General features: G+C 40.1%; 3 protein-coding genes, 2 non-coding genes and 1 pseudogene across 7 annotated transcripts; 4 read left to right on the top strand and 2 right to left on the bottom strand.

Annotated features, from left to right (window-relative positions):
• Window positions 1–1,226: 1,226 nt before the first annotated feature.
• Window positions 1,227–39,956, bottom strand: SUZ12 (SUZ12 polycomb repressive complex 2 subunit). 2 transcript variants are annotated; one of them, XM_072938955.1, is made up of 16 exons: window positions 39,174–39,956; window positions 36,813–36,859; window positions 36,664–36,728; window positions 32,763–32,831; window positions 24,036–24,085; window positions 20,267–20,352; window positions 18,414–18,645; window positions 16,913–17,006; window positions 12,622–12,727; window positions 8,917–9,094; window positions 7,357–7,448; window positions 6,989–7,132; window positions 6,372–6,529; window positions 5,781–5,979; window positions 5,246–5,325; window positions 1,227–3,586 (listed from the first exon to the last, which is right to left on the bottom strand). In XM_072938955.1, exons 1-16 carry the CDS (start codon window positions 39,445–39,447, stop codon window positions 3,241–3,243), a joined length of 2,220 nt encoding a protein of 739 aa, XP_072795056.1. In that variant the 5' UTR covers window positions 39,448–39,956; the 3' UTR covers window positions 1,227–3,240. The 2 variants fall into 2 exon arrangements, with proteins under 2 accessions (XP_072795056.1, XP_072795057.1); XM_072938956.1 differs by lacking the exon at window positions 32,763–32,831 and having other exon boundaries at window positions 39,174–39,678.
• Window positions 39,957–44,742: 4,786 nt separating this feature from the next.
• TRNAG-ACC (transfer RNA glycine (anticodon ACC)) lies at window positions 44,743–44,815 on the top strand. Its single transcript has one exon. It is a non-coding gene; the product is annotated as a tRNA-Gly (tRNA).
• A 2,191-nt stretch (window positions 44,816–47,006) lies between these two features.
• Window positions 47,007–47,418, top strand: LOC102537001 (small ribosomal subunit protein eS24 pseudogene; annotated as a pseudogene).
• Window positions 47,419–63,226: 15,808 nt separating this feature from the next.
• UTP6 (UTP6 small subunit processome component) lies at window positions 63,227–84,900 on the top strand. Of its 2 annotated transcripts, XM_006211981.4 has the most exons (19): window positions 63,227–63,426; window positions 64,906–64,990; window positions 68,264–68,305; window positions 68,541–68,633; window positions 69,326–69,373; window positions 69,829–69,892; window positions 71,258–71,376; window positions 73,208–73,285; window positions 74,061–74,142; window positions 74,610–74,691; window positions 75,490–75,674; window positions 76,334–76,413; window positions 76,759–76,836; window positions 77,450–77,629; window positions 78,479–78,559; window positions 78,742–78,851; window positions 79,628–79,694; window positions 81,873–81,945; window positions 82,897–84,900. In XM_006211981.4, the coding sequence occupies exons 1-19, from the start codon at window positions 63,335–63,337 to the stop codon at window positions 83,052–83,054; spliced, it is 1,797 nt and encodes a 598-aa protein (XP_006212043.2). In that variant the 5' UTR covers window positions 63,227–63,334; the 3' UTR covers window positions 83,055–84,900. The 2 variants fall into 2 exon arrangements, with proteins under 2 accessions (XP_006212043.2, XP_072795058.1); XM_072938957.1 differs by lacking the exon at window positions 76,759–76,836.
• A 1,269-nt stretch (window positions 84,901–86,169) lies between these two features.
• On the top strand, window positions 86,170–91,900 carry COPRS (coordinator of PRMT5 and differentiation stimulator). The gene is made up of 4 exons (XM_072938958.1): window positions 86,170–86,371; window positions 88,544–88,614; window positions 90,750–90,967; window positions 91,473–91,900. The coding sequence occupies exons 1-4, from the start codon at window positions 86,273–86,275 to the stop codon at window positions 91,640–91,642; spliced, it is 558 nt and encodes a 185-aa protein (XP_072795059.1). The 5' UTR covers window positions 86,170–86,272; the 3' UTR covers window positions 91,643–91,900.
• Window positions 91,901–129,351: 37,451 nt separating this feature from the next.
• On the bottom strand, window positions 129,352–129,424 carry TRNAS-AGA (transfer RNA serine (anticodon AGA)). Its single transcript has one exon. It is a non-coding gene; the product is annotated as a tRNA-Ser (tRNA).
• Between the last annotated feature and the right edge of the window lie 14,755 nt (window positions 129,425–144,179).

Consider the following 144,179-nt stretch of genomic DNA (forward strand, 5'->3'; position numbering starts at 1 on the left):
AGAGGTTCTAATTTATTTTTCCACCAGAAATGTCTTGAGTCCCCATTTCCCCATTTTTTTTTTAAACTAACAGTATTATCAGCAAACTTTCATCTTTATCAAGCTGAATCCATGTCTTTGATCTCATTCCTTCCTTTTTCTGGCGACTTGTATCTTTGATCTGTTTTCTTTAGTCTACAATCAACCTTCCCAACCACTCGCCCTGATCCTTCCTTTGTCCCACTCTTGCTGTGGTCTCATTTTTACATATTCTTCATGATAAATTTCTCCAACTCATTTTCCATTTACTAAACTCATTAAAGCTGTTTTCTATCACTTAAATCCCTTAAAGTTACCATCTTACTTTTCTGTTACAGGACTACTGCTTCCTTTTTGAAACTCTCTCTTGGCTTTGTCACTGCATATTAGTCCATTTTCATTCCTTCACACTGAAACACCACTCAGTGATTACTTCTTGGGCACTTACTTTATGACAGGCAGTGTTCTAGTTGGAAATTTCACCTGGATTTCCATAGTATCCTAGTGACTCTCCCTATGTAGTGCTTCTCCCCTCCCAAATTCTTGTACCCACGGCTCACCGGTAACAAATTGGTGGTGTCCTATCTGGCAGTAAATCTCCAAATACTTCCTATTGCCTGAAATCCAAACACTTAGCATGTAAAGCCTTCAGTTCATGCGACCAAATATCTGAGCACCAACTAAGACCGTGAGGCAGTACTAAACCCAGTGAGACTGACTTAGCAGTATAATGAACAGGACGCAGATGCTTAAAAGAAAGTTAGCTTCAGAAGCAGAGGGGCACTCAGCTCAAAGAATACACAGCAACGTGTACAAGCAACAAGCTTGTACATAAAGCAGAGTACAAAAAAACCGGTAAATAAAGCAAGAACAGTGGAATCGGCAACACTTCTGTACAACTACTGGCCTCACAGAATTGTAGTATATTTTTATTATACAAGATATCACTTTATAATTATCTTTTGTATGGGCTTTTTGTTTACTTTTTAATTTAGTTTTTATGGGCTTTTTGAAGGCCAAGATAAATTTGAAGAAAATAACAAAAAAAATGCATACCCAAAAGATGGATAGCTGTTACATTAACTAATATTGACATTATTCTGAACTACAGCTCTGACCAAAGGGTGTATTTTTTCTGGATCTTTACTATCCTAAGCCAAAATTTTTGTGCACATATTAACAATGCATAATAATAAAAACAAAACCAAAACAGAATACAGCTTTTATATTATTGAACTTTATGTACAAAATCATTTGATTTCAAATAAACATTTAATGTAAAAACAAACGTTCTTTTTAAACTGAATTTTTTTTTACATCTACTGTACCATTCAAATGCTTTATCATCTTACATGATTTCTTCAAAATCTCTTATCAAGGGTACATATAGAAAAGCTTTTTTTTTTATAAATAGAAACAAAGGGACTTTTTCAGCTTTTATTATAAGATGACATAAAAAGTTTACTCAACAGAAGTAATTTCATTACTATTTGGGGGAGGGAATCACCAACTTTTTGTGCAAACAATGCTAGCCTTCTTTTAAGCATTAAGAGCATAACTGCTTAAGAAATGACATAAGCAATAATTCTACACCTACATCTCCCCTAAAATAATCTATTTTTTTTACATATGTGCACAGCTTTAGCAAATTAAAGCCCGAGAGAATTGCTCAAAATCCACTATCCAGAGGCATAATCAGAGTTTACTCTAACTCATCATTTGGAGAGCTTACCAATCAAGGAGTCTGTAATGAAAGCTGCAGTTTCCCTCTTTCCTATTTTTTTAAACACAAAAATCAATGACTAAGAACTTAATACTGGATGACAAATCACATCCACACTATTAGTTAAATAGTCTCACAGTTAAACACATCTTAAAGACCAAATCAGTATTTACATTTTATAAATTTCTGAAGACACCATTAGAAAGCTTATATATCCCTTCATTAAACAAAACAGGGAACTGCATCTGATGGTGGTGGAATGAAATAAAAAAATTAAAAATACCTGTATTTACAGCAGCATTGATCCTTTATAAATAAAGAATATGAAAATGCAATTATCTTTAAGGATAATAAAAAATTGAGGTGATGTTACTCAACCACAGTGCTTGGAGTTGGAATAAAAATCTATTGGTGCTTGGTAATGTGCCAGTAGTGAAACCACTTTCTGTTGGAGAAAATCCAACTGCAAATATGTGCATAAAACACATATAACACAGGGCAAAATTGCTCAAAACGATTCAAGTCAGCTTATCTGTATTGGATATTCTAATCATGAAATACATTACAAAGACATCCTTGCAAAGAAAAAAAAGTTAGAACATTTTTCCGGTTCATTTTTATAGAACATTTCCTCCCTCAAAAGTGGCATCTTAAAAATCTCAAACTCGTTCTTCCCTTGGTTTACAATTCTAATGAAGAGATGTGGACAGCTGAATTTTCCATGTGATTACCTAATTGGGAAAGGAAAAAAAAAACAACAACAGCAAAACGTTCAAGTTTAAAAAAATATACTGGGTGAGCAATGCACTAAAATTATCCACATAAAAATAAATGGTCAGTAACCTTATAAACCACCATGACATTTCACTGTCAACAATGAAAAATTAACATGTTCTCAAACAGGCATAAGATGAAGAAGTGCTACTTTTAAATTTTAAGATGAATTTACATAATGTAAATATCTTATGTTGTAATTTTTCAATCCAAATTGATACATGATTTCAAAATCAAGGATCAAGGTTTGACTGCAAACAGTAATGCAACATAATTTCACAAAAATCTCCAATTTTTAAAAAAGGGAACCACATTCCAATTCCCTCCCCAAGAAAATGTCTCACAATTACAAAGTAGAAAAACAGCCAGTCACAAATGCAAAAAAAAGAAAAAATTTAAGTATATGAAATAAGTTCTAGATTATCAATTCAATATATTTCATAAGACAATTGTTGAAGTTAAAAATACTTTCTTTGAAGTATTGCTTTTCATGCTCAAACTTGAGAATGTTTTAATGACATCAATAAAACTGATACACATGTAATGCTGCGTAATGAAGTCAAGTAGAACCCTGATAAAAATATCCTTGTTGAAATCATTTACTTCATCTGACAGTGCCTGTTTGGAACCTATGATTAAAAACAAAACAAAACTCTTCCTAGAGGCTGAATTCCCTAGAATGAAATTTCAGTGTTTGTCCGTAACATGGGTTAGACCTTTTCTTTTCAGAGTTTTTGTTTTTTGCTCTGTTTTGAAACCCCTGAGACACCATCTGTTTCCAAAACTTTCTCTTTTGAGTTAATTTCACTAAATCCATTTGCTGTTCCATTTTGTTCTTCAGTGATTTCTTCATTTGCAGGGGAAGCAGATTCTCCTTTTTCTAATTTTTGTTGCATTTCACGGAGCTTGGTAACAGCTTTATCTATTGACATTATGCTAATGAGATTAAAGTCATGCATGCTGACTAGATGAAGCATGAAGTTTCGACATAAATTCTTCTTAATTATTTTCTGTCCATAGTTTTCTACAAACAGCATACAGGCATGATTCATTTGATTGTCAGCAATAAACCTATTTAATAAAAACAACACAAAACATCAATAGCAATACAAAGCATTTCTGTCAAACACAACAGTGATAACCATTAAAGAACATTAAGACTATATCCAAATCCATAAATGATGATTTAACTTAGTAAAACTATAGTGAATCTGAAATTCAACCACCTGAATGAGCTTACCATTTTAGAAATTCAGAGAGATTTAATAGAGCTAAAACAGATGTCATTTCTGTTTTCCCTAATTTCATTACATACAGCAATTAAAATATTTTCACTTGCCAGCACCACTTCTCATAAACTATACAATACTAACTATTCTCTCTTTCCTATTTTAGAAGCAGTGTTTGTCTACATTTTCAGTTCATGGTAAACCTTTGAAAAAATGAAGATGTCACAACAAATGTGGTCAGCATGACTGTTTCGGTGGAAAGCAAAAAGGGTGCATATACAATGAATAAAATTTGAGACAACCAAATTAAACCCAACAGGAGAAGGCTGCTCAGTTACCCACTGAAACTGAGAGTCCAACAGAGTCTGTAAATCTTGCCTGCAGATTTGAAAAATTCCAAATCGTTTACCAACTACCTGCCACTTTATAATGCCAGTATATAATGAACCTAATAGTTGTTATGCTAACAGATTTAGATCAAGGAATTAAAACAGAACTCAATTTTAAGTAATTTGACCAAAATTCTATCTTGAAACTGGCGTATCGAACAAAAGGAAAAACAGATTTCAGCCAAGCCTCCACATACATACTTTATTCATGGGTTTACTTTAACTGGGTTTTACAACTAGACCAGGGACCAGGCAAACATTTTCTGTAAAAGGCTAGATAGTAAATATTTCAGTCTCTGCAAGCTGTACGTGATCTCTGTCATCTTCCTCTTTTTTCTTTTTTACAACCCATAAAAATGTGAAGACTATTCTTAGCTCAAGGCAGTTTACAAAAAAAGGCTATAGACCATGCACCCAAACATCTGGCACCAACTCCTCTTCACTCCCCAAGAATAAAGAAACAAAAGTGCCCCCTCCCATTTATTTCACTTATCAGAAATGAAAAAACCTTAAATACTTGTGCTGTACAGGAACGCCTCTGAGGATCTAACACTAATGAAGGTAGAGAAGGAAAACACGTGTACTGACAGGGGAATAGTTCATACAGGGAAAGAGGCAGATCTGCAGGAAAAACAATGCTTTAACCACAAAGGCAAGAGAAATAAGGACTGTTCTAACCTTCACCTTTATGAAGCAGTAGTAAGAAATCAGAAAAGCTGTTTATATTTTATTCTGAATAATTAAGCAATTAAAAAAAACTGTAGTAATTAAGTGTGAGAGTTTTCAGGATTTCTAGGTGTGGAGAATGTGGCATTTTATTTTTGTATTCCCTAGCAATTAAAGGAATGAAAATGGTGTTATTAAAAAAAAAAAAAAGGAGGGGTGCTCATTAAATAAAACTCTGCTGTTATAGCTAGCACCTTCCTTATACATTCTTTGAGGATCACCATATTTCTTTATGCAAATGTTATTCTTGAATTAGCATATTTAGGAATGTTACATCTAAATTAACAGAATTTTACATAAGATTCTAACACAGGTAGATTTATAGAATGTGAAGCAGCAAAAAGAGCATAAAGGAAATGGAATATTTGAATTTAGAAATACCCTACCCATGCTTCATGACATGGAGATTCCAGAGTTTCATCACTTCTTTCTCTCCTTCATTAACATCAGAAAATTCCTCAATTTGCTTTATAAAAGGAAAGAAAAAATATCTATTAAATACAGAATAAATATAATAGGTATTTCTAAGAACAAATTGTGAGATTGTCAAAAATAGAATTTTTTTGCAACTAAAAATACCACAACTTATTTATAATAGCAAAGTGGTAATGTTTATTAAAAACAATGTCTATTTAAGTAGTAATTTTAAAAAGGAAATTCTAAATTATGAAAGTTACCTATAAATAAAATTAAAAAATACAAAAATCACAGGAAAATTAGTATTTCCTTTAGTTGGTAACTAGTAAAATGACACAATTATAAAAACTGTGGATTCCTAACCTTAATTTAGAAAAAGTTCCTTTACATTAAATCAAAAGTTTAATTCATATTAAATAATTATTAGTTTTTAAATAAAAGTCATTTAATCATAAAATTCTAAAACCACTGTCAATGATGTTATGATACATTAATAATAATTACAGTAATGGTCTTTTCTCTTAGCCATTCAGGATCTTTTTCATCTTCACTATCTACTTCCATTTCTTGTGGACGGAGAGGTAAACAAGTGTCACTATGGAAATACAGACGATTGTGTCCACTGCTGTATGTTCGTTGCTGTTCCACTTCTCCATCTTCAGATTCAAGAAATTCAGACATGCTTGCTTTTGTTCGTTTTGGCCTAATGAAAAGAAAGCTTGATGTAATAAATTCAGTAACATGGAGAGGGTTCTTTATATTTCACACCACCCAAATAGAGTACATTCCTCTCTTACAGGATTCTACCTAGTTATGCATCCAGAAACCTCCACTGGGAGACTTCTCTAATTCCCCTGACCACTAGAGCAGTAGTGACATTAACACCACAGCAAAAAGCTGTAAGGAGGAAATGAGAAAACCTCTGCAGAAACAGGAGCCAGGAGGGTTATAAAGTAGTATACCAGCCCGGGAGACTCAGCTAATACTGAAATTAAGACTCCCACCTAAATAGTACCTTTGTCTGGCTCCCTTTTATTCCTCCGACATCATCAATAAATCGAGAATAAACTTTTGTTGTATGACCTTTTTACCTACCTGCACACAAGAATGTGTGTGATGGGTGTTCTCTTTACTGGTCCATTGCGACTAAAAGCAAATCCAGGTTGGCGATGAATATCCTGAGGATTTCCTGCATAGGAGCCATCATAACACTCGTTGATAGAAACATCTATCCTAGCACCTTTTGGATGATACTGTAACAAAAATGGCAAGGTGTTTAGGAAAAGAAAATATTAATTATCTTACCCTAAATACCTATCCCTCAAATTTAATTAATTAAAAAGTATTTGTGAGTTCTTAATGTTTTGAAAACTAAGCCAGGCATTCCAGCATGGTGAACAGGAAGCCAGAAAGATCTGTGTTAAAATCCTGGCTGAGACATCTACTGGCTTGGTAACTTTGTACAAATTATTTCCTGTCTGAGCAAGGATAAGGAAATTACCGCTTAATTCAGAGAGCTAGTGTGAGGATTATGTGAGTCAGTATAGGTACTTTATGCAAATACATGTAAACTGTGAATCCTTCACTGTAATTCACAGCAGTCCATCAAATGAAGAAACTTTGGTATTTTGCACGAAGTACAATTTCTGAAAGTCAAATTGTCTTATATTGCATAATGTATTATTAGGAAGAAAAAATGAGAAGTTACTCACAACATAATTGAAGATGAACCTGCTGTGGCAGAGCTTCAGATGCTTGAGCAAGCTGTAAAGTTTGCGGCAGTTCAGAGTGCACCACGGGCAGTGCAGGTCATCTCTTGCTTCAGTTTGCTGTCTTGTATTGTTGTTATAAAGGAACTTTAAAAATAACAAAAAAACAAAAACCAAACAGCAAATCTCCAACTTACATATCTCAACATATTTTGTTTCAATATCACCTTTAAAAACAGTTAAATCAATATAAAAGGAAAATCAAATCAGAGGCATTGTTTTTATTAAAATATGCCAAAATATTTCAGATGAAACATGCAAAACAAAGGCGTCTCATCATTACTTAAAAAAAAAGGTTCAGCTATATTTACCTGATAAAATATTCTTAATTTTTGTCGGTTTTCATTTGAAGTATCTTTTTCTTTTCTTGTTTGCAGATCCGTAGTCAATGATTCTTTAACAGCTGAAAACATAGACTTTAATATTTAATGAAAATACTTGCTTCTAAAAAGTAAAATAATATATCTTATGAAAACAATTAAACATTAAAGGTTTCACAAAATTCTTCTTATGGTATTTAACACAATTTCTTTTCTCATCCTCAACTGATGTTCATGGGAACAATCTCCTTAATCAGCACCCCTCATCAGATGTTAAGGCCTTTATTGGCAGGAACCATTTTTTTTCCTTTAAAAACCACTACCTATGTCCTAAAACATTATAAAAATAACCCCAAGTAATTATATGCAGTCTCTGTGATGTCTTAAGCACTCTGAGGTGAGAGTGTGATTCTGATTGGTCTTTGTATTCCCAGTGCAGAGCAGTGAGCACACATCCACTAAATGCTGGTTTAACAGGAATTAAATAAAAACAATTGTATCAATATCACCCTAAATCCAAAAGAGAATCATTGTTAATAATTTTGGTGTATTACTTTACAGACTTAAAAATTTTATTTTCCCTGACAAAAGTAACCATTTCATATGTGTATAAAACATTTCTTCTCAGTTTCTTTAAAACTCTTTTATCTATTTGACTGGACACAGAATATTTTAAGTGCCCAGACCAATTTACTTGGGAAATCTTTCCCTTGACATGGGTCATTTGTGTATCTCTTGAATCTGACTCTTACAATGACCTACACATAATTAACAGACATGAGTGGATAATGTCAAAGACAGCTATCTTAAGCTTTCTGCCTTCTTTACACAGATTTAGATATAAACACATGAATGCTCTCAGGTCAAGGACAGTGTTCCTATCAGGCAGATACAAAATGAAAGAATACTGCAACCTGAGCCTTAACCTAGCCGGGTGAACTCTGCCACAATTTGTAAATGTTTTTCCCTCTTAAAAATTTACTGCAAAATTGTAACCTAGTAAAATTTAGGTTATGATGATCCTCTTCCAGCCCTAAATTTGTACAAACACTCTGAAATACTAAAGTCAGTTCTATAACATACACAAATTCTTATGTGAATTTTAAAAAGCTTACAGTTCCAAAGCCTTTTATAGACTTAATTCCAAAATCTAAAAAGCTCTGAAAACCAGTAACTTTCTCATGAGTTTGAGACAAATTTATTTAATGGAAAAACTTGTCCTAAATTGACATAAAGCTGTAAGACCTCATCTGGAGGTGCTGTATGATACACAGCACATGTACTGCATACTATATACCATGCTTATAAAAACCAAAAACACCCCCAAATTCTCACATACATCTGGCACAAGTAGGTTTTGAATAAATAACTGTGGATTAGCATCTCAACACAAAACTTTATATTTAATACAGGATTAATACTTTACTGTCTGTTTAATAAATCAAATAGTATTTCCCAAAGAATAATTACTGGAGCAAAAGACAAGCAAATTAATCTAAAGCCTAAGTCCTAACTTTGCAAAGTATTATTTTGACAGTAATGTTTTCTTACCAATAGTTTGAGTAGGTTTAACTGAGCCAGGCTTGTTTTCTTGATGGAGGCTCTCTGAATTTCTAGTGGCAAGAGGCTTGGCGATAGGAGCCGTAGATTTATCATTGGTCTCTCCTGTCCAACGAAGAGTGAACTGCAATGTAGGTCCCTGAGAAAATGTTTCAAATGGAGGCAGCCTCTAAAAAAGAAAAAACATGAAAAAGAGTGAAGATTCCAAATAATGAACTGAAAGAAACTAGGAATAAAAAAAAATTATGGTAAGTTAATGTAGATTTGAGTTAAATCACAGATTCTTCCTTAAAAACCCCAAATGCCTAGAGGGATGGCCAAACAAATAAAGTCAATGTATGGCTCAGCAGAGACAGTAGTGCTGGGGGACTCAGGCTGTCTAAGAGGCAGCCACTTACTGGCTACTGCTGAACTGCTGCTCTGTACAAACACTGGCCCAGCACAGCCAGATTTTCAGATTTTGTAAGAAGCCATAAATCCAAGTTCCCATGATAAATATTCCCATTTTTATTTGTTGCTAACCAATAAATTAAAAAAAAAATTAGAAAACTGTGGTACACCAAACCTGCCAATTGGCACCCTCTCTTAGATGACCAATTACTTTCTTTGTGTAAACTGAATGGTTATAGCAACTAGTTATTTTCCTTGACTTCCCTCAGCTTCACTGATGACTGCCCTTGCTTCTCTTTGGGTTTTGGGACAGTGAACTATCTTGGCTTTCCTCCTCTACCTCTAATCACTTATACAACGACTCTTCTCTTGGTCTCCTTAATTCCTAGCTAACATTTAGCCATATGCCCCAATCTCTACCCATCTCCAAAGATTTACATATTAGGCTGATAATCCCACATTGATTCTCCATTCTTTATACTTGAGCTCTAAACCCATGTATCTCCAACTGCCTCATGGACACTGCCACTTGGATATCAAGGTCACCTTGAACTAAAGAATGTTTAGACATCTGTTCTTTTCTTTCCTCCCCAAATACAGTTATTTTTGTTTCAAGTATTATCATTCTACTAGTGACCCTAAACCAAAAATTTCAGAATTACATTTGACCCCTATTTTTGCTTTTGCTTCTTATACAATCACCAACTATAAAGCCTTACTACCTTATTACTATAGTATCTCAGCTGCTCTCCCTGCTTCTAATTTTTACTTCTCGATCTGTATCCGGAAGATCAAACAATCTTCTCAAACACTGCTTTCATGCTATTTCCTTTTATAGAAAACTTCAATGGGCTCCTACTTATTTTACTGCTTTACAAGACTGAATTCCTACATCTTTATTACAAATAGTTCTCTTAAAACTGTAACTTTAGATTGGAATGAGGTGAAAATGTAATCACATAAACCAATTTTGACACAGTGAGTCCACCTCTAGGAATTTTTCTTATAAAAATACTTGCAATGAAAGATCAACCACTACATATAAAAACAGATAAAAAACAAATTTCTCCTGTACAGCACAGGGAACTATATTCAGTATCTTGTAATAACCTTTAATGAAAGAATATCAAAATGAATATATGTATATCTACATGCATGACTGGGACATTACGCTGTAAACCAGAAACTGACACATTGTAACTGACTATACATCAATTAAAAAAAATACCTGCAATGAAAACGATACATGTACTACAGGTATACTCACTACATTTTTGAACACGTTAAAAAAAAATTAAATAACTGAATTATCCATTAGAGTGACAATGGTTTAGTCAATTATGGGACATTTATTTAAAATAAAAGTAATAAAAATGCAAATCTATATGACCTGACTTAAAAGGATGCCCATTTCACACTGCCTCAGTTTCTTGGGAAAACCCAAGAACTCAGATATATAATTCTTATTTTCTCATGGATAAGCTTAACAAACTTTAAATAAGAAATTTAAAACATAAAGACAATAAATAGCTGCAGACAATTCCAATACTATAGATAAGTATAAAGAAATATTTAAAAATCCCACCCACCTAGAGGTAACCACTAATATGAGTAATTTTAGAAAAAATGGGTGTATGTATTATGTAAAAATTAAATATCATGGAAATCTTCTTGTCAAAGTATTGTTCTTTTTAATGGTTATCTTCTTAGATTTAAGATGTTTCCAATTTTTAGCTATTTAAAAATTTGACAAGACCTGTTACTTACATCTTTTCAGTTAACCAGTTACTACCCTGTGACAAAACTGTAGAATGGAAATTGGTATATAGAATGAATTGTTAATTATATACACAATTAAAATTTTTATCCATATTGCCAGTCTGCCCTGCAGTAAGGCTGTACCAACTTATTCTTACATTAAAGCATTATTTGAGAATATGTTTCCTCACATCTCCAACTAGAAACTGTCAATCTGGTAGTCAAAAGTAAAATCTCTGAGTTTGTTGGCATGTCCTTGAATACTAGTAAGGTGAGTATTTTTTTAAAAGCTTACTGGACATCTATATTTGTTGCTTTAAGAACTGCCAGACTGTCCTTTACACATGGTTACATTTTTCTAATTATAGATTGCTTGTCTTTTTCTTATTTTACTGCATATTCATATTAGCCTTTTGTATGTTAAAAATATTTGCTCCAGTCTATCATTTGCTCTTAACTTTAGATTTCTGCAGTATAGAAATGATTCACTTTAGTCATTTTTATTTTATGCTTTCTAGTTTAAGCATCATACTAAAAGGGCTTTTCTCATAGCAAGATTATATTAATATTCACTTATGTTTTTTTCTGAAGTTACGTAGTATTATTTTTTACATTTACATTTATGTGCCTTCTGGAATTTATTAGGCCTTAGTTTATTTCCAGATGGCTAGAGGCCAATTCTGTCACGTAGGTAATGAAAAATTTATCTTTCCCATACAGATTGAATGCCAATTTTATCACAGACTAATTCAAAATGTATAGGAAACTATTTCAAGACTATGCTTCAGTGATGTGCTTATCTATTCCTATGCTTATAACATAAATTTTAAGTTCTTTTAACTTTATAGTATGTTCTATTGTCTGCTAAATAAAGGGTCTCAGAAAACGTTCTCGTAAGTTTCCTTAGTATTATTACATACTGTTTTAGGCTAACTTGAGATTAATTTTTAAGGCCTAAAAAAAAAAATCAGGATTTTGCTTGTGCTGCACACAGCTCTAATACATTTAGAAATAAATGACACTGATATTCTGTTGAGTCTGCCTATCCAAGAAATGTATGTCTATTTTTTTAAAGTCTCTTAGAAGAGTTAAGACTGCTTCATCTAAGATTTGCATATTTCCTGATAAATTTATTACTAGTCTCAAATGTTACCTGCTATTACTATGAATGGGATTTAAAATATCAGTTAACATTTATTGAGCACTTATTTTATGCCAGGCACGGTGTTAAGCATCTTTCATTAATTAGTTCATTTAATCCATGAATTCTATGCCTTGTTTTACAGATGAGAAAACAGAGACACACAAGATTAAGTAATCTGCCAGATGCCACATAGCTAGGAGTGGAGATTTGAACCTGGCAGTCTGGCTCCAAGGATGATGCCTTCCATTAAATACTCTGACTAGATAATTTTCACTTGTGTTTTTCAAAGTATGTTTAAAAAGGGCTCTTTACTTCCAACATGAATTTGCATTTGGGGAAGAAAACATCAATCAAAAATGGGAGTTCATAACTATAACGTGCTCAGTCTTCTAAGTAGTCCATACCTTCCCATCAAGAATAGTCTCCCATGTTGCTCTTTTCTTGCTTATTGGACATTCTTCCATTTCCTGCATGGCTACTTCATATTCCCCATCTAAAAGCTGTAAGCGCCTGTTAGACAAACACATACACTTTAAAGTAACCTGTGTATTATTGTAAGTACACAAATTCTACATCTTTAGATTTATTCTAAAAAGCATTAAATTTATAAACTAGCTTACATACCCGACGATTTAAAAATATACCTATGCTCCATTCCTACAAAAGCAATTTTAATGATTTGTACTATTACTAGAATTATTTCATTACTGTAGCTACTCAGATATAACTTTGAACATTTAAAGTAAATATGCCTAAGGTCTTAAAACTTGTTAAGTTTTAAACATTAAGTATAAAGCGTGTGTGCAGGCTTTATACTTTTAAAAATGGGATAACAACAGTGTTACAATACTTGCCTTAGGGAACTACGTCTCTGTTATCTTTAACTATTGTAAATACCTGAACTAGAATTCTTGACTTTTATACTTGACCAGTAAACTAATTGGTGATTATAATGATGACTTGTAACTACAAGATCTTGGGGGCACCTGGCACATATAGGTGCTCAATAAACATTTCATGGGTGAATGAATAAATGAAATACTGCTTGAATCAAACAATCAATTAAATTATACCCATACTCACAGTATAGTTTTATTGTGTGTGTACATATTTGTGTGTGTATATATATAGTTTATATTATTTTTTCCATACCATTAAACACTAGTAACACTACTAACCTAAATACCATTCTTCAACCATACTCAATGATTATATGTGTATTAAGAATCTGGCTTCTCTCCATCAGTCTTAGAGAAATTCTGTTAGGTGATATTAGCTAACATTTATTGAGTGCTTACTATGTGCCAGGCACTATTTTAAACACTATGTGGTTCATTTAATCTTCCCAACAACTCTATGAAGTAGATGCTATTACTCCATTTTTCAGAAGAGGAATCTGAGACATAGAGGGTTAAGTAACTTGCTTTAAGATGACAGTAAGTAGTCAGAGCTAGCAACTGAATCCAGGTAGTCTGTCGCCAAAGTCTGACTCTTAATACCAAATGATTTTGACTTGAGAATTTTTGTCTTTGTGCTGTGCTACTTGAATGCACTCTACTTCAACAGAGTATCAGCAAAGCTGTTCAACTTAGTATTTTTAAAGCTGATTTTTTTAATCTTAATAAGTAATACATCGGTATACTTCTAAAATGAAAACCTTTCCTCATGCATGTCTGCATGGCTACATAATGTGCTAGCTTATTATGTACACCTGACAGCTATAATCCAATTTACTCTCCTGCTTGTCATGTGTCAAGAGGCCCTTTTCCCCACAGCCTCATCGACAATGCTTTATCAAGTTTTTTGATCTCTGTCAAACTGGTAAGTGAACAAATGATGTCACAGTGTACTTTTATATTCAGATGTTTTACCTTATAGTTGTTTAAAAACCATGTATTTTCCTTCCTTGTGAACACTTCTATGGTATCCCATGTTCATTCTTCTATTGGTCTGTGGTGTTTTTCTTTTTAATTAGTATGATCTTTTTATATTAGAGGAATGAGACATCTATCTATATATTGTAAGTTGAAATTAATTTTCTCCTGACTTGTCATTTTCATTTTGACTTGGCTTATAATGGCTTTTTTATTTTCACAAGGTTTTTTATTTCACTCAATATTTCATACTTTTTTGATACGGCTTTTGAATTTTGGTTATTCTTTCAGTATACTTTAACTTCTCTGAGTTTATAAAAATAATTTTTAATCATCTAACGCCTCAGATCTTGGCTTGCAAATACTTTTCCTCTACTAAAAGGAACTAAGATTCCTTGAAGAAATGGCCGATTCCAGGGCAGAAGCAGGAAAAGAATGTAAAGCCTGAAATATCTAGAATACTCCAGAAAATAGGTAAAAACAAAAAATAAGTATGTCAAAGGGACATAGGAGCCTCCTCAGAGGGATCATCCTAACCAAATTTAGGACAATTTGAGCATTAAACTAGCAACATGAATGGATTAAAACAGATTGAAAAAAAGTGGAATTTGTTAATCCATACTGTTAAAAAAAATGTTGAGGGAAGGAATGCTCTTCACAGAAAAATACCAACAAACATAGAAGAAATGATAGAAAGTTACTATTTGGCAACAGCCATAAAATAATTTATTCAAGGAAGAATCATCAGTGGATGCTAAACTACTGAGTAAAAGGCTGCTGGGAGAAAAAGGACATTTATCTAGTTTCACATATTAATTATTACCGAGATTACATACTAATTAATTAAAGTGAAAAGGTACCATGTTACTACAATGGAGAAATACGACGACCACCACCTTAACCAAGTAATCAAACCTATTATTAGCTGTGTCTGTGACAAGTACAGAGAACGTATCACCAATTACTGTTCCTGCCCAAAACGTTTAACCTGAATCTAATCATAAGGAAACAATCACAAAAGTCCAAACTGAAAGACATTCTGCAAAACTACAGGCCTGTACTTAAAGTGTCGTCAATAAAGCACAAAATGGAGGGGAGAAAAAAAAAAGGGAGAGGGACTGAAAAACTATTTCAAATTGAAGGAGACTGAACAGATGGCAACTGATAACTAGCTACAGATCACAATCCTTGATGGAAGGAGCCAGGAACAGTAAAGGACATTATCAGGGCAACTGGAGAGAGAAAATAGTTTCTGAATCACGTTAAATTTCCTGGCCAATTGGAGAGAGAAAGCAGTTTCTGAATCACGTATGGCAGGTGTATTGTTGTTATGGAGGGAAATGTCCCTGTTCTTAGGAGATACATGCTGAAGTGTTCAGGATTAAGGAATGAAATCCAGTGTCACTATCTAACCTTCAAATCATCTGTCACAAAAACACACACTTATAAAGCAAATGTGGTAAAATGTTAACAACCAATGAATCTAGGTACAGGGTACATGGGTATTAATTACCTGTATTGTTCTTTCAACTTTTTTATAGGTTTGGGAAATTCCAAAATAAGTTGGGGGAACATCTTCCCATGTTTCTTCTTGGTATTTTTTTTTTCATTAAATAAAAAGGGTTTTGTTTTTGTTTTTTAATGTACAAGGAATATGTTACTATAGAAAGAAATCTTAAAAGAATATAATATATCCCTCCCCCCAAACTGCCTAAAATAGAACATTTACCAACACTGATGAAGCCCAGTGTGCAACATCCTAATTCCTTCTCCCTAGTACATTTTTTTGTTTTTTTCCCATTTAACTTTTTGATCCACATTCAAATTTCTGACTTAAAAAAAAACATTATAATGGTTTCTGCTGGTACATTAAGTGGCATTAAATGATATATTCTAAGACAGTATAGTAGCAAATTTTATGGCATTATTCTTAATCATCTTTGCTTTCCCATTAAAGGCCCCATAACTTTCTTTACCTGGTGGCTAATAAGTGGGTTACATTAAAGTAACAATCTAATTTTTAAAGAGTAGGAGAAATGCGTTAGTTGCTTTTCTTGGCTCTTTGTCCTATACCTGACCGACAGTGAACTTGTGTTAAACTACCAGTAAGCAGCCTGGGGCAAGAAATCATGGCACGTTACAGGTTTCATCCTCCAACCCTGTCAAAAAAAAGAATGCTGCATTTGCTTCCTAGAGGTTCTTTTATTGGCACTAAGATGCTTAATTACCAAATGAAAACTGCATCAGTGATTATAAATCCAAGTGTTCCTTGCTACCCTGTGCCAAATGCACACAGAGCCACACAGTGATTATACACAACTTCTTCCGTAACTCTAGTAAATATACAGATTTGCACAGGGCCCACTTCATTCTGGTCTCCTCCTCAAATACGATGTTCTCCCAGAGGCTTTCTCTATGAAACCACTATTTGTTCTTTATTTTTCCTCACAGGACTCCCACTAAGTGACATTAGTTGATATAATTTTTGGGAGGTGGTGTCTGTTCCCTCCATTAGGAATTAAGCTCCATGAGGGCAGGGGTTTTGTTGCCTTCTCACTGCCTAGAACAGTGTCTGACAAAGAGCAGACACTCAGAAAATACTTGTCAAATGAACAATCTTAACTGAACCAATCAAATAGTTCCTCATCTGTGTTTATTGCTTCCTATGTGATAAAGAGAAAAATTTAGTATTTGAAAATGTTTTTTCATCCATAATAAAGAGAAACAAAGGCATAGAAACAGTATCACCACTTACATGCTGCTTTAAAATAAAAACATTTCTTAAAACATTATGGGAGCCTTGGTTGTCCATCAACATTACCTGTTTTTATCAAATACTGTCATTTGTGCAACAAATGTCTTTTCCCCATCTTCACGATTTCGTTTTCTTCTAGCTGGAAGTTCTTCATTGACATCTGAATTTGACAAACATTTCTCATGAATCAAATATTCAAGCAAAAACACCGTATTTATGATATATATGGCCCCTTCACATAACATACTACCTTTATCCCAAATGAAATACAAATACATTTAAGTTGCAATGAAGTGATACCAGACTTACACTCTTCAATTTTATGTTTTTACCACATGTGTATATCCTTACTTCTTGATATTCATTGTCATTAACCCCACCATTTTCGCAAATGTCATTTTCTGTTCAGAATGATCTTCCTTGCTAGGCAAGGAGAAAAAAAATCCTCCTCATTCCTGGTTTCTTTTCCCGAACTTCAAAGGATACTTCAAGACTCAGAGATTATTTCTTCCAAGGTGCTTCTCTACTAAACTCCACATAGACCTCTATTGTACCACATAGCATTTAGCCGCAGTTAAATTGTATATTTATCTCCGTACTCTAGGTTGGGAGCCTTTGGAAGACAGGACTGGATTTTTTTTTTTTTAGGGGAAGGTAATTTGGTTTTGGTTATTTATTTTTAGACGAGGTACTGGGGATTGAACCCAGGACCCTGTGCATGCTAAGCATGGGCTCTACCACTTGAGCCACACACCCCCTCCCCCAGAACTGGGTTTTTTAATCATCTTTGTGTTCCCAGCACCTATATGTTGTTTGAATGATTACATCACAGGTGAATTCAGAACTGCTGGGAGGATAGGATAGATACATGGTAAATATAAAATAAAACATGAATTGCAGAATCTAAGTGGTGGGAACATTTAGGTGGTCACTACCAAATTCTTATGACTGTTCTGACTGTTCTTTTGACTGAAATTTTTCACAATAAAATGTTAGGAATGGGGGAAATGAATTCACTGTGTGCTGAGAGACTAAACACTAGTCCTTTCCATCCAGTGTTCAATATATATGTATTTTTACTACATGAAATGTTTTATCACACAATAATGAGAACTTTACAGGTTAAATACCTAGTACGGCACAATAGTCAGTAGTCTAAGAGCCATGCCAATCTACCATAAAATGAATTACCTCTTTAGACTATTAGAGATTTACAGGGGGGAGGGTATATCTCAGTGGTAGGGTGCATGCTTAGCATGTATGAGGTGCTGGGTTCAATCCCCAGTACCTCATTTAAACAAACAAACAAACAAACCTAATTACCTCCCCATAAACAAAGGGGGAATAAAAAAGAAATTTGCAAATAAAAACCATGCTATTAGAACATATGCAATTATCTCTAGTTCTGCACCATTTTTCCCCTTGGAAAGGCAAAGATTTAAATAATTATTAAAGTAACTCAGAAAGTTTGTACAATTATGAATACTATGAAGATGTACTAGTTCAATCACTGATCACTTTAATCTCTAATGACAAAATCTAATAAAATTATTAAAATAAAAATTACCAATATTTTCATTGGTTTCTCCATTAATCATTCCATTAAACTCTCTTCTTCCTGGACGAGTCACTCTAAATAGCAATGAGTAAGACTTCACCATATGGCTGTTACTAGGTTCAAATTCATTACTGGAAACTGCAAGGGACGGGAAATTTCCAGGTTTTGTTTGATTGAGGTCAGGATTCAAAGGCACCTGCTTTTTACCTGTAGGAACTTGCCTTATTGGACAACTTACATCCTGCAAAAGCAAAGATTATTATACTTACTTATGCATATACAATTATAAAAATTACAATAAAACCTCTAATCACAGCTACAGAAAATACAGTAAAAGTCATGATTGCGAAGTGGTATGCTAAAATTCTAAGCACAGGTCTGCAAACTGTGATGAAGCAAAAAAAATTGGATCAACTATCCTTCAAATATTAACACAAATGAGAATTTCCTCAATATAATGAAAATAATGAGACAGTATATCCAATATTTAGCTGATGGTCATCTGAAAGTTTTAAATTAGAAATAAATTAATTAAAACCATGCTTAAAATGTTACACTCATGTAAATTAATACTTTCCCTTAAATATTCTATTTTAAAAAAATAACTGATAGGATCATTAGAATAAAAAAAGATGATTACAGTAAGTCCACTGTCAACATTATGATATAGTAAATCCATGTATTTAAATATGTTGTTAATTAGAAGTAGTATTAATCATGAGTAATGTTGGTAATTATATAACTAGAATAATGCTGGAAGAGCAACGTTGAAAAATTGGAAGATGCAGAAGACCTTCATAATATTAAAATATAGTACATATTTCAGGTAGCTTTTTAAAAACTAACAGAATACATGCTTATGGTCTTAAAATTCTGCTCTACAAAAGAGTATAAAATGAGAAAACTACACATCTTCCCCACTGCCCAGGTCTTACATTCCAGAAATGACTAATATTAGCTATTGGTTGGGTATATCCCTTGAAGAAAATACTTATGTCTATTATTTTTCTGAAACACAAAAAGGAACATACTATAATTATATTCACATTTTTTTGCCCAAATAATAATATATCTTGAAGAATTTTCACATCATTACTTGTTAGGGGAGTTGGGTGGAGTGGGGAGTGTTATTAATTAACTTTAGTTTTTAACATATACTTACACCTGCTGTCTCCCATCACCTTAGTCTACTGCATACCAATGCTCTAGCAGTTTTCAAGCACTGTATCACCTTACTAGGATTTTGGAAGAGCATTAATTAGTAACAGGAACCTCTATACAGGTCATTTCTACTCTTAAAATACCCAAGGACTTGAGGTTACTTAAAAGTGTATCTGGTGGCTTTGGTGGGTTGCCCAAGAAATTTAACAACCATAATACTTGTTTCTAGGGTGAAATGATTTCACTTACAAATAAAAATTTGAAGCAGTGTATTAATAAGTTAATGGCTGATAATATTAATAACAGAATCTCTTTGAGAGTGGTGTTGCAAGATAATCCTTTTGGGAAATCTTTCTCTTAACCCTTATTTAAAATTTCAATGTGTACAAATAGCTAAAAAAATTAGCTAAGAGGCTGGACTGGCAAGGAAGCAATTGCATTTATGTCCTAAGATGCTAAAAGATAGCTTTTTCCTTTCACTGTCAAGACTCTTTTGGCATAAATATTTTATGCAGATACCTGTAGCCAAGCTAGAAAAAAAAAATGAAAATATGAGAGGTTGACAAAAGAGATTATCAGTTTTACAATTCAGCCAACAACATATTGAAAAGCTTTTAAAGTTTAAAAATATAATACATACAGATAAACATATTCAATGAAAAATATTCCATTTAATCTACCAATATCATTTTATATGTTACCTTTCTTTTTTTGTGGCAAACTTTCACAAGCAGGACTTCCAGGGTAACAGAATTTTGTTCATTTTCTGAATTTTGTGATGGCTTATCTAAATAGAAAATCAACACTTTAAAATCTATTTTTTTAAAAAAGTACTCGTTTTCCTAAGTCAATTTCGAACAAAAAAGACTTCCTCTAATGAAGCCCTCTCAAAAATTCACTCATTACTTTTTCCCAAAATCAGTTCCAAATTTGCAGCAAATGCTTTAAAAGCCTTTATATATAAGTCATTTAAATAAACCTTTCAATTATAATCACCTTCCTACATATTGTGATTTTTTATTCAAATAAGATGAATTTTAAAAATTAGTTATTTTAATTAATACTAAAAAGTTATTTCTGCTATAGATTTAACATTTATGATAAGAAAAGAATAAACTTCAAGTCAAAAGTATTTTTGACAAATATAGTTAAAGCTTCTTGGTAGAAAGCACAAAAGAAATAAATTCATGAGCAGTAACACAAAAAATGAACATTTAAATTTTTCTTCCTTCTCCCAAAATCTATTAGGAAAATTACTTAAAGATAAATTTACAGATGCTAACGCCACTGAAATGTGAACCATCAGTTAAGCAGGATTGGATTTCAGTGCCTCAGTCTTCACCTTAGGGGGCTGATTAAGAAATCCTAGGATAATATTCAGTATTTATAGGGTAACATAAAAAATGGTTTATGCCTGTTGTCCTGGTGTAATTATTAGCACCGTTTCCTTTCACTCTCAAATGTGTCTGAGTTTCGACAACAAATTATATGGTTACCCTAAATATTTAAAAACTGTGTAAGCCTATCTTGAGGTTAGGAGTTTTACCCTAGAAGCAAGGCAGATATCCATAACCAAAAGAATGGGTGAGTAAATTGTGGTATATTGCTACAATGGATTACTATTAAATAGCAATGCAAATGAATAAGTATAATTACGTGTGTAAACATGGACAAAACTCAAAAAAATGAAAACTGAGTGAAAAAGCAAAAAAAAAAAAACTCCAAAACATTTAAACTGAATTGGTTACTATTTTACATATTTCATTTTGAACACAGATATTAAACTAAAAAGTTCTTTGATTTGACCAAAATTTGTAACCAAAGGAATTTAAGAAGTGAATTTGAAAAAATATTAAACATAAAAGTTATATAATATAAACATTACATTATCATTTCATAAGAAAGACAGCTCTTTTTTCACCTTTCCCCTAGAATTTTTCTAAAGCCTAGAAGAGATAGCAAAAATCAAGATATTATTTACCACCTAGGGGAATCTCTTGGTTTACAAAGTTTAGGAATCTCAAGTTTAAGTAATACTCTCTGTATCAATTAACTAACAAAGGCTTCTGCAAATTAAGGTTCCATAATGCTCCCCTACCACTTGTCTTTACTCGATTTCAAAATCATTAATAGTCTAAAACTTTAAATATTTAATCATTCATTCATCATTAAATTTCAATAATATATGTTAGAGATAAATACATAAACACAGAAATAAAATAAATTTTGTTCTGAGATTTTAGACATCACTGTTTTATACTTAAAAACATCCTTCTGACTCAGGGTATATACATAAAATACATCTAAGTCAGTCTCTTGAATTACATATATTCAGGATAAAAATAACTTAGTGTAACAAAAAATAACTAAAAGTCTAAAATGCAGTAACAAAAATACTCTGAGCAATACTCACCATGAAAACAGTACCCTAATAATCTTTGTATATTCATTCTAAGTAGTTTCAAGTAGTAACTGCTAAAAAAAGTCTCCATTTAATAACAAAAGAATAATCAGATTTTAGGGCTCCTGATGCTGCTTTTCGTCCTGGTTTCTTAAAAATACTATTTCTTTAAAAAAAAAAAAAACTACAAGTACACCTTGAACAGACAAGAGAGGCAATATATCTGCTTCTTTCCAACTTCCACTAATTTCAAAGTTACAATGGGAAATTATTTTCTGGAAACAGAAGTATCGACAGAGTTTACTTTCTCATTTACTTTATAATATCAAAAAATAAAAAATAAAAACGAAGTGAATTTGAGCAATTTTTGAACTTTTTTGTCATGTAGACAGGAAAAAGGTTTATTACACCACATTCAAATTAATTTCAACTAATTAATTCAAGTAAATTCTATTACTATTAATCAAATATTATTTAATACTAATTAGTAAATATTCAATTAATATCCATTAATCTCAGTGACAAATAATTTATATATGTTTTATAGAAGTCCATGACAGCAAAGGGCTAAGAAACCAATAAAATTCAGATGATAAGCTGCTAAAGTATTAGAGTCCATGCACCTTGTAAGTACCACAGAAAAGCAAGTATGATGAATGATTAGAAAAAAATGATTTAGGGGGGAAAAAAAAACATGAAGGTGCTACTCAGGTTACTTCCATGTAAAAAAAAGTGGACCCCCCCCCCAAAAGACTAGATTTTAGGCAAAACTAGAAGAAAAGTTACATTAGCTACTAATACAGATATGACCAAGCTTCAATTTCCTTACATTAAAAACCTCGTTAGTTATCAAACTATTCTAATATAATCATTTTATTATTAAATCTTGTTTCTTATTGAACAATATGAAGGATGACCAATCTGACCTATTTCTGATAAAGGTTTTTATTCCATTGCATAATTAAAAGATTCACACACAAACTTAAGATGGACAAGCCTAGTGGCATTTTATCCATGCTGAAACCAATTAAAACTTTAGTGTGCTTTCACCTCTTTTAATGAAGTAACATTTAAGACTATATCATTTTCTTTGTATAATATCTAACATATTGATATATCCCCACTAGTAACAGTGGCTGTTTCAGGTGTTTCATTATTTTATTAGAAAAAACACTCAAGAATGTTTATGTAGAAAGGGTTCTACTCAGGAGACTCTTCACCTAATTCCATGTTCTAAGGCAATTAATTAAAATTCTCATAATTAGTCTTGGTAAAGTTCAAAAACCAATGGAAATAAAAAATGACAAAAACCTAAGAAATCATTAAAAGACTTTACCATTGTATTCTACCTGTGATCTATGGAAAGATGATGGCTCTGAGTTGGGTAAGATAACATTACACAGCTTTTTTAATAGCAATAGTTAGAGCCCTAAAAGGTATGGTTTAGCGGTAAGACCAAGAATTTATCTATTTAGAGATGAGCCAGATGAAGCTAACATTTAACTTCAAAAATGATCCCACACAGCACTGATTAATTTAACAATTTAAAAATCTATTTAAAACTTAAATGGATAGCAAGAAAATAATAAGGAAGCCAGGCTATGAGTGCAATCTTATGTATAAGGTCTATTTACAACTTTTAAAAGCGTTTATAAGGCAGAGTTTCTTAAAACTCATTCTTCAGACGACCTACTTCTAAGTCACTTTGCTGCTTTATTAAAATGAAGACTCCTAAGCTCCAGCGAACCCTACTATATCTGAGTCCTTGTAGGGACCAGGCCTACGTATTTCAAACTGTCAGAATGTTTCTACACACACTAAAATTTAAAACTGCCACTTTAAAAGTTTAATTAGTTGCAAATTATATCATTCACCACCCATCATTGACCACATAAAGCAGTAACAGAAATTTCTCAAGAAGTCCACTAAAGAGAAATTGTATGATCAGAATCAACATCTTGTCCATTAAATATAATTTTATAAATTTACACACACAAAAAATAATGTTTTTTACATTCACAAAGATGTTTTGTTTGTCGTTAGAACGCCAATTATGTTTAAGTACATACCATTTTTGTGGAAGAAACCAGTAAATGTAAGCTGCAGATGAGCTGATAAGCTAAAGAGAACAAAAAATTTTTATCACTTCAATGTTCTGTAATAAAAAATAACCTAAACTTTAAAACAATGAAATCAAAGCTACTTCAGTTAATTTATAAATAAATTATTATATTAATTAAATTACTGTCTTATTCTTCTCTTCAGGCCCATGACTTCATGCTTTCCTTGTTAAATGACATTCAAAACAGTGTGGCTATACACATTAAAAACACACACACACAAATAAAAACAAAAATACAAAGTAGTAAGGAAGGAAAAAAAAACAGACCGCCAATAAAACGCAAGATAATTTACTGCTCTAGTGTTCTACTTACAAAACGGGGGCAGGTTTCCCTTCCTACTCAAGAAGGTTTTGTTAAGAGTTACTGAATCCATGCAAAAGTGTTTGAATATTTTCAAGCTATGGGATTTCATCCTCCTATCAAATGATGCAGAACCATCACTTCCTATTTCAATTAAGGTTGAAATACACAATCACGAATCTATAGATTCAACGTCATTTTCACTTTTAATTTCAGAAGCAATGAAAAGGAAGCATAAAGTACGGTGATCGTTTTGTTCTGAAAAATATCTGTAACAATGGAAAAACTACTAAGATGGGATAGAATAAACAAGAACATCAACAGGCTTTTGTAGCACCTTTTAACTGGAAAAGAGCCATTGATCAGGAGCCATTCCTAACTTTCCAGAACAGTTTCTGTCGTGTGCCACAGACATCAGATTATAGAGGGCTACAGAGAACAGATGTTGGGAAAAGGGAAGCAGTACTGATCCCTTACTCAAGAAATTTACTAGTGTAAAGAATGAAAGTAAATGGAGGTTACAGGGTAATAAAGATCAATAAAGAATATATTTTTGCCTTTTAAAAAATAATGCTTACAATATAGGCATTCTTATAATCAGAGGAAAAGAGTTTTACTTATAATCAGAGGAAAAGAGTTTTACAAAGACTTAGAGGCAAGAGAGCATTAAGGAGCAAGTAATGATTGGAAATGAGGACATTTTATAAATAGGTTAGCTTTGTAACTTTGCCCAGGACTTTTTTCTTAGAGAAATATGAGGTAAATGAGATACCTCAACCGAAGATGTGAGGATGCCTCTGTCTTCTTAGTGAGGTAATCTATGCAAGTGTATGCTAAAAAAAAGTACAGGATGGGGGTCTTGAAGGGCATTTCTAGAATAGGACTAAGAAAAGTATGCTAGGATATCAGTAGACAACAAAATGACTGGGGAAAAAAAGAGTCCAAGCAGAGTTAGAAAGCATAAACATGAAGGAAAAACTAAGAATAACAACTATAACTTAAGTATCAAGAAAATAAAAATGTATACAATGGGATTCTTTAAAACAGGTAATTCATGTATATTACTCGCTTTCTTGTGTATATATTACATGAATCAGATATATTTTTAAAGCACATCAGGAATGAATAGAGGGAGGGTTGACTACAAAGAAGGCATGAAGGAATTTGTAGGGTTTCTTATCTTAATTGTAACAGCTGTCACGTGACTAAAAAGAGGGAATTTGACTGCATATAATTCATACCCCCCTCCAAAAAAAAGTACATTAAGGGAATCAACTATAAAGGAACTCAAAGGACTTTTTCAAGCTGATGAAAATGTTCTGTAACTTGACTGTGATTATGGTTATACAAGTGTATATATATGTTTGTCAAAACCCAAACTATATACTTAAGGTGGGTGTATTTTACTGAATGTTAATTATACCTCAAGTTGACTTTTAAAAAGTGTATCTACAATCTACATGCCATTTTACTAAAAGATAACTAGTATTTTCCTATAAAAATTATTCCATAAATGTAACCTTACAATGCAGAATTAGTGAAACTCCAGAACAAAACTGAAAGAGAGAAATATTCTAATTTCCACATGTTAGAAAATAATCCATTAGTCACAACCAATCTATCCTACACTTGGTTGCTTCAGTTAAAACTACATACTAAGGATAGGTTAAATTTTCTTAAAACACCATTTTGTATTCATCATTCCTTTCTCCAAATTTTCTAATCAGTCCCCAACTGCCAAATCTTTTGTCTAACTGCTGTCAATAATACAGCTCCCATTTCTTCTTATTTCCACTAAAGCCTTAAATAGGAAAGTAGGATAGAATGATAAAACAGACCCAGAAAATCAAAGTTTGAATTCTGGATTCAGTTATTAGCTATGACCTAGTATCTATAAAATGAGAAAAAGACCTCTCAAGATTGTGAGGCCTGGAGAAATTAATAATCCATCAAAATACTTTCTCCCTCTTCCACAAAGACTCCATCCCCAACCATCCCAGAGCTTAACTTCCTTTATAAGCACTTGAATTTACAACATTTTTGTCACAATTTTTTCACATACATTCTCTTCTGACATCTTACTATTATCAGTGTCCCTAGCACCTAGTAGTGTCTTATAGAAAAGCACTCAAAAACTGCTTTTTGAGAATAAAATAATGCCATTTGCAGCAACATGGATGGACCTGGAAATTGTCATTCTAAGTGAAGTAAGCCAGAAAGACAAAGAAAAATACCATATATCGCTTATATGTGGACTCTTAAAAAAAAAAAAGACACAAACGAACATATTTACAAAACAGAAACAGACTCACAGACATAGAGAATAAACTTACGGTTACCAGAGGGGAAAGGGGGTGGGAAAGGATAAATTAGGAGTTCAAAATTTGCATCTCTTGCAGAGTGATGGACATGCTAGCTATCTTGATTGTGGTGGTTTCATGGGTATATACATCAAAATTCATCAAATTGTACATCTGAAATGTGTAGTTTACTATATAGGCATTATACCACAATAAAGGTGTTTTTTTTTTAAATGCTTTTCATAAGGATAATAATATCCTCCCTAGAGTAATAAGATTTTTAAGGTCAGGGATCAGGACCCATTATACCATAGAACCTATAATATTATTTACATTGCTTTTACAGGAAATGTGATTCTAAGTTCCAACTGTGAAATGACATAAATATCTTGCACTGATCTACCCCAGAAAATATTTTAGTGTTCCTTAAAACATGGTCTGCACACTGAGATCACTGGGGAAAGTTACCATTCCACAACATGTAAGAAATTGAGAATAAGACTTTATATACACTTAACAGAAATTAAGCATTGCCATAACATCCAAGTATGTGGTCAGTATATTTACAAAAGTATTCATCCACAAAATACTGGAAATTAAAAACAAATAAAAAGGTCCTTCACCTTCACAGGATGGTTTGAGACAGTTTTAAACAGTACATTATAAATTAAATGAGATGGCAAGCACATTCAGCCATCATTACAACATTGTTTGAGAAAAGGAATTCCAAATTTCAATTAACCAACTTAAAAAAATAACTTTGGAAGTGTGATTTGCTATGCAATTTCCCCTCCTCCCCCTCCTAAAAGTAAACTCTCTGATAGGTACCCAGAATAAAATGTAACAATGAGGCCTAGTTGTTCCCTCCCACAGGTGGCTTAGTCCAAGTAAAAACGGCAGTTTTCTTTTCCTTCCTGATTTACCCTCTTCCCTCTTGTGGCTACTGTATCCACATCTTAACTGGTTAAGCTGGATCAGAAGTGGGGAAGAAAGAAATATGTAGGACTGATCTGACCTATTTGGTCTTAAACAGCCCAGGATCTAGCTTAGACGATCAGGATGAGATATCAGATAAGAATTTGGTTCATCTTTGTGTGTTCCCTATCTGAATCTTCTTAGGAAGCAAGCCAGATAGCAATGGGAAACTAGAGGGGGAATTTGAAATTTGGGGATGCGATTCCAAGCACAAGCATCTGACAATTCTTAAGTAGTTCACAGAATGAGTTTAAGTAAATTTAAATTCTTAACAGACTAACATTTTGAGATGAGGTTCATGCAGGAAACTCAAATTTTAAGAATAGCCAGTACCCTCTGAGGGACCAACATTTTTATGCAGGAAAGAGACCAAGACAGAGCTTCTAATTTGTATACATTAATTTGACAGTGCAGGAATAAGGCTTCATTTCTAGGACCATGGCTGTATCACCTCAAAACAAGACAAATTTGATAAGTTATTTGGCATCTACACTATTACATTTAATGCTATGATCTATAAAGCTGAGGAACTGGTGACTGCGTCAAGTCCATTATTCTGGAATCCAGTGTCTCTTTTGAGGTTCAGACCTTTGTAGTGAGAAGATAAAGTTGAATGAGGCATGGGAGTCCATTACATGTAAGTGAAATCACCTTCCAGAAATATTATAGACAAAATATAAAGAAATTATTGTAAACCCAAAGATTATACAAGAAGGAACATTTAAAAAATTTGTTCTTGAACACTTAGATTTTAAGAATCTTTTATGTTCGGTGGTGAATGATAAGGCCTTCACTGGTGAATGATACCTTCAGAAGTAGGTACATACAAAGAAATTTATGGCCCAGGTTCTGAAAAAGGAACAACTAAAACAAGTTTGAAAAGGTGCCGATTTGAAAACAACTTCAAAACTTACAGTCAAGACAGGGTTGTCAAAAAAAAAAAAAAAAGAGAAAGGGGAGGAAGACATCAGATCTTATGGTGGGAAAGACACAATCAACACAAGAAGCAAGCGGCCTGAAGTTTTAAAAATGCAGCTAAATACACAAAAGAGAAGGCTGGGGAAACACTGTTAATGCAATATACTTATATGTATTTATTCCATTAATAGGTATATTAATTTATGGCTTTCTTAGGACAAAGACCAGTATCTTAAACAGTCTAAAAAGCTCTGCATTATCTGGTCATCACCATCTGTTGCAGCCTCATCAAATGTCACTCTCCCTACTCTCCAGTCAGCTACTCTGGCCTCAAATGATGTTATGTTTAACATTCCCTTTAGAATCGCCTATTTGCTCACCCTCTTTCCCCATTTTACTCCTATACTCAGCTCCCAAATCTTAGTTCCTTTCTTCAGCAAAGCCCTCATTGAACATCACTATTCCCAAATCCAACATCTCAAACAAGAGTTGATTCTCCTGCTTTATAAACCCCCGGTTTCCCTATGTGTACTTTTCCTTCCCAGTACTTGTATTTATTATACAATTACGTCTTTTTCTCCTAATTTCCAATTAGCTCCATAAAGACAAGGTCTTCATCATGTCCCCCAGGACTCAGTACATTCTCTGTGGCATGATACACTAAGGAAATGGGAATTTCAGAAAAAAAATAGATTCAGATTTTGTTATACTACAAAAAGGTAAGAATAGGAAGACTACTAATTCGAAAGATTACTATTCAAAAATAACAACAAAAAAAATGATGAAAGGCACTTTACTTTATCAACCTACCTAAAACATAAGCTTGAAAATATCTTTTGAAGGGATTTCTCCAGCTACTAACAGTGGACCAGGAGTAGAAAATGATTAAGTGGAAGTGCTTCTAATTTGACGATACGACATACTTTTGGAAGCCATTCCACTTTGGAAATCTTTTCATGCTGCCTTTGAGTCAGTGGAGATGCACCTAGAAGTCAGGAGTTATGGCTAAAGAATTTCAAAATTCATAGGATTAACAGCCCAAGAGACCTCTGGGATCCTGCTAGAATGGAAAACTACAAAGAGATCAGAGATTTACTCCAATAAACTACTGTGCTTCATCAAAACTCAAAATAAATTCAAAGCCCACAAAAAATTGGCATGCCAGATGCAAGAGACGGAGAGGATAGAATATCAGGCATTATATCAGATACTCTAAAAAGAAAATAAATGTATTTTAAATACACGTAACCACACCAAAAAAAGCAAGTAGAAACATCAGGAAAAACTTGGGAGACTATAGACATGACCACTATGAATTTCTAAAATTTGCTAATTGTTGTGGAGTTTTCAGAAGCCACTGTTCAAGAAAAGAAACAATCTTCACAGATGGTGAGCATTATTGTTGAGTTTTAGGGTTACAAATGCAATTCTGATCTTGCAGTCTGGTCACGAATTGACTGACACCGTAAAGAAGTGAAAACCATGAAATGTCCCATAATTCTTTCTCTCAGCTCCTTCCCCTTATAAATTGCTGCCATTATTTGTGACAAGTAGAGTATTAAAAAAAAATCCCGAAACACCAACTACAGTTTGTGCAGACAATGCTGGGAATTTGGTTTCATTTCTAAGTCACTACAACTGTCATAAATAGGCTAGGCATTTGATTGTTCTAACTTTTGGGCTGTAGCACTACAGTATTTTTGGGTATCTTACAGTCTCCTAGAACTTTGGAGGATGAAATACATTGGGTTTGAGAGTGGACATATACATTACAACTGTGGAACTACTTAAAGAACATGAGCTCCAGTAGAAGACTCCCAGACTGCAGCTGTCGAACAGATCCCAGGATCCAATTAAACTGAACAAGATCACTATGTTTGAGATGGTACAGAATAAAAACATAGGTGGAGACTTTCTTTGTACATGATTTAAGAGCTTAATTTCTGTTACTTAATGTCATGGAATAACAAAGATTTATTTTGTTCCCTCATAAGAGAATATGACCACAGGTTTTACAAGAGAAATTTTATAGTGCTGGCATTATATACTGGTGTCTAGGGAACTTCTTACAATCTTATGTGATAAGTTTAGGAGAACAATAGAATTATGCCTCATTTGAGATGAGAAATACATTGAAGGAATTTAATAATATAGGGCCTTGGGGGTAAACTTAAAATGAAGCAATTTCCCTATTAATTTTAGTGACTCTGGGAGCAACAATGAGACATTCATAAAGATCTTAGGGGAGCTGAAGCACCTACTATAGTAACTCAATACCTCTGGGCCTAAAGTGCCTCGTTGGGTATTAAGTAAGCATGGTCAGCTCCAACAGAGTTAGGTCTGTTTCAAAAAAAAAAAGATCTTGGGGGGGTTGAAATGGCCAACTCACTGGTCCCAGCTGGATCCTAAAGACTGAAAAAGTTGTTATTTAAAATTATAAGCAGGAATTCCATACAACCTTCCGATGTTTCTATGAATTGACTAACAACAGCCCTGTTGTAGTACTGGCCTAGCTGTTGAGCCCACTGGGTCAAAAGGAACATACTTACTCGATGAATGATTATTCAGAGAACGGATCAGTATAATCTACCTTCCTCACAACACATACTCTAAGGGAAGTTCTACAGTATTTATCAAAGCCAACGTCATAACGAGATAGTGGTAGGATTTAGTAGTGATGAAGGTAAAACCTTGATGGGGAAGATGAAGGGTCAAGTTTTCTTCTTGGTTTATTCTTCCTTCTCACATTAGCCCTTAAAGACTTGGAGGGCAAACTATTAAGGTGTTCAGGAGAAAAGAAGTGAGGATGTCAGATCAAGTTCTGATTACAGCTTATACTTAAGTAAAAAAGACCCTGAGGATCCCAAGAGCTCTGGCTAGTGTAGGTGAACAGACAAAGGAACAGAAATGCAAGCAAAGAATAGAGTGTGCATACACTGGGGATACCCTCTAGTTTAGTCCATATATACTCATATTGTAAGGCATTCTGGGCAGTAATAGATTAAGTAAAGATTTGGGATCTCAGCTTCTAGAATATACTATCAAAGCTTATTTACAAGTCAGGATTGCCTAGATACGGAAATATAAATTATACTTCAGTCCGACAAGATTGCAAGATATACAAGTTTTTAAATGTGATTTTAAAAATTCAAGTAACAAAATAGTTGAAAAGCTAAATTTGAAAGCAACTACAGAAATGACATACCAATCACAAAAATGAAAAACTATAAATTATGCATCATTAAATTGTGTATATCCTATCTAAATTGGTAATACATGATTTAAAATTTCAAGACAAAAAGAAAAATCCATGTGGCAATTTTTCCAATTCCATTAAAAAAAAATCTAGTATTTTTAGCTTTATACTCTTCCTAAAAGTAGTCAATGAATAAACAAATACCACCCAAGTTTCTGTTTCTCTTTAGAGTAATAATTCAACTTTTTTTAGTTTACACATCAAATAATAAATGGAAGCATACTGTCTAGGAATGGAAGCATACTGTCTAGGAATGGAAGCATACTGTCTAGCCCAGGCAGATAATAGGTGAGTCAGAATATTTAGGGATTAGTTTCACAGTGTTACATTTGAAAACATACAAAAGAAGATTCTGTCCAAAGGGCCAGGTTTCTGAAACTATCACGTGATACACGTATTTCAAATATAAAATAAAGTTAGGAATATTTCATCTGAAGGATGTAAAGAAGAGTAAGGACAAGATGGAAAAAAAAAGCTTCTCTCACATTTGATGATGCTTACTTAGAAAAGATGCGATATTGTTAAGCACAACACCCAGTATATAGTAAGTATACCATAAAAATGAGTCTCCATTCTTCCTTAGATGAGGCAGAAAGATTAATACCAACTGCAGAAGTTAGAGTAACTTTGATTCAAAAAGCAGGCAGTTTGTAATAGAGAAAAACAATAATGAACAGAACTGCCTTAGAAAACAATGAGTTTCCAGCACTAGAGATGAAAAAGATAAGGCTTAAGGATTGATTCTCTGCCAGGGATGTACAGAAGAAGTAATCCCTGATTTGTGGACAGGTTTGGGCCAACTGACCTCTTAGGTTCCCTCTAACTCCTTACAATATTGAGATAATTACTAGGAAAATGATCACTATAATTTTTCCTCTTTCCTCAAGTTATGTCACTTAATGTCAAACTGGTAAGTTATCTTACCTATGAGATTCTTGCTCTCCTTTCATTTTCTCTACTTTTGATAACATATCATCAACTTTAAATGTTTTCCTGGAAGAAACAGATAAACAAAATAATCACTTCTCAACTGGGAAAAACAAACAGGTTACACTTTATTGTCACTACAATAGGCAAGATGGAAATCTGATTTTATTATTTAATAAGATAAATTATGGATGGTTAGCCATAAAAAAATACTGAGACAGTGTATGTTAAAATACAGCAGACAAGCCTTCACGTCCCATCTCAAATGCTAACTTTTCCACGAAACCTTTTGTAATTATTCCCAAACCAGAGTGATTTCTCCCTACCTATGGCACTTGGTTTATTTTTATTTTGACACTTACGTCTCCTAAATGTGAAACTTGAATAAATACTTTATTTCTACTAGATTATAAGCTCCTAGAGGGCAGAGACTGGCTTTCTTCAAGCAAAACCACATAGTGCTTGGCATACTGCCTTCTATTTGGTAGGTATTCAAGCATCTGTTGGACTTGAGCCAAACAAATGCAAATTATGTATACTTTTAAACATTCATACTTCTATTAAGGACCCTGACAAGTACGAAAGTACAAAATGTATGAAGTTAATAAAAGCTAATAAAAATAAAATCTTAACATTATCAGCTTTTAACTTGACAAGTTTAAGAGAAAAAAGTGATTTTCCAAAGTAGAAACTTAAATTAATAACCACACCCCCACCAAGCAATTTAAGAATGAATGGATTCTAAAACAATCTCATCTTACTTTTTAAAGTGATCTATTATGTCCTAGTGGCTGAAAATCTAGACCCAAATGTAACATGTTAACTGGAATCAAGTATTTCCATCTATACTCATATATTCTCTTCAAATTTAGAACTTGAAAAGATTCACTTATTTCACATTAATTTGTAAAGACTGAATTCAGATACTAGAAATTAGTAATATGCTCATTCCTCAAAAATAGCTATTATATTCTATTACTATAAAAATTATCAGTAGAGAAATGTTACTGTAAATATATTGCCAAAAAATACTGATAGAAAGAGCAGAATTGATACAATCTCTATTTCAGGTGAATAAATAGCCTCCATTAACAAAAGATCTTTTTTAAAAAAGCTTCTTTCTTTACCTTTAGAGTTACCAAAAACGTCAATATTAAACTTACATCTAATAAAGCACAGTAAGAAGTTCTTTATGAAGGATGGCAATACATTTTCAATCTCCACAGATAAGAGAAGAAAGATGAAAAACTGAGGATTCTTTTAGGCCAGTTACAAAGACCTTTTCAGTATAAATACTGAAATGTACTACTGAGAAGGGTTGTAAAGTTACTGAAAACTTTTAAGAATAATATGTTTATTTCTCTGTAATGAGTAAGAAGAAATCCTGTACGTAGGAAGAAAAGTTCAGACTGTAGGTCACAAGTTTCATCTTGTCCAACATTATGGAGTTGTACACAGGAAAAGTGAATATTAACAAACATTTGAAATAGGTTAAGATCATACAGGCAACTCAGTATTTCTTAGGAAAAACAAAACAAACTATAAAAGCAACTACACAAAAGCAGCCCCACCCCTCCCAACATCAGTTAATTCTGTTCTTTACAAAGGTACTGCTACTATAGCTCAGATTTAACAAGGGAAACAGTTATCAAAAGATTATCAAAAAGGAGAATATTTTTAAATATTCAACTTCAGGAAATTTTGGGGAGAGGATTCAGAAACAGCTTACATGAAACCTAGTATAATGGAGTCAATAAAAGATGCCCTTCTCCTCACCAGTACTTCCGCTGCACTAGTGTCAACCTACAGAATTTGAATACTTCCATGAAATGCAACAAAAGTAAAAGATGAGTTTAACAAATATACCAGAATTAATGTTACACCTTCTGTACAACTTCAAAAGGAGTGATTCTATTCCAACAATGAGTATTATGTTGTTGTAACAGTACAAAAGGAGTTCCAAAACATTTTAAACAAAGACCACAATCACTGGGCTAAATTAACTACCTTCCAAAATCACCAACTCCTCCAAAAATGACAACTCATTTAAAGATATAAGTTGTGGTACAATTTGTTAAAAATTAGTCTTAATGTCTTACATAGGCAAGGCATACAACAAAAGAACTATGTGATTCCTAATGCATTTTTGTATGAAAATAAATTAAATGGAATGTGTATGTTTCTTGGATGGCAAACTGCTTCAAAACTGTCCCAAAGACAAGTTTTTACCTAAAGAGCAATAAATTAAGAAAGTTCATTTCTACTACCGAGCTTTTAAAATTGCCTCCACCCATTAGCAGACAACAGAAATGTATCTTACAAAGAGACAGTCAAATAGTCTAATAAACATGGTGTGAAAATGATGAAATTAGAGATTAAATGTATATATTTTGAATTCACTTATGGATTAACTCAAATTTTTTTGGAAAACACTTTATCACTTTTAAATTAAAATCAGGCAGCATTCTAGATAAGTGATCCTCTATATTAAAAATACTAAGCGAAAAACTTTACTACTTAATCAAATTCTCCTAGTTTTGTAGAATAAATTAAGGGTCTGCAAATTACAGAGTGGGTCAAATCCAGCCTGCTGTCTGTTTTTGTACAGCCCATGAGCTAAGGATGGTTTTTACAGATAAACATTTGCAGTTGATTTGATGATGGAGAACACTAACTCTAAATCCCAATTAAGCTAAATGTTACCCCCCAACACTGCAAAAACAAAAAGAATTCCACATTTCTCACTAGTAGGCCTGTATTATAAAACACTGTACTCAAATATTATATTGTGAATTTCTTCAATTAGAAATCTGTGAACATTTGTTTTCTTTTTTTGTATAAGTACATACATGCTACCAAATATCCTCAATTCTGTTTCCTGTACCACAAAGCCTAGAATATTTACTACCTGGTCCTTTACAGAAAAAGTTTCCTGAACCTTGGCATAGTTCAAAAAATTCAGTATTTTATTCTGCTGTCTAATCTATCACCTTCTTCTTAGCTATTTAGGCACTTGGCAGGTTTCACCCATTAAATGCAATGCTTGCTCTCTTTAGATTCATAAAGATTACCAGAAGACAAATAGTTTAAACATTTCAATCCTTCAAAATACACCTAGATATATCTACAAAGCTAAACTATGTCTTGTTATAGAAAACATAATGCTTACTTAGTAAACAGTAGGAGTCTCCAAAGGAGTCTAAGTTTCAAAGTTTACTATAATAGCTTAACAGTTTTACTAAGTCAAGACTGTAACAATACCAAATTCTTAGCAGAAGTTCTCTCCTTTAAATTTAAAGTTGTTCACTTGATATGCTCAATAAATAATCATGTGTGCAGAACAAGAAACTAGCATTCCATAATTACATATGGCTAAATGTTACAAACCAAAAATAAGCTCCCCGACACCTCCAGACTCTAAGACTAGATGATTAAGAAGTTTTTAAGGACATTCATTCTATTGACTTCAAAAGTATTTCCCCTTTAATAAGACCACCACCAGAGATATAAAATGAGACTTTCTGAATCTATCATCATAGAAGGGAATTCATTACTGTTAGAACATATAAATTTATATATCAAAGATGGTTCCCCTGAGTCCTTTAGTAAAAATATTTACATTCTCAACTTCTACCAAAATTGAAAATAACTATTAACACAGAGTAAAAACATAAGTCAGTAAAATCACTTACTTCACTACCAAACCATTTCTATTAGGAAAAAACTAGCAATAAACCAGGATTTACAAAAATGATATTATTAAAAGTTACTTTGCAACCAATTCAATCAGTCACTCTTTTACCTCAGTTTTCATATTTAATCCTTCATTAGAAATAGAACTTTAAAACAAATTTTTAACATGGTTTGATCAACTTGAAATAAGATTCATAAAATGTACCTTTTGATGTTTGTTCTGGAGTTTCGATGAGACATGTAAGTAAGAGTTCTATGCAAAAATATTGGCTATAAAAAAAGTTAAAATATTAAAATTAAATAGATGAAATGCTAGGAAAAAAATAATACTGATGAATTTTGTTGCTCACTTACCGCTATAAGATTTCGAGTTCGAAGAAATCTATAAATCTGCGTTGGTTCTAGGTAACAGGAAAACAAAATCCAAATGTCACCTATATTTACTCATTACTTAAGTTGTCAAGAAAATACCAACCCAGCCCATGTTATAACCTATATAACCCAATCACCTGATACAGAATCACGTACTGAGTATCTACTTCAAGAAAATTACTACGTACAATTAGATCACAAGAAATTCAATCTACAGCATACATTCACAAAATGCATCAACATCTTTAAAGTTTTCTACAATCTTGTTCTTAAGCCTTGAATTTCTAAGGTAGCTATTTTTAAACTGGTCTGTATGCAGAACTGAAAAATAGCTATATTCATTTAACTTAGCTAATTTAAACTATTTATAACCCATCTCCTTCCAAAAAGTAGCTGAAATGAGGTAGTTGGATTCAGAAAAAGAACTACTTATTGATGCCAAATAACAAAATGAAATTTTCACTTTTTAATTGGCCTTTTCAAAAGTTTGTACATTAGTCAGCCAAAACAGGATAAAACCGTTACCTAGATAGACATTCTAATTCAGATGTGATGGAAGTCAGTATTGAAAGAAATCTAAGACACAAACTGTAGCTAAAATTTTTAATGAATGTGTCTAGTTATAGTTGAAGTTTCTACCTATTTGGCTCAATGTAAATATTATCTCAATATGTAAATACTACCTCAACATCTATTTTTAAAATAATAGATTCCCAAAGTGTTTTTAATGTTGTTTAGTTAAAATTTGTTATAAGGGACTTGTTATACATAGAAAATATTTTATATACAAATACTATAGTACCTTAGAATCACGTTTCTTTAAATAAAGCAGTATCAAAAAGACCTAATATGACTAACTATATTAGTTAATACATCAAAGCACTTAAACTGCTCTGAAACCAAGATCAACATTAGAGAAGAATCAAGTTGTTTTGTGATCAAATCTAACTCTTAATGACAGTTCAGCTCTCCAAAGTAGACTCATCAGAAAGCAGAATAGCTAAAACTTTCTTGGAAGATTTGCTTAACATTTAGAAAGAATTTTAAAATTTTCCACTTAGTCTTCAGTTAGTTTAGTTTTAGTTTCAAATAAACTAAAAGGAGATGAGATATTTTAGAAGGGCTACAAATATGTAGGTTTATCGTCATCTCTGTGCTTCAGTTCTCCACCATATTTCCAATTTAAAGCCTCTCCAGATTTTTCAAAGTGTATTAAGCAAAAGCAAGAATAATGTGACTCTCTCTCAAGCAGATTCAATATTTATTTCAATAAAAACTGAAATTCTTTGTATTAAATTCCAATTAGAATTTCATGAAGCATTAATTAGAGAGAATGAAAGAAGGGTATTAAACAATGTAATACATCTTTCCAAGAACAGCTGATACCATGCCCTTAACATATGCCACGGAAAATTGTAAAGACATTGGGTGGTAGGAATGAGTTTATTCAAGTTTCTGTAAGATATTTAGCTACTAAAGATCATTCAAATGACAACATCCACACAAACGCAAAAAGGAAAACAATCAGCAGGTAATATTCACTAAAGAACAGTTCACATTACTTATAGTCATGATGTTTCTTATAAATTCTATTGTTCGTTTCCAGACACTTTGCCCTCCTTTCCAAATTAAGCCGTAGTTTTAAGCCCTCGAAACAGACCTTAAAAACAGAAAGTGACATAAGAAAAATGGCCCGAAATTAAAACAAGTACGACGGGCTGACTTCTGAGATCGTCTCGAGAGAAGTGAGATGCTTACACACTGCCTGTCTCAGTTTACGTATCCACGAAATGGGTAGATAGATTTGAAAGGTTCAGAGCATCAAAAGGTGCCATGTTAATAAGCAGCACCAAGTTGGTGCGAAGACATTTCAGATTAATTACAATTTCGTCGATTTTACTGCACTCCTCTCTTGTAGGGCTTAATTTTGCTCCTTCAAACCTACAACCGACACCCTTGCACTTCTTGAGTACGGGAGGCAAGAAAGAAATCAAGAACTAATCCTGGGATGTGACTACAGACCCAACTGTACAGTCCAACTGTGACCTCCTCATCTAAAAGAAGCCTGCTCTTAACGTGGGGCCCCACTGCCTCCGCTCGCCTGTAAATCTTCCGGGAGGCAAGAACCTCACCTGGACCCCCTAGCCCACCTCCCCCAGAAGGCCCTAGACTTCGGGCCCCTGGAGCCGTAACCCACGAAGGGGGACCGGCCCCCTCAATTTCGCCCTCCACCCCCGAATCAAATCGACTCCCGGGGTGGAAGGGGGACCCAGCACGAGTGTCCCGGCCCCCTGAGGCTGGAAGAGTGGGGGTTCCTGCCCTCAGAGCCTGAAACGCACTTACTCTCAAAGGCCTGGAGGAAAAGCTCGTGGTCAGCCTGGACGTGCTCCATTTTCGGCTTCTTCACCGGTAACACCGCGGCCCCCGCCGCTGCCGCCGCGGAGGAGGAGGAGGAGGCCGAGTAACTGCCGCCGCCTCCACAGCCCCCGCCGCCGGATTTGCCGCCCGACGCCGTCGCCGCCGCCACCGCCGCCGAACCCCCGAAGCCGCCTCCCCCGGACCCCGCGCTGGGCCCCGAGCCGCCCCCTCCCCCACCGCCGTGCTTCTGAGGCGCCATCGCGGTTCCTGCCTCCTCCCCCCGCCAGCTACCCGCCGGGCGGCCCCGGAGAGTAAGCGCCTGCAATACCAACCGCTCGCCCCAGCAGGCTCCGGCGGACCGAGGGGGGAAGGAGGAGAGAGGGGAGGAGAGGGGAAGGGAAGGGAGGAGGAGAGGAGGGAAGGAGGGAGGTAAAAAAAAGCGTCTCCTCCAGAGAGCCCCGCTCTGCTCGGGAGACCGCTCACCCTAGCCTGGCCTCGCTCCGCCCACTTCCCCCGCCCGGCGCCCTGATTGGCCGGCGGGAGCGCGCGCCGCCCGGCCGCCCAGCCCGTTGGCCCGCGGATTCCCCCGTCAGTCACGCGGAGGCGCTTCTCGCGGAGGCGCGGCTTGGTTGGCCCGTGCGCGCTGCCGATCGCGGGCCCGGCCGCCTCTTTGAACTGAATTCGCGGGAAAATTAGGGGTCGGAGCGGCCTTCCTGCTGGCCCCGGTGCATTGTGGGGAGAGAGGGACCCAGCGAGCGGCTTAGGGAGCGGTTTCTCGCCTTCTGAGCGTCGTCAGTCGCCACCCCCAGGGGATACAGTACCCTTGAGGAGAGGCGGGTCTCTGAGGAATGGGGGTGGGGGGCGAGGGGCCTGTTAAATGAACTGAAATCCACGACCTCTCTTCGAGTCTCTAACTTCCCAGGAAGGGGCCTGCCAGGGGGTTGGTCGGGTCGTTGCCCATCTGAGGGCTCGTGGGGCGGGGATCGCGTCCCCGGTCCCCTCGTCGCCACGTGCCTCAAGCCACCCTTGGCCGAATCCCACCCAGCGAGCCCTGGAGAGGACTCGGGGCAGCCAAGGGGGTGCGGCTGCTGCTCTAGGACGCGACCGGGCTCCACCAAAGGGAGCGATTTATAGGGCAAAGGAATGTCCTGTAAAATGAGGGAAACTATTTTCTGTAGGTGCAGAGAGACTTCAGGATCGTTGCTAGAGAGACTGTGGCTTCTCAGCGTGTTGGAAGCAAAACCTAGGTATTTATGATCCCCAGACACCATAGGGATGGTCAAAGGAATAGATTGGATGGTTTCTTAGAAGGACGTACACCCTTCTTGAGAACCTACTCATTTTGCTCTTGAAAACTGGAGAGGGAATCCGGTGTTTTGCCCGTCTCGCTTAAAAAGATAGCTGCATAGGCCCGAATCCGTTTTCTGGTGCGGACTGGTTTGGAGTTGAGTTGGTACTCTTCAAGATGTGAATTTCAGGTTGGACAAGATGATCTCCAAGGATGTTCTTCCAATTCAAATCCTGTGATGTTGTATTACATTAAAATGAAACATTATCTTCAAAAATCCCAAGCTATAAACACAACCACTTCCTACTTTCAATGACATTTTTTAAATGCCTGCTTTGGGTCCTTTATAAGTTAACTTCAAAACACTGTTTACAAAGCAAGCATCTTTGGAATGGTTATTTAAATATCCCAAGTGCTGATTGTATCAAAGCATTTGATAGTGAGCGCTACAAATGATGCATGTAGTATAAAATTCGGCTCTTCAGGAACACATCTGAAATTAGGTATACCTGTTGCTGATTTTTAAGTACAGTCTATATCTTTAGTCAGACAAAAAGTTCAGAATACTCTCTGGTTTGTTAAGCTGCTCTGTATTTTTTTTTTTTTAGTTTTTCCTACAAAAAGAGAGGCTTTTCAGATTTCTGAAGTAAGCCTTCTCTGACGAATGCCACCTCTAGAGACTTGTGGGGTTTCAGATCTTGGTAAACGGCTCATCTTTAGCTTTACAGAGTTATAAAATGAAGTTTCATCAATTCAGTCAGGGTCTGGAGAATTAGAGCGCACTAAGCAAATCAGAAAATGTCAAGTTGTAAAATAGAATGTTAATTTATTAATTAACAGTAAATATAACTGTCAAGATTACCAGTCTTCAACATTTACACAGGGTTTTTTCCTTTTAGGGGGAGGAGGGGAACAGGTACAGTCAAAGAAAAAGATCAAGTCACAGGTTTTTATAAATCTTGGATGAATAGAGTAATGAAACGAAAAGAATTGGGATGCTATTAAAGCATATCTCCTTTAGGAATGCCATGGTAGTGTTCTAGCCTTCAGCATGCACATGGTTTTAATGTGCAGTAGCTAACCAGTGCTGGTCATGAGACTCAAAGCCAACCATGCTATGGGGCAGGCATAGTAACAGATTCTCACTTTTTGTATTCTTCTTTGTAGAGAATATATGTAGAACACTAAAAAAAAAATCCTTATTACCTTGCACAAATTAGAAATAATTGAGAGGTTATGTTGGTTATATTACAGTCTAAGAATCAGATTACTTTCTACAGGTAAATTGTTTATAGATCACCTCAGGGTTGGTCACTTCTGTGGCCAGCTTCTTAATTTGGGGTTGTTATTTTTGATGGCTGTGGCAAATGTTTTTAAGACTTGTGATGCCAATTCACTGTCAATGACATGGATATGTTTAGTCCCCTACCTCACACTGAATTTGAATTGCTTTCTAGGGTTTTGTTTATTTTTGCCTTCATGCATATCTGGAATTGGTAAACTCCTAAAAAGCAAAGGCCACTATCCATTCCTTTTATATTTCCTAGCACAGGACAACATGTGTGCAAAGATAGAAGAATAGCCATTGTTTTAACTTTTATAGTTATCAGTATGCTTTTATGTATATTACCTCACTTTGTCCTAATGATCCTATGAAACTGGCATTATTTTCTTTTCACAGAAGAGAAAATTGGCTCAGAGAGGTTAAGTGACTTGCTCATTTAGTGGCAGAGTTGTGACGTGGGCCCAGTTTTTAATTTTTCAATTTATTTTTTAAAACGATTTTCTTTTAAAAAATGGAGATACTGGGGATTGAACCCAGGACCTCGTGCATGCTAAGCATGCACTCTACCATTGAGCTATTGCCCTCTCCCTGACCCAGTTTTTTAAACTTCAATTTCGATGTGCTTTTGCAATCAGAATAAAGTTTTCCTTAGTACCTCAAGTTGACTGTTTTTTAAGTTTGTTTTAAAAACTGAGGACGACTTAGCTTCTCTTCCCTTCTTAAAAATCACTTTGTACACCTCCCTATTGTGCCCTCTTTTGTCAGTGCCCCCACTTGACCTTACACAGACGTCTGTGCTGGGACTTTTAACCTTTCTTGTGCCATGTACACCTTCGGCAGTCTGATGAAGCCTATGAAGACTTCTTTTAAAAATGTACAAATGTAAAATTTATTAGATTATAGAGGAAAACAATAATCATTACCCAAATAGGGGGAAAAAAAGTTGTGATGTATTACTATAGGTGCTTTTTGAATAAGATCTACCAGCAGGTCAGTCTGATAACTATCATAATTTTAAAGCAGTGATAAGGGTAAATAATATATATTTTGAGATACCTGCAAGGTGTGGAATGTGATATGGAAATATCTGTAATTTCTCTTGGAAACAAAGCTGCAAGCACTGCAAACACTACTGTGATTAGTCACCTATCTTAGTTGAAGGAGATGCTAAATTTCAGTTAGAGGTTAATGTACAAAAAGATGTAAGTTTTTCCCCCTCATCTAAATTCATAGAGTCCCTGAATTTGATTCAGGTTAACAACCTGTGTATCATAACACCAAGTCATTTTCTTTCTTCTTGGCTGTAAGCTCTTGGGGGCAGGGATCTGGGTGATTTGTCTTAAGAACTGAGGTGTCTATCACTGTGCCTGGCGTAGAACAGGAGCTCATACAATGAGTTCTAATGAATAAGGGTGGACACCAGTGCATAAATATAAATATTGGTAATGATAATTACACACTTGCTATGTGCCAGGTAGTATTTCAAGTCTGTAACAATTCCGACTCATTCAGTCCTCCCACCAACCCTCTAATGTAGATAACTATTATTATTCCCATTTCATAGAAGAGGAAACAAAGCAAGCCTTGTTAAGTAACTTGCACAAGGTAAGTAATGGAGCTGGTACTCTAACCCAGTCTGTTTCCAGAGCCCTTACTCTTGACCATCACGTCGTGAAACTAGAGAGTCTTAGAGACATAAAATATTGCACAGGTCACTTCTAGGTCAAAAAGATCAGTAAATACTGCTTCTGATGCACTGGAATGAATAATCATCAGTATCGAATGCATTTGCTGAAAAGTCACGTAGGTATCGATTTTCCTTTTCGCTTGTACACGTGCGTCTATCCTCCACTCCCATCACCTTAAGACTGAGCGCTGAGTCTATGAAAAGGAGCCAACAAAAGCTATATCAGAAAAAAATACGTTCAAGTCATGCTTTGAGGGAACTATAAAGTTCTATTTGCTGATGAGTTCTGAGCTATATAGACCAAATTAGATTTTTAAAAAGGAATGGCCTCCAAAGTAAAAATAGTAATAATCTTCCCAATAAAAGTTAGTGAGGAAAACACTTTTAACAGTTCTACTTGAAATTTAAAATCAAAACTTTGCCCATTTCTGTTTCCTTTGTCTAGAAAAGAAAAATGTGAGAACCACGGAACATTAACTATGTATTATGGGGTTTTCATAATAAACCACTGATTGTGTGTGTGTGTGTGTGTGTGTGTGTGTGTGTGTGTTTACCTGAATTTAACTAGATATAATAAGGGTCATAGTAAGGCATAGTTAGACCTCCTGGGACAAGAAGAAACTTGACACTAATAACTTGAGGGAGGAAAAACCACCTGAGACAAACTGGAAATATCTAAAACTGAATTTTGGAAGGTCTACATCCAGAGACAGCTACTATGCCCATTGTTTAAAACTATGGGGCATGTTGTTTTATGTTTAATTTTAAACAAAAGCGGAAGTGAATTGATGTTTATTGAGCATTCGACCCATACAACAATCATAAGCAGTGATGTTAGTTACTGTTGTTAACCTCACACCCATGTAACTGAAATTCAGCAAGATTAAGTAACTCTCTCACCATCCCATAGCTTGTCAGTGGGGGAGCTGAGATTTGAACCCAGTTACAGGGGACCCAAAACCCCATGTGCTTTTCCCGTACAATAAAGGTATCCAGCCTGTCATCTTGGAAGCCCCAGAGTTTCAAAAAGCTACCTCAGGGAAATGGTGGGGGCTCTGCTTCTCCATTCATCTTTAATCAGAACTGTTCTGCTTTTATCTGTTCTATCATTTGTCTGAAGATAATGGTTCTACTTGCTGAAAAAATACTTTTTGAACCCCACCCCCACCGTGACACTCTGCTACCTTCCCGAGTCTGATAATGAGAAACAATGAGCTGAAATGGCACTAATAATGGATTCTGGGCTATACTCACCTCAAAATTCAACAGCATTAAAAATAAGAGTAGGATAGGCGGAAGGTATAGCTCAGTGGTAGAGTGCTTGCTTACCATGCACGAAGGCCTGGGTTCAATCCCCAATACCTCCTCTAAAAAGAAATAAACCTAATTACCTCCCCTCCTCCCTGCCAAAATAAAATAATTAAATAATACAATAATCAATAAATCAAATATTAAAAAATAAGAATAATGATTACTTTATTTAATGGTAATGAAATAGAGATGAAAAAAATCCTTGTGTATCTCACACATGCCCTGCCCAGGAAAAAAAAAAAAAAACCGCCTTGCTATTATTACCTTTTATCTTTGTGTGAACTGTTTTCAAACTAAAAGTTTCCTTCATTTTCTGAGGAAAAAAGACCATTACTTTGTCGCTGTTCTTCATAAGTCTTGTCAACATAACTAGCTATATACCACTTCCACGATACTGCTATAATCTGGATTTCCATTTCAAGTTGATAAGTTCACCTTTATTTTACAATGGCTGACTGCTGCTGTTAATCAGAACAAATTAAGAGATACAGGCCTTTATTTTTAGCTAGTTGTTGTTTTTACAAATATTGTTCTTATTTCCATGATACGATTTTTTTGTTTGAAGGATATACTTAGCAATTACAGTTTATAAATTATTATATGAAAACAAATGTGATAGCTAGAGGAAACTTATCTAGTTTAAGCCTCTATTTATACCCCTGAGGAAACTAAATTCCAAAGTTTGATTTGCTGAGACCACATAAGAGGTTTAAGTGTATGTTGAGAGAATCTGTAGGGCTTAACGTTTGTGGAAGTCTCTTAGCTTATAAATTCAGTGTTCTTTAGGATGGTTCGTGTGCTTCATTCAAAAAAAGGTCCTCACCCACCTTACTCTACCTAGGATTTTGATTCTGGTTGCATACCCTTCAGTGGAACTAGTTCCTGGGGAAATGCTGCTGTTCTTCCTGGTTGAACTACTTTTTTTCCTTCATACTCATGGCTTCCTGCCTCTTAACCTTAATCTGTAGGAAGATTTTCCCCTGGACCCTGTAGTGATTGGAAACTTGCTGTGAATCCATAGAAAGTCTTTGTCAGTTCCCATTCCCTGCGATTCTTAGCACTCGAACTTGATTTTTGGCGTGGAGGATTCTGACAATGACTAGTTCAAGAAAGCTGCCACCCTTCACAGTTGAGCTGAATAAGAGAGGTGCCCTGAAGAGCACAGAATGATTTAACAGCTGTTTTTGATAGAACAACACAGAGCTTGTATGTTGCCACTGGGGTAGTTCTCGTTCATATGCTACGTGCCTGGAAGAAATTCCTTGAGATTATAAAAGCATTGACAATAGATTTCAGAGTTCTGTAACCATTTCCTGTCACAGAGTCACTGTAAGTAAAGAGAATGATTGGAGGAGTAGGGCTTCTACTTTACATCAAGATAAAAAGGAACACGTTAACATACAGAAGCCAAGGGATTTTAATCTGGTTGGGCTTTCTTCAGAGAACACTCTTTGAAGAGTTTTCTTCAAAGGAGAGAAATGCTTCTGGCTTTATTTCTAAAATTTTTTTTTCCCCCTCAAGTTCCACTTTGCAACAAACTTAGGGAAAAGCATTGTACTATCAATCAAGACTTGACTTGGTCATTATTTTACATCATGAGTTTGAGAAGGTTATTTAAGTTCTCTGGTCTTCATTTTCTTTAATATAAAATTAAGGATTGATTTAGACCAATGATTTTTGTTCATAACAGAATCACTGGAAGTTGAAGGTAGATCATGAGTAATGTGGAAAATCGTGTTCAACATTCTAATTTTCTTTTTGGAAAGCAAAAACAAAGTTATCTGTCATTTTTACACTATAATCACTGAAAATAAAGTTCTTTATCAGTGGATTTAAGAAGAGATCGACAGTCTTCAATATATCAGAGTTCTGAAGGCACATCTCCCTAGAGACAGAGAGACATGGGTTTCAGGGGTAAGGGTATAGGAATTTAAAAAATAAATCAATTTAGATATGGAGAAAAAAATCAAGAAACACTGATTTAGGTTATTGTTCAAGTTATCCCAGTTCTTTTATTCTAAGAAAATCATAGAAATCAGCTTCCAGTGAACTATACCAAAGCTAAATTCATACTAATGTTCCTTTTCTATAAAATTATAAAACTTGGATTCCACTTTTGATTCCTGAATGTTCAATAAACAAAATGCAAATAGTATAATCTTTGGAGCAGAAAGGTGTTACAAATTCAGCTCTAAAATTGTCAAGTGCCTCTTTTCCTCCCTGGTTGCTTGAAGATCAGCCGCCATCATGAATGACACCGTAACTATCCGGACCAGGAAGTTCATGACCAACCAACCGACAGCAGAAACAAATGGTCACTGATGTCCTTCACCCTGGGAAGGCAACAGTACCTAAGACAGAAACTCGGGAAAAACTAGCCAAAAGGCACAAAGACCACGCCAGATGTCATCTTTGTATTCAGATTCAGAACTCATTTTGGTGGTAGCAAGACAACTGGCTTTGGCATGATTTACGATTCCTTGGATTATGCAAAGAAAAATGAACCCAAACACAGGCTTGCAAGACATGGCCTGTACGAGAAGAAAAAGACCTCAAGGAAACAGCGAAAGGAATGGAAGAACAGGATGAAGACTGTCAGGGGGACTGCAAAGGCCAGTGTTGGTGCTGGCAAAAAGGAGTGAGCTGGAGATTGGACAACAGAAGGAACAAAGATTCTGCAGTGACTGTATCTGTGGTGACTATGCAAAATTTTCATGAGAGGATTAATAAACTAAAAACTTAAAAAAAGTCAAATGATGTAGAAGAATGTCCAGTAAGAAGGTGAACTGCACAATAGTTAGAAAGGGAAATAAAATAAAACAGGAAATTTTATATTGCTCTTCCCATGCAAGAATGTAAAAATCCTCTTTCACAAATTAAGACAAAAATATCCAGAAAATTCCAAGAGTACAAAAAGATCTGAGCAGTCAGAATCACCCATAGAAAGGCCTGTTTAAAAATATGATTATTAGGCCTTTAAAAAAATTCAATAGTTTATTCAATCGATCTCCTATTAATCTGTGTTGCAATTTAGTAAGAAAGCAAAAAAGGCCTGTATAAATTGCTTTTGGGATTTTGTTGAGATTTTTTTTTTCAGAGTCCCAGTCAATTATTTTTAATGTTCTGTGGATGTTTAAATAATATGTATATTTTCTGTTGGGTACAAGGTTAACTATCTATGTCTGTCTGTCTATCTATCTATCTATCTATCTATCTATCTATCTATCTATCTATCTATCTATTATCCAAGATACCCATTACTTTGGTCCTTAGTCTCCTCTGGTCTGTGTGACCTGTGATGGTTTCTCAGACTTTCCTTTTTTTTTTTTTTGATAACCTTGATAGTTTTTAAAAGTACTGGTATTTTGAAGAAAGTTCCTCAATTTGGATTTGTCTGATGTTTTTCTAATAGTTAGAGGGGGTTATGGGTTTTGGGAAGGAAGATCCCAGAGGTGAAGTGCCATTCTCAACACAGCGTATCCAGGGTACATACTGTCAACATGTTGTCATTGATGATGTCAGCCTTAATCACCAGACCAACTTAGTATTTGACAGGCTTCTCCACTGTAAAGTTACTTTTTTCTCCCCTTTCCATGCTATACTCTTTGGAAGCTAGTCCCCACATGTAGCCTACACTCAGATGTGGTGATGGAGATTGTGATGGTGAATTTAGCTCCACCTCCTTAATGGAGGAGTAGCTTTGTAAGCTATCTACAATTCTTCTGCACAGGGGATTTTTCTCTTTTCCCTCATTTCTGTGTTTACTCAATCATTAATTTGTATCACTATAGATCTATGGATATTTATTTGATGCTTTGGGCTATATCCAATACTGCATTATTTATTTTGTTCAAATTGTTTCTGCTTTGGCCATTGGGAGATCATTTAGTTGGCTCCTCTGTCCCTTTGGCCTCATCATTGTGTTTTGTTTTGTTTTTATTTTAGCAACTTAATTACTTTCTCGTACTATGAGAAGTGCCAGCCTCATCTTGTATATTCCCTACCCCAGTCCTAGATCAGCCATTTCTCCAAAGAGCTCTGGTTCCTCTTCCTATGATGAAATGATAGAGAAACCAAGATATGGGTGCTGGGTGTGCTCATAGCTTCTGAGGTGTCATTTCTTCTAGGCCCTCAGTGGTCAGAGCTAGGAAATATGTCTGTATGCTAACATGTGCATACACACAGATCTGTAATTATTTCTGTGTCTGTTATCTCTATTAAGCTAAACATGAGTTCATACTGGTATCTCTGACTCTAATTCTTTTTAAAATTTGTTTGCTTTTTACTGAGAGGTGTCATATTCTTTTCAATCTCTCTCTCTTTCCTGAGCACTTACTCCAAGGGGCCCCAGTTGGTGTTGTTAATACAATTACTTATGTGTTTAACAACTGTCACCACATTTTGGCAAAAAGAACTAATTTGATTTTCCCAGGAATCCTGAAATGTTAGGGAGGAGAGAGGTGACAACCAAATCCTGGAGTAAACGGAAGGGTGGAACAAGACACTATAAACCTCCCAGAAGAAAACATAGGCAAAACATTTTCTGACATAAATCTTAGCAATGTTCTCCTAGGGCAGTCTACCCAGGTAATAGAAATAAAAGCAAAAATTAACAAATGGGACCTAATTAAACTTATAAGCTTTTGCACAGCAGAGGAAACCATAAGCAAAACAAAATGACAACCTGTGGAATGGGAGAAAATATTTGCAAATGATGTGACTGACAAAGGCTTAATTTCTGGAATATAAAAAAACAGCTGATAGAATTTAATAACAAAAAAAAACAAATAAACAAACAATCCAATCCAAAAATGGGCAGAAGACCTAAACAAACAATTCTGCAGTGAAGACACACAAATGGCCAATAGGGACATGAAAAAATGCTCAATATCACTAATTATCAGAGAAATACAAATCAAAACTACAGTGAGGTATCACCTCACACCAGTCAGAATGGCTATTATTCAAAAGTCCACAAACGATAAATGCTGGAGAGGGTGTGGAGAAAAGAGAACCCTCCTACATTGTTGGTGGGAATGTAGTTTGGTACAGCCATTATGGAAAACAGTATGGAAATTCTTCAAAAAACTAAAAATAGACTTACCATATGATCCAGCAATCCCACTCCTGGGCATATATCTGGAGGGAACTCCAATTCAAAAAGATACATGCATCCTAATGTTCATAGCAACATTTTATACAATAGCCAAGACATGGAAACAACCTAAATGTCCATCAACAGGTGACTGGATAAAGAAGTTGCAGTATATTTATACAATGGAATACTACTCAGCCATAAAAATAATAAAATATTGCCATTTGCACCAACATAGATGGACCTGGATGTCGTCATTCTAAGTGAAGAAGGGCAGAAAGAGAAAGAAAAAATACTATATGATATCACTCATATGTGGAATCTAAAAAAAGAAAAAAGAAGACACTAATGAACTTATCTACAAAACAGAAACAGACTAACAGACATAGCAAACAAACTCATGGTTACTGGTGGGGAAAGGAGGTGGGAAGGGATAAATTGAGAGTTCGAGATTTGCAAATATTAACTAGTATATATAAAACAGATCAACAACAAGTTTCTTCTGTATAGCACAGGGAACTATATTCACTATCTTGCCTCTTTCCTGGCAGAGCTCATTCTTTACTTTAACGTGAGTCCCCATCCGAAGGGGCCTGTTTCAGGTTTCTTGCTTTAGGGGCTCCTGGAAAACTGTAACAGCAATTATATTTTTCTGATTCGAATTATGTTGCTATATACTCAATTAAATCAGAGTTCCTTTTATTTTCTCATTAGAAGCTACTTTTCATTTCTTAGAAATCTTAAAATTTTATTCAAGTGTCTGAGCACAAGAAAGGGCAACAGAATATATCTTAAACTGAGAGAATGAATTCACCATAAAACCCCCAAATAAAGCTGGGAAATTTGTTTTATTCTGAGTATTTCCTGACACTGTGAATTCAGAAGTATTTCAGAGAGAAATATGGCAGAGGATGGCATATAGCAAGTAGTTTGGAAAGTCGTGAGTCTTGAAGACTTTTTCAAGTAACTAAGCTACTGACTCTTGCTTCAAACAATACTATGATAGAACCTTTTGCAAAGTTAATAAACATCCTTAATTTCTCAGGAAAAGGTCTTGTAGAAACAAGACTTCCCCCCTATCTTCATTCCTGGCCATACTGCCTGCTCTCCAGTCATGCTAGTTTCAGCATTATTCCATGAACATTTCCACACTGTCACAATATGTTTGGAATGTCTTCCCCCATTCCCTCGTCAAAGTTCTGCACACTTATCATTTTAACTCAGATGTCACCTCTGACATGAAAATGTCCCCTAGACTTCCCATGTAGACTGAATTACCCATAGTATATGTGCTTGTCTATCTTGTTAGCTAAAGTCTAATTCATCCGTGCATCTCTAAAGTCTACTGTAGAGTAGGCATTCAATAAGTATTTGTTGTACTGATTAACAAAAAATGAACATATCCACATGAAGTTGCTTCAGTGCTGCTTGGCGGACATCAGAGCTTGCCCCTAGGTAAATATCTATAGTTTTTAGTGGAAAAGAAGTGGGAGCCAAGACATCTAGCTTCTCTAATCCTAGTTCAACCAACATCTATATAGCCTTAGAAAAATCACTTCAACTTTCTGGGCCTATTTCTTAATACAGTTAGAAGATTCTACTGGATTAGTTTTTGGTAGTCTGGAACAAGATCATAGCCTCAAACATTTTGGGTCAGAAAGGGGAGTTGATCCTGTGAAATTCTATGTATGTGATTTCTGGGAAGCTTCTTATGGCTCAGTTACAACTTTCAGGGATGTTTCATCCACGGCCATATTACTTCCATTCATGTGCTACATATTTCTATGACATTTCTTCTATTCATACTTGTAAATATCCTCCAGAAACTTAGCATCACAGACTTTAATAGTCCTACTTTTCCCATACATTGATAGCTTAAAGAAATCCTCTATTAGTTTAGTCTAAAATTTTCACATTTAATTTAACATTAATTAACATTTGAATTAACCAGCAGTTTATTTTGGACATCTAAGAATGGACTAAGAGGACATCTTTTGTAGTTTAAAAAAAAAAGACTTCATAATGAAAACTCCACTTTAACTTTAGGGCTTGTGATGAGAAAAGTATATAATGCTTAATAAGAAAAACCCCAACCCACTAGTAGACCTAGAAAACAAGGAAAAACAAGTTTTTTCTTGGCAGATTCCCCCAGGCTGAATTAGTCATTCGCTAGGCATTCCTATAGTAGTTTGTACATACCTTTTAAAAGGTACTTATCACATTCAATAGGATGTATTTAAGTTTCTGCTTCTCTTACTCACTGGGAGAACATCAAAGAAGGGAAATGTATATTATTCATCTTTGTATCCTTAGCCTCTTTTGTTTAAAATCTTGCCCATAGTAGATATCTGTTCAATATTTGTTTGATGAACAAATAAGAAAGGTGTAATGTGAACTTAGCCTTGATTGTTGAGGGTTTCAGAAGGCAGAGAAGCAATAAAGAGTTTCACTCAAGGGAGTGAGTGATCAGAGCTGCTTTGGGAAGATTACTCTGATTTAATTTTATTATGTTAGAGACCATGGTTTTTCATTTTGAAGCAATAATTTGCAGAAGCTGGCTCAGACTAGCTTGCAAGAGCCAACTGGTGAATCTTGAGCAATTTTGCAAGCCATTTGTTAAACACAGTTGTTATTAACAATTAGGTTATATAAAGCTACAATGAAAGATATATTAAAGATAAAAGTAATACTCAAAACTCATCACTTCCAAATTATTTTATTAACATTTTATTATTACCTATGCTCTTGAGATTGTCTACTGTATCTATATGGTAGAAATACTAACACGATGTACTACTATGCTTCTCTTTCCAATCTGCATCAGTGGTATAATGTTGGTACCATGAAATCAGCTATGGTGGAAATATTTACACTATGGAAATGGGCAAGCACTATTAATCAATGCTTTCCCTATCCCTTTGGAGAGATGGTTGTTAGACATTTACTAGCACACCCTTGTTTAGAAAGCAAAATTGACAAAAGGGGTAATGAAAAGTTTGGAAAATGGAGTTAAGGAAATTTGCAGACAGTAGGAAAAAAATGAGATGTGAAGCAGAAGAGAAAAGATGAGAGAATTAGAATTATTTGGAGTTTCTGATGTACAGATAACAGAAATTTGAGAAAGTAAGAACAGAAAAGATGAATGGAGATGAGTGGGGCGGAGTACACGTGTGTGGAAGGGAGAGAGCTAATGAGAAATGTGAGAAAAAAAAATTAAGCAAGAAATTTTCCAGAACCGAAGGACAAAAGTTTCTAAATTGAAAGGGCCTCTGGGTGTCTAACACATTGAATGAAAAGATGTACATCAAGGCATATTATTGTGCTTTTCAGAACATCAAAGAGAGAAAACAGTCAAAGCTTCCAGAAATAATAAAAATAGAGTAATACACAAAGGAATATGGGCCATGTACAAAGGTAAGAATTTCATTAGACTTCTTGGCAATAATATTGGAAGCTAGAAGATAATTCATAGTTATAAGGAAAAATGAATTCCAATCTAGAATTACATACCCAGACAACTAATCACTTCAATTAAGCGAGGAGGTCAAATAAAGCTATTTGCACACATGCAAGATCTCAAAAAAAATTTACCTCCTTTACACTGTTTCTCAGGAAGCTACCACAAGATATGCTGCATCAAAATAAGAGACAAAAACAAGACATGGAATCTAGGACACAGGGGACTCATACAAAAAAATAAGGAAAATTCCCAGGATGATGATGAAGGGAAATCCCAGAACGACAACTGTGCAATTGGCCTCATGAGCAAGAGTTAAGATTGGAATGGAAGGAATATTCCCGAGAAAAAACAAAATAGATGACCTGATGAGTCTGAATGAATAGGGACTTACAGTTTGGGCAGAACATTTGGGAAAAATGAATGAGAGGGAAGCTTAACAAAGAACTGAGACAATGATTAACCCTAGGGACTAGACAGGCGATATAATCACAGTGTATTACACAGATCCGTTGGGAAAAGTATTTTCAAATTTATAATAATGTAAATTAAAAGTTGATTTAGCCTGTAGTTGTGAAGACAGTTTGGGGAGGATGAGTGTGTGTGGAGGAAAGGGGACAGAGTTGGTGGGAGGCCAGTAAGAAGATACATCACACTGAATGGAAACAGACCACCCCCCTCCATAAACAGGAAATTTCTCTCCGAAACGGCTCAAGTCTTGGACCCCCTCAGTCTGATAAAGAACATACGAAGGGGACCAGAAGAGAACATTGGAGGGCGTGGAGGAGCTGTTATTTGGAGCAAAGCTGCGGGACTGTGGACCTGCCCATCCCGAGGAAGGGGCAGGGTTGCTACCCTCGAACCCGAGCTCAGGAGAGGTCTTCGGGCCGAGTGGCGGCGGCCGGGAAAGCTGAGGCTCCGGTGCCCGCCCCGCGCCGGCGGCGACGCGGCCGCCTCCCGACGGCCGGCAGGAGACCCTCGAGGGCCACGGTGGCCGGGCGGGGGGGCGCACGCTGCGGGCTCCGCTCCGCCTCGCTCGCTCCCTGTGCCCGCCTCCACCGCCGCGCCCGGCCGCGCCTCCACCCCGACTCTGAACCTGGTCCCCTGGCCCCGGCCCTCGGCCCCCGATCCTGACCTTCTTCGCTCCCTCCAACCCCGACCCTCGCCTACGACCCCGGCCCTCGCTCCTGCCCGATCCTCGATCCCAGACACAGACCACCGCCTGGACCCCGATCCGCAGCCGGCGAGGGGTCTGTGGTGAGGCCGGGGCGAGCCGGGGGAGGCCAATCGCTCAGTCCCCAGGGTGGTGGTCCCTTGGCCCTGGCCGGGCTCGTTACTGCAACGGGGTGCTGGAGTGAGCGCAGAGACGAGACTCGACAGTTTCCAACCTGGGCGGGGTGGGTGACCCCGGGAACCAAGTATAAAGGAGCCGAGGGAATGGACAGTAGAGTGGCATTTTAGTTACGTCGTGGTTAAATCTGTGCAACACACCAGCCATACGTTTGCATAGAATCTGGGGGTAAACCACTAGACATAGCTGAAAAACTTGCACGTGGGCTACACAGGGGCGCGGTAATAGGAGAGAAGGAACGGGTAGGGTAGGGGAAGGCTGTTTTTCTTTACATGTTTTAAAGTAGTATTTGGCTTTTAAAACTAGTTGGTTTAAAAGGGCGGGGGAGGGAGACAGAGAGAGACAGAGAAAGAAAACGATAAGGAATCGTTAGTGGCCTTTTGTAACCCCAAAGCCTAGATTTTCCAGCTAGCTCCCCCACTTACTAGCTGTGTGAACTTGGGCAAGTCACTTCACCCTTTGGAACCTTGGTTCACTCCTACGTGAAAGGAAGCTTCACCCACCCACAGAGTTTCGGTAAGGATTAGTGACAAGGTAGGCAAAGATGCTTTGTCAAAGTCTGTGATGGACACAAACTAGTTGTTCAATGGACCTGATGAATGAAGTTATTTTAGAATGAATAAAGGGGTTTGTAGCCAAAAGCGGCCTCTCCACCACAATACCTGTGTGCTGAAGGGCTGGAGTGGATGTGATCAGATTTGAATGTGGGTTTTTGAGCAGACCAAGGCTGTAAAGGAGAGAGCAACAATAGAGCTGCTTGTGTGAACAACCAGAGAGCTTTTTAAATGTTAATTTGTACCTGGACAGCTCCCAGGTTGTGGAGGCTTAGGGTGAGAAGGGGAGAAAAGAGAGCAGGATTTTTGAAAGAGACAGAATATGCCCTATTTATTACGGGTATCTTATTAGCAAACAGATAACGTTAGGGAGGGAAATCATTCACCTTACAAAAACTGGTCCTCATATGAAAAACGTATCATCAGTTTCTCAAGGCAGAATCTTCTCTGATGTTTAAAAACAACACTGTGTAAACTAAAAATTGAGGTATTTCAAGCAATTGCTCTCAAGTGTCAATCAGAAGTGAAGATAAAGTAAGTTTTCATTTTCATGTCCCAGCTAACCTGAAAAAGATGGTGGAGCTGGGATTTGAACCAGAGTTTGATTCTAAAGCCTCTTCTTTCATTTTTCTTTTCTCGCTATTGAAATGTTTAACTTAAATGAAAATTATAAAAATAATACACCTTTGTTATATCACCCGACAATATAGTAAGACATAAAGTCCCAATTCCACTTCTCAGAGATAACAAATGGGTTGGTGGGCAAGTCTCCTAGCTTTTTATTTTGCTCATATCACAATACACACATTTAAAATGGAGTATACAATATCTACTATTCTGCAAATTGCCTTTTTATTTAATGAATGAATGAATGAATTAATTAATTTAATGGATATACTGGGGATTGAACCTAGGACCTTGTGCATGCCAAGTATGTGCTCTACCACTGAGCTATTCCCACCCCCCTCATTATCTCTAATAGTTGCATATCATACCATTGTATGGATGTACTATAATTTATTTAGCCACTTCCTGGATACACTTCTATTACAAACATTGCTTCAGTGACCACTCTTGTATATGGTAGTGCACTTTTGTAAGTGTTTCTGTAGGATAGATTCATACATGTTGGAATAGCTGGGCCTTACACATGCATGTTTAAAATGTTGGTAGATACTGCCAAAATGTACTCAAAATAAAGCTGGTGGCCTTAACAGTTATGCCCCCACTGCCCCTTAAGCAAAGGAGTGAGTGCATTTTCAAATAGCTGGCTGCCTCTGGGTAGTGGCAGCTGTGTGGACCCCTAGGGGAGGGCTACTAATGGAGAAGGAAAAAGAGAAAGATTATGACCAAGTCTTTGAAGCCAAAAGCCCTTTTCCTTAGGTGCTTTGTGTTTTCCCAAGCCAACGAGATTCACTGAAATGTAGCAAGGGAACCTGAGTTTTGTGGCTCTTGTGGTTCATAAATCCCACTTTTTAAAAGAATACAGTGTTTGAATTTCTAACAATATATTACTCTTGTGATAAAAATAAATAAATAAAAGATTGTTAAAAGTGACCACATAATCATCTACTGCTGTGAATCAAGAGCTTCAAATCTGTTTAAAGCAAGGTATATTCACATTGTACAAGTGGATTCTAGCTACCGTGGCAGTGTGACTTTAAGAGAAACCAAATGGCTCCAAAGAGAACATTTGTCCCTGTGCTTCACCATAAATGTTCAAAGCTCAAAGGGCCAATTGCCTAAGGCTTTGAAGAACATCTCAAATGTATCATTTGGTAGAAAAGATGACAATGCTATACCCTCCCTCTTCTACAGGTGACAGCAACTGTAGGAACCAAGAATGGTATTTTAGTTGGGGGTGAGGGTTGTCAAGAACAGAGACTATGTCTTAAGGCACCTCAAGCAATTGGGCACTAGTGTAAGTTGACACAATGCAAGAAAGGGGCACAGATCTTCTAGAGGACTGGACTCAAAACAGTTTCAAACGGGACTTCAGTTGTAGGAGTTTGTGGGACCTCACCCCAGGGAACTCTCAATAATGTGAATCTGTGACTCTCCATTTTCTCTTTGGTACTGTGTTCTTGCTGCCATTCCATTTTACCCTGTACACCTTTTCTACATCTCATAGTTTCTACGTACTCAGTTTCTGCTTCCTTATAACTTTGCTTTGCCAGACTCCTCAAACTCCTACCTCTAATGCATGGATTCTCTCTGGTTTTCACTCATATGTTACCATCAAGGAATTCGCTCTTTACATTTTAATTCAGGGTCCAAAGAAGGATAGTTAAGTTAGTTCAGTTCATCTTTTCATGCCCAGGGTATATTATAGGTGGTCCTTGAGCTTCCGTGTGGCCTGATCAGTAGTGTCAGATTGCCCAGAGTCAGGAGGTAAGCAAAATGTAGCTGTGGGTAGATGAGTTTCCTTCAGGAAGGGTTTTGGGCATATTAAGCTCCGTGAGTGACTCTTATAACAGGCATTATGTGTAATGTAGAGTTGTTTCTTTTCAGTGGATGTTTATTGAGTATCTAATGTTTTCCAATGCTAGGTTTTAGGGACTTCAAAGACAAATAAAATATTAGTTCTCTCTGTCACGGAAGTCGTAGTATTATAAAGGGTAGATGTACAACCACACAAACATTCATTCATTTATTCCACAAATATGTAATGAGCATTTACTATGTGCATAATTAACTCTGGAGATTGAGCAGCAAACCATTTCAGCTCCATGGAGCTTATGTTTCAGTGTAAGCTTGAAGAGAGACAAATAATAAACACTACTGCACTATGTCAGATGGTGATCAGTGATATGGAAGGAAAAAGAGCAAGAATGTAGAGTAAGGATTGTTGGAGGGTAGGAGCTGCAATTTTAGATACGAAAGTCCTCCCGGAGAGAGTGATATTTGAGAAAGATCGGAAGGAGGTGAGGGACTGAGCCAAGAGTTCACCTGGGGAAGAGAATTCCAGGCAGAGAGAGGAGCCGGTGCAAAGACCCTGCATGGCCGTGTGGAGGGATACCAAGGAGGCTGCTAATGTGTCTGGAGTGGCGGAAACTAGGGAGGAGTCAGAAATAAGGAGGTCAGAGAGGAAAGGGAGGGGCAGGGCACAGGGCGGTGTGAAGTTTGTAGGCATGTGAAAGGGTTTTAGGTTTTACTCTGAGTCCAGAAGCCACTGCAGGGCTTTAAGAAGAGGAGTGATGTGGTCTAACTTTTAGATTCTAACAAAAGAACACTGGCTGCTTTTAAGAATAGGCTCAAGAGGGCCAGGTGAATAGCAGGGAGACCAGTTGGAGGCTTTTGCAATAATCCAGATAGGGGATGATGGCGGTGTGCGCTGGGAACTCTGCAGTAGCAAGAATGGGGACAGGTCATATTCTGGCCGTATTTTGTAGGACAGAGAGGATTGCTGACAAATTAGATGTGGAGTTGGAGACAACTCCACGGTTTTTGGCTTGAGAAACTGGAAGAATGGAATTGCCAAGATTGAGAAGATTATAGCCAGAGCAAATTTTGGGGGAGAACACAGCATTCTCCCCCAATTGGTTTTGGACATACTAACTTTGACAGGGGTTTTTTTGGGGGGGGGCAGTAGGTAATTAGGTTATTTATTTATTTTAATGGAGGTACTGGGGATCGAACCCAGGACCTCATGCGTGCTAGGCACACACTACCACTGAACTATACCCTCCCTCTGGACATCCTAATTTTGAAATTAGTAAGATCTCCAAGTGGAGATATTGAGTAGGCAATTGGGTATACTGGCGTTCAGGGGACAGTTAGGGATTTGTGCTATAAATACAGAAGTCACATGTGGCAATTTAAATTTAAACTAATCAAATGGCATTACAAATTCAGTTTTTCAGTTGTTCTAGCCAAATTTCAAGTACTCAATAGCCACATAAGGGTTGTGGTTATGGTATTGGACCGAGCCCTTTATATAAGTGTATATTAGTAAGTGTACAAATTAGTAATGATGGTGGGATAGTGGGGCATTAAGGGCTGGCTTCCTTTTTTTTTTCTCCATGAACTAAATTTGCCAAGTGGATAAGGTGACAAAAGACATCCCAGGCACAGGAAATAGTGGGTGTTAATAGAAATATAAAATAGCCCAGTATGGTTGGGGAACACTAAGAAGCCTGGCATTTTTGGAGCAAGACCATATTATTTTCATATAGTTAAAACACACACACACAACATAACTCCAAACCTCTTTTTCGCTTAAACAATTTGGGACTGAGCAAGTAGTGGTGAAGTTAATCAGTCCAAATCTAATTGGAAGGCAGAACAAGAAGGGAAAAAAGAATTTCCCTTGTCATTTGGAAATTGTGAATGGGAATGGATGTAAGAGTTAAATTTAGAGAAATGGATACAACAGATACCACCTGTTTCTTTCAGTGATAAAAATTAAATGTGGCACCAATTTCCCACATTTTGAAGACTTGTTCCATAAAGCTCTGAAAGTTACTTAGCAGGGACTGGGTTTCTATCTGGATTGGGGGCAAACTGGAAAAAAGTTGATGTAGCTAATCAGCTATGGCTTTGATGAAATGTATTCATACACAAACAATCACCAGGCCCCATCCTGGAAGCCAATCATTTCAGAACATGTTTTTTCAAGATGGCAGTTTGTTTTAATAGTAGGTTGTTACCCCAAACCACCATATTCTATCTTTTATTTTTTTCCCCGTGTTTGCAAAAAGCAATAACTTAAGCCACAGGGGAAAAAAACCCCACAAAAATACTTTTTACCAATTAAATGAAACTCTTTTCATTTACATGTGTTTTGAACTAGTATAACCCAAAATTTTTAGAAAAGATTTCATTAGAGTAAAAAAAACTTCGAAAAGTAGAATCTATTGGAATCTCACGTTGTCATTCTATTCTCCTGCAGTTAAAGACCATGTCATTATTTCCATTATACTTACCTCCTAATTTTCAGAGCTTATTAGTCTGGCTGTAAAAACTTGCTCCAGTTGAAATTTGGCAAGCTGACAAGGCTGCGTGCCAGAAGTAATTTACTATCCAGTGTGGTTTGCAAAGTAAAAAGAAGCTAGATATAATAGAACAAGAAATGAAAAGTTCCTGGTTCCAAATATTTTAATGTGTGTAATGTGTCACCTCAAACTTTTCAGCTTTTGTTGTCAGCAACGTGAGATAACATGAAAGGTTTGCAAAGTACAGATGCTAGGCATTCGCATCATACTGAGGGATCCCGTGTTCTTAGGCATCAAAGACCAGACTGTGTCTATCACTTCTGCTCTGACTTTGAAGTCTACCAGGGCTCTCTGTGTGGGAGAAGTGGGCAGCGGACTTTGAACAAGGAAGGGGGATGGGAGTCCAGGTGTCTCATTATCACTGAAATTAGGTACATCTCTTTGCATCATTGGCATCATCATCATCATCATCACAGTAGTAAAAAGCGTTTCTTTTCCTGCTGTTTTTAACTACTGAGCTGTTGGTGAACTTGCAGATGTGACAATGAATATTCTAGGGAAAAGTTCAAGTTTACTTTGAAGTTTACATTTCAGTAATTTGAAGGCCATAATGGAAATTTTAACTTGCTTTGCAAACATCTGACTACTGTTCATCTGTCAGATTCCTTAAAAGATTGTCTTGGGACCCCGATGGAGACCCCTCTGTACTACTTTCCAAACTGGCTCGTGAGTACTGCAACAGAGCCATGGGTTTCTCTAACATGGGGTGAGCAGGGTACATCCTCTTTCTGGGATTAATCTTTCTTGATAAGCTGGAAAAAAATCACAATGATTTGTATTCAAATACTAATATATTGTAGGCTAGAATGTAAAATTCGAACAAACTCTTTTGGAGAGGGAGAAGGCTTTGGTCTTTTGTGTGTGTTTCAATAGTTTGACCCTGACACACATAAAAATAGTTAAAGCTCTTAAAGAGGATGAGATCCTCAAAGAGAAGGCCTGGTTATTATTATTTTTTCTTTTAAAGTATAACTTTCTTAAAGTGCATGAATATGAAGTGAATACCTCAATGGATGAATATTTACATATGCATACATCCATATAATGACCACTCAGATCAAATATAGAAATTTCCAGCTCCCAGAAGGCTCCCTTGTGCCCCTCCCAGTCAGTATTTGCTTACTAATCTGATATTTATGTGAATTTTAAAGGTCAAATAAAAGACCACAAGACATATCAAGCTTTCTGAGATACACCTTAGAGCTTCAGACTTGAGTACTTTTTCTCAGACCCTTGGGTTCCTTAATTAGAAAGTATGCTCAGCTAAGGATTCTGAGACCCAGTGGGCATTAATCAAACATAGCTTTTACTGTTGTATTGGGTTTTCTCCATTAGGTAGTTTTTAACCTTATCAAGAGCTCTTTCTTGGGTTGATATTTTAAAATATTTGCAATAGGAGTAGGTGAGTTAATATATAGAAAACTTAGAACAGTGCACGTAAGTCCTAGATAAGTGATAGGTGTTATTATGAAATGCAAAAGAAGGCTTTGCCATTACCATTATGACAATTCCTAGAGCAAGAGAAACATAGAAGCTAAATTTGAAAATAAAGGAGGAAAGTATTTACAGTTGGGTTGATTTGATGTAGTAATTCATCATATTTGCCTTGAAATGAAAGATTATAATCTCTCAGAGCATGCTGACTCTTGTACCTAAAGAGATTTAGTAAGTATCTTTCCTTATTGTCATGCTTTTTATTACTGTGTGCTTATTACATTTTAGGCACTGTTCTAAGCTCCCAGGTATCTAAGTAGACAAAACAAACAAAAATCCCCTGCCCACATGGATCTTATCATCCCTACTTTTACTGTTTACACAGCCCCCAGAGATTGTCCTATTACAAAGAAATTCCACCTTTGTTTTACATCTGTTATTTCCTCCACTTCCCTCATGTCTTACAGCTGAGATAAACAAGAAATGCTGACGCTTAAGCCAGCCTTTGCCTCAATTCTGAGACTAGTGGGATAAAATGTGAAAAAAAAAAAAAAGAAAGGAAAGGCACAGGAGTGGAACCTGGTTAATTGCTAAGCCTATATTCCCCTTTCATAAATCACACAGAGGATGAAGGTACTAATGCCAATGTTGAAATAAACAGGTCTAGCAAGAACTCCTGCTTTGGGTTTCTTTTTAAAATCATCTTCCAGAACTTAAAAAGAATCGAGTAATATACTTAATATTTTAGGTTTAGTAATTATACCAACAATGTCATTTTCAAGCTAGGTTTTCTGTCGTTCTCTTAGAAATGCTAAGTTGCTTGGGCAATGATTCAAGGAGGGTCTTTATCTTATTGATTTTTATTTGGGTAATTCCCAAACTTTTCAATACTAAGATCCCTTTCTCAAAAAACCCCCCATAGTTCCTAATACCCAGGGCCATGTTTTGAAAGATCTTGTCTACAAATCCAGTATCATTCTTTAAATAATAAAAATGTTTCCCCACTTAAAAATTAATCATCGAATTAGAAATTCTCATGGGCGCGTGAAAAACCAGTATTACCACATTGCTTTACTAAATCTAGTCAAAAGCAAAGACAGCTTAGCCTGATCAGATTTAACTCCTCCTACGATTTTCATGACGACTTTCTGAAATGTTTACCATAATTGTACGATATACTCCATCCTTCGTCCTTGTTTTTTTTTTGTTTGTTTGTTTTGTTTGATTTTTGGTTGTTGGAGTTGGAAAGCGAGGACGTGGGATGGGAGCTGAATAAAAGGAGATAATACCTTGCAGAAAATTCACTTCCTGCCTCCTTCAGGTAACCCCTCTAGACCCAGGGGTGCTTTTCGGATACGCAGGTCTATCCTCACGCGCAGGTAGCCCCGCCCCATCACAACCCCGCCCCCATCATAGCCCCGCCCCCTCCACTCCTGTCCTCTTGCGTCCTCTGGCGAGGCGGAGTCCTACCTGCAACCCCACAGTCAGCCACCGGGAGGAGACAGCGGCCGCAGGAGCCAGAGGGCCTTGTCCAGCGGCGGAGGCGGCGGAAGCGGAAAAGGCGGGACCTAGGACACACTTTACGTCAGCACGTGGGAGCGTTGAGGCTGGGTCTCCGGAATAGAAGTTGGGGCTTCCTGCGCGTGTCTGTGGTGAGAGCATCTACCCTGGGTAGTAGAGTTTGGACCTCATGGCGGAGATAATTCAGGAACGCATAGAAGATCGACTCCCCGAATTGGAACAGCTGGAGCGCATTGGACTGTTCAGTCGCGCGGAGATTAAGTGAGAGAGCAGAGGAAGAGGAAGAGCTGGAGCGTTGGGGGTTGTGTGTGTGGCTGGGGGCAGGGGTGGGGGGCACTCGGGTTGTTTTTATTTTGGGCAGAAGCCCATTTCCCGATTTTGATGATGGCCAAAATTAATTTCTCATTCATTGCAAGGTTATCTGCCCATTTACACCTCCCCACCCCCAAACATACTGACAGCTTTCCATGGAGCCAGGTCTTGAGACTGTAAAGGTGATGAAACCAGGGTCCCTACCCGTCAGGAGCTAACTGCCCTGTCTATGGTGGGCAAGACAGGCGCATGAAATTTTTTGGTTACAGTGCGGTGATTGAAACAGAGTGTACTCCTCTAGAGATGCGAACAGATGCCGAGGGAGCCCAGGAGGAGTTAGATACATCTTTCTAACAAAGCTTGAAGATGGGGCCGTTTCAGTTTCGTGTTCTTCCCCAGAACTTAGCCAACAACGTCCAGTATATAGTTGTCATTCAGTAGTGTGTTAAAATTAAGTTTAATAGTTTTTAATGATTTTTCGTGGCTGTTTCTTCATTTTAAAATGACTGCAAATGTAGCGCTGCGATTCCCTGATTATCAAAGTAATATCAAATATAGTAATTGTGCAAATTTTACTTTTTAGAAATATAGTCTAGACAGTACAAGTCCCTCGTGATAACACTGGTATATACTCGTGTATACGTATATACAGCCTTTAAAGAATATATGTAAGCTTTATACTGTATGATTGATAAACTCATATTGTTGATGCTCGGGCAGGAACCTCAAAGGAAATGTTTGTTAAGGACACACCATATAGCATTGTGGAGTCCTTAATAATTGTTCAGTAAATATTATTATTGTTACCATTAACTGGAGACAGTTACTGGTCTTGCACATCTTGCTTTAAAGTCTCCTGACATACACATATTGTATGTTCATTCCTTAGCTAAATACAGTGAGTCTTCTCCCATAAGCCCTTTGTAGTAATAATAAAAGTTGATACACTCTAGGTTTTTTTTATTTTTTATCTACATGTTGAAAATTTAGAAGTAAGAGGAATTTAGGAAAGAAATTTGATTATTAAAACCTAGGTAACCTGAATTCGGAGGAAGAGAAATCTTCACTAATACCACACATAAATGTTTACTACTTAACACTTGCTTTGTTGGTAGGAGTGTCAGTGGTTCTGGCAATTAAGGTGATTTTCATGAAAGTTTTAAAATACATCTGGATGACCTTAAAAATATAGAAGTACCTGAAACTAATCTAATATTATAAATCAACTATACTAATAAAACACACACACACACACACAAATAATCATGTAAGAGAATATGTACTTGCTTATGAAGGATAATTATTTGGGAATTATATGTTATGGTGAATATCTGTTTTAAATATATTAAAAATAAACTTAAAAAATCCCAAGGTTATTTGACTTCTGTGCATTTCAAGTGTTAACATTTTAAATGACTTTCTCCTCAGGGCTATCATTAAGAAGGCTTCAGATCTAGAATACAGAATACAGCGTAGAACTCTTTTTAAGGAAGACTTCATCAATTATGTTCAGGTAAGTGAATAATTTTACTGCTTTTTAATCCCTTCACAAATTTAAAGTCCGTTATGAAATGATGAGCTTGATGTCAGTTTTCTATGAAATTCTAGAACTGATGATTAGATAGGTAAGTTTTGAACAGGGATAGAGGTGATTTGGGAATAGCATTGCTCCACTAAGGCTTTGGTCCTTGACAATATGAGCTTTTTTCCCCTATAGGGTTAAGTTAGTAAATCAGAGACTGCCAAAGATGGTGTGTCAGGATTTCAGCAAGAGATTTGATAGATTTTGTCTGGCAGGGAAAAGTAAAGGAGAGTGAGTTTGATAATAGTAAATGGTTGGAAAGTTAATACTTACGTGCCTGCAAGTCTGTCAATTTAGAAAGAGGTATGCTGCAAGATTCTTCAGTCCTGTGAATGAATACAAGATTTAAGTGAAAATAAAATATACATGCTAGATCAAATTTCAGGTGAAGGAGAATAAGTAATATGTTGGACAAAAAAAAACCCAAAAGATTCCAAAAGAACCCAATAACAAGATGTTACAAGTCTTATACTTCAACACTAATAAGTATTGTAAGACTATAGATTCTGAGCTTAGATGAAAAAACCCAACTGAACAAATGATGTATGAGACCTGGCTAAGAATTGTGTGTTTGAAAGAGGTCCTACTGCTCATAGTAGATTGCTAGCTCAGAATAGGTCAAGAAGGATATTGTGCCAAAATATATAACCTAAATGATTACATTAACAAATACAGTGTTGGGTAAGTTAACTGAGCAGAGGACATTGCAAACAGTAGGCACCCGGAAGATGTTGGTTTGAAACAAAGTGTTTTGCACTTATCAGACTGTGTCTGGAGCATTGTGTTAGGCTCAGGATGACATTTTAAGAAGGACTTTGAGAGGCTGGTTAGAAGGCATCGAGGATGTAAACCTTGTTCTGGGAGGAATCATTGAAGGAAATAGAGATGTGTAACTTTAGGAGACTTCAGAAGTGGCAGATAAGTTCACTCTTCATATGTTTGAAGAACTGTGTGTGGATTACGTTGATTGTTTAGTTTTAGAGAGCAAATTGAAGTAAGTATGTATAAAAACACACATACACACATTCTCTTACATATACCCCCCTGTGCCTGCACACAACCATATATAAATTTGCCATGAGACATAAAAGTGGCCTTTTAAATCGAGGTTCTAGTTATCCACATTGAAAAAATAAAATTAGATCCTTTCCTCATGCAAAAATAAATTCTTGTTGAATTGAATAGCTGAATGTAGGGGGGAAACTTAACCTCTTCTGCAAAAAAAAATACAAAAGAACGACTTCAGGTAGGGAAGGTTTTCTTAAAATGAGTGAGACTGTGAAAGCACAAACCATGAAAAAGAAGATTGATTTGACTGTTAAAGGTAAAAATTTCTGTGCAAGAAAGACACTGTAAATAATGTAAAAAGACAAACCACAAAATAGTTGCAGTATATATAGTTAGAATCTAGAATATGTAAAGAACTACTAGTCAAGAAGAAATGACAAGTGGAAAGAAAGTGAAAACAATTGGAGAAGTAGGAACATGCAGTTGACAAAGGGGAAACGTCATTCATTGATAAATATGAATGCATGGGAAGTATGGGAAGATGCTAGCCTCATTAGTAATCAGGTAAATATCAATTAAAACCAGGATGCAGTACTACTATGGTATCCATCATATTAACAGACTTACATTAACAGTATGTAATTTGTACTACCACTTTGAAGAACAATTTGGTAATGTCCCATAAAGTTGAAAATGTGTGTACTCTGACCCAGCAATTTCATTCATTCAATCATACAGTGTATATTGGGTACCTACTGTGTTCATGGCACTGATCCAATCCAATGGGGTACAACAATAAAAAGGCGGACAAAAATCATGGCCTTGATCTTACATGTTAGTGGTGAAAGTGGGTATGCACCCTGGTAAAGTTCCTGGATATATCCCCAAGAAGATACATACAAGAATATTAAATGAAGCTTTTTGTAATAGGAAAATTTAAAACAAATATGCACCAGCAGGAGAAAGGGTAGGTAAAATGTACATTCATATAATGAAATACTATACAGCAGTTAAAATGAATAGACTTGAATTCCTTGTGACAATGGGATATATCAAAAGTCATAATGTTGAGTAAAAATATGGAGTGATGGGTACAGAATAATTTTTAAAAGTTTAAAAGCATTCAAGACAGCATTTTAATAAAGTTCAGAGTCATGCTTGGGAATGATAACAGAGTCAAATAGTCATTTCTTATCGGGGAAAGGGGGTGAGAAGGGATTAATTTGGGAGTTTGAGATTTACAAATGTTACCCACTATATATAAAAATAGATTTTAAAAAAGTTTCTTCTGTATAGTGCAGGAAACTATGTTCACTATCTTATGATAACCTTTAATTAAAAATATGAAAATGAATATATGTATGTATATGCATGACTGGAATATTGTGCTGTACACCAGAAATTGACACACTGACTGACTATATTTCAGTAAAAAAAAAAAAAAAAAGAGAAAAAAGAAAAAGAAATAGTCATTTCCTCTGGGGGAGGAGAAGACTGGAATCAGACATGGTGCATGTTCAAACATTTATTTGAAATGTTTTATTTCTAAAAAAGTTTTGAAGTAAGTATAGTAAAATGTAGCTGTGTGGTAGCTGCATGGGTGTTCTGTATGCTTGAAATATTTCTTAAGACAGTTTTAAAATGAAGTATAGGGTCTGGTAAAGTTCTGTGCTTTCTGTCTCTAATAGTCTTCAGGCTTAGAGAGGAATTCTGTAGTAATGGTTTCTGGAGAGCCTTAGAGGTTCTCTGGTCCTTTACAGGGGAAGGTAGGAAGAGCACATTAGACACCCTGTTTCAGCTAGTACAACCCTGTTTCTCTGCTTTATTTGCTTGTGCATCAGCTCAAAGTTTGGAGTCATTAATTTACTAAAAGTTTGAACACACTGTTGTAGACTGGGAAGTTAGATTGATATGGTAGATCTTACGGGTCTTACAGTTTTAGTAACGTGCTTTCTTTGTATCTAAGATGTTTGTATGCTAGCTAATGTGTATATTGGTGAGTTTTGCAGATGTAAGGTGAATTTTTAGTGAATGCTAGACGTTTACTGTAAATTAGGCTTCTTGATAGCAAATTATCTTTCATTTTTATATTCTTGATTTTTATTTACTTTATGATTTTAACTAAATGCATTTCCTCTGTATAAATGGTTATAATTTTTCTTGTTTTCTCTTTCTTTGTATCTTTTTCTTTCATAGTATGAAATTAATCTTTTGGAGCTGATCCAGAGAAGAAGAGTTGTAAGTAGATGATTTTCTGGAAGTTGGAAAAATATAGAATTGAATAGTGTAATTCTGTAAGCTGGAAGTTGGGTTTGGGAAGGATTTGGCATTGATAATTGTGTGGTGGTGTGCTCATGATGATATTTGTAATTCTCTACTTTCTCTGTCAGTACTGTTTAGAGATCAAGCGGGACTGCTGTTTGGATAAATGTGATTAAATTGAGGCTTTGTTTTTTTTAATGTCCCTTTTCAGCGCATTGGGTATTCATTTAAGAAGGATGAGATTGAGGATTCTATTGTACACCGGGTACGAGGTGTTTTCCGACGTGCTTCAGCCAAGTGGAAGGTGAGTGATCAGAGTGTCCTTAGCTGTAAGAGATGTGAAGATGTGTATTACATATTATGAGTTGGATATTCAAATGTGCGGTTGTGGATTCTTGGGTATCTCAGTGCTTATTCTAATGATAGTATCATTACTTGCGAACCGCTTATCAAACTGTTAAGAAAATTGATCTCATTACCTTAGAGTTGTTCTGTGAGGATGATGCTGAAAACAGTGGATTTGATATGTATTTAAGGATCAGAAAATTGTCTGGGATTTGTTTGGATATATCTCTAAATAAAGTAGCCCGAGGACTTGGTGGAGGAAGATAAGGCAGCACCCCAGTAACTTGGTTTTCTTCAAATTTGGTTCTGGGACTGGGATATATTATATGGAAAGTACTTAGGATTCTTGGGAACGACAAATTTTAATTTGCTGCCACTGGTTGAGACCACTTAAGAAGTGCATTGAACAAGTTAGACAGACAACAGACTTTGTCTTAGAGCTTAGTAGGCGGCAGCTGAGGGGCAGAAGGAGCTGTCGGGGTTAAGAGATCTGAGGCCCTGGTGAGGAACAGCCTCATAGGCTGAGGGATATAGTATAACACATTGGAATTTCTGAAATCCACCTCTGATTCTAATTAAATGAATGAATGCAAAGGTGTATTATATATAAGATTCAAATTCAGCCACCTTACTACATTGCTTTTCTTGTAGGATGATGTTCAACTCTGGCTGTCTTATATAGTCTTTTGTAAGAAGTGGGTGAGTATTGGGTAGCTGTTTCTTGCTCCCTCTCTGCTTTTATTAGTCTGCCTTTTAAGCCTCATACTCGATTACTAAACTCTGTATTTTCTCCAAAGATTCAGGGTTAACAAATGGGAAAAGGGCCCAAGAAGGCTGAATTTCAATATAGCAATATTTGCATATCTGAATGACTATGTAAATAGCTTCCACATCAGTTGGAAAGAAAATAATCTTTCTGTGTATTTGTTCAGTAAAGTTGAAAGATTTTTTTTAGATATTTAAAAAGTTTATGTATAGTGGTTTAGGTAGAAGAAAATTAGGCGTGTGTCTATATTTGTCTATGTGTTCCTAGCGATAGCAGACGTCGCCTCACTGGATTTTATAGTTGGTGAGGGTACAGTCCAGGTCTCTTGGAGATTAATAGCAGTGACTTAGCTGTGCAGGAAGTAGAAGTTTTTCTTCTTCTTTTGCAGGCTACCAAAGTTCAACTTAGCAAGGTATTCTCTGCCATGTTGGCCATTCATTCAAACAAGCCAGGTATGGTGAAATCCTTGTCAGTTCTTTTTGTATCTTTTTTGTAGGCTCCAGCTATTTTGGAATTTATTTTGCTAAATCTAAAAGAATTATTTTGAGAACTTGAGCATAGACACTTGGCCTCAGCAACTTTTATTCCTGAATAGCTGCCTCTGAGTTCATCGCTGCCTACTGTGTACTAGTTACTGTGTGAGGTGTTTTATCTGGGGATGAGAAGGGCTGTTTCTTTTTAGTTGATGGTGCAAGAAACCCTTCAGTCCTTTGAGGGGCATTCTATTTGGAGGCAGTCAGATCTAAGGGTTTCAAAAACTTAAAGGGGAAACTATTAATATAGATTTTACAAGAGTGATTGGCACAGAGTAGAACTCATGTTTTATAAGAGAAAGACTTGTCTTATGAATACTGTGTGAGTGACATGCTGTTTTATAGAGGAGGTGCTTCAGAGCCTGTTCTCAAGTATTAGGTTTACATTACACAGGACTCAAGATCAGCTACATTTGGCACTGGGTAATGCAGAAGGACACAGCTGAGTGGCACTAGTTGTGTTTCTTGAGCACAGTGCTCTCAGCAGTTCCGAGGCTTGTCTCAGGTGGGAGGGCGTGAGATCACACAAATGGGCAGAGGTGCCACTCTGGCTTAGAAGACCCATGGATGTATGTAGTTTCCAGGTATTGTACCTGTGGATTGTGCTCAATTTCAGGAGTCACATGCTCAAGAAAGCCCAAAGCAGTGGCTCTCTTCCATTCATAGCTCTCCTAGTCCAGATATGGTTACCAACCATAGATCATTTTACCAATAACAATTTTGCCTGATGATAGCTGACCTTTATGAAGTTCCTAGGGAAATAGCTAGAATGTTAACTCAAGGTTAATTTCTCAAGTAGAAGGACAAAGTTGGCTTTTTTTTTAAAGCCTTTATTCCCAGTAGGTACAATAAAATTTTTACTTTTAAAACTGAGTCATTTGAAAAAAAGTAACTATCAACTACTTTAAGTACAGAAAAAAGAGCAAAATAATTTTATTTCATTGACTCTAAGGTACACAATCTTTTTCCAGCATTTTAACACTTTCAAGTTTTGTGTGTGACTTAACAATGATGTTGACCTTAGATTTGATGAAATAGAGTAACGGGCAGATAAGTACCTACAGGTGTTAACATTTACCTGTTTGCTTTAAAACACTTTCTAATTTTACATAAAGCAACAGTACTTTACAGATAACCATTAAAAACTCCCTCTCTCCATCCCCTTCCTTTTTCAGTAAGATTTAAAAAAAAAACAATCTCTGGGTCTCCCAGTTGGAGCATTGGTCTTTTCTTACCTGACTTAATGACTTTATTGAAAAGAAGTCTGGTGTTTTTCACTTACAGCTTTGTGGATTATGGCAGCCAAATGGGAAATGGAAGATCGCTTGTCTTCAGAAAGTGCAAGACAACTATTTCTCCGGGCTCTGCGCTTTCATCCAGAGTGCCCAAAACTTTACCAAGAAGTGAGTGTGTGTGCACAGAACACGAGAGACTGATGTTTCAGTTTGGTCCTCTGAGGGCATATATCTTTATCAAGTTAAGAAAGACTTCGACTGATGGAGGCTAGGGATTAGTATGGGTGCTGCTGGGGAAGAGGGGCCAGGAGGGTACTTCTTGGCTAGTGGTAGATGTTGACTTTAAGGTATTTTGGGATTATTTCCTTATAATAGATTCCTGGAAGCAGAATTACTGGTTTAAAGGGTATAAACATTTTTTTTAACTTGTCATTTTAATGTCTTGTAACATAGAATTCAAAGTATTAAATTAGAATTAGAATTCAAAGAATTGAAAATCTGGGATGAGTTCAGCTCTATAGTACAAGTTAATCATGTGTTAGTTTCTCTTTTGTATAACTTGGTATTACATATTTGTCATTGATTTTTATTTTGAAATAATTATAGATTCCCAAGAAGTTATAAAGATAGTACAGTGAGGTCCTGCATACCCTTTTCTCAGTTTCCTTAGTGATTATATTTTATAAAATTATAATAAAAAAGCCAGGAAATTGACATTGGTCTCATGTGTATATGTAGTTCTTTGTCATTTCTTTTTCTTAGATGTGTAGATTTGTGTAACCGCCCTTCAGTAAAGGTGCAGAATTGTCCTATCACCACAGAGCTCTCCTTCATGCTGCCTCCTTAACGTTACCCACTGTTTCCCACCATCAGTGTAGTAGGACTTAAATCTGCCATTTAATTTTTTGTTTTCTGTTTTATCCCTCTGTTTACATTTCACTATTTTGTTTTTCCTGTCTTCCTGTGGGCTACTGGAACTTTGCCTACAGTTCCATTTTGATTCATCTGTGGAATCAAAATGAGCGCATCTGTTTGTACTGCTCTCTCAGTGGTTGCTCTAGGTACTGTATGTACTATATATCTGTAATCTATCACAGTCTGCTGGTTTCAGAATTTTACTAGTTTGAATGAAGTGTAGAGATTTGATCACCCTGTATGTCCCTGTACCTTCCTCATTTATAGTGTGATTGTCCTGACTCTTTCTTTCTGTTGTTCAGATTGGGTAATTCCTATTGTTCAGCCTTCAAGTTCATGGCTTAAAATTCTTGTCAGATAATTGCAGCATCTGTGTCGTCTTGGTGTTGGTGTCTCTTGATGATCAGGTTGAGATTTTCCTGGTTCTGGGTTGACAGGTGAATTTCCATTGAATTGTAGACATTTTGGCTGTTACTTTATGAGACTCTAGATACTATAATCTTCTGTTTAGTAGATCACCTTGATGCCACTCAGCCTCTTTACTGCTAGGTGGGATGATGATGATGATGATGATGATTATGATGATCTGTTTGTTTTGTTTTTGTTTATATATATGTATTTTTTTTTTATTGCTAGATGGGATTAAAAGGTGATTCCCCACTGGTCTTTGTTGATCCTTTTCACATAGAAGGACGAAGTCATAAATAAAATCACTTGCAAAAGCTTCCATTGTTAGATGACAAGCTTAGGTACTTCTCAACTAGATTAAGAATGTTACAACACAGTTGTTACTTCTCTTCACCAGTTTAGGGCTAGACTTTATGGTTTGTTTAGCTGTGAAGGGATGACCAATGGTATTAACATTTTTAAGGTTTTTGATTCATGTCTCCAAATTGCTTGTCATAAGAGCATAACATAATATCCACACCTTGTCAATGTCAGCTGGTTTCATAACAAGACAAAACATAGTGCTCCCCACAACTCCCCCAGATCTGATACTCAGGAGTAAAAAATGGCATTTTACATATTTCTAATTAAAAAAATTATCTCCAAAGATTTTCAGTTCATTATTTCCCTTCTGTAGTACTTTAGGATGGAGCTGATGCATGCCGAGAAATTGAGGAAGGAAAAGCAAGAATTTGAAAAAGCCAAGATGGATGTGGTAAGATTCTAATGTATTGTCACTTGTTAACCATATCTAGTGTTTCAAACCTGCTTAGGAGTCAAAGAAAATCTTCGGAATTTATTTTTCTTTCTTTCCAATTTAGTATTTTGAAACTTTAAGTCTAGAGTTTATTTAACTAAAATGGGCTTAGTTATAAAAATGGAGTTTTGTGCTTTAAAAATAGACTTTTGGACTAATTGAGGAGTGGTCCTTGAAAATTATTACTGATGGAATGGCCAAATACTATTCTTTAATACTTTGTGATCTCATTAAATGATATGTTAATGAGCTGAAGGAGCTCAAGAAAGGCTGTGAAACGTATGGTTCCTAGCCGCCTCTCTCTTCCTTTTTATGTAATATTTTATGTGTCAGAGTACTTCCCAAGAAAGAAGTTTGAGAATGATAGAGCTGAAAAAGGAACTTTGTTATCATCTGTTACGGTGGTTTCCAGCTCTGAACTTTTTTATCCAAATAAAATCTTGCACAGAAGGGTAAACACGGCATGTAAAACCTGACCTGTTCTGGTCCAGATGGAGAGTGAGGCCTTAAGCTGTGTGATCTTGCTACCACTCCAGGAGCCTGAGAGACCACAGTTGGAGGATCTTGTTCCAGCCGCACATTTTACAAGTGAGGGAACTGGCCCAGAGAGGGAGATGTGATTTGCCCAGAGGTCATGTGGCTCACGTAGTCTAGGATTGTTCATTTTCACCCTAGTGCTATTCCTGCTCACTGGCACTTCCTGTTAAGTTCTGTTTAATACCACACTCTCTAGGGGAATCTTGAGTACGCTGAGGAAATCCTTACGGGCGAACTGGCACGGATCATCTACAAAAATGCTGTAAGCATAATTAAAAGTAGGTATCTCTTGAAAATTTATTTATGGTGGGAAAGTGAAACATTCTATTTGTAATGAGGGCCACCTTTAGACTATTTTGACAATTTCTGTTGGAATGTGTACAAAACTCTGATTTGTTCGAAAATACTGTCCTGTTTCTTTCAGAAAAGGCTTATTTCCCCTTAGGATTTTATTGAACATTTTGGTAATGTTTTTGAGAACTTAATTCATGTGGGGAGTTGGAAAGAAATAGATGATTCAGTAATTAAGTTCCTTTATGTCCTAAATAAGCTTAGAATAAAAGTTAAATCACTTAAGAATACTCAAGTATTAATAATGACTTTACTTGCATAGTAGAACTATGGGTGATTTCCCCCCCCCATTTTATCTTATGTTTCAATTTATAAAAAAGCAGAACTAACTCCAGTACCTCAAGAAAGTGCTGCTTTGGGGTCTTACTCCCCTTCCCCGCTTTTTAAATTTTAGGTGCAGAATTTCATGTGTCACTGCTTTCAATAGCACGGCTGTTCGACTTTGCCAAAGATCTGCAAAGAGAAATTTATGATGAGTAAGTAAAGTGGTGGCGAGGTGAACGTGTCTGTTTTGAGTTCGTGGTAAGGATTTGAAGCTGGATATTTAGAAAGGGGGAAAGAAGATAACCACATGAAATCCTTGGAAGAAAGCTAAATTTTAGGACTATTGTATCGTAGTACATAAAAAATATATTTTTGGAGAGGTTGACTCACTGGCTTCCCTTGGGAAATAGTTTGCTTTTGTTCAATAACAGATACATCCTACAGCTTATATAAAAATCTATATTCGTGCGCTCCTGGCATGTCTTTTGGTGAGAGTTGTACTCACGAACGTTCACAGTTGAGTGCTGCGGGTACTTAGACAATGTCTCAGCATGTGGTTTGGCAGTTACTTGCAGGCTGCCTTGTGGGTACTTCACCCTTAGTAGCATTCTTCCTTTCATAGGAGATGAGGTGGAACTTGGATCAGTTTGCTCTCTGGATACCTTCAGGGTTTTGGTGGAGGATTAGGCTCCCTCTATTAGAGAAAATCAAGTCTGGGTATAATAAGGTTCTCCAGGGTTCAAGGACCAGATATCTAGTCACATATTCCTGCTGATTTGACTTTGAGAGCTAACTTGCAAGTTAACATTTATGAATGATGTCTGAAACAGTCTGAAACTAACCAGTGTGTGACAGTTCTGATTCATGAACAACATTTTAGGGAGACAACATCTGGAGAGCCTGTCGGGAAATAGCTCTTTTGGTGCTGGAATTGTTAAAGGGTGTCCTGGGTACAATTTCAGAGCACAGGGCCAGTCTCATGTCCTTGGGTTGATACCAGTATGTTTCAGCCTTCAGGCTGTGCACACGGATGACCCCTTCACTTGGGATTATGTGGCCCGGCGAGAATTAGAGATCGAGTCGCAGCCAGGAGAAGAGCCACCTGCGATGAAACAGGCCAAAGCAGCGGAGGTGGGCCGCAGGGAGGAGAGGTGCTGTGCTGTGTACGAAGAGGCGGTGAAGACGCTGTCCACAGGTGAGCTTCCCCAGGCCCAGGTGTGGGGAGGAGTCATCGTGTTCCTGAGCGTGAAGCAGGACCTCTGTTCCCGTGACCGAAATCGATTTCTGGAACCTCTTTGTGGTCGTTTACCGTGTGCCTGGCTTTCCAAGTTGTCCCTGCTCTGATGGTAAAAGATGGAGATTTTTATGACTGTCTTTTATATCTGTGGCATTTCTGTTAATTTATTTGGGGAAGTAAATAATACTTAGGAAGTGATAAGTCGGAAGATTGTTTAATTATCATTAAAAAAATGTTTTTTAAATTAAAGTATAATCAGTTTACAATGTGTCAATTTCTGTTGTACAACATAATGTTTCAATCATACATGTACATACGTATATAATTATTGTTTCTTAATTATCTTTTCTTACAGGTTTACTTTGTAGCTTTCTAATGTTGGAGAATAAAGGTAGAGAGGATATGTAACAGATAAGATTTTTAACTTTCATATTTATGTCATTACTCAGTTGTTTTTTGCTCTATATTTGAGGTGTTTGATCAGAATACCTATTTTTTTCATCAGACGAGTTTAAACTCTTCTCAGAGGAGTCTTCCTTTCCAAGAAAAGATATATCATGATTGTTCAACTAAGAAAACTGGTGACCTGATCACTGTAATCTTCCTGACTTTTCCAGAGGCCATGTGGAAATGCTACATCAATTTTTGCATGGAAAGGTTTGCTAAGAAGACAAATAGTCGGCTCCTCAGAGAGAAGGTAATGACTTCTGTTGCATGGTTACAGTGGGTGACTGGAAAGTGACTTGTCTTCTGAAAGACTGCTTCCAAGAACTTCATGTATAACTGCTCTTTGTCCTGTGAGTGACCTGTCCTCCTGAAGACCATGGTCTGCTTTGCGCTAGTTCTGGCCACCAGGTTAGGAGATGCTCTCTTACTGGGCTGTGCCCAGTGCAGCTGCCCACATCGTTTAATCATAAGTGAAACCACCTCCGTCCCCTCTCTCAGTTCTCAGAAAGGTGTAAAAGCGCTTTGGTTCCTGTCGGAGTCCAAAGGGCCCTGCTGGGATCTTTGTGATGAACTGAGAGACATGTTCTGATTTCAGAGGCTGGAAAGAACCATGGTTGCCTTCAGGAAGGCACACAAACTCAAACTTCTCCCGGAATTCCAGTACAAGCAGTGGGTAAGGACATGGAGAACACATTCACTGCCAAATTATGTGTACTTAATTCTGATTGGCTCACACTGGTGTCATGTGTTTAAAAATATGTAGTTTTATGACTAAGCCCATTTGAAAGATTGGTACAGATAGAGGGAGTGTTTAATTTGCTGGGAGTGTTTGGTGTATGGCAGAAATGAAATCTGTCCCGGTAAGGGGAGAAATATTGTGTAGTGGAACACACTCAGAATTCATCTTTTACTGAACATTCTGAACGTAATGCTTGGACCAGATTAACCACTGGTACAATAAAGGCCCCATAAATACTGCTTTTGCCTTTACTGATTTTTATATTCTGTTCGCCGGGTATTGGATTTATTCTAGTGAATTATTTTATTAAAAAGTTAACTTTCAATCTGAATTATTTAGGCCCTCTGCTTTTCACCTCTTCCCTGTTTTTTGACAGCCTTTGGGGATAGGAGCAGGGAATGGAGGGGAAATTCCCCATTGTTCACTTTGTGCCTATTTGGAAGGCTGTTGAATTTATTGCCTCAAATGAGGTCTCTACTTGTCCCCATTTACATAGATAATTTAGCTCTCAGTAGTTACACTTTCAGCGATTCGATCCCTTACCTAGATCGAGTTGTTGCTGCACCGGGACTTCTTTAAGGAAGCTCTGGAGGTGGTGGAAGCTGGGATGGAATTGTTCAGAGACTCTGTGACAATGTGGCAGATGAAGCTGCGGGTGCTGATCGACTCAAAGAGCCCCGACACAGCCATGCTTTTTGAGGAAGCCTTTGTGCACCTGAAGCCCCAGGTCTGTGAGTTGGGCCTTTCACGTTTCATTCTATTCGGGAAACCTCTTCAGACTGCAGCCAAAGCTCATTAGGAGGAGACTTGCCTGAGGAGAGCTGGCCCCAGAGTGCATTTGTGGTGATGGTTCAGGGATCACGGGTAGAAGAATTACTTCCATTTACTAGCCTATTGCTAATTCTTTGTTTGAAAGTTGGCTAAATTATGTAAACTTTTCTATCCCTATTTATATAAGTGAGAAACGTTCATAGAATTATTATTTTCATGTGTTTCCAAAGCTGAACTTACTAAGCCTGCTTTAAACACACATACATTTCTAAACTTCATAGTTTAAAAGACTAAACCTTAGAGCTTTTACAGTGAATCTTTTATAGTAGCAGGAGAAAAGTATTCCAGGAATTCAAGTGGGAAAAAAATTTTAACTTGACTGCTCATTGTGTGTGCTGCTGAGACGTGAGCGAAGATCACAACAGTTCAGTTAGTACTTGGGTTGTGGTCCTGGACGGCGGAGACGTGACCTGGGTAGCTGCGTGCCTGACTAGTTGAAGGCTGTAAATTGCTTAATTAACTAACAGATAATTGATGATAATAACTTCAGGCAGTATTCCCCCACAGAGGGGAAGTAGAGTTAACCAGAGACTACTGCTTTGGGTGACTTGGTCAGAAGGCCGTGTTCTGGTGTACCATTCCTGCTGGGCGCTGGGAGTTCTGACCCGGCGAGGCCAGACCAGGAGTGTGACTCCTTATTTCACATATTGATTATCATAGCAGGAACCTGTTTTTATAGTGTAGTTTTCAGAGCAGAACACTAAGCTGTCATTTTCTAACTTTTTTTTTTTATTATTGTGAGCAGATTTGTCTGCCACTATGGATTTCTTGGGCAGAGTGGAGTGAAGGTGCCAAAAGTCAAGAAGACACCGAAGCAATCTTTAAGGTATTGTGTGTGGGGACTGAGCGAGTAGTTTTGCCAGCTGGCTAGCTTTCAAAGGGTAATTTCTAAAGATGTTCCTATTAAAGCACTGTTAGTTGAGTGGCCAGGGATGGTTCTGGGAAAATTTGTTTTGATCTCTAGACATTGCCTCACATAGCTTGTTTTTTTTTTCTTCTAAATTTTAGAAAGCTATCTTAGCTGTCACGGGTGCCGACTCAGTCACTCTGAAGGAGAAGTACCTGGATTGGGCTTACCGAAGTGGTGGCTGCAAAAAGGCCAGAGCTGTGTTTAAAAGGTACCCACAGACATTTGCAGCTGTTTCCAGTCTCAACCGTGTGCTCAGCCTCTCACACCCAGATTATGTGTATCACAGATAGATGGAGGAATAAATCTAAGAGCCTTTTTAAGTTTCCTTTTTTTTTTTGAACAATGGAAGCAGTTCATACCTGTTGTGGAAAGTTTTTTAAAAAAGGGAGAGAGGTAACTAATAATTCATTGTAATACCGTCATCAAGAGGAAAACCATCTTAATATATCACTTTAAAATGTGTTTTTCACATGTCTGATATTATCCTATAATTGCATATTTCCTACCACTTTTATTGATGAACAATAGACTGACCTTTTTCCTGTCAGTAACAATTCTTCATAAATAACGTTTATTAAAAATAGCCCTATGATATACCACTCTGTGGATGTGCCATGATTTACTTGGCTGCAGTAACTGCTCTGATGGACATTTCTCCACAAATGTTATTTGTCCATGTTGGAAATTATTTTCTTAGAATATATTCTTAGAAATGGAGTTATTGGTCTCCTTCAAAAAGCCTTGAGATGAAGTACAGGGAACTTAAGACTAAAAGTGAGAAAGAAGAGAACAGAAAGAGAACTGGGTGGTGGACAGTGAGGCACTGGAGACAGGGTGGTGAGGGGCTGGTGGTCAGGTCCAGTCCCCGCACTGAACTGCGGCCAGGACTTGATTAACCACTTGTCGTGGAGGCCATGGCATAGGTGTTTATAGTCACAGGATGTAACATTGTGGAAGATAACGGTCCCCCCTCATCTTCTTTAGTTTACAGGAAAGCCGTCCATTTTCAGTTGATTTTTTCAGGAAGATAATCCAGTTTGAAAAGGAGCAAGTGAGTATTCTGTCTCTGTATTTCTTGTCTGGGAAAATGGATTAGTGGTTACTAACCTCTGGCAGCATTTTGTTATTTAAAAAGTTCTCATTATAATACAGTATAATTTCTGGTCCCTTCCTCCAACCCCCTTTTCATAGATGTGGTTTTAGGAATGGTAATCAGGCAAAGAAGGAAAGGTACATGTTTGGAAACTAGAAAACTCAGATATCACCTCTTACAGGAAGCCTTCCCTGCTAGGTTGAGTGAGGTGCTACTTCTCTGCCTCCACAGGGCCCTGTTTGTGTCTTGTTTGGGGTTATGAGGTAGAGGCAGAGAGCAGGCATGCATAACTGTTTCGGGCGTTTTTGTTTTTGTTTTGGTGAGGATAATTAGGCTTGTTTGTTTCTTTCTTTCTTTAAGTGGAGGTACAGGGGATTGCTAAGCATGTGCTCTAACACTGAGCTCTCTACCCACAGCTATTTTGGATGTTTTTAACTGAACTTGTGAATGAGGAAAAATATAGGAAACTGTCAGTTAAAAAAAAAATACACGAAAATCCAAACATATCTATAATCCTATTATAGTAACACAGCAAACCATATTTATTTTTATATTGTTTTTTTAATCCTCCATTTACATATATATGCACAGTTTTGTACCATTTTATTTCTGACTTACATGACACTTGGAGGTTCTCTTTTTTCTTACCATTATTTTGTAAACACATTCCCATGTTCTTACATGGTATCATTTTTAATAGTTGTATTACTTTTAAACATGTAGTTCTCTTAACCATTCCATTACATGTAAGTTGTTTCGGTATTTTTTGATATTGAAAACAGTGCTGTGAGCCTTTTGTTTATGTAGCTTTTTTTTTCTTTTGAATTACTTTTTTGAGATTAATTTCTAGGACTGGAGGTACTGGCTTTTTTAAATGGCTCTTAACGTACTGCCAGATAGTCCTCTAAAAGAATTATCCTACTTCTTTATAGTGATAATCAGCAGATATATATCTATATCTATACGTATCTTAGTATATCTTGTTTCCTCCACACTTCAGTGTTGCTTTCTCTCCTTTATTTTGGTATTTTGATTGGTGTTTATTATTTTTACTTGAATTTTGAAAAATTAATAGATTGAGAGCTCTTATTTTCATAGTTTTGGTCGTTGTGTGGGTCAGTTATCTGTTCTTATCTTACAGGACAGGAGATAGTCTAGCATAATAATTAACAGCCAGGCCTGGATTAATAACATGATAGTTACATGCCTTGGCCACGTCACTTGATTCTAAGCCTCGAAATCCTTGCCTGTAAAGGACGTTGTAATACCTGTTTCAGGGGTGCGAGGGTTACAAGGCCAAGTGGGAGACTGAATAGAAAGTACCTTGCACAGGTCCCTGCACGTGATGAGTCCTTAGCAAAGTGTGGTTCTGTTTTTCATGTGTATGTAAGATAGGTTACGTTGGCTTTTTATAAAATAGTAGTCTCAGTGAAGAGAAATTGGAATACACAAAAAGATTTTTAAACTGGAGATATTAATCTGCTTTGAAAATGAAACAAAGAGTTGTAGAGGTAAAGAATGAACATTTATCGATCGTAAAGTTAGCACTGGCTTCTCTGCTAGGTGCATAATTAATCAGCATTTTAAGTTAATCCTTGTAGTAGCCCAAAGAGATATCCTTGTTTTACGGGTGAGGAAACTTTAAGGTCAGAGGGTTCAGAAAACTTGCTAAAGTTCATATAGCTAGTATTTCTATATATTTTGTCTTGATACAAAAAATTTGGGGGTGGGTATGGCTAACGTGTGCCAGAGCCCAAGAGTTCAAAGGAAGAAGTCCCTGCCGTAGGGAACAGAACCTTCCCCCTTTATTTATTTAAATCTTACTCCTCCCTCAGGGCCTTCACATGTATTACCCTGTGGAGCTGCCCATGTCCCCCAGCTGACAGTTAATTAGGCTTTTTCCATGTGATGGTGGCAGAGTGCTTTTATCATTGTTTGCCATTTACTTCACTCTGCTGTGTGGTGCATTTGACTTTTCTCTGGTGAAGTTCAGAGCCAGGCTGTGATCATTGAAACCCAGCCCTCCTCCCTTTCTAATACCCAGAAGATGGTAGCTACTCAGCAATGTGGGTGAAATGAATTTGAGACATCATAAATTAGGCTTTTGAGGCAAGACTGTCTGATTATTTTTGTTAGGAATCCTGCAAGATGGTGAACTTAAGGGAGTATTATGAGAGGGCTTTGAGAGAATTCGGATCTGTAGATTCTGGTAAGTAAACTTCAGTTATAGATACGTGAGTATGTTTGCACGTATGGTCTGTAACCTGCCGTTAATGGTTAGAATAGAGTTTCGTAGCTGATTTCAGGTCATGGCCCTCTCTGACAACAAAACCTGGCATTTTCCCCCAGCTTCCTCCCTCATTCGGTGCAGAAATACTTCAGACATAATTTTGTTGATAATTTCAAGTTCACAAGCCCAGGAGTCCATGGCCCTTCTATTAAGAACTCTGGATTAGGGGAAAATTTTCTTGGTTTGATTCTCTTAAAAAATGTTATGTTTGTGAGGAAAAGGTTAATAATGTAGGTCAGAACACAATGGGGTGGGAGTTACAGCAAAGGGGCAGTGGGATTCTAATTGACAAAGGCTGTCATTGGCTGTTGTCACGCTGTCCTCATTTGTAGGACTTGTGAAACATACTTCTGGGTATAGGCTTGTCATGTAAAGTCTGTTTACTTATGACTCAAAAACTGGTACATATAGTTGTTAAATTTAGATTTTAAAAATTACATTAGCTTTTGCAGTGTTTCAGCAGACTTTCTGGTGAAATGAATGAAAATAGCATTTTTACTAACCCAAACGCATTTTATTAAGCATGCCGACAAGGTTCTAGTGAACTCACTTGAAGTCATTTTCGCCATGAAAGAGACTCAACAAATCCTCCCTCTAAAATATTTAGTATTTTTGAGTTTGTGAGAAACTATAATGTTACGATAAAAGTAAAATTTTGTACTTACAAAAAAAATAGCTTTGATATATGTCATACTGTAAAGAAGCTCAGAGAGGTATTATATCACATAAGGTTCTAGGAAAACAACAGTAGGAAGTTGTTTCTTAGAAATCTTGCATTGTGTTGATATTAAATAATTCTACTTACCTAATAAAGCCTTGTCATTTATCTAGTTGTATGTTTATAGTTAATTTTTTTGGTTCCCTTTAAAGATCTTTGGATGGATTACATCAAAGAAGAATTGAACCACCCCCATGGTAGACCTGAGAACTGCGGACAGATCTACTGGCGAGCCATGAAAATGTTACAGGGAGAGTCAGCAGAGCAGTTTGTAGCTAAACATGCTATGCATCAGGCTGGCCATTTGTGAAGAGAGGAAGAACCCAGCCAACTTTGTGAGATGGAATTGTGAGCCCTCTGGGCATATTGTATTGTGCATTCATTTGCAGTTCACTGAGATGTCAGACAAGATGGCTGCATAATTTCTTGACATGCTTTAATTTTGTAATGTGTTCATCTTTAATTCCAGAAAAGAGAACTGCTTGTTCAGTGGTGAAAGGCCAATTGTTGAGGCCAGACTTACCGTGGTTCTAAGTGTTTTCCAAAATATATGGAAATCTGATAACCAAGCTGCTTTTTTAAATCCCTGGTCAAGCATTGAATATCTCTAATCTAGGCCTAGGGGCCTGTTAAAATGGAGGAGAAAGTACAATTCCGTTTGTTAATTTTGTCCTTGTTATGAAAGTATACATGGTATGCATTTGTTTTAGAAAATACACAAGAAATAGAATAATGTGGAGAAGAAAATCAAAGCAATCTGTAATTTCATCATTGGGACTTAAACTGAGTAATTTGATTTTCTTTTATTAGAATTGGATTTATACTGTTAGGTCATTTCATTCATTCATTGAGTGCCCATGATGGGTAGAAAAGAAGGGAAGCTTTTTGGGATGGAGTTAGGGGTTGGAGGAACAGAGTTGGATGTCCTGAATTGGTTGAAGCAGCAGAGAAGGATGCTGGGTATTGGGGCAAAAGTTGTCCTTTAAGAAGATTAAGAGCTTCTATCTCTGGGACTAATCTGCAGAGAAGTGTTTACATTGCAGAGGCCCAGCAACAAAAGAAGGGCAGGGTACAGGGTAGGTTAGAAAGAGAAGGGCTCCAGAGGCAGGGTGAAGGATGTCTTGGAGCAGAGAAGGGCATTCTGGGAGCAGGGGAGGCAGTTGTTTGACTTGCATATCTTTTAACTTAACATGATGATATCACTGGGAGAAGCATTCAGTGCAGTGTTCCTTACTGTTAAACATTTTACTTAATATTATGTTATTTTTCCATGTCATTAAATAGCCTTAAAAACATTTAATGTTCATAACATTCCATTGTATAGTTGAGCCGTGACTTATTTTACTAATCCCCTATAGTTGGACGTTGTAATGTCTCATTTTTTCTTATTAATGCCATTGGTGAAGATTCTTGCAAATCTTTGCTCATATCCCTGGTTATTTCTTTAGGAGACAGACATCTGACAATAGAATTACTGCATTAAAGAGTATAACTATTTTAAAGAATACTGATAAATATTGCCAGTTTGCAATGTATGAAAATATTTTCAAACACTGTATGAAAATGTCAACACCCTTACCTGCCGTAGGTATTACATTTATTTTTATCATTGTAATAGGTGAAAAGTGGAATGTCATTATTTTAATGTGCATTTCTTTGGTATTAGTGTAGTTAATGTATTTTTTCCTGGTTATCTCGTCTTTTCATTTTTGACTATTTTTTGAACTTTTTTTTTACTAACTTAAAAGAGTTTTTTGTATATTAAGAATACTAATCTTTAATTTGTTTCTTCTTTGTTGCAAATAGTTTTCCCTCAGCTCTTTTTTCTGATGGTTTTTGAGGTTCAGCGGTTTTGTGTGTGTGTGTGTGATTTGTTGTTGAGAACCCTGCCTCTTGCTGAGGATAACTCAGTTTTTTTCCCCAAGCAGTTAGCTCAGTTCTCCACACCACCATTTAAATGTGGCCATTTTTCTCTCTGCTGATTTGTAGTACTACCTTTATTATATATTAAACTCCTATGAAGATTAATCTGTTTTAGGGCATTTTTATTACAAGCCTTTGTACCCTAAATGGTGTTTGTATGCTATTTGTTTTAAAACAAGAAAAATTTTCTCTTTCTCCTCTTCATTAAATTCCAGTAAGTTCAACATTCTCAATCCTTACCGGGCTCTTTTTATTTTAGTAAAGAGATACATGTTGCACATAAGAAGTGAGTAATGAGGTCGATGGTTGGCTCCTTAAAGGCTATGAAGGTGGGTCACCCTGGGGTCATTATAACCCTGTGTCTGGTTCTCACCATTGCAGGTTGTGAAAATGCATCTAGCTAGGTCACCTAGCTGCGGTGTTAGATATGGTAGCTTCTAGCCACATGTGGGAATTTAAACTTATTGAAATTAGATATTTCAGTTTCTCATTTGCACTGGCCACATTTCAAGTACTCAGTAGCCACATGGTTACCATATTGGACAGCACAGATAACTTACAGAACTTTCATTTCCACTGTTGCATATGGTTTTGCTGGACAGTGTTGACCTAGATCCGGTTAGATTTGGGAAACTAACTCATGGGGTCAACTGTTAGGCTACAGTTTTTCAAATGCCTTATGTAGTGCCTAAACAACACATTCTTTGAGGAAGATGAAGGAATGGGCCCTCTAATGTCTCAGATTGTCATATGGTGGCCTGATCCCAGCTTCCAGCTTTTCTGCTACTTAAAGATGAACACGGTTATCACACCTTGAGCAGATTTGTTACTGGAATTTAGGCAGTGAAGGCTGTCTAGTTTGTCCCCAGCTCAGGCCCTGCCTATCTTCTGCTGCCCTCAGGTTGTAGAGGGCCAGGCTTGAGTGTGAAAAGGTACAGGCACAACACAGGATGCTCAGGGTCACTGTGACCAAGTATCATCCTATAGGTTGTCTGCAGGTTGTAAGAGTCTGTTTTGATCATCTATCCTGGTTTCTAATGGGTTAACTTTAAGAACTGCCATTAACTCAAGGTGGAGAATCACGGGGCTGCCAAGTTGTCTCATCCATTTGGGGTTGAGTTATAGTCTAATTCCAGCCCGACTTTTAGAGAAACCTATTTAGAGATACAAGTGAGATGGGGTTGGAGCATGAAAAGTTTAGAGAGCTGAGTTTTGTACACAATCAGGTGGACCTGGGTAATTGACTATTCTAACAGGAATTAGAGGTTTTCCAGTGTGGTTGGGGAGGGGATAACACTTGGCATTCTAGACTCAGCTATTCATCCAGCCCCGGGATCTTCACCGGCAGGAGCTGCAAAAATCAGATTCGCGGACCGTTAAGGGAGGGAGGGGGCTTTCGCTGTCGGGCGCGCCCCGCCCCCTGCTCCGCCCCGCCCCGCCCCGCCCCGCCCCTGGCTTCCTCGTGACCCCCCCCGTGCCCCGCCCTCCGGCCGGGAACACCCCGGGCTGATTGGCCCCTCCTCGGCGTATCCTCGGGCTGGCAGCCAGGCCGGCGCGTCACGTGTCCGAGCAGCGTCCTGGGCGCTGAGCAGCGGGCCGCCCGGCATGGACCCTCAGATCGCCGGGGCCCAGGCGCTGGGGGCCGCGGAGCCGCCGCGGGGTCCGCCGCTGCCGAGCGCACGGGAGGCGCCCCCCAGCCCGGGGGTGAGCGCGGCGCGGGGGCCGGGGGCGGCCACCACCTGCGGCCCGGGGCGGGAAGTTGCGGGGCTCGCGGGGCTGGCCGGGCGAGGGGCCGCGGCACTGGGGGAAACACCTCGGGCCCGCCTCGGGCCGCCCCTCGAACGAGGAGCGCCGTTTGGGCGCGCGCCCGAGCTGGAAACGGCCGGGCCGCGGGGCTGCGGGGCGGGGCACCCAGAGGACGTGGGTGGGCGCGCCGGGCGGGGAGGGCTGGCTGCCGGCCCCGGAGCGCCTCTGCGTTCTTGCTAGATGGGAGGTGATGGTGGGGCCGCTGCTGCGTGGCCTGGACTGAGGCCAGGTGACGGTGGCGAGGAGAGGGACTTTCCCTGAAGGATCTGTGTCCGTCGGTGGGGATGCTCGGCTAACCCTGAGCACCACCAGATGATGTCTCATGCGTTCTCTCCTTTTCTCTTTACTGCAAGCAAAAGGCCGCGTCTGACGCAGGGTTCCCAGAAACTTGTTTTCATTTGCTTGCCAGGCATCTCCTGGTTTTTCAAAGACCGTTCGTTATTACAGTCATCACCTACCCCTGTTGATAGTCAGTAATCCCTGTTAGACAGCTCCTTGAGGGTAGGAACCCTCTGTTTAGTGATAACCCGGCATTTAGCATAGTGCCTGGGACCATCGCCTATTAATTGGATGGAGGAATGGAATGCTTGTTTAAGCATCAAAGAAAGTACTTAATCAAAGTAAGATTTCAAAAATGTAGTGATAGGCTTATAAAGAAAATTACTTTGGGATGCAGATAGGTCGAGACTGATTTTGTCAGGGTGGAGCAGGAAGGTTTGTGCACTTCCTCTGCACGGTGAGAGGCTGGTGGTCCTGGCAAAGGCGTGGAGACGGGGAAGCGCAGGGCAAATGGCTGGGAGCTTGGGTCCCAGAGCTGGGAGAGAGGACTGTACTCCATAGGTTGCTGGCATATGAGGGGGCTGTGTGGATGCCATGGCGAATTTTGTGCTCCAGCAGTGCAGGCCTTTGAGGGTTTTCAGCAGAGCAGTGGTTAACAGTGTAGGGCCGGGCAATGTGGGTGAGTGAGAAGGCAGTTAGGGGCTCTTGCAGTGGTGGAGGTGAGAGGTCCCACTACTGGTCAGCAGTAGTGACCAGGAGTTGTCACTGACTATAGGAGGTTAAATTGACTCATTAAATCCAGGTATGACTAAGTCGTAAGCTAACTGGGGCAGGTGCCAAGTGCAGTTTAGATGTAGGGGCAAAAAAGGTGGATTTAAATTCAACAAATGTTCTGTTCCTGCTCTGTGCTAGATATTTTCATAAATGTTATCTCATTATAAACCTCCTATAAGGTCAGAACAGTCATCCCCAATTTCCAGAGAAGGAAACCCAGGCATGGTGGCTGAAGTGACGTGCCCAAGGTACACACTGAATGGGATTGAAATCAGGTCTTGAACATTTCTTATTCCACTTAGAAAGAGGTCTTACCGGTGATAGGATTTCAAGAACTTTTGAGTGATGGGAGCTTAGAAGCATATGCTTGGCCCTGGGGGAAGATTTCCCTTCAACAACCAAAGGTCTGTTGTTCCTATGTTATCAGTCAGGAGACAGTGTGATAGAGTTGTTAACTAGGTAAAAAGTTAAGTAACTGAAAAGGTAAAAATGAACATGGAAGTAGCAACTGCAGGAAACCGCTCCCAGCCGGAGGGCTGAGGGAGCAAAGCAGTAAGGTTGGCATGACTGAAATGTACAGGCTCAGAGGAGAGGCTTTGCAGCCTGCTGAAATCCCGCCCTCTGAGGAGGGGCCACAGCATCCCCTGGTGTGGGAGTCTCTGAGCTTGGAGGAGGGGTCCCGAGGGCCTGTGACACATACCTTTCAAGAGAGGGCCCAGCCATGAGGCTGGCTCTGCAGCTGCTGGCGAACTGTAAACTAGATTCATTGGCCTCTAGGAAGGCAGCAGGCGATCCTGGTGGCAGGGGTGATGCCTCCAGGAATAGGAAGAAGCGAGCCCCTTCTCCCTCCAGCCTTGTGGAGGTTAACAGGACAGAGCAGAAATGTGGGTTGCTGAGTCCCTGCCTCAGCCTCACCTTTGCAGGGGGGTGGGGGTTATGGGGGAGTGGGTGTGGGCCTGAAACATTGGGTGTACCCCAGATACCCACTTCCTGGGTAATGGTTTCTTCTTCCCGCAGGCTGCCTTTGCCCCAGCTGACCCCTCCGTTCAAGAGAGAGAGACTGAGAAGGCCACTGACCGACTAGGCAAGTAGATGGCAGGGGCTGGGGTGGGTGTTGGGAGAGATGAAGTGACGAGGGGGACAGTCCCAACAAGAGGACGTCTTGGTCCCTTACCTCCTCTTTGTAACCAGTCCTCTTCGCTGCCCAGTTGCCCTTTCTGCCTAGGTTTTCAGCCAAACCCTTATTTGGAAACCGTATTGGAGCTTCCTTAAGGGAGTCCTGGACTTACCCATCCCTTCTACCGAGGAAGACAGCTTAGGGCCGCGGGCAAAGCACAGGCTTTGCAGCCAGGCAAACTTATTTTCACTTTCTGCTCTGGATCAGACCCCTGGGCTTGAGTTTTGAGGCCTTATATTACTTATCCTTTCTTTATCTGTAAAATGGGGATAATAATACTTACATCAGAGGATGGTTCTGAGGATGGAATGATAGGATCTGGAACTGTAATTGCCACTATAAACTGCTGTTTAAAGCTAAGTTAATGATAATGAAATAAAATGAAAAATTCAGTTCCTTGGTCATGCAGGCCACATTTCAAGTGTACAGTAGTCACACGTGGCTCGTGGTAGCGTTGGGTGGCACAGATTATAGCAAGTACGTGACCGTCACTGCAGAAAGTTCTCTTGGATAGAGCTGGTCTGGATAAAGCAGTCATAGCACCTGCCACTTAGTGAGTACTCCCTGTGGGTCGGGCACAGTTCTAAGAGTTTCTTTCTCTTTTTTTCTTTTAAAATGCTCACAGCAATCCTACCTGCATTTGAGATGAGGAAACTGAGCTCCAGAGCAAAACGTTTTTTTAAAATTGTGGTAAAAGATACATAACACAATATTTACCGTTTAACAGTTTAAAAGTGTACAACTCAGTGGCATTTAGCACCATCCCAGTACGGTGCAGCCACCACCACTGTTTAGTTCCAGAACATCCTCATGACCCTGAAAGGAAACCCTGTACCTAACGAGGAGTCACACCCCATCACCCGCTCCCATGAGCCCCTGGCTGCCACAGATCTGCTTTGTGCCTCTGGATTTAGCGATTCTGGACAGGCACATGTGGCTTGCTTAGACATGGGATCATATTATGATATGTGGCCTTTTATGTCTGACTTCCTTCACTCAGCGTAATATTTTCAGGGTTCCTGTTGTAGCAGGTGTCAGTAGTTCATTTCTTTTTATGGCCGAATTATTCCATCATATAGAGACAGCACATTTTGTTTACTCGTTCATCAGCTGAGAGGCATTTGGGTGGCTTCCACCCCTTGGCGATTGTGAGCAGTGCCGCCCTGAACATTCCTGCTGACGTGTTGTTTGAAGCCCTGTTTCGCTTCTTTTGGGTGCATATTTAGGAATGGAATTGCGGGGTTGTCTGCTCATCCTGTGTTGCAGTTATTGAGGAGTCTGCTGAGAAAATTCCAGCTCAGTCACGCATTTGGTAATTGGCAGAGCTAGGATTTGAACCCCGGTAGTTTGGCTCCGGAACCCGAGTCCTGAACTTTATAGCTTGTAGGTGTTGTCATTACACAGTGTTAGTAGCATGGCTGTTTTTAGGCTGATTCTTTCCCCAGCTCTGACGTGGCATCACCATAGCACTAATGCTCGGAGGTCCATCATCCCTCCCTAGACTTTTCCAATTTTTGAGACCTTTAGTAACTGTCCCTTCCAGCCCCTCCCTGATATCAGGGGAAGAGGAATTGTGACCAGTGGGTTCTGCTTCTCCAGCTGCTTTCCTTCCTCCTCTCCCATCCCTGCCCTGGGCTCACCTCTGACCTGCTCCGTGAGGATGAAGGGAGGGACAGAAGAGCAAAAATTCAATTCAAGCCTATATTGTGAAAGCTTATCCTTTGCCAGAGGCCCTTTGCCTCATTGACATTTAAACTGCCTGAAAGTATGAGCTGCCTGACTCCTCATGTGAATTAGAAGACCTGGTAATTAATGGCCTTGTTTCAGGCAAAGCATCTGACTGAAAATAATTGATCAACTCTACTTCTAAGACTATAAACAGAACAATTTTTTTTAAGTGCTCTGGTGACTACAGAACTCTGTCCACTTTTTTACTGCTGCCTTCTTAGTAAGTCTCCCCCAACGTCCCCAAGCACACAACGAGGCCCCCTCTGGTGTGCCAGTTGTTCAAAGACTTTTTAAAAATTTTGTCGGTTTCTTAGCCAGCGGCGCACAGAGCATTCCTCAGGATAGTCCTGCCCATGGTGAAGGCGCCCATTCTGAAGAGGAAGGCTTTGCTGTGGATGATGAAGATTCTGATGGGGAACTGAATCCCTGGGAGCTGTCAGAAGGGTTGTCTGGCCACCCACCCAAGGAACAGGCTGCTGATCTTTTTAACGAGGACTGGGACTTGGAGCTGAAAGCAGATCAGGGGAATCCATATGGTAGGTGTGGGGTTTCTGGGGCCCTTGGCCAGGGTTCTGAGACCCTCCTACCAGATTAACCTCTTAATAGGCAGACGGACCCACATCTGTGAGCTTAGCCTGATAGCTGTCACAGGTCTGAAATTTCTGTGACAGCTTCTCTTTAAATATGGGAGGGGGTGTGTGCCAAATGCCAGTTTTGCATTTGATTACGTGATGTATCGGTTAGTTTTAGCATCAACCCAGTGTTACTCTCTCCATACATCTTCACGTGGATTGAGCAGCTGCAGACAGAAGCGTTCTGCCCACTAGCTGCTTCCTCTGCGCTGCTAAGAACTGATGTCTGAGACGCAGAACTGTGGGTTGAATGAATGAAAGTGCTTGCATTTCTTCAGAGAAGAAGGACTCTGTATGTGTGTGAGTGTGTTTAAGCCAAGAAAGTGCAAGGGTCTGTCCACTAGATTTTTCAGCTATCCCTTTTCACCCTCCCTCCTTCCTGTAATCTGTCTTTTAAAACTGCCTGCAGATGCTGACGACATCCAGGGTTGCCTTTCTCAAGAGGTCAGACCTTGGGTGTGCTGTGCCCCGCAAGGAGACATGATCTATGACCCCAGCTGGCACCATCCACCGCCGCTGATGCCCCATTATTCCAAGATGGTCTTTGAAACGGGACAGTTTGACGATGCAGAAGACTGAGGGTGCAGCTTTTGCCTGATGGGTGGGTGGGGCACCCTCCAGATCAAGGTCTCCTTTCTTTGAGGTGAGATGTCACATCTGAGGAAACATTCCCTGATCCCCGAGTCGGGCACACAGCCTGGTCTTGAGTAAGGTCCGCCGTCCCCCGCCTCCCTTGCCGTTGTTTTTAGTGAGCTCCTCCTGGAGTGTGTGAATGTCTGTGTCTGTGTCAAGAGGAGGAGCCGTGTTCTTTATAAATAAAAGTAGAAAAAAAAATCAGCATGCCTTTGTCGGCTTTTTTCCCCCTGCCCCTTTTAACTGGATACCTCTAAGCAAGGCCTTTCTTCTTCCCTTAAAGCCCCTCACTTAGATTTTTAGGATTGAAGTCCTTGGAGACGAAACTACTCTGTGAAACAAAATGATTTTTTAGTTTTGCTTCTGTAGATCTGGCCCTATTGACCCGAGATCGGAACCCAAGGGATGTTGCTGACTTGACTGATTTCTATTCCTGTCGGATGGAAAATTGACCATTTACTTGGTTAACAAGGATTTTCTGCAGGGCGGAAAACGAAATGGCAGATGAATTAAATCAGCAATTGTATAACCCTCGATTGGCATGAAAGGATTTTAAACTCTGTTTTCCATTTAATCTTCTCATCTTTACTACTACTTACATAAATCATTTAACAACAAAAAATTTCCTCATTTTAGAGATGAGGAAAGTAAAACTCAAAATTTTTGGACCTATCCGAGATCACACAGCCAGGAAACGGCAGAACTGTGGCCTGAACCCACACACGACTCTGAAGCCTATTCCCCAGGGGGGTTTGCCCTCATGCATGGGTGAGCCTGGAGCCAGGGCGGGGGGCTACACCTTGGTGGCTCTGTGACGCTCCAGCCCAAGTCACCCTGGCCTCTTTGGCAGGTGGATAGATTGCTTCTTATCTCCCTGCCTCCTGATTGAAGCTGAATCAAGAACAAGTTTACGATCTGAAATCTGAGCCAACCCCACAGCATTTCAATAAAAAATCACTTAAGCTGTTTTTGGAAGACCCCACAAGAAGTGTGAGAATAAGGCAGGACCTCATGAGGGAGGACAGTGGCTTTGGCTGCGAGGAGCCCTCATGGCCAAGGTAGCCCGAGGGTTAAAGAAATGGTTCCTTCCACTGTTCCTTCGCAGTTATAGACCACATTACCCCACCACTCTTGCTTTACTGCCCCCAGCGCCACAGCTGATTAGGCAGGGAGTGTCTGGCATGAAAAGGTGCACTTGAGAAACTGAGCCAAGAACCGCTGGGGACTTGGGGAGGATGGCAGAATGGCCAAATAGAGGTGTTACTGACAGGTTCTGTGGGCCCACGTGCGGTTACGAGGCAGCTGAATCTGAGTAAAAGCAGAATTCATGAGGTGGGGAGGTTACGAATATGTCAGAGGGAGGGAAGGAGGAAATAGTAAGAAAAGCACGTGTGTGTGAGTAACTGAACAGAGGAAAATTACAAGCCTCTGCTGCTATGATCCACGGGATGGTTGTGAATTTGGACTCTTGCTTTTTAAAAGCTATTCTTTGCAGTTCCTCCTGATTATTTCCAGCAAAGTGGGTGGGAGAGAAATATGGTTTGCTGGAGCAAGGATGGAGAAAACAATACTCTCTTAAAGACATTAGAATGTCTTTTACAGCCGAAATTTGGGTATGACAGAACAAGAAAAGGGGGTGGGGCGCTAGTCAATTGTTCTGATTTAGGTACCGATCCGGTGCCTCTAGATGAATCAAACTGAGAAAGAAGTAGAGGGGGCCCTCCCCAGGCTGTGAGCACTGGTTATCTCAAGGGGGGAGCAAGGTTGGGAGTAAGGGACAAAAGTAGGGACGTGGAAAAACACTAATGATACAGTAAGTGAAAATAACAGACTATAAAACTATTCTGCTAATATTGCAAACGTGAAAAAATTGCATATGTAAGTGATAAGAGTTAACATGGACAAATGGAGACAATTTGATTATATGGTGGTGGTGTTGGCAATTTGCTTTATTTTTTTAAAGATTTAAAAAATTTTTTTAAATTTATTTTTTGGGGGGAGGTAATTAGGCTTATTTATTTATGTTTAGAGGAGGTACTGGGAGATGAACCCAGGACCTTGTGCATGCTAAGCATGCGCTTTACCACCTGAGCTATACCCTCCCCCATGGCAATTTGCTTTTCTATTTCTGGTATTTTAATACAGATTTTGCAATACGGTTTTTAAAATCAAGACAAGGTGTTATTCTGAAACAGTCTGCCCAGTCTTCCCTGTTCTATCTGACAAACATCACCACACGTGCCTCCCTTCGCTGCAGTCACTGGCTTACGGATCCAACGCTCTCCTTAGGGTGTGAGCTCTTTGAAGGCAGGACAGTTTTATTCCTCAACCTCCCTGTTTCATAGCATGGCGCCTGGCTTGAAAATGTTCAGTAAATATGGGCATAAATTCATTCTTCTTTGGTTATGGAGCAGTATTTGCCCAGGTTGTGTTTAGGGGTGACTGACAACATCCCAGGCTAGGGTGAAGAAAGAATAAAGTATTCAAAGAAAATGAAATAATGCCATTTGCAGCAACATGGATGAACCCAGAGGTTATCATATTAAGTGAAATAAGTCAGAGAAAGACAAATATCACATGATATCACTTACAGGTGGAACCTAAAAGATGATATAAATAAACTTATTTACAAAACAGAAGTTGACTCATAGACATAGAAAACAATGTTTTCTGAAGCGGAAAGGGTGGGGGAGGGATAAATTAGGAGTTTGGGATTAACAGATACATGTAACTCTGTAAAGTAGGTAAACAACAAGGACATATTGTATAGTGCACGGAACTATATTCAATTTCTTATAATAACATATAATGGAAAAGAGTCTGAAAACAAAAATATATATGTATATATATGTGTAACTGAATTACTTTGCTGTACACCTGAAACTGACATTGTAAATAAACTACTCATTGAAAAAAAAAGAACCTTTAAAAGGTCTTTAGGATTTAGTTAGGATTCTTTTAATAGTGACTTACTTTTTAAAACAATGTATAGGAATAGAGCAGACAGCACTGTCCCGAAGCAGTGAGCTTTGCAAACCATGCTTTACTCTGAAAGCCTTCAGTCAATGACCAAGTTTTTTGTTCTCTAAAAATTAGAGTGTGTGTGTGACACATGAATTTGTGATACAAATTATTTGTTGGATAAATCACAAATCGTGGTTATTCAAAAAATAGTTGGATAAAAAGAAGATGGCACAGTGATTTCTAACCAGTATCCTGTAGCAAAGAATTGTACTTTTAGGTACTCAAAAAAAAAAAAAAAAAAAGAAAATCCTAAAACCAACCAAAAAGCTGCTACATATCTGAATCTCTGAATGCTGAGCTGAGAATTACAATCTCAGAATAGGGAGAGAACACAGATGGTGCTGAGTTCGGCCTGGAAGTGTGTGCAGGAATCTTCTCGGCTCACTTCTGGTTACGGGGAGCTCGTTACCTCGGAAGGAACCCACCGTTGATGGCTAGTGTCATGGGTTGGAAAGTTCTTCCTTCTATTGAGTTGGAGTCTACCCATTTGGCGGTCCTGGTCTGCCCTGTGGTCCTGACACTCTTTCAAATGTAGGAAATTAGCAACCTTATCCTCTCTCTGGCTTTCCATTTTCTAGGTTAAGCAGTCAGCAGGCAATTGCATACAGGCATCTGGAATTAAGAGGGAGAAGGTGAGTGGGGGCGGGAAGATGGAGGAGGGGGAGGGAGGGGGAAGGGGAAGAGGAGGAAGAGGAGGAGGGGGAAGGGAACATGATCGTTTGGGGATTTTTGAGCTTTTGGCAGGTGTTGCAGCATTGAGAGGGGTTGAAATTGTTCAGTGAGGGCACGTGGAACAGAAAGCCAAGGACAGAACCCCGGGGAGCATTAGCAGCTACAGGGTAACTTGGAAGGCTCGGATCCCAAGGGCAGGCGGTGGCCAGTGGCCGAGGAGGAAGGCCAGGTGAGTGTGGGCACTACTCAAGCCAAATCTAAGGAGAAGAGAGTTTTAAGGAAGAGGGAGTGGCCATCTCTTAAGGAGAAGGCTGAAGAGGGTGTTTTGGGGTGTGGGATAATGTACTGACTTGGGGCAGGTGCAGGACATGGGCATCACAGGCTAACACATTTGGGGGATGCATCTGATGCTCTTGTTTCTCTTGACTGGGGGGACCATGGTGACTTCCGGCCAGCTTCTGTCAGAATTGCAAGCCAGGTGGGGAAGGGGCAGCGATGGGAGAGAAGGGACTGGAGAGGTGGGGGGAGGGTTGCTGTCAGAAGTGGGCAGAGGCTGCTGGAGAAGTACAGGTATGATGGGACTGTTAGGAAGGAGAAAAGAGAAACTCGTATTCTTGTTTTTTCAGACAATATCATTTACCAAGAAAGAAATCACAGCTGACCACTTTAAAAACCTTGGGTGATGGAAACAAGAATAAAAATGTGTTTATCGGGTGGCTGGATGACATTTGAGCTGTGCCTTTATTTCTCTCTTGCTCTCTTTCCATGAGAGCAGGCTCATTGCCTTAGTGGAGGCATGTGACAGGGTTGAAAACAGCCAAGAAATTTTTCTAGCTTTTGTTTTACAAAAAGGGATTTTAAATTAAAATTAAAAAAAATTTTTTTCCTGGTAAAGAGGCTAGGGAGTTTGGGGCCAACAGATTACAAGTCTTAAAGAAATTTGGGAAGGAAGAATTTTCCCCAGGCCAAAAAAAAAAAAAAAAATCCCCTGGGCTAGGAGAAGAAAGATGGTGAAAAAAGAGAGAGATCTGGAGATGTTAAGAGCAGATGGAATTATGAGCTCTGCTTCCTGGTGTGTCCCTGAGGAGTTAGGTCCCAGAGAGGGATAGATGTTAGGCTTCTACGCAGTCAGGACCATCTTGCAGAAGATGCCCAGACCTTGAGCATGCAGAGAACCTGATGGACCCAGAGGGGCCGTGGGATAGGAGGACCTGTGAAGATGACATTGGATGACATGAGGCATTGCTTGAGGGAGTGAGGAGAACCCCAGAGGGTCCAGGTGGAAACTCAGGGTCAGAAATTGGGATGGTCAAAGAGAAGACAGTTTCGTTTCTTGAACACCTGAGATGCAGGAGATAGGAAGTTAACAGAAGTTGAGATGGGAAGGAGTAATTGCTGGGGGCCACGGGCTGGATCATCAGGTAGGTGGAGGATGCCGCATTGAAAGTCTCCTCATAGGCTGATTAATACCAGAGTGCTGATAATTTTTTTTTCATTTTTATTTTCTATCTGGATGAAAAACTTGCCATTTTGGTACTGTGGCCGAGCAAACAGATTTGTTGTGTGTGTATTTTTCATGGCTCTGGCAGGTTTCTGTCTGTTACGACTTCTTCCCTTCGGGAAAGTCTGGGGGAATGTATCCTTTCGCCGCACCCCTACATTAGTTTGGTACGGTGTTTATGGTGGGGACAGTTTGGTCATCGTGAGCCCCCAGGGGGTATGGTGGATGGTGTTCCCCCCAAGCTTTGCTCTCAGACGCCAGGGTGGCCGGGTGGGTTGACTGCGGAGGCTGCAGAGAACACCCTCTTTATGTACAGAAGCACGGCTCCCCTTCCCCCTGGAAATCTGAGACCACCTTCCAGGGAGACGGAAGCACACTCATTGGCTAAGTAAATATCTGCACTGCCCTTGGTTTTCCGGAGTTTGCATTTTTGGGCCCAACTTTTCACAGGATGGTCGGAATATGGAAAAAGAGGGAAAAAGAAGAAGAAGAAAAAAAACTCCAACACCTTGGCTGTAGTCCATCTGGGTTCTGCACCCCCGTTCTCCCAGAGCAGATTCCCCACCCAAATAACTGAGAACGCTGGGTCTGGAGGACTCTGTGTGCGCGTGCGTGCACACGTGTGTGTGAGCGTGGCAGACCCAGGAGAAGCTGGAGGGTGTAACAGGAAGGCAGGCAGCACGGCTGGCTCCCGCATTGTTGACTTAGCCAGTCTGGCTGCAAAGCCAAGGCCTTTGGAAAGAAAGGCCTCCCAGCTTCCAGCAGTTTCTGTTGAGCTGGTTCCAGGACGGGGCTAGATCCTGCAAGGTGTCGTTGGGCAGGAGGACGGTTCACCAGGATTTGTCCTTGCTGATGGCCTGGGGAGTAAAACATGGCCACAGTCTCGGAAGGAGAGATTTCTCTCCACCTTACAGGGTTCTCTGGTCCTCCCCTTTGAGTCAGAGAGGGAAGTTTCCCAGGAGGCACGCTCCCATCTTCCGACCCTGGCAAGGTACAGTTGGCTTTCCCTTTTTTATTCTTTCTCTTTATTATTTTTACTATTATTTTTTGCCCTTTTCTGGTGAGGTAATTTTGATTTCAAAAGCCATTTCCTCGGACAACTTCTCATTAGCTGTTGAACAAATGAGGCAGATAGAAAGAAGTTAGGGCCCTGTGTTTTGGCAACTCAAGGCAGGCGCCTGAATTTCTCCTGGCTCCCGCCGGTGGCCTTACTGAATTTCTCCAGCAGGTGGCAGTAAAGACCCACTGACGCGCTGTCTCCGCGCGATCCACAGGGAGAGTGAGGGGCCCTGGAGGAGGTGCGGAGCGGGCTCAGGGTTACCTTCCTGTTAGTGGGTTTCCTGCTGATTGGCAAACTCACTTGCAAATTCACAGGCAGGATTTACTTCTGATTTGATAGATACTTTTTTTTCAGAAAAGGTTACTGTGAAATTTAGGGTAAGGGTCATCATTGCTAACCACCCTCAACAGCTACCCCAGGGTCTGGCACATAGTAAGTGCTTAATATCTGCTTGCCGACTTCAACCAAAGTGTCTGTAAGTGCAAAGGAAAGTAAACTACATCGTTGTGCATTCCTCTGCCAGATGATATGCTAAGTGGTTTTCCCAATGAAATAAGGCTTATAATTCTCATTTTATAGAAAGAGAAACTGAGGCTCAGGGAGGTAAGAAGACTGGCCAAAGGTCACAAGTATGGGATGTGACCCAAGTCATCTGACTCCAAGCTTTTGGGCTTGTACGTTTGCTCTGCTGGTGTTGAAACACCTCGATTTGGCAATAGTCTGGAATGAATTTTGTTACAGAAGAAGCAAAGGATTCCAGTGTAGGTTTGATTTCTATCCATCAATTGATTTCCAAACTTCTTCTATGTACTTTGGACGGAGGATGGACCAGGTTCCTGCTTTCAGGGAGCTTAGAGTCTAGGGGGAAGTTGATGGCACACAAACGGACCCTTACTTCACCACAGGAGAACTGTGTGAGCCCAGGGTGTGGCGGGAACTCAGAAGAAGGGGTGGGAGGTCAAGGAGAGCCCCTCAAAGACACAGTCTAGAAGCTGAGTCCTGGAAGACTTGGCCTGGCAAGTGGGGCTAGAGGGAGCTGTGTGTGCAAAGATCCCCAGGTGTGAGAGGTCTTGTGTATTGGGAGATGTGGTGAGGGATGAAGTCAGGTAAGCAGGGGTCCTTGAAATCTATGCCAGGGGGCTTGAAGCATGTTTAACAGGAATGTGACATGGGCAAGTTTTCATTTTCAGAACTTTCTAGTTCCTGGTGGCGAATGGTAGGAAGAGGCTGAGACTTGAGCCAATGGGGCCAGTCTGGGGGCTGTAATCTAGTGACAGAGGATGGGGACCTAACAAGGGGGACAGCTATGGAGATGGAGGGAGGCGGACGGATTGGAACTATTGATAGAAGGTTGAGCTGACGGGAGCCAGGCCAGATCTGGGCCAGGGATTCTTGCCTGGAAGGGTAGAGCGAGAGAGAGGTAGGAGCCTGGGATGACCTTGCGGTCCGTCCAGGTGGATAGAGTGGCCTCTGTGCGTGAATGACATGTAGGTGCCTAAGACCTTTCCCATCCACTATTTCAAGAGGAAGGTGCTCCGTGTTCCAGATGTTCAGCTTTGTTCTCAGGGTTTGGAGGACTCACTGGGGGCTATGTAGCCCTGCACCTTGAACTTCACATGGGAAGATCACGCATCTGGGGTACCCTCTGTCTTTCCTCTGCTCTTCTCTGCCTCAGAGAGCAGATGCTCAGGCACCTTTCTTGCACATGGTGTCTGGGGTGCACCCTCTGGTTGCCTCTCTTACACCCATCCCCCTCCTCTTGCCCACCACCCCTTTCTCGTGCTGCTCGCAGACCTTGAGGGAAGCTAACCCTTCCCCTGGACATAGGGGTGGGGCATGGGGATCAGGCTGAAGCTGACCTGAATAATTGTATTTCTGGTCCTCCATATATATGTCCTGGGCCTGCCTAACACATTACCCTGAACCTGCTGGCTCAAGAGAGCAGACATTTATTTTCTCACAGTTCTGGAGTCCAGAAGTTCAAAATCAAGTTCAAATTCAAGTCAGGGCTGTGCTCCCTCCAGAGGCCCTAGGAGAAACTCTGTTCCTTCTCTCTCTCAGCCTCTGGCAGCTGCTGGCATCCTGGGCTTGTCGCTACTCACCTGTCTTCTCTTCTGTCTCTTATAAGGATACTTGTCATTGGATGTAGGGCCCAGCCGGGTCATCCAGGATGATCCGTCGCAAGATCCTTAACTTAATGGCATCTACAAAGACCTTTCTTTCAGATAAGGGTCACATTCACAGGTCCAGGGGTCGGGAGGGAGACGTATCTTTTGGGGGCTGCCATTCAGCCCAGCACAGCCTCTGTGGGTGGCAAGACAGAACAAAACTGGGACCATGATGACATCTCCAAGTCCCTGTTGACCAATCCAGAAGCCTGCCTGCTTTAGGACTTGCGGTTATATAACTCAATAAATCCTTCTTATTGCTTTAAGCCAATTGGATGTGACTTTCCCGCTCCTGGTCTCTTGCCGCTGAATGTGCCCTGACTGATGACATGGGCCCCTCTGAGTCCTGCATGCAGGCAGTTGGGTGTGGGGGAGAGAGCGCAGCAATTGGAATTCTCCTTTATTGCTGACACTCTGTGTGACCTTGGGCAAACCGCAGGCTCGCTGACCATCGGTTTGAATGTATAAATGGGGCCCTTGTCCCTGCAAAACGCTCTTCAAAATGGTTGCCACTGTGGTTTCTCTTGTTATGGCCTCTGCATTCCAAGAAAGACGTAATAGAACTGGAGAAAGGCCAGAGGATGGCGTGATGAAGAGCTCTTACCATCAGGGCAAGCTCCACACTTAGAATTCTTCAGCTGGGAAAGAGGGAGGCCGACGAGGGGACGAAGTGAAGTCCTCTATATGATAAGGCGTATCCACAAGACAGAACAGACTTGTTCCTCGAATCCCAGAACCCTTAGAAGCTGAGGGTGCGACTCCTAAACGTTTGAGATGTTGTTTCAGGGCAAACAATCGAAAGTGCTTCTTTGCATAGCCGAGAGGCAGACTTGCACTTGGGGTGCGGGGTTGCGCACCTGGCGTCAGGGAGACCTGGGCTCTACTCCTGGCTCCAGCTGTGTGATCATGAGCAATCTTCTTTTCTCTCCGAGTCTCAGATTGCTCATCAGTATATCGGGGGCAGTAACCCTGGTAATAAACCCAGAGTGAACTTCAGCAGACTCTCCACTGCTCTCCTCACCCACTGACACCTGTGTGATCAGCTTCCTGCTTGTTACTCTAGACAGACTCACTGCAGAACCTCCACTCACGCAGGAGATCTGATCGCCTCTCCCTCGCTCAGGAACCGCGTAAGCAATTCTCACTTACCTTCCCTCTGTCATCTATTGCCCCCTCCCTTTCTAGATCATTCTCGTGTGCACAAAAGCCATGGTTCTCTCCCTTGATCCCGCTTCTCCCACCAGCTCCTGCCCACTTTCTGAGCTCCACTCTGCAGCAAAACACCTTGAAAGAATTGTCTGTACTTGTCTCTTTTGCTCAACAGAGCTTTACAAAATGAACACACTCACGTGACTACCATCGAGGTTTAAAAAGAAAGGAATATTATCAGCACCCCAGACACCCTGTCCTCCCAATCACTCACCCCTCTCTCCACCCCAGGATAACTACTATCCCAACTTATAACACCATTGATAAAAGATTGGTTTTATCTTATATATATATTTTTTATTAATGGAGATACTGGAGTTTGAACTCAGGACCTCATGCCTGCTGAGCAGACACTCTACCACTGAGCTATACCCCCCACCCTCTATCTTTTTTCATTTATTGCAGTAAAATACATACACAATGTATCATCTTAAACATTTTAAAGCATGCAATTCAGGGGCGATTAGTCACTCACAATATCGTGCAGCCATCACCACGACCTAATTTTGGAACATTTTCAGGAGGAAACTGTGTACCCATTAGCAATCACTCCCCATCCTCCATTCTCCTTGGCCCCTCCCCTGGCAACCACTAACCTGCTTTCGGTCTCCATGGACTTGCCTATTCTGGACGTTTCCTATAAATGGAAGCGCAAAATATGTGTGGCCTTTTGTGTCTGGCCTCCTTAACTTAGCAGAATGTTTTCAAGGTTCATCTATGTTGTAGCCTGTGTCAGGACTTCAGCCCTTTTTTATGGCTGAATAACATTCCTTGGTGTCTTGATACTGCATTTCTTTATCCATTCATCAGTTAACGGGCATTGGCTCATTTCCACCGTTTGGCAGTCATGAACAGTGCTGCTGTGAACGTTCAAGTACAAATTTTTGTTTGAACACCGATTTTATCTGTTTCCAAACTTTTAAATTGGCTGCACGGTTCATATTCTTTTTCTGTCCGAGTCTGTTCTTCGGGAAGATTCTAGTCTCTGATGTGAGATTCATCCACACTGTTGCTCAGCGGTAGCTTGCTGGTTTGCATTGCTTAATAATATGTCATTATGTGAATGTATCACCATTTATCTGATCTATTGCTGATGCATTCTGTCCAGTTTGGGTTTATTATGAAGAATCCTGCCGTGGACTCACAGACATAGAAAACCAATTTTTGGTTACCAAAAGGGAAAGGCGGTGGTGGGGAGGGATAAATTAGGAGTTTGGGATTAGCAGATACAAACTACTGTATATAAAATGGATAAAACAACAAGGTCCTACTGTACAGCACAGGTGACTATATTCAATAGATTGTAATAACTATTTTGAAAAAGAATGTGTGTGTGTATAACTGAATCCCTGCTGTACACCAAAAACTAACACAACATTGTCAATCAACTATACTTCAATAGAAAAAAAAAAGAATGCTGCTGTGAATGTTCTTGCTCACGTCTTTTTGTGAACACATGTGCAGATTTGCTATCAGACACATAGCTAGGAGGAGAACCACTGGGTCACAGATTACACATGTGCTTCATTTAGTAGATACTGCCAAAGGGTTGTCCAAGCTTGTTCCAGTTTTCACTCCCCTAGGAGTGTGTGAAACTTTCAACAGCTCCACCATCCTCACCAACACTTGCCATTTCCACCTGAATGTTTAATAGATGTCGCAAACCCAGCATTTAACTCATGTTCTCCTACAGACCTGTTCCCTATTCAGTCGATGGCAACTTTGTCTTTCCAGCTGCTCAGGCCAGGAACCTTGGAGTCACCACGATCATCCCCTTTTTGTTACCTTACATCCAATGTCAGGGGCCTGTTTGGCTCTTCTTTCCAACACATTTGGCAACCCTTTCCAAAATATGACCGCATCCCTTCTTCTCCTGCTGTCGTCCTTGCTGGAGCCAGTATTTCTCACCTAGATGCCTCAACTGTCTTCCAATTTGATCTCCCAGCTTCTATTCAACGTGGTCTTAGCACAGCAGACAGGGTGATCTTTTTTTTTTCCTTTTAAACTGTGGTAAAATATACATAACATAAAATTTACCATTTTAATGTGTACAGTTCAGTGGCACTAAGTACATCCATGTTTGTTGTGCAACCATCACCACAGGGTGATCTTTTTCGTATGTAAGGTAGACCGTCTTACTCCTCTGCCCAAACTCCTCCAATGGACCCTCACGTTGGAGCAAGAGTCCAGTGCGATCTCCTGTGACTTCCGTGATTTCATCTCCTTCTACTTCTCCTTGGCTCTCTCCGCCCCAGCCCCTCAGGCCCTCTCGTTCCTGGAACAAGCCTTAGGGCTTTTAAGTTGGCGATCACCTCTACCTGCCTGGAGTGCTCTGTCCCCGGAGATTCTCATGGCTAAGTCTCTTGCCCCCTTTAAAGCCTTCACTCAATCGGTTTGAGGATTTTTTTGCTTGCTCTCTATGAATTTACACATAAGAGTTGGCTTGTGGTTAAAGAATTTTGAGGGTAAAAGTTTTTCTTTCTTTTTTTTCTTTCCACCCATTTCCAGCGTTTAGCATGGGCAATTTTCCTGGCTTCTCTGAGGGGAGCAGGAGTTTATTTCTAGCCCACTCTCATGCTGGAGATGGGGCCCAGCTTCACAGGAAGTTCCGCGTTCTATTCTCCACCTTGACCGGACCAGCGTCCACGCACTCTCCCAGGCCTTGGAAAGCGGTCCTTAAGATGGCTTGGCTTTGGCACAGATCCTCGGGGAGAAAGCCAGCTTCCACATCCTCTCTGGGTTCCTGCTTTCCCTTCCTCTTTGGCCTCTATTTCTTAACCCTTTCTTCAAGCTCACTGGGTACCTTTCAAGGACTGAAAACATTTAGTCTGGGCTTTTTCATGTTTCAGCAGGAAGTAGTTAGGAGTGTCTAGTCTACTCAATGGCCAGACACAGAGGTCCATTCCACGTCAGCTGCAGGAAGGCAGCGCACTATAGGGGGGAAGATGGGGCTCTGGGACCCTTGGTCAGCAGTCCCAGTCCTGCCTTCAAGTAGGTGTGATTTTAGATGGGTTTGCATGGACCCTCTGGGCTTCACCTCATTACCTGCTAAAATAAAGGCTTAGGTGTGGGTGGCCTTAAAGATTTTGTGATTCCACATTACTGAGGGACCGTCTTTTTTTTTTTAATTTATTTAATTTTTTTAAAATTATTTTTTAAATTAAAAAAATAAAATTTTTTTTTCCATTAACAAAGGCACTGGGGATTGAACCCAGGGCCTCATGCATACTAAGCACATGCTCTACTACTGAGCTCTACTCCCTTTTTTCTTAGTTTAAAAAATTTTAAATTTATTTATTTATTTAATTTATTTTTATGAGTCTGTCTCTGGATGGAGCTCATGATTATGACGGGCAAAAGCTCCCAGTTCAGGTGGCTTTTCTTGATGTTCTCTGATCTGCCAAGCCCTGGCTCTGGTTCAGGAGAAGTGATGACAACTGTAGAATGTCGGTGGTGAACGATATGAAATAAAAAGCAATTAATTTCCCAAAGATCTGGGGCCAGGCGGGGGGCGGGGGAAGGAGGGGAGAGACTGGCTTTACACTTGGGATCAGGGCCGCTGTTGCTGGGTAGTTCGGTGAGGCAAGAGTGTGGATGTGGTGAGTCTGTGGGTGAGGCTGTGCCATTGTGCTGGTAACGTGGGCCCCTCGAAAGGAGGGTCCTGAAGACAGAGGCTTAGCATCTCCCCGCAGCCCTCTTCTGCCTTTCCTTAGTCCTGTTTATCCTGTTTTATATATGTGTACATACATAGATATAATATCCTTCAGGGGACCATGTGGTGAAGAGTTTCTTTAGGTGCACTGTGACAAGCAGAACCACGGAGTCCCTTGTGGGAACTGGATAATGCCAAGCTGTCTTTCACAGCTTGGGTCCACTGACACTCCTACCAGCAGCGTGTGAGTCTTCCCCAAACTCCAGATCCTCAGAGGTCTCTTTGGTGCTGGGCTGTGCACTGAACTACATCCACATCTCAGAGGCCCCTTGGCCACACTCAGGCCTCCCCTGGCCTCTGGCCTGAGTCCCTCTGATTTTGTCACCCCCAGGCTGACTTGAACTTCCTGTTTCCCGGCGAGTTTGAGCCTTTGTTCATATTGTTGGCTCAGCCTCTGTGTCCAGGCACAGAGCTCCAGCCTTGTCCTGGACTCTGGGCCCAGCAAGACCCTTTGGCCCCTGAGGGTTAAGGAAGTTCACATCACTTTCTCTTGCCAAGGCAGGTGGCACTGGAACTTTCCACCATGGAGGAGACTGTGTTGTCTCCCCACACCTCTCCGAACCAGGAATCCTTAAGAAGAGCTTGAACGGCTTTTCTTGAGGCCTTTTGGCAGGTTAGCACCAGCACTGTCAGCGCTGGCAGGAGGATGTGACATCTGTGCTGGCCCTAGGCCAGGCCACACGGACGTCTCCGCACAGTGCCAGCTCATCCAGCCCTGGGCCTCAGGTGTGTGCTGCGCGCAGAGCCAGCCCCACCCACCCAGGGCAGCCCTGGGAGCCCACCTCCTCCTGCGTTCTCCTTCCTGCCAGATGCTTCTTTTTGGACAGTGGCTGTGCCAGAGATGGTGCTCTGCATCCCAGGCGCAGAGGGCCTGGGTTTTCCTTGTCATGGACGGCGACATGGTTACCAACACGGACCAACTTGGGTTAGAATCCCGGTTCTACCTCTTACCAGCTATGTGGTGACTTAACCTCCCTCGGCCACTGTTTCCTCATTTGTAAAATGGGGATGTCATCTACATCTACAGGGTTATTAAATGAGAAAATATGCGTAAAGCATTAGCACTCTCCCTGGCACACCCTGGACTCCAAGAACTGTTTTGGGGAGTTATTGTGACCTGGTGGAAAGAACTAGATTTCAAGCTATAAGGACCTGGGTTTGAATTCTGATGCTGTCACCTCTTGGTTGTATCATTTAGCCTGTCTGAGCCTCAGTTTTCCCCATCTGCAAAATGGTAGTAAGAATGTCCACCTCATTGGATCCATTGAACTAAAATATGTAAAGAGCGTGGCGGAAAGTAGTTGCTTAGTGAATATCAGTGACTGTTATTATTACATGAAATGAAGGAGTTTTCTTTTCACTTAAGGGAACTGGAAATTTGGTGACACAGAGAGTCTTTATTCCCTGTGGTACAGCCCAGACTTCAAATTTTTAAGTATTTATGAACACATTACCCCCAAAATACATTGTAAACTTTTTGGAAAACAGAAAAGGAGAAAAAAAAACCAAAAAACAAAAAATAAACCCAGAACTCCTCCGAGATCCCACTACCTGAGCACAAGCTCTGTGAGCATGTTGGTGTAAAACTCTTCCAGGATTTTTCCACATGCATTTTATTAAGTGGTTGTAATTGGAGGATATACAATTTTCTGTGTTCTTTTTCCTTTACTTAACGCTGTATCACAAACATTTCCCCATGTTGCTACATGTTATTCATAATTGTAATTTTTTTATGATTGCATACCACTCTTAATTAAGACCTTTATGCATAAACTTCTCTGGTATTTCAGGTTTTTTTCCTTAGGAGTCCAGAAGTCAAATTACTGGGTCATGGGGCGTAAACACTTTTTATAGCTTCAGACTCATATGGCTGAGTTGCTTTCCAAAAAGGTGGTATTGATTTGCAGCACAGAAATGTCTGAGAAGGCTCATCCAACGGCACATCCATTGGCACTGGGTATTACAAATGCAGTTTTCCTGTGATTGATTTATGAACTATGTCTCATCCTTATTGGCAGCCGTTACCAAGCTGGAAAAAGTGAAAAGGAGTTAAGAAACCACAACAAACTCCATTAATGCAGAAGCATGGAGTTGAATAGTTAATACTTCTTGTTTCCCCTGATTTTACCTTTTGCATTTGGACTATAAAGATGGATGGATTCTCTATTTTAACATTTTTTAAAGTTTGCTTTTTCTATTATGAGGGTGAAATGTGATTATTAAAGACATTTTGGAAGCCACAGAAAAAGTTGAAAAATTACTCTTAGTTTCTAGGTTAACATTTTAGTACATTTCCTTATTTTTTTTCTAATTTTTTTCCAAACATTTTTCTCTTTTCTCATAGCTGTGAATATACGAAATGAACAATTTTATCTTTTTTCTTGTTATAATATAGATAGTAATCTATATAAGTGTAACATACATAGACATCCTTTTTATAGCCTGTGTGTTTTATTATTTTTATTGTCTTTTTTTCCCAAAGGATGTTCTCATGATTTTAAAAAATTAGGATAGTGCAGATTATACAGTGAAGTCTCTTTCCCACCCTTGACCTCAGTCATCCTCCCCAGAGGAACTATTGTCATAATTTTATTGTGTATCCAGAGAAATACTATGCATATTCAAACAGAAATGAGCTTTTCTACACAAGTAGTAGAGTATTAGACATATTGGTGTGCAGCTTACTTTCTTGTCTTTTTCACTTAATATATCTTGGAAATCATGCCACGAAAGCACATATGGTTTTGACCTGGTCTTTTTAACTGCCGATAGAATATATTGCATGGATGTACCACAATGTATGATCCAGTCTCCTATTGAAGACTATTCCTTTCTTTTGTTCCTGTAGACAGTGTTTCAGGCAACAGTCTTGCCCTTCACCCACATGTGTCAGTAAAATCACTAGGGTGTTTTCCCAGCAGGGAAATTTTGCTACGGCAGCTGGTGCATTTTAAAGTGTCCACTTTAAATTTTGATAGACACCATTAGATCACCTTCTATAGGACTTGAAGCAAATTAAACTCTACCATGACATAGAAAAGTGCCTATTTCCCCACACTGTCACCAGCACCGAGTCTTAACAATGTCTTTGATCTTTGACAAACTGAAAGGTAAAAATAGTCTTCCACTTTGGTTTTAATATACATTTTTCTTATGAGAAAGACTGAATAATCTTTCAAAGCCACTTATATTTTGTTTTCTGTGAACTGACTAGACATCGTCTTTTAATTGCTCAGAAATATACCACAGAGAGGATTTACCGCAATGTATCCAACCATCCCTTTGTTATTTCTAAACTTTCACTGTTACGAATAATAAATGCAATGAACATCTTTTTTGTATAAAGTGTCTTCAGCATTTTGGATTATTTTCTTGGAACGGATTCTTGGAAATGAAATTTGTGGGTCAAAGGGTATGGACATTTGAAAGACGGGATCGCCAAATTTCTCTTGGAAAAGCTTAAACTAGTTTATAGCCCCACCAACAATGAACACGTATCCCCAGTTCATTTCTCCACTGCCAGCACTGGTTTACTACACTTAAAGGATCCCCTAGAATGCAGCTTCTGCAGATTTATTTTGGGTTCTAAACCAGTGTTAGCCTAACCTTTAAAGTCAGCAGGCTTTCCTCCTTCACATCACAAACCGAAATCCTTCCTGTCAAACTGAGGATCAGCTTTGTTGTGGGAGGACTCAGAGTTCTGCATCAGAGAAGTCAATGTCTATTTTCTTTTCTCTGTAAAATCCCCACAGCCAACTTTGTATGAGTCACTGTAGAAGAAACACATTCCCATTGATCCAAGAATTGCTCAAACGCTCCTCTCCTGGATTACCAGTTGGAACAGATTACCTACGGCCCCGGAGATGCAGGGCAGCATAGGATGCCGGGCTTTTGTCTAGGGAGGTGCCATCTGATTCATTCTTGCTGGGATGCGGCAAAGTCAGTTGAGTGTGACCCTGGGAAAGGTGACCTGTGTGCTAGGTTGCATCAGAGCTGGTGTCACCTGGAAGGATAGATGTTTGTTTTATCTGCTCAATATCTCTTTCCTCTTCTGGTAATAGGGACTTCTCTCGCTCTTGCAAACCATTGTATCCCTCTTTCTAGAACGTCCTGTGCTCACCTGTCAGATGCAGATTCTCTGGCCTCTCCAGATGAGCTAGAGTTTTTGCGTCTGACACAGGAGCAGAGACTTGACCCAAGAAAGATCAGTCACCGTCCTTTCTAGAATTTGGCCTGTGGAGAAAGATACTATGTTTTCCCATGATGTTTGATAAGTTGGGATGATTTAGGCTTAAGGCTGCTATTGGTCCTCTTTCCCTCCATGCAGAAAATTCTGTCTGCAGTAGAAGCCTGGGAATGTGGAGCTAAGGAAAGACCCACAGAGATGAGGCAGAAAAGGTGGTAAGAGACTGTCTTTATGCTGGTCATTGGAGTGCTTGTCTCAACTGGATGACTTAGCCTTTCTTATAAGAAAAAGTATATTAAAACCAAAGTGGAATACTATTTTTACCTTTCAGTTTGTCAGAGATCAAAGACATTGTTAAGACTCGGTGCTGGTGACGGTATGGGGACACAGGCACTTTTATACATCACTGGGTAGAGTCTAATTCAAGTCCTATAGAAGGTGATCCCATGGTGTCTGTCAAAATTTAAGTGTACAGCCCAGTTCTCCCACCCCAGCCGGGCCGGCCTTGCAAGGGTCCAGGGGCTGTGGCTTTCTAAAGAGATTTTGGGGCTCCCCCTTCCTCTCTCTCCCTCCCTCCCATAGAAGAGAGTTTTAGGGGCCTGGCCTGGGGGCAGGGTTGGGGCACATCGTGACTATGTTTTTCATAACTATGTCTTTATATGGCTGCATTTACATCAATAACTCCTCAGCTGGGGGGAAAAATTAAAGAGTATATTTCAAAATGCATCAGCTGCCCTAGCAAAATTTCCCTGCTAGGTTACATCCTACCGATATTACTGACACATGTGCATGAAGGGCACTTAATGATGCAAAAACTCTAGTTTACCTGGAGAGGCCGGAGAACTTGCACCTGAGAGGTGAGCGCAGGAAGTTCTAGAAAGAGGGAGCCAAGAGCTGGTACTAGAGGGAGATACCAGGTGGTATCAGATTCAAACATTTCAGATGTTTGAGATGATAGTCAGGAGGGGCCAGGTAGGGAAGCATGGCTGGGAATATGAGAAGCAAGGGAGGGAGTACAGAGCCAGAGAAGATGAGGGAGTCGATTGTGTTCATCTGAGCACAAGATGAACTTGAGCTATGCTGGCAGGGGGAATGGTGAGGAAGGAAAAAGGATTGCAAGAATTGCAAGGAGTCAGCAGAACTTGGTGACTGGCTGCCTAACTGTATTAGCCGTGTCTGCCGTGACAAAATACTGCAGAATGGGTGGCTTCAACAGCAGAAATGTATCTCCTCATGGTTCCGGAGGCTGGAAGTCCAGATCAGGATGCCAGCCGGTGAGATCCTGGTGAGAGCTCTGTCCCCTCAGCTTCTAGATGGTGCTTTCCTGCTGTGTCCTCACATGGGCTTTCCTTTGTGCGCGTGCGCAGAGAGGGCTCTGGGGTCTCCTCGTCATCTTACAAGGACACCACTCTTATTGGATCAGGGCCCTACCCTTATGACCTCATCTCACCTTAATTACCTTCTTTAAGGCCCCATTTCCAAACAGAGTTACACCAGGGGTTAGGGGTTCAACATACAAATTTTAGGGTGGACGCAATTCACTGCATAACACTAACCAAGTTGAAATAAGATATTGGGATAGGATGATTTATTTAATTTGTTTGGGTGTGTTTTTTCTTGAGCTGTAAAAAGATATTTGTAGTCATAGGTACACGTGAATTAAAGAATTCCAGTCTTTTCACTTATTATAAGCATTTCCTTGCATTGCTATGTAGTGCTCTTAACTATCATTTTTAAAAATTGTACTCAGTTTACACTGTGTCATTTTCTGGTGCACAGGATAATGTTTCAGTCATACAAGTATATACATATATTCCTTTTCATATTCTTTTTCATTATAGATTACAAGATACTGACTATAGTTCCCTGTGCTATACAGCAGAAACTTGTGGTTTATCTATTTAATATTTAGTAGTTAGTATCTGCAAATCTCGAACTCCCAATTTATCCCTTCTCACCCCCTTTCCCTCTGGGTAACCATAAGTTTGTTTTCTATGTCTGTGCATCTGTGTCTGTTTTGTAAATGAGTTCATTTGTGTCATTTTTTTAGATTCCACATGTAAGTGATATCATATGGTATTTTTCTTTCTCTTTCTGGCTTTCTTCGCTTACTATGATGATCTCCAGTTCCATCCATGCTGCTGCACATGGCACATAGCTAACATTTTTAAAGGCTACATTGCATTCCTGTTAGTACCCTAGTATTAATTCCCAGTCTTTATCCCAACTAGTGTCGCTTGGCTAACCAACCATCCATAAGCCCTATCCATCCTTCCTTTGCCAAGCTTATTGTAACCATTCCTTTCTCCCCACCTGCTGGCCAACGCCGGCCTTAAGGCCAGATCACTGAGTGCCAGGGGCGTCCTCACTGGTCCACTGGTCATCTTGTCATTAGTTGTACACAGTCCATTCATCCAGCACAGAGGAGACAAATGAATCTTAAGACTGTTTGTCACTCCTCTACCTCACCATCAACTGGAAGATCAAGTCCTAACTCCTTAGCTAGGCATTGGAGGTCTTCCATGATCCAATATTAAACTAACATGGTTACTCCTCACCCACAGTTTCTATACAAACCTTTTCTAGAGTCTGATGGGCCCCTCACTGTCCTTCCAACATACCCTGTCACTCCCGGGTCATTAAGTTTGCTTCATTTAGGTGTCCTTCTTGATCATCTAGTTTTATCCAGGTGGAGTTATCAAAACAGATCCACGTGCATATTTGACTTTCCCACCAGACCATGACTCACTTCTGTAGCTTCAACACTGGCCCACGGCCCCATGTGTAGGCCCAGACACACCCAAGTTTCTCCAGATTCAAATCCTGGCTCTGTCATGTACAAGCTCTGTGACCCTGAATGAGTCACTTAACATCAAGCCTCCGTGTCCTCATCTGTAAAACTGGGGAAGAAATAGCACCTAATTCATCTGACTTTTGTGTATAACAGATACTGTGCAAGGCTATGGGTAAAAGTCACCTCATCAGGTCCTGGCATGTAAGTGCTTAATAAATCTTAGCTATTTTGATGATAATGACCATGATGAGCAGCCTGGAAGTGTTTGTTGAATGAATTTCAGCTTTGCTGGTGCACAGACAGAAAGGAGCGATGGCTTTTCTTTCTCCTGCTCATGATCCCCAGCCTCCTCCCTAGAACCTCCTACAGCACATGCAGGTCTTCTAGCCTGACTCCACACAGCTCCAGAGTGAAAGGCCTTGAATGCTTACGTTTCCCTCCTGGCAGCTTCAGAAGTTTTGCCCTGAAGGTCCACTAGCTTCCTCCCAGGAACCAGCTTTACGAGGTTTGACTGACATTTCCAAATAGGACAGACATCCTGGCTCACCTGGGCTGGGGCCCTGCTGGGAGTCTGCAGGGTTCCCGGCGTATAGGTGGGACCACCACAGTGCCTTTCTTCAGGCCTGCCCGTAACATCACAGAAGCCCATGACAAGAAGCCAAAAGAGAGCCACATACCATCTGTCCCAATATTTAAAAATTGTGAATCAAGCTAATAAGGTGTTAAATGCTTTCCATCCTACTCTCTTGACAAATGCGCCCTTATGGTGGCAGGATTAAAAAACACATATGTGTACAAATGTGTAAAGATATGTGTACAGTTATGTAATTCCTATTACTGAAATTGGCAAAATAGTAAATATGACCGATTTTAATCATAATTGTTTCTGTCTGGATGCTGTGTAGATAGGCCAGTGATGTTTGAATGAATATAATATTAACAAGTTGAAATCGTTTTTTATATGTTTTACAACAGTTAATTTTGAACACTTTTTAGAAGAAAAGTGTATTAAAATTTAAAAATATCCATGAACTGCCCCATGTATTTCGATCTTTAATGTTTTCCAAAGAGTTTTGTAATTTCCTCCATAAAGCATTTATATACTTTTATTAGATTTATTCACTTCTCTTTATATTTTTGGCATGATTATCTTTTTAAAAATTACTTTTTTATTTGTTGCTGATTGTAGAAATTCACTGACGTGTCTATTGATTTTTTTATTCAGTCATCTCGCTAAATTCTTTTATTAGAATAATAACTTCTTTATAGATTTGTGTGTTTTCCGTATATAGCTGATAATATATATGAGAATGAAGGTTTTATTTCTTTTTTTTTCCCAGTCCTTATACCTTTATTTCTCTTCTCTTCCTACAATACAATGCTGGATGAACATACTGGTAGGCACTCTTTTTTTGGTCTCAAAGGGAAAAAACATTCAGTGTTTCACATTAAATAGGATTTTTGCTGTCAGTATTCTATGGATACACTTTGGAAGGTGAAGGAAATTCTACTAGCTTTCTTGTTTTTGTATTTATTTTTATCATGAATGGGTATTTAAATTTATCCCCTAAATTCCATTTACTGAGATGGTCATATAGTTTTTCTCCTTTAAATGTGTGAATGATATGAATTTGTTCTTTAACATTAAAACAATCTTGGATTCCTGCAGGCAGCTCAGCTTAGTCAAGACTGTTTTATACATTGCTGCAATTAGTTTGCTAAATTTTTAAGAAGAGTTTTGCATCTATGTTCACCAGTGAAATTGTCTCCTAATTTTTCTTTTTTGCACCCTTCTTGTCAGTTTTGGAAATAATTTTGTGCTAGTCTCACAAAATAAATTGCCGGGGTGGGGGGGACTGTTTCTTCCTTTACTATAATTTTAAAGAGTTTGTGTAATATTGGAGTTATTTGTTCCTTGAATGCTAGAAGTTACTCGTAAAACAGCCTGGACCTGGTGGTTTCTTTGTGGTGAGATTTTAAACGGCTGATTCAATTTCTTTAATGGTTATAAAATTATTCAGATTTTAAATTCCTCCTTGAGTCAGCTTATTTTTCTAGGGATTTGTCCATGTGTTTCTAAGTTTTCAAATTTATTAGCATTAAACTGTTTATGATACTCTCCATCTTTTCAATCTATGTGCCATCTGCAGTTATATACTATTTTTCTTTCCTAATATTATGCCTTCTGTTATTTTTTCTTGATCAATTTTGCCAGAGCTTTGTTAGTGTTATTAATCTTTTAAAATAACATATTTTGGTTTTGTGGATCCTGTTAGGCGTGTTTATTTTATATTTCATTATTCTGGGCTCTTATTTTTATTATTCCCTCCCTACCACTTTCTTTGGGCTTGTTCTACTATTAATTTTTCTATTTTTTAAAAACTTATTACGTAATAAAAGCCTATAAAAGTCTACATTTCCTAGTAGCACAGTAATGCTTTAGGTAAACGCTATAGGTTTTCACATATAGTACTGTTATTATTGTAGAATTTCTAAATATTTTAAAAATTTCCACTGATTTATTATTTAACCCATGACTTTTAAACATGGGCTTCTTAATTTCTAAACATTTTTTTTCTAATTTTCTGTTTGTAATTGACCTCAAATTTAATTGTACTGTTGTCAGAAAAGGTAATTGCTAGGATACCAAACTTCTGAAATTTGTGAAGACCTGAGTGTAGTTACATTTCTTCAATGTTCCATGTGTTTCTTTCTTTTTAAAAAATGTGCATTCTTTTTTTATTGAAGTATAGTCAGTTTACAATGTTTTGTCAATTTCTGGTGTACAGCATAACAGTTCAGTCATACATATACATACATATATTCCTTTTCATATTCTTTTTCATTGTAGCTTACCACAAGATATCGAATATAGTTCCCTATGTGTTCCATGTGTTTCTGGAAAAAAATGTGTATTCTAAAATAGTTTGGTCCAAAAATTTTCTGCTGTAAAGCACAGGGAACTATGCTCAGTATTTTGTAATAACCTTTAATGAAAAAAATGTGAAAACGAATATGTGAATGTATATGCATGACAGGGACCTTAAAAGAAATAGTTGGGTCCAGGGGTATACATAGCTTTAAAAAAACTAAACATATATAAGAAAACTTCTAAACTGTGTTCCAAAGAGTTTGTATCATTTTACATTCTTACTGGCCTTGCATGTGAGCTTCAGTTGCCCCAGAGCCTTGCCGACTGCTTGGGACACCGGTCTTTTTAATTTTAGCCATTCTAGTGGTCTAGTGGTATCTAATTGTGGTTTTAATTTGCATTTCCCTCATGACCAATGATGTTGAATATCTTTTCATGTGCTATTTGCCTTCTGTGTGTCTTCTTTGCTGTGGTTTCTTTGCAGATCTTTTCCCATTTTCTAACTCAATTGTTTGTCTTCTTATCATTGAATCATGAGAGTTCTTTATGTATTCTGGGTTTAAATTCTATATATGTCATATATAGAATTATTCTTCACGTGTATGTTTGTTACCGAGTCCAAACTCGTTCTGCTCATCGCACAACAGGCGAGTCAATCAGGAGACCAGATGCTGGGGCAAGGAATAACGACTTTATTCAGAAAGCGGGCAAACCGAGAATACGGCAGACCGGTGTTCTGGAGAACCATCTCCCCCAAGTCAGAATTCAGGCTCCTTTTATACTAAAAAGGGGAGAGCGTATGCTTGGTGGCTGCAGACTTCTTGGTGTAGGAATTCTTTGTTCTTGGAATCCTTTGTTTTTGCAGCTGTCCACGTGGGTCAGATCGTGGTGTCCCTGTAAACCTCCAACAAAGCAAACATTATTTTCTATTCTGCAACTTGTTTTCTTTATGTGAATGGGAAAGTATTAATATCCTTAAAGCTAAGAGCCTTGAAAATGGGCTAGCCTGTATATTTCAGGCTACAGGCAACATCCTTTTACAACAGATGCAGAACCAGCAAGGCTAAGCCTAGGAAACAGAGCATAGGGTTAAAGTCAAAGGGTCAGATCTAATATGGAGTCAGATTTGTTCTTTCCTATTACACTTTGAATTGGAGACTGAAAATGAAGTTCTAATCAGAATGATATGTGTGCCTCCTCGTCAACAAATTTTTGTGTCAAGAGGCCATCTGAAGCTATTTCTAGAATCTCTTCTTCTAGCCTGCTCAATTTATGTGTTAAGAAGTGATGAATAATGTGGTTTGGGAAAATACTGAAGTAAACTTTTAGTAAGTCTTTCCAGTGTTTCTTTATAATGTTAAAATGATTTTGGTGAGTTCTTCACAGTTCACAACCAGGTCCATAGTGGAAAGGTGCTCAATATTTGTTGGCTGGTTGGGTCAAGGAAGTTGCTTCTGGGGCTTTGGGAGGGCTGTGTCTGATTTGCCCTGCATTTAGTGAGGGCTCCGTGCTGACCAGTTGGCGTGGTTTCTCTTTCCAGCCTGATAACACCATCAGAAGGTAGGAAATCTGACTCCCATTTTAAAGCTAAGGAAATTGAGGCTCCAAGAAAGCAAGTCACTTGCTTAAGGCTGCACTTAGACTCAAACCTGGGTGTGTCCAGCCCCAGACTTGCATCCAGCTGTCCTGGTGGGTGTCAAACGGACTAGGAGGCCATAGTTCCACCTTATTTTTCCCAGAGTGCCCTGTCCTGGGCTCCCTGCAGAGGGTCTCAGCCATCAGCCACACTGTCCTCGTGACCAGGGACCTGGGGCTACTGCAACAACCAGTTCCTTTTTCCTTTTGTACTTTAACACGAAACAGAGTCAGGGTGTGTGACAGACCCTCAGCATCGGGAGAGCCCCTGTGTGTGCATTGAATGCTTGTACGTGTGTGCACAGACATGCATGTGCCGATGATCTAATGACAGCATAAAGGAATCGTAGCTAGCTTTTAGCTTTCTCTCCCTCCACCCCGCCTCCACCACATCCCAGCCCTTCACATCTGCTGGAGGTAGGGATCTTCCGACTCTGGGGGAAAGCATAGTGTCCCAAGAGAAATCATAGTGTCTCTCTTGCTTGGGGCATTGTCAATGAGATTTCTGGAAGTCATTTTGGAACTTGTCTTCAGAGCCCATGGTGTCCAAACACTATGGTTACAACTAGGTCTGAAAACAATCCTTTAAAGAGGTGGGTGGGTATAGCTCAGTGGTAGAGCGCATGCTTAGCATGCACGGGTCCTGGGTTCAATCCCTAGTACGTCCATTAAAAAAGAAGGAAAGGAAGGGACAGCAAAAAAAAAAAATCCTGTAAAGAAATAAAGATTATGATTTTTTTCTTTATTTTCAACATTTTCTATCATGTAGTTTTCTTATTTTGGTAATTAAAAGTGATAAAAAATGCAATGAATTGCAGAAGCTATATGTTGCTTCTCTATGTGAGAAACACCTGCTGGCAGCTCAGCTTTTTTTTCCTGCATGTGTTTTAAGCAATAAAACTTCATTGACAAGGAGGTTTTAAGAATTATTTTTTTTATTGTGGTAAAATCTCTGTAACATAAAATCCATTATAACATAAAAAAATTTTTTTATTGAAGTGTAGGTGAGTTATAATGTTAGTTTCAGGTATACAGCAAAGTGATTCAGTTATACATATACATACATATATATTTTTTTCTTTTCAGATTCTTTTTCACGTTACGTTATTATAAGAAATTGAATATCATTCCCTGTGCTATACAGTAGGTCCTAATTGCTTATCTATTTTATGTATAGTAATGTGTGTCTGTTAATCCTTAACTCCTAATTTATATCTCCCTGTCCCTTCCCCTTTGGTAATCATAGTTTGTTTTTTTATGTCAGTGAGTCTGTTTTTGGTTTGTGAATAGAATTTGTATCTTTTTTTTAGATTCTGTGTATAAGTTATATCATATGATATTCGTCTTTTTCTGTCTGACTTACTTCACTCAATATGATAATCTCTAGGGCCATCCATGTTGCTGCGAATAGCATTATTTCATTTCTTTTCATGGCTGAGTAGTATTCCATTTGTGTATATGTATGTGTGTATCTTTATCCAGTCATCTGTTGATGGACATTTAGGTTGTTTCCATCCATGTCTTGGCTGTTGTAAATAGTGCTGCTGTGAACATTGGGGTGTATATGTACCATTGTAACATTTTTAAATGTACAATTCAGCAGCATTAAGTACGTTCACACTGTTGTGCAACCATCACCACTGTTCATCTCCGCATTTTTTCATCATCCCAAACTGAAGCTCTGTATGTATTAAAAACTAACTCCCCATTCCCTCCTCCCTCCAGCCCTTGGTCACCTCTGTTCTACTTTCAGTCTCTAGGAGCTTGACTATTCTAGGTATCTCATGTAAGTGGAATCATACAGTATTTGTCCTAAGTGTCTGGCTTATTTCACTAAGCATGATGTCTTCAAGGTTCATCTGTGTTACAGTGTGTGTTGGAATTTCTTTCTTTTTTTTAAGTCTGAATAATACTCCATAGGATGTCTATACCATATTTTGTTTATCCATTCATCTGTCAATGGACATTTGGGTTGTTTCCACCTTTTGGCTGTTGTGAATAATGCTGCTATGTGAACATGGGGGCACAAACACACGTTTGAGTCTCTTTGGGGTGTATACCTGGACATGGAATTGCTGTCAAGGAGGGGGTTTTTAGAACTATTTTTAGGACTCTTCTAGGAAATTATTTTGAATTTCCTCAGCTATGGCCACTCTTTGTCCTTTAAATGTGAATTTTTAGAAATTTCCAGCAGTTCTGGGAGACTTAAAAATCGATTGGTTTCTAGTACCCTCCTACATTGTTGGTGAGAATGTAAATTGGTGCAGCCACTATGGAAAACAATATGGAAGTTCCTTAAAAAGCTAAAAATAGAGTTACTATGACCCAGCAATCCTATTCTTGGGCATATATTTGGAGAAAACTCTAATTTGAGAAGATACATGCACCCCCAACATCCATAGCAGCACTATTTACAATAGCCAAGACATGGAAGCAACTGAAATGTCCATCAATAGATGACCGGATAAAGAATATGTGATACACACACATGCGTGCGCGCGCGCGCGCGCGCGCACACACACACACACACACACACACACACAATGGAATATTACTCAGCCATAAAAAGAAATAATGCCGTTTGCAGCAACACGGCTGGACCTAGAGTTTATCATACTAAGTGAAGTAATTCAGATAGAGAAATCTAAAAAATGATACAAATGAATTTGTTTACAAAACAGAAACAGACTCATAGACACAGAAAACAAACTTACGGTTACCAAAGCGGAAAGTAGGGAAGATAAATTAGGAATTTGGGATTAACAGATACACACTACTGTATATAAAATAGACCATTAACAAGGACCCACTGTACAGCACAGGGAACTATATTCCATCTCTTGTAATAACCTATAATGGAAAAGAATATGAAAAAGAATAGAGAGAGATATATGTATAACTAAATCACTTTGCTGTACACTGAAACATTGTAAATCAATTATTCTTCAAGTAAAAAAAGGAAAGAAAAAATCGATTGGTTTCTGTTGGTTACTGTATATTGGCATGGTGCTCCAGGGCTTACATGCACTAAATCTTCTACTAAAGCAAATCTGAGAAGTAAGGACACGTGCCTCCCTTTCCAGATAAAGGCTGAGATGGAGTAAGGGCCTGCCTGCAGCACAGAGTAGTAGTCACTGAGCCAGAGTTCAAGTTCACATGTCTGAGCTCCAACCTATGCTTGGTCTATTACCATGTTCTCTTACTTGAAAGCAATTTGTTGGGCTATCAAATTGGGGAATGCCATTTTGGACCATTTAGTTATGATACGAAGACTGATTTCAAGATGTTCACTATAAATGTTTTCCAATCAAAAAGAAAGTAAATGATCAGGGCCTAAAACTTGGAACAGAGAGAGAAGCAGAAAGAAAAAATTTCCCCATGGCTCTACCACTGACTGTCAGTCAATCGTATCTGTCTGTACCACATTCAGTTGCATTTTCCCCGCAGTTCAGCTGGGCACGCTGTTCACATGATCATGCCAGGCCAAGAAAAGACAAGTGTTTCCTGACTTAACGGAGCTGTGCCTTTTCATGTATAAAGGCTTACATTGTATGGAGATGGGAGGGGGCGGGGCAGGCACAGGGGAGCAGTGCGGGCTCTCCCTCCTTCAAGAAAGAGCTTGTGAAGTTCTTTCAGCTGCGAAGAATGTGGTTCGCTGATAGCCTCCAACTGCAGCACCTAAGCTGGCTTCGTGCTCTTCCCGGACAGCTCCGAAGCCAAGGACTGAGCATAGTGGAGGCACCCTCATTTCTGCCCAGTGGGGGACTCCTCCAACCGGCAACTTTGCTTCCCTCCCCGCTGGGTTGCCCGAGACTTCGCATGGCCTGCTCTGTGATCTGAGACGTTCCAGGCCCTATTTTTCTTCCTCTTGTCTTTCTTTCTGTAGGATGGGATCTGCGTGGTACTCTGAAGGCTTCCCCTGCCTTCTCACCCTTTATGTTTCATAGTTATCGTCCTCCAACAAATCTTTCACTCCTAACTCCAGCTCTGCATCTGCTAACTCCTAATTCCAGCATCTGCTTCCTGGAGGGCACAGATCAACATAGGTGGTGACTATTGATGAGACGTTCTATGCAGGTTTCTGAGCTTTTATCTAGTCTTTGAAAAGCTAAGCATAGAATTGCCACATCAAGTAATGTTCAGCATACCACCAATTTGGGACTTCATACAGAGCGTGAAAATACTTATTAGAATTGTGAGTTTTCTGAGTATTTTCCTGAATCAAATCTCATGCCAGTATTTTAAGAAGCACAAAATGGTAGACTAGTCTGTAAGAACTCTGAGAAACCACAGAAGAAAGACTAATGAAAGACTGGAGACAAAAGAAAATGCAATGTGGAAAGCATGCCCTGTGGTAACAAAGATGGACAGATAACCACTGAAAAAAGACTCGAATTATTGGAAACCAGGCAACTGCTCTCTAGAAGTCCTGGTGGTGGGTAATCAATAAAGTTTGATGAATGTGGAAGAGCGGAACATAGTAAAAATGTGTTACAGCTGAGTGTCTTGCAATGCAAGCGAGTGTGAATTAAGCGCTAAACACATAAAATAAATATATGAAACCAGTTGTATCTGCTGTAATTCACACCAGGGCAGGAGCTTTTAAGAGGTGCTAATAAAATAATAATGCATTTTATTTATCTGACTCTGTGTTTGGAAACACAACAGGTCGTTTCCAGGGGGTCATGTACCTTGCCTCCCATGGTCAGGAAGGCTGGTCAAGAGCTGGAGTCCCACCTTTCCTTTTCAGGTAGCCTGGTGAGCAGCTCTTGCCATCAAGACGGTGTCTCAGGCTAGTGGAAGCATCTTCATCCTGACTGCCTGTCTGACGTCTTGCCTTCAACACCTGCTGGGAGGCAGAGGCTCTGTCCTGCTCCTGTCATGAGTGCTGGGGGCTGGTGTCTAGGGCCTCAGGGACTGCAGTCCAGAACATTCTCCTCACTGGTCCTACTTTACTGACACACAAAAAAAACCCCCACTCACGCTCCCTCCTCCTCCCACACCTCAATCAGCTCAAGAACTTCATCTTGGGGGTTCTCAGGCCAGCAGCCCCATTCACTAATGGCCAGATTGCACACCTGACCATGGAACTCAGAATCTATGGGTGGTGGGACCAGGTGGAAGCCTTTTTAAAGCTCCCCAGGGGATAGTAATGTGCAGCCAAGTTTAAGAAGCACTGGTGGGGGAGAGGATAGCCCAGTGGTAGAGAGCATGCTTAGCATACAAGAGGTCCTGAGTTCAATCCCCAGGACCTCCATTAAAAAAAAAAATAATGATCACTGGCTTAGCTAAACCCAGTTCCCTCATGGAGGGAGAAAGAGAGGATACCCTTGCTACAAACTTTGCAGCAGGCCCATTCACTGGTCACTTGAGGACAGAGTCGGGTCACCCTGATCTTGTCCCATTCTTCAGTCCCTGCCGGAGCAGATGCATGCAGTCTTGCCCTCAATGAAATAAAATTGAATTTCTTATGGAAGACCCTTAGATTAGTCCTACACACATTCCCACCCAAACCCTCAGATGAGCCAAATAGATGCCTGGAATCTGAGGTAAAAAAGCCAGGATCAAGATCCTTGATGGCAAATGGCCATGTAACCCTACTCATGTTCTTAAAGTGAGGCCAGGATTTTCCATCTCTGTGTGGGAATATTACTTTTGCTCACTGATGCACCTTTACCGAGGACGTAGCACTGAGCTAGGATTTGATGTACATCATCTCCAATCCCCTCAACCGCCCCATTAGGTAGATAATTTTGTTATATTTTTTTTACCTGCGGGAAGATAGACTCAATGAGCTAAATAAATGTGTTTGGGTCCCACGGCAAGTTACTGGAGTCAGGATCTGTTCTTGGTGATGAAGTGCGTGGGCTCTGGAATTAGACTAGGTTCAAATCCCTGCTCTGCCTCTTGCTAGCTAGCAGTCTCGGTTGGGTATTTGACCCTCCAATCTTCCATGTTAATTATAACCCTGTGAACTCGCTGTCCTCTTTGGGGGCAGACTCCAGCTGGATGGTAGTCAGGGGTCAGCAGAGCAGTGTCGCGGGCTGTCCCAAACTGGGGAGTGAACTTCCACCTTTTTCAAGTTTGGAGTTTCCTCCAGGCAGAGATGCCAGGGAGGAACACACACAACTAACCGGTCACACACACTTTGATCAAGCTCAGTGGCGGAAGCAACAGGTATGGGCTGGACCCACAGGTTCCCTTTGGAGTTCAGTTCAAGTGCATCCTTTATCATGCAGGATTCAGAGGATATCTCCCTCGACCTCAGCTGATGGCACAAACTACTCTCAAACTCCTCCCAGAACTTTCCTTAAGGTGGAGCCAGCTAGACTCTACGTGGCCCCATCTGGGATGACTGTTTATTTGTTTATTTGTTAATTGAAGTACAGTCAGTTACAATGTGTCAATTTCTGGTGTACAGCATAATGTCCCAGGATGAATGTTTATTTGTATATGGCTTTGCTCATTATAGCATCATACCATACAGTAGGAGCTGTTGCCAGGGTTACTGGATGTAGGTAGGACCTGTGTCCGTGAGCCTGACCCTATTTGATTACACTTCCCCTGTTTTCTAGACTCTTCTGGGCCCCTCACTTTTGTGGCCACAAAAACCATAAACATGCTAAAGTTTCTTTCTTCTTATTTCCTCTGTTTCTCCCCGGGTTCTTCTGGCTCTTTACCCTGAATTCACTGACCTCACTTTCTCTTTCTGTTGTCTTCCTTTTTTTAAAAAAAAATTTTTGTTGAAGTGTAGTTGATGTACAATGTTAGTTTCAGGTGATCAGCAAAGTGATTCAGTTACACATATACATACATATATATTTTCTTTTCAGATTCTTTTCCATTATATGTTATTATAAGAAATTGAATATAGTTAGTTCCCTTTGCTAGACCGTAGGTCCTTGTTGTTTATCTATTTTATACATAGTAATGTGTGTCTGTTAATCCTCAACCCCTAATTTATATCTCTACGCCCTTTCCCCTTTGGTAACCATAGTGTGTTTTCTGTGTCCGTGAGTCTCTTGTCTTATTCTGATACCGTCTTCCTCCTCTAGTATAAATGACTCCTTCTGAGCAACACAGTCCCCTAATACACACCTCACAGGTTATTGAGAGGAGTAATTGAGATAACGTGTGTAAGCGCCTGGCACGTTGTAAATACTTACACAAATTAGCTATTATTATGTAAACCACCGTCATCCTGTGTGGTATGAGCTCTGAGAGCAGGAAGTACAAAGTACACTACGAAATGCTCAGTGAACTGAGAAAAGTTAAACAGTGACTGGTTACAACTACTGTGTGTCTGGGAGTCCAGTGTCCTCACCTAATACCTTTATTTACTTATTCACCACATGTTTATTGAGATCAGCAAGGGCCATTTGTCACATTCACAGCTGCTCAATGTTTTTTTTTTTTTTTCAGTTAACTTAAAATTTTTTTTTAATTGTGGTAAAATACTTAGAAAAGTTACCGTCTTAACCATTTTTAAGTGTCCGGTTCAGGGGCGTTAGGTGCATTCACATTGTTGTGCTACTACCACCACCACCACCATCCATCCACGGAAGTCTTCATCTTGCAGTGCCCAGTGTCTTTTGAGTGGTCTTTGTGTATCTGGGGAAATTCCTCTTCTGTCTTCCCAGTGAGGAAGTCAGAGCTCACAGTCCTACCTGCCCTGGGACTGAGATGCAGGCCTGTGACCAGGCTCCACCAACCAGATGCACCCGTTCTGACCATGATGCAGATGGGAGCCACAGGAACAAACAGGTGGGGGTGAAGCCATCATGTTTGCTTGTATGGATGGCAACAGAGATGCCCAGGTTTTGATGGTGGCAGCCGCTGTGGTGCTGGTTCCCAGAGGTAGCAAGGTCAAGTTCCTGATGCAGAAGTGAAAACAGTGCTGGCTGTGGTAGTCACTGCAGTAGGGCTGGGTTCTTGGCACTTTGAGCTTGGCTTCGGGACGAATTTCCTTATTAGGCCATGATTTGGGTGTTACTTCTGGATGTTTTGTCTCAAGTCTACTCTTGAATTAATCTTTTGTTTGTTTGTTTGTTTAACTAGCTGGGCACTGGAACCATATCAGTCCCTTTCATCAGAAGGACTGCAGAGATCTGTGTAACCAAGGTTGCCTAAACCCTCTTGCTTTTGGATGCTGTTGGCAGAGCTGCCTTGCCTTGAAATTCCTTCAACTGAACTGGTCAGGCCCCAGCTCTTTCCTTGTCTCTCCTTGACTTCAGTCCAGGCAGGGAGGGCTCTGGGATGCGATAGTTCCTCCTGATTGTTGGGGTACCTGGGAGAGAAATCGTGTTTACAAACCGGCCACCGCCAGGAAAGGGAGGCCCTGGTGCCCTGTCCAGGCTTTTGTCCTTAGTGATTTCTCTTCTTCATTCATAGAATGTTTGCCTGCTCATGGGCTTAACACGAACCACTCCCCTTTCTTTTCTGTTATTTATTTATTTTTTTTCCTTCTGGCTTTTCCACATTGTTTCTCTGGGAGGCAAATTCTGTTGAGAGGCATATTTGAGGATGGGAGGCAGACCGCCTCTTCCTGTCAGAAAGTACAGAGAAAAACCATCATCCCAGGTTCCCCAGGGTTGCTCTCTGCCCCTTGTTGGCCTGAGACCCTTGTGCCTCAGCTTTCCCTTCTGCAGGATTGGGGTTGGCTTCCCAAGTCCTGCATTGTGTGATTAGTGAAGCCCTTCTCTGTGCCAGGATCATTCTGGAGACCGGAAGATGAGGAAGAGGTTTGGCTTTCAGGAACTCACAGCAAACAGGTCCAGCCCGCGGCCAGTGGCTACTGAGAGAGATCACTTTACCTTTTAACACCCATATTATTGTCATTTAGCTCATCTTGCTGACCTCTTCTCTGAGTATTTTTTTTTTGATTCTCTAAGGGAGTGATTCCATGTTCAACTATTCTGTCCTGGTTGTCACTTGCCACCCAGGCCGTCCTGGACAGGACATGGATCAGTGAGCGTTTCACAGAGCCTGGCAATCTTCCACCCAGCTTTTGCTCTATACTCGTGCAGATTCACGAAGGAGATGCATTTTATCTCCTTTTAGGTGAACACTGGCAGCCCTAATCTTTATATTGCAGGATGACTGACAGTGTGGACGTCCACTCCCGGTAGAGGAGTGACTGCCCCTTCCTTGGTGTGTTTCTGCACTGAGAACACAACACGACTTTACCTCCACACCCAATAAGCCAGCCCCAGCCCCAGCCACCTCAGTCTTGAACAGCATCGCCAGGGGGACATTAACAGTCTGGCCCAGGTTCTTTTTCACAGTCTCTTCTCCAGCTCTTGGGAAGACCAGACCTCAGAGTCTCACCTACTGTGAGGGTTGCCTGCATAAGACCATACATCTTCCTAAGTATTAAAAAATGGCTTTCTGGCACAGGGCAGTCTACCTCCATCCCTAGTGCAAGAAGCATTTCTCTCCCAGTCTTCAAGGTACCACTTTGCTTACACAGATAACCTTTCCCTGCATCTCCTGGATTCATTTGGTTCCCTGGCTGTCTCCACCATCTCCATAGCTACAGGAGTGTTTTCTTTGTGTTTTCACATCTATGAGACACATGGAGGGGATTTGTCCTCAAATAAAAGGCTACCTTCTCTGGGGGTGAATTCATTTCTGGAAATAGAGACCTGCTTGAAGATTTGAAAATACAGGCTCCCTCCTGCTCTTAGCTTATGCCTTTCCTGTTGAAATCTCAAGGATCTTAGGACTTTGAGCCAGCATTTAATCTCGTAGTATCTTGTGTTTTCCTTCTGGTATAGGTTGAATTGCCTTCCCTAAGAGTCATATGTTGAAGTCCCAACTCCTAATACCTCAGAACGTGACTGTGCTGTGAGACTAGGTCTTTAAAGAGATGATTAAGTGAAAGCGAGGTCATGTGGGTGTGTTTTACCCCAATACGATTGTTGTCCTCATGAGAAGAGGCGATCAGGACACAGACACACCCAGAGGGAGGAGCATGGGAAGCTACAGGAAGAAGACAGCCATCTACAAGCCCAGGAGAGAGGCCTCAGAAAGAACCAACTCTGCCAACACCTTGATCTTGGACTTCTGGCCTCCAGAATTGTGAGAAGGCAAATTTCCATTGTTTAAGCCACCCAGTCTGTGGTGTTTGGTTTTGGCAGCCCAAGCAGACTAATATACCCTCCCCCTTAGCAGTCTTTGCAAGAAGCCATTCCTCTTTTAAGATGCAGTAAGCTTGGGACCTGCCACATACTCCTCTGCCCGTGGGCCGTGAGGACTGGGTTGGAGAGTCTAGGAGAGAGCTCACCATGTCTGTACCCGTTCTCTGTGTGCGAGGACATCTTCATCAAGTGTGTAGCTTCAGGAGGGACACGGAAGGGCAGTGAGGACAGAAGGGGACACCATCTAGCTGGCCAAAAACGTTGCTTCCACGGGGAGGGAAATAGCTCAGTGGTAGGTAGAGCGCATGCTTAGCATGCACAAGGTCCTGGGTTCAACCCCTAGTACCTCCATTAAAAAAAAAAATTGGTTTCTACTCTGGCTGTGGGTGAGGCAGAAATAGCCGTCTCTTTCTCATCTGCAAGGCAGGACACCGAATCAGACACTTTAAAGCTGCCCTGTCCAGTGTGGTTGCCACCAGCCACTTGTGGCTATCGGGTCCTTGAAATGTGGTTTGTCTGAATTGAGCTGTGCAGTGAATGTCAAATACATAAAGACTTAGTTGGAAAAAAATGCAAAAATCTTTTAAATAATTTTTACAGAGATTACATATTAAATATATTTTGGATAGACTGGGTTCAATATATTGATAAAATTAATATCACCTGTTTGTTTTTCCTTTTTAAAGTGGCTACTAGAAAATTTGACGTTACATATGTGGCTTGTATTGTATTTCTAGTGGACGGTGCTGCTATAAAGAGGACCTGGGCCCTCCGCCCAGCTGCTCACCAGCTCTCCCTTGTTTAATAAGCAGTCACAGCATATTTAGGGCATAGAGTCAAGATGAGACTTGGCCCCTGTTGCAGGGACACCCTGGGGAATGCCTGGCTTGTGTCTTATCCTCACTTACTGATGACCTCTAAGCCCCGACCTTTCTACTTTTGTCCTTTTACACTGCCTTGATCATTAGCTACTTTCAGACCCCTGACCCCTGCTCCATGGCCGGGCAGTGCTCTTACCTCTTTCTCCCTTGGCTCGGGGATTCCAAGGACAGACTTCTGCTTCCTTCTCCCCAGCCTCTCCTGAGCCCACGGCTGCCCCACCTGCCCATGGACTTCACCCCTGGGGGTCTGAACACAGGTTGCCTACTGCTCATTGAGCTCTTGTTCAGAGCACATGACCTGGGCCTCAGCCCTTGAGATCAGGAGGGAAGGGCCAGGAAGAAAGAAGCCCTTTCCCTTGAGGGAACTCTTGTCTATTTGGAACTCATCCCAAGCACCAAGCAATGCAGGGTCCAGCCTCCCCGACCAGACTCTGTTGAGTCACCTCCTGCCCTTGTGTATGAAGGTCTGCCAAGCTGTTGTCCAACACAGATAACTCAGCTTTCATGTGATCCATTTCTGAGGCCTGGGGGAGATGTTGCAAACACTGGGAATGTGTGAATTGAGGAAATCGAATTAATTAAGAAATAGAAATCTGGAAAATGTGGAAATAGCCGACAAAGGGAAGCCAGCCTCTTCCCAGTGATGGCCACTCTGGGGAGCCATGAGGATGAGGGAGGGATGGCATCCCTTCAGACTCCTGTCTGTGACTCTCCAATCCCCAGACACACTGCTCCGAGGCTCTGGGTCAGACTGTCTCAATGCTCCACCCTCCTCAACATGCCTTCCTGTTCCTGCCTTTATACCTTCGCTCACACCGTTCCCTGCTCCCGGGACACCTTGCCATACCATGTCTGCTCATTCCAATACACAAGTCCTCCCCTTCAGTCTAAGTTCAAATACTACTTCTCCTTGAAGCATTTTCTGATTAATAATCAGAAACAATTGTCCTTTTGGGGGACACTTTGTTTCTGATCCCCTGGTATCCCTTCCTTTCAGCCTTATATCATGGATTTTGCTCTCTACTTCTCTTCCTAGACTGGGGGGCTCCTGTAGACAGGATTGTGCTCTGTCCCTATCTCTGTCCCCCATAGGGTCAAGCACACTGGCCTGTATTTTCATTATAAATAGTTACCTGTATTATAGCCATTCCTGCTCCATTATCTGCGTACATACCTTTTTGCTCATAAGCTATGTCTCCACTGAGTGCCTACCAGGTACAAGCTACTGGGGTTGCAAAGATAAGCCAGCCACAGTCCCAGTCCTTCAGGAGCGCTCAGACTAGAGCTACAGACAAGTAGGTGCCAGCATTATCATAAAGGGGCTGGCAGATGTGTCCAGGGATGGGGGTGGAACGAAAGGCAGAGATCAGTTCTGCTCCTCAGCAGAATCAGCTCAGAGCAGGTCTTGAAGGATAAGCAGAGTTGTGGGAGGGTTGGATTCTCAGGGGAGGAACTGAAGGTGGTCTGCAGGGTGGGGCAGACCACTCCACGTAGTTGGAGAAAAGGTGAGGGCTTGTACTTTATCCACTTGTATCCCAATCCTTGCTGCGGAGCAGATGTGGAGAAAAGGTTTTTGAACTGGCTATCTGACCGACTGAATGAATGAACTCGGAGATCTTTGTGGGTGGGAACCAGAATGACTCATTTAACTCTTCGTTAGTTCAAGATGATGTCTTGGGGTTCACAATAGCTTGGCTTGATTTTTCCATATGTGCCTGGTCCTAGAATCACCTGTGTTGCTTGTTTTCTTTCTTTCTTATTTTTTTGAGGCGGGGAAGGGGAAGTAATTAGATTTATTTTAATGGAGGTACTGGGAATTGAACCCAGGACCTCGTGCGTTCTAAGCAGGCACTCTACCACTGAGCTATACCCTCCCCCCTGGTTTGTTCATTATATGTGAGTTTCTTGGGTCCCTCTCCTAAGGACACATGTTCAGTGGATCTGGTTTGGGATCTGGAATCTCTTTCACAAGTGTTCTAGGAAATCCTTATGACTGGTGTTGGGCCGCACCCCGTGGGCCTGAAAGCCTTGTAGTTGCTCAACCTTGAGACCAAAGAAAGAGCCCAGATACAGCAGAAGAGACATCAGTGGTTTATTAGACAGGGAATCTGACACAAAGGGTCCTAGAGCGACACCTCACCCCGTGCGGCAGATGGCAGGCGGGACACCACAGTGGTTTTCCCTGCTCTGGGGAGATGGGGCTACTGTTTACGGGGGAACTGACAACAGGTGGGCTCTTGAGTTACCAGGGACTAGTTAAGCCCTACAATTAAGAGGATTGGATAGTCATGTGCGTGAAGCCGAGGATGGTCAAGCCGGGGGAGATATAGAGAGCAAGAGAGCATCTCAAGTGGCCCGACCGTAACATCAGGCAAGTTTGAGAGACTGCTACCAGCAGAAAGGTAAGAATGACCTGGGTGCTTATTTAAAATATACCATCCTAGAACCCACCCAGACCTCTTAGAGAATCTTCAGGGCAGGATCTGGTACATTTAACAAGTCCCCAGATGTCTCACTCTCACATGTGATGGGGGATGCACTGCTTTAGCCCAGTGGGTCTCAACCCTGCCTGCTTAACAGAATCACCTGGGAGCTTTAAAACTGTCTGGGGCAGAACCCCATTATCTGTTCTTAAAGGCTTTCTGGATAATCCTGGTGTATACTTTGGGTGGGGAACATCTGATGATGGCCCTCTATAGCTGGGATTCTCAGCACCCTTCTCCCATCTAACTGTGCATTGGAGTCACCCCAGGGGGCTGGCGGTGCTGGTGGTTATGCTTTCAATACTCAACGCCCCACCAAAACCAATTAAATCAGAACCCAAACTGGGGAGAAGGAGAGGGGAGAGGCTGGGCCTGGTTATTTAAAAACAATCTTCCTAGGGGTTTCTAACAGGTAGAGGGGTGAGGCCCCTGGAACTTGGCTGTATGCAGACGGGAGGGCAGCAGTGCCGAAGCTTTCACAGCCGACGCGGTCATAAACCTCCAGAGGTACGCGGACGAACAGCCTTTGCCCCTGCCTCCGCTCCGAGAGTCAGGATTTAGCACACCTGCCAGGTCCAATAAACCTGTGTTTCTGCTTTTAAAAACAGCTGCATGAGCCCCCTCTGTCAGAGACCCTCTCGAGGCCACCATTTCATTATTTATTCAGTATTTTCATAACGGATCCATCAGCCCAAGTGTAAAAGTGCCAAAGAGAAAACTTTTGTTTTTAATGATTATGCACCTCTTTGGCTTTGTTACCATAATTTCTGGGGGAACAACAATTACCTTGTGTCTGGCTGGTCTTCCTCTGAGTGTGGAGGCCTTCCAGTCGGTTTAGAGGGACCATCAGTCTCCGGGACCATTGCCGACTGCATGCTAATATTCCGATCCTGCCTGGGGTTGGGGACCTCAGGCGGAATGCCGGGTTCAGGAATCTGCTCCTCTGTGCATGTGTGCGCTCGGTGAATCTCTGCTGAGCACCTTCAATGTGCTGGGCTCTCTGATGGGGGCCAGAGATTAAGTGTGACAAATGCCACTTTGGAGGTAGGGACAAAAACTAAAGAACTGAAAAGAGAGTGATTCATTCTGGGGTGTGTATGTGTGTCAGCCTGGGAAGCCTTCTCCAAGGAAGTGATGTTTGCCCTGGGTTTTGAAGTATAAATAGGAGTCTTGCTGAAAAGAGAGCATAAACTTAGGGCTGTCGTCAACCTGGTCAAATGATTCGAATCATCCTGAAAAGTCCAGGCTGTACTCCAGACCATCAGATAAGAACCTCTGGGGGTGAGACCCAGGCATCAGGACTTTTTAAAGCCCCCCAGGTGATTTCAAAGTGCAGCCAAGGTTGGAAACCATGTATTAAGGGGATGAAGGGAGAGACTGTCTAGAAAAAAAAAAATTCACATAGCCTTGAACCTTCCAAAGGTGGTCAGTCTATACACTTCTCTCCAGCCCTTCCCAACTGTTCCAGAGAAATGAAAAGGCGGGGGGTGGGGGTGGGAGGGTGAGGGGTTGGTTTGGAAGCAAACAGACGATGTGCTGACTGCTATACCATAGCTGTGTGACTGTTGTTCATTTATTTATGCAGTTGATGATTCGGCAAGTCTATTGTGTCTCTGTTGTACTGGGTGCTGGGAAGCCAGCAGTGAATCAGATCAAGCTCTTGCCCTGGGGGAGCTCACCGCCTCCTGGGGAGATGGGCAGATACATTTCTAATGCAGTGTCAGAAGTGGGGGCAGGGAGCTCGGGGAGCCCCCACTAGGGGTACCTAGTGCAGTCTCCTGAGGTTAGGGAGAGTTTCCCAGAGGAAATGACCTAAGGAGATATCTGAAAGACCTGGCCAGGCAAAGGGGAGGAGGGAAGAGATGGAGGCACAAGCTGGGGAAACTGCGTGTGCGAAAGGCCAGAGGCAAGTGTGATTATGGTACCTTCAAGGGACTTGCAAGTATTCACTCTGGGTGGAGTATGAAATGGGACGTGGGAGAGGGATAAGAGAGAAGCTGAAAAAACAGGCAGGGGCCAGATCATAAGAGGCCTTGTTAGCTGAGGTGTGGAGGCTGTGCTTTATCCTATGAGGCGTGTTTATTTGTGCAGTGTGATTAGATTGCAGGAGCGTTACAGGAATCTTTGTGAGAGATGACAGACAGAGGTCTGAGCTCTGGTGGTGTCAGTGCAGAGAGAGAGAAGCAGACAGAGTCAGGAGAGGTTGACTCCCTCTGTACAGCACTCTCCTCGCTGGTTGTCTGTCCTGTGCAATCTAGATGCCTTGGTCTCCTCAACTCAGGGAGTCCGCCTGGCTGTCCTCGGGTCCCTCTCTCTGCACTGCAGCCTGAACACTACTCAGGGATCACTGTCCTTTGTTAACAACGTCCAGCGTCTTGCAAACTTTTATTTTTGGTCTGTTTTTTGGTTGCTTCAGGTGGGAAGTAAATCCAGTCTCTACTAGTCCATCTTGACTTGAAGGAAACAAAAGTCCTTCAGTTTATTTATTTATTTGTTTGTTTGTTTTGGGGGGGTAGGTAATTAGGTTTATATATATATTATTACTATTTTTTAGCTAGAGGTACTGGGGATTGAACCCATGACCTTGTGCATGCTAAGCATGTGCTCAGCCACTGAGCTATATCCTCCCCCCTAGTTTTATTTTTTTAATCCAAGAATTATTTAAGAAAGACAAGATCCTTCTGTTTTCTGTTGTTAATTTTTGCTTAATTACTATATTAACATTATTTTTGTGACTGGAAAATGTTTTCTGTTTTTACTATTTGAGATTTAAAAGCATAGAACCTGAGGCCTCAAATCACAAAACAAAAATCAACTTTTGTGATTTGAATTTTAAAAAGACATGTTTGACTTTTAGAGCATTAGATGTACTTTATGGGTTGTTAGTTGGTCTTCTCAGTCCTTACCTTTTATCCCCTTGGCCTGTCATGGATGGAGAGACATCATCTAAATTTCACCGCAAATGCATTTCTCTATTTTCCTTTGTATTTCCATGAGTTTTCAATTCATATTCATGATGCTTTGGTATTCGGTGCATAAATACCTTTTTGTGACCACACCCTTTGTCATTATAAAATATCCTTCTTTATTGCATTTATTTATTTGTTTTGCTCTCCATCCAACTTGTTAGATATTATGATTTTGATTTCTACTTTCTTTTTGGGGGCATATAGCTAATAATCATTGCTTTCAATTTAACCTTGGTCTCTAATTTTGATCATCATGATTCACTTTCAGATACTAAAAAGTCCAATCTAACTTCACACTCGGTGGGTGGTGCCCCTTCCATCCCCTTTGCTATTCTGACGCTATACTTTCTGTTATTTCGGTGATCACCCCCTCATTTCTAGTCTTCAGCTGATACAGGATGATGGGGGTGATGTTTCCTGCACTGGTTTGGTATCTTTTAATGAATTTTGCATGACTATTTTGAATCGTTTGTTCTTTCTTTTTTATCAAAGAATAGTTGATGTACAATATTATATGTTTCCGGTGTACAACATGGTGATTCATAATTTTAAAGGTTATACTTCATTTATAGTTATTATAAAATATTGGCTATATTCCCTGTGCTGTACAATATATCCTTGTAGCTTATTACTTTTATACACAGTAGTTTTAACCTCTTAAATTACCTACCCCTAAATTGCCTCTCCTCTCTCCCCCTCCCCACTGGTAACCATTAGTTTGTTCTCTATATCTGTGAGTCTGTTTCTTTTTTATTATATTCACTAGTTTGTTCTATACTTTTAGACTCCACATATATAAGTGATATACAGTATCTGTCTTTCTCTATCTGACTTATTTCGCTGAGCATAATGGCCTCCAAGTCCATCCATGTTGTTGCAAATGGCGAAATTTCATTCTTTTTTAGAGCTAAGTAGTATTCTGTTGTGTATATGTACCACATCTTCTCATCCATTTATCTCTTGATGGACACTTTGGTTGCTTCCATATCTTGGTTACTGTAAATAATGCTGCTATGAACATTGGGGTGCATGTATCTTTTTGTTTTCATTTTTTGGGGGGACATATACCCAGGAGTGGAATTGCTGGGTCATATGGTAAGTTGGTAACTCTATTTTTAATTTTTTTGAGGAACCTCCATCCTGTTTTCCATAGTGGCTGAACTAATTTACATTCCCATCAACAGTGTACGAGGGTTCCCTTTTCTCCACGTCCTTGCCAGCATTTGTTATTTATGTTCTGCTAGATGTTAGCCATTCTAACAGGTGTGAGGTGATATCTCGTTGTGGTTTTGATATGCATTCCCCTGACGATTAACGATATCAAGCCTGTTGGTTCATGTGTCTGTTGGTCACCTGTATGTCTTCTTTGGAAAAAGCATTGTTATTTAAAATATGGGAATATATGTTATCCGTCATTTTCTGCTTTTCGTCTTAAACTGAAAAATTGAGACAACAGGAAATTTCCATTCTACATCCTATTAGGGCTGTAGAGCAAAGCAAATTGGTGCTTCCAGCCCTGTCCAAGGCAGGAGGATATTAGATACTAATGTTTAGTACTGGTTATCTAGACAGAAATAACCCAGGAATGTAGAAAGAAAACAGAGTAATTTGACATAGTCTGTGCATGATGTGTGTCAGGAACTGTCCTCCGTGCTGTGAGGATGCATTGATGAAAGGCATGGTCCTGTCCTCAGAGCCATGCACGTGTAGAACCAGCCATCATACAATTCTGGTGTGCACCACTGCCTGAGAGCAAGTGGAACACAACAGGGACCAGAGAAGGGAGGTAGGACTGGGGTGGAGGGTGGGGTTGGACAGGGTGGTTCAGGTTAGGAATGGCAGAGATGGCTAACTGTCCGTGAGACGTGGGTGCTCCCCATTTCACAGGGTAAAGCATTATTTCTTCCTTGTATCCCGAAGTGGCCTCACCATTGCTCTTGCTAATGAAATGGGAAGTACTTCCAGTCTGGAGCTCTTTTTTTTTTAAAGGAAGTACTGGCGATTGAACCCAGGACCTCATGCATGCTAAGCACATGCTCTACCACTGAGCTATACCCACCCCCCTGGTCTGGAGCTTTTAAGCATGAGTATGGCTTGTCTCCTTGCTTCTTTCTTGGCTGAGGCAGAACCACCAGACAGCAGGAGCCTGGGTTCCTGAAATCATCCCAAGGAGGAAAGGCACCTACCAACCAAGAACTCTTAGCTTGGTCTTTTCCTTGAGGGAGAAATAAACTATTGTGATAAGTCACTGACAGTTTGGGATTGGTAAGAGTTAGAGGTACCCTAATTAATCTGGAAGACTTCATGGAGCAAGTTGCATTGAACTGGGTCTTGAATAGCATGTAGGATTTGACACCAAATCTGCCAGGGTCTTGCTCTGGGACTTTCCAGCCTCCAGAACTGTGAGAAATAAATTTCTGTTGTTTAAGCCACCCATTCTATGGCATTTTTGTTATAGCAGCCCGAATGGACTAAGAGGATTTTTTAACCTTATTCTACAGATAGTGAAACTGAGGCTTAGCCCACGATCAAGGTCAAAATAGTTAATTGGATGTTTCCTGGGAAAACTTGGCTTCGAGTCATGGTTCAGGAAAAAAAAAATTGTCTTCGATTTGTCATTTTGGGGTTCAGAGAATCAGCTTGGTTTTTTCTTGTTTGGGGTTCAAAATTTAGTTTGAATCCTTGGCTCTAAGATTCTCTGGTTCTTCATAAATATTTAAATAAGTTAAAAGCCATACTTAAAATATTTCTTTTTATTAATTAATTTTTTTAATGGAGGTACTGGGGATTGAACCTAGGACCTTGTGCATGCTAAGCAAGCACTCTAATACTAAACTATACCCTCCCCCCCAAAACCATAAAATTGATGTCACAGATATACTTGGGCATCCAGAGTGAGTGAGCTTTTACTTCGGCCCGTGGTTCTGGGAGGGTGATGGCTGGTGCCCACTGAGATGAATGATGGCCATGGGGTGTCAAAGGGGAGCGATGACTAACATTAAAGTGGGTCTGTGTAAACAAAAATGAATTTCATGTGGACCCATTTTTATCAGGCAGTTTTCCGTGTAGGGTGATGTTCTGCAGACACATGCAGACTGGGCACCGTCTCTCCCAGCCTCCCAGCTGGTGCTGTATCTTCTCTGCTCTTTCCAGTCCCAGGGCGAGGGCTGTGCCAGGCAGCGCTTCCCGGCCAGCCCACTTAGGCACCTCCAATGGTCTGACTCAGAAAGCAGGGAGAAACCGTGAGCCAGAGCCAGGCACAGGCCTGGGCAAAACGTGTGAAGCCGAGTGTTTATAACAGTGAGAAACTGGAAATCACCCAAATGCCCAACGGTCAGAGGGGCAAGGGGGGGCGAAAGCATTCCAGCACCTACGCCGTGCCTCATTGTGTGGAATCGCCAGGCTACCAATCTCTATTTTACGGACGTAAAACATGGTTTGGGGTGGGAGGTGGGGGGTCTTTCCAAAAGGCAGTCAAGCACTCTTGTCTAGGGCAGATTTGGCTAGAACACATCCCTAAAGGGGATCGCCCTGATGCCTTCACAGGCCAGGCCTGTGCTGAGAAATTCACAGGGTAGTTTATTTAATCTTCAACAACCTCTAGAGAAGTTGATATTAACATTCCCAGTTTAGGAGAAATGGAGGCTTTTTATTTTTGTTTTTAAAGAAGACACTGAGGCTCAAAGATAAGAAATGATTTTCTTAACCTCACGTGTGAAGTGAGAGAGCCAGAATTCAAACTTAAATTTTGTAAAACTCCAGACCCTGGGCTCTGGTGTCAGACTGTATTGGGTCATATCCTCCACTTACGAGTTGTGTATACCTAAGGGAAATTATTGTCTCTTTCATCCTTGGTGAAATGGGGGTGATAAAAATTCTTGCCTTTCTGGGCTGTTGGGAGGAAAAAGGGAGTTAAAACATGCGTACCAGGCACACTCAATAAATGTTGGCTGTTGTTATTTTTATCATTTATTATTCCTACCACTTCTCTAAGACACGTACATGGCTCCCGGGATAATGTTTACACGGAGGGAAACAGACCAGGATTGAATGCTTCCTTGTCTTAGAAGCCTTGGGCCGATTTGATCACAACAGCCTTTGCGTATTCCAAACATGGAGAAGTGTCTGGAATAAAACTCCCAAACAGGACAGAGGAGACTCTGTTTACCCAGGCCAAGATTGACTTCTGGAGCAGCGCAAAGGTGAGACGAGGGTGCCTGCTGATGAGGTGACTGGGGCACACAGGTCTCATGTCATCTCTAAGAAATGAAAGGGAAGCCAGACTTGAAAGGACCTGGTGGGTCTCCAGCTGGAGCTCTGCCAGTGGTTTACCATCAAGCCTCATTTTTATCTGTCCATTGGCTTGTGCCTTTTATGATTGGTTCGATGAGGTCCTACTGAGAGGGAGGGGAATGGACTGGATGTTTGAACCTTGTGACCTTTTTCCTCCACTTCCCTAAGGCTTTGGAATAATAACCCATTTCATGTCATGGTGGGTTCAGATGGCAGGTTATAGAGGTATCGTGGAGGGAGCAATCAGCGTGTCCACAGCTTGACCGTGGTAGAAGGCTGTAACTCTGTTGCAAAGCCTGGAGCCTTCCAACCTAGTCAGGGCGTTCCTGCCTTCTCCCAACTCCTCCACAATTTCCGGCCGCAGGGAGTCAGGATCTGTGTAGACACTGCAGGTGTGCGCCAGCGTCGTTTTTCTCCCCTCTGGGCGCTCAGAAGACTCCATTTCAGTTGGGCGGGGCCGCGTGGCTCTGGCCGATGGGCTGTGAGAGGAAAGGACACGGGTCCTCCCCCGGGCAGAAGGGCTGCAGTATCCCGGGCAGGTGCGCCTCCTCCTGCTGTCTCTTCCAGCTCTGGGGTGTTACCCCGCGGTACCGCTCCGGGGTAGAGCAGCCTCCTGCAGCCTGGGCCCCTGTGCCTGAATGGGGCAGAGCGCTGCCTCTCCTCACCCTCATGGGACGGGAACACAAGCGAGAGAGAAACGTGCGTTGTGTGATGCCACTGAGGTTCCGGGGCTGTTTCCCCAGCCTAACCCAGGCCGCTCAGCCAATACAGGGTGCCCATGCCTCTGGGTTGCTGCTTTGTGTCTCCACCATGTGTCAGACCTGGTGTTTGGCCTTGCCCTTTGCTTGCTAGGGAAGCCCCCCCCCCCTTTTTTCTTTTAAAAATTATTTTTAAAAAATTTTCTTAAGGTAACACGTGTACCTGGTTAAAAAATTAAAATTGTGCAGTATGACACCCTGCCCCTGAATCCAACTCTCCAGAGTCCAACTCCATAAACTCTTTAAGTCTTCCTTTTGGCATTTTATGCTGTATTTCTAAATAATCTGTTTATAATGCTATTTCTTTTTTTCCTCCAGTTTTATTGTGCTATAACTGACATTTATCATTGTGTACATTTAGGTGTACAAGGTAATGATTTGACTTACATAGATTATGAAATATACTCTTGAGGAAAATTTTTTTCTGAGTTATCTATTAACCTCCTGCTAAAACAGATTTTTCTCTTTCCCCAACCTGGCAACGCCCCCCCCCCCCATTCACTTCTACTCTCTTCATCCTCCTAATCTAGTTATATTGTGATTTTTGGTTGAGCCAATATCCGGTGTTTGCCTAATCGTGACTATATAAGTATTGTCTATGGCTGAGTCACATGCGGTGCAATGATTACCTTTTATTCCTTATACAATATAGTAGAAACCCCCATTTTCTATTCCCAGGAACACAGAAGATTCCATTTCCCAGCCTCCTTTGTGGTTCAGCTTGGGACCATGTGACTAAGTTCTGGCCAATGGAAATGCATGTGGAAGTGATACAGCCCTTTGGGTCCAAGGTCTCCTCCACACGCTTGTTCCAGGTGGCTGGACTGAAGGGCACTGACATGGTGGAGGTGCCAGATGCAAGGGGGCTGGGCTCCTGAGTCACCCCTTGGGGGAAAGCCACCAAGCATTAGCCTGTGACATGGATGAGATATAGACCTTTCTGTGTTAAGCCACTGAGATTTTAAGATGTCTTTTGGGACAGCTATCATTAATACCTAATACTTTCAGCCTTTAAAGAAAATTATTCTCCAGTTTGCTTAAGATCCTTTTAATCATCTTAATTCGTCCTCAGACTCTCCCACAGAATTACAGATCTCTCAGTAAAGTCAAACAGCCAGCCTCTTCAGTGCTTTCTGCCCTTTCCCCACAACTAATCCCCGTGCCTCGTTGGTGGGACTTCAGGTTTTTCTCTGCCTGACAGGGAGGCAGGAGGCTACTTGGAAGCGGGGATAGGTTATGTTTAAGGAAAGGCGGTCTCACTTAATGGTTAAGAGCTTAAGCTTTTCAAATTTAGCAGCTGTACGACTTAGGGCAATTTTCTTAACCTTTCTGAGACTCAGCATCCTTGTCTGAAAAATGAGGATAATAATAACCCAACTTGGTAGGACTGTTGTGAGGATTAAATAAGATGATTCTTGTCAAGTGCTCTCAGCACAATTTCTGGCACAGAGCAGGTGCTGATAATTACTAGTTGTTATTATTATTATTAAGATGAAAAAGCTTTGGGGAATGACTATACTTCCAGGAAATTCAACCTGGGAGTGAGTTTTCAGCTTTGCTTTGGACTATAGGCAACTCTATTCCCAAACTCTAGAGACCAGCGGAAGAAGGACCAACTTGGAGAGGTCTGTCCCAGCGTGGGACAGCAGCAGCCTCCCTATGGACTGGGACCACATGCCGGGACCCTTCCTTTAGCTCCTCAGTGTGGGCTGGGCTGGCCTGAGCTGGGGCTTCCCGAAGGTCCTTGTTTCCCCCACGTCAACTATTCCCTCCCTCCACCCTTGGGTTAGGAGGTGGTGCTTCTCAATCTCCTTCCTTCCCTTAGAGAGGAGACAGGTGCCAATTAACTCAATAACACATGTTTATTGAGTACCTACTGCATGCCAGGCACTGTGCTAGACAATGGAGTATAAGAGTTAGTAAATAGACTTTGCCCTTTAAAGAGTTTGTAATTAAGTGGGAGAGGCAGATGGTGAACACGTGGAAGTCTAGTTATACACTGCAGGCCAGGCTGGAAAGGAAAACATTGCATCCTAGGAGTATCCAGGGTGATCACCTTCAGCCGGGGGTCAGCAGGGAACCCCATGCAGGGTCTAACAGCCCATAAGCAGGAATTTGGATTTTATTTTGGTTGGAAAGCAGTGGAGACCCTGACTGGTTTAGAGCAGGGGACTGGTGTGATCAGGGTTGTGTTTTAGAGAGGTCATTTTGATTGTCAGCCACTGGCTCTGTGCTTCCGTCATCATGGGAAACCACGGTGGGAGATGCAGAGAGGGTAAAGGAAGGACCACGAGGGAGGAGGTGACCTTAGCAATGTGACTGGGGCTGATTTCAGTGGCTCCATCTTTTGGTCCCCTCCTGGAGAGTGGGTGTCACCATGGCAACATAAGTGGACAGACGTTTCAGGCTTATTTCTAAGTATCAACCGTCATCCGTGCAGCTCTGTGTCAAGGCAAATACAAATGTCTTCCCTGGCAAACGTCTTCTCCCCACACACCTGGGAGAGGCAGTTCTAATTCTGATGCTTAGCTGGTTTCTATTCATAGGAGAACCATGTTGGGTGAGGGCAAGCAATCATTAGGCCTTGAAACTCCTTTCCCACTTAATGCCCAGGAGAATGTTTGCATCAGACTGAACCAAACCGAACACGGTCCTGGGATCAACAGAGCCGGAAGTTGCGAAGCCAAAGGCCCCTGTGCGCTGGTTCCAGTCCTCTGTGATCGGAGTGGCACACACGTACTGTCAGGAAGAAACACGTTCCCAGTCCACCTCGCAGCCCCTGCAGAGTGCATGTCCCCGCCTTGGAGTTTTCATTTCGCCTTGAACACACTTGTGGCATTTATCACATTTTATTCACCTGTTGGTTCATTCACCAAGTATGAAGCATCCAATGGTCAGGTGTCGTGCCGGGTGCTGGGGACAGAGTGTTGAATGTGACGAGGCCCGTTTGCGTGGACTCAGAATGGTGATGGGGATAGATGGCCAGTAGCCCAGTTGATGAAGAGCTGAGTCAGATCCCTGAACACGGTACTAGGTTCTCAAAGAAGCCGAGATTAGGCGCGAGTGGTGGCCTGGAGGCAGGGCGGGTCTTCCCTCCTTTGATTAGTAGTGCAAGCCTCTTGCTATTTTTTTTTGGCTATGTCTCCTTCATTCCCTCATCAGGGCCTTTCGACTTGCTGTTCCCTCTCTGGAAAGTTCTCCTGCCCTTTCCCAGGGCAGCCTCCTTTGGCTCATTTTGGTCTCAGCTCAAAAGTCACCTCCTCAGAGAGGGCCCCTGTGACCGCCCTAACCGAAGGAGTCTTTATTTATGCCTTTCATGGATGAGCTCCCTCAGCCCACTAGAACAGCAAGCTCTCCTGAGGACAGGGTCTTTGATTTGTGGGCCTTTGGTTTCAGCCCATGGTTTGGTTGGGAAAACAGAAGACACTCTATGGATTCCATGTGTGAAGGGTTTTAATCCATGGAATTAGAGACTCAAACAATTGTTGGGAGGGTGGTGGGAGTTAAGATCTGGGGAGCCACTGGTGGGGAGGGGGAGAGTGGCAGTTCTTAAGAGCTCACCAGGAGGCCACTGTGAATTTTGAGAAATACTGGATTTGGTTATCAACTTTTAGTCTGCTGCAACAAGGAAAGTAGTTTTCAAGAGACTGCCCAGAAGCAGCTGTGAATCTTAAAGGACCTCCAGAAGGCTGCTGCTGGCCAGCTCACTCACCTACAGGAAGTAATTTGCTGGCACTTACCTGGACGTTGCTGCAAACTTCATGTCCACCATTTTGAATGCCTCGTGTTGACAGCCTCCAACCCAGAAACATACAGGGGAGGAGATTCTGGGAAATGTGGTTCTTGGCTTTCCCTTTGTAGAGCAGACTACAGAAGGGGATGGCGATGATGCCAGGTTGAAAACATACAGTCCAGCCTGCTTTTGTATCACCAGTGTCTAGAATAGTACTTGAACTTGACACATGACAGGTGCTGAGGTGGTAGTTGAATGTTTGAAAGAATAATCCCTGATCCTTGGTGGGGCCAAGATTTGAACCCTCAAATGTCTGACTCCAAAGCCCATGCAGTCCCATTTCAATATCAGCTGAACACGCAATGACCTTGACCCTGGAGCCCAGGCCGGAACTGCTGACCAATGAGTCCCAGACAGGGTCTGTGCTACAGATACGCCCACAGAGCTATGCATATTAGGGTCAGGAGCAGTGCCAGAGAGCCCAGGGAGTTTTTGATGGGGTAGGCTGAAGAAGGGGCCTCTAAACCCTCTGTAGTCATTCCTCAGAAGCTTCCTGGAGGCGGTGGCATTGTTGAGTGCATTGGATTGAGAAGTTCTCTGGCTGGTCCAGGGTGGCCATCCCTGACGGCAGAGGACACAGCATATTCCCTTGAGGGCCTGGGCATTTGGCCAGGAATAACTCTCCTGGTGTTAAAAAGGGATGAGGGAGTCTCTTGCTTTATCTTGTAAATTGTGAATTTTGCACACTCTCCTATAATATGTATGATTGCTTTGTTATGAAAGTAAGGCTGTTCTGCCCCATTTTTGAGTAACACTGGTGCTCCAGGAGATGTGTTGGATTTAGTCGGTGGATAGGGGTGGGAACCATAGGTATAACGGGCCCCCAAACCAGCTACTGGGGAGCCTGGTGCAAAATAAAAATATGGGGTCCCTTCTTCAAAAATTGGAATTTCAAGACAGCAACCGCAGAGCCTTCAACCAAACATGGGGGCCCTTCTGAGCAAGCTCTGTGTGACTGGTAACAAAGAACCACAAACTAAGTGGCTTAAAACATGTAAATAATTTTCGTATAGTTCTGGAGGCTGGAAGCCTGAAATGGGTCTCAGTGAGCTGAAATCAAGTTGTTGGCAGGCCCACACATCCTCCCGAGGCTCTGGGGGTGGGTGGGTTTCCTTGCCTCGTCCAGCTGGCACAGGCCACCTGCAGGCCTTGGCTTGTGGCCCCTTCCTCTCATCACTTCAACCACTGCTTCCATTGTCACATCTCCTCCCTCCTCTGCTGTCAAATTTTCACTACCCTCTTTTAAGAAGATTGCATTTAGGGTCCACCCTGGTGTATACAGGATAATCTCAAAATTCTTAATCATGTCTGCCAAGTCCCTTAGGCCATAGATGGTAACATTCACACGTTCCAGGGATTAGGACCTGGTTAGCTTTGGGGGCTATTATTCTGCTGACCACATGTGCCCTTAGAGTGGGCCCTTCCAGGCTCGCAGCTGAATCCTCTGGTTTGAAGGAGGTAGACTTTGAGGCTCAGAGCAGAAGGCGAGTGTGACAGACATATGAAGGAGTAGGGACAGGCTACCTCCCTTACCCGGAGCCTCCATGCTGGCCCCAGTGGGAGGGGGCTGTGTCTGGTGGCCCTAGGGATCCAGAGATTCATGGCCTCTGTGTTGCCCCCTGATTAGGGTTGCCAGATTTAGTGAAGAGAATTACAGTTTACCCAAGATAGTTTATCTGGCTACCCTGTCCCTGATTCTTAGAGCCACACCAGGCTGCCTGCCTCCAAGGGCTATGCCCAGCCTTAGCCTCCTGGGCCTCAGTCAGACCCCCATCATCCTCCTCCCAGTGGAGTTTCAGGTGGGCAGCCAGAATGAGAGAACTGGACCTGAGGGTCCACAGGGAGAGAGCCCCAAGGTGGTTGGAGAAGATGCCTGGGTTTGCTAATCTTAAGGAAAGCAGCCCTTCCTTACAGGGCGGGCAGAGCATTTCCTAGGTGATTGCTAACTATCCCCCCGGACACTGCCCCCTACACACACACAAAGACGTTGTGTCCCAGCCCTGGAGGGCCTTGGGCCTTGAGTCTTTGTGTGGCCTTCCCGAGTCACAGGCAGCTCTGTAGAACAGGATGCAGGGCTCATGCGATAAACACCACGTTTCACTTCCGCTGCAAACACTGCACATCTGAGAAACTAATTTCCTCTTCTAGGCACATCCTTCCCAGCTGTGCAGGTCCTCGGCTGGCTGGACTTAATAAAACAGAAGTGGTCAGGATTTGGAAGAAGAAGATAAAACCTTACGTCACCTGAGGTCTTCCTATGTGCCAAGTACAACAATAAAGCAAGTGAGCGGATAAGCTTAGCATTTTCCCATCGATGAGATTTACGAAGAAAAT

The sequence above is a fragment of the Vicugna pacos genome, chromosome 16 (genome assembly GCF_048564905.1).
Source record: "Vicugna pacos chromosome 16, VicPac4, whole genome shotgun sequence".
In the NCBI taxonomy this organism is placed as follows: domain Eukaryota; kingdom Metazoa; phylum Chordata; class Mammalia; order Artiodactyla; family Camelidae; genus Vicugna; species Vicugna pacos.

Bases quoted from the DNA above. Each gene is read 5' to 3' on its own strand.
- SUZ12 (XM_072938955.1), bottom strand. From the start codon at position 39,447: ATGGCGCCTCAGAAGCACGGCGGTGGGGGAGGGGGCGGCTCGGGGCCC. The intron at 32,832-36,663 runs GTACATTTTATG...TGTTTCTTCCAG, and splicing joins TCCAGAACAAACATCAAAAG to GAAAACATTTAAAGTTGATG. The intron at 20,353-24,035 runs GTATGTACTTAA...TTTTCTATTTAG, and splicing joins TGGTTTCTTCCACAAAAATG to ATAAGCCATCACAAAATTCA.
- UTP6 (XM_006211981.4), top strand. From the start codon at position 63,335: ATGGCGGAGATAATTCAGGAACGCATAGAAGATCGACTCCCCGAATTG. The intron at 64,991-68,263 runs GTAAGTGAATAA...TTTCTTTCATAG, and splicing joins ACTTCATCAATTATGTTCAG to TATGAAATTAATCTTTTGGA. The intron at 69,374-69,828 runs GTGAGTATTGGG...CTTCTTTTGCAG, and splicing joins TAGTCTTTTGTAAGAAGTGG to GCTACCAAAGTTCAACTTAG.
- COPRS (XM_072938958.1), top strand. From the start codon at position 86,273: ATGGACCCTCAGATCGCCGGGGCCCAGGCGCTGGGGGCCGCGGAGCCG. The intron at 86,372-88,543 runs GTGAGCGCGGCG...TTCTTCCCGCAG, and splicing joins AGGCGCCCCCCAGCCCGGGG to GCTGCCTTTGCCCCAGCTGA. The intron at 90,968-91,472 runs GTAGGTGTGGGG...AACTGCCTGCAG, and splicing joins AGATCAGGGGAATCCATATG to ATGCTGACGACATCCAGGGT.